Raw genomic sequence first — 144179 nt, forward strand, 5'->3', positions numbered from 1 at the left:
CAGCAGGATCAAATTGTGAATCATAACATTGTTCTTTATCTTTGGGGAGGGGAAAGGGTTCTTCTCCGATTTTGTTCAGGTTTGCACTAGAGGCAATAGCGTTACAAATGCTTGTGCCCACACGGCTTGCATATCTTCTACATATATTCCGTATCCGTTTCTCTTTTAATTCATTCTTCTGTATTGCAATAATATCTAGCATGCATTACAAAAAAAATGCTAATGAGATGGCGGTGCAAGTAAGCAAAAAAATACTTTTCGAAATCACATGCATAACGAATGCGGCCATATCAACCTTCTTGGAAGTGGGCGCGTGTACGCTTTGGTTTCCTGCCGTGGACCATGGAGGCGCCCATCTCTCCAGTCCGGTGGATGGAAGGAGTAGGGGATTAAGATACGAGAACCCGGCGATGGTGCCTGGCGGTTACACGGCGGCGGTGGAAGTCGGCTACGGAGGAGCTCGTTTGGTACAGTGGTCGTCGGTGGGGGTGGGGGAGGTGGAAGCTACTCCGGCTTGCTAAAAAGCAAGGGAGACGGCGGAACGTCGTCGGTCACTACGGTGGCCGATGAGAAGGCAGTAGTGCTGGTGTGGGAGTGGGACAGTGGGCCGGCGCCGGCGTGTGAGATGATCCGGTGGGTCATGCAGGGTGGAAGCGTGAGAGAGAGATGCGGGGTTCGGCGCCGCCGGTGATAGGTCTGAATTGAGCGGTCCGGGGGGATAAGATCGACACTGTACTTATTTCACATCGCTTTGAATTTTGGAAGCGGGAGGGGGGGATTTCGGCGGGAATTTTGGGGCAGAGTTGAAATTATTACTGGTTGGTGGAAAACTGTGGAACCCTAGCCTACGAAATCCCAGGTCTGAAGCTGAGGGTCCTTTTGGTGTGGCTTTTTTGGCTTTTGGATTTTGGAAGCCAAAATAATATAATATTTTCTTTTTGGCTTCCAAAATCCAAAAGCCAAAAAGGCAAAAAAAAAAGCCACAACAAAAGGGCCCTGAGTATGTTCGGGGTCAAGGGGATATGCTTGTTGGTTCTTGGGTGCATATGATCTCTTTATTTCGAAATTCATCTTCTATACATTTTGAAAAATGTCAAAAAAGAATAAAACGAAAAATGCATGTGTACTTCTTCGCTTGCTTTATACACATAAAATATTTCAATGGAAAATCGAATAGTAATTTGGGCTATGTAAAAAAGAGTTACTCCGTAAAAAAAAATGTGCTAACCATAAGGCTTTTTATGAGACATGTTTTCTCTCTTTTTTTACATCGACCATGAAAAAAACTTGTTTTTTTACATCAACCATGAAAAATACTTTTTTTATATCGACCATGAAAAATACTAGGAATTTGCTAAGAGCATTCACAACGTGTAGCCAAAAGTGGTTCCATATTTGATTTTTGGCTTTTGGAACTAGTTCCATACATTGTAGAGGTAGTTCCAAAACCAGAAAAACAAGGAACCGGAGCAAGTAGGTGCTCCGATGCCAAATTTCACTTTTGGCATTTGGAACTAGTTCCCTACATTGTGAGAGTAGTTCCATATTGGCTTTATGTGTTGTTTTAGCTTGATGGTGGGTCCCACGTTATAAATATTTGGAACCACTACATTGTGGAGCTATTGCTATATTTCACACCAAAGCCAAATTCACCATCGTATCAGATTTGGCAATAGCAACATTGTGGATGCCCTAAAGTTATATTTTCCATCTTGTACACAATTAAAAATATCTTTAAAACAAACAAATCTCTAATGTCTAGGTGTACCATCTCTACTAGTACTAGTATATACTAGTAAATTACACGTGCCTTGCACGTGAGAGCTCTTTTTTTTAGTGAAACAACTTCGACGCAGGATTTTGTGAAGCTTTTTAACTTAATTGGTCAAACATGCGAAGCATGTGCCATTTACTTGTACAACTTTATCGGAAAAAAATTACTTGTACAAGCTAGTTCCCCTAAGTACTACCAGCACATAAGTAAACAAAAGAACCAGGGACATCATCAACTGAAAACAACAATCTATTCATATAGCGGCTCTTGCATCACCCTTTGAAAATCATCTACCTGCAAAGATGAGTGTAGAGTTTCTGCTCGTGCTTTCACCTGTTCCAAGATCGTCCAGTTGATCTCATGGACATCTGCATCAGCCAAAGCGGTAACCAAGTTGCCAGCCACTAGCTTCTGCAGATCAGCAACAGCATGTAGGCCATCTTGAATTGTAGAATTCCATCCTCGGTTCATTTCTTTGTTCCGCCAAGTGGCCACATCCAAGTCCTTTTGAAGACGCCTAATCTTAGCTTCCCCATTGCCACATCCTTCTGTTTTGTTCCTACAAACGTTTGCATCACTGGAACTCTGGACATCTGTGCTACAATGCTGCTTGGCGGGGACATGAGCTTGATCACTTGCTTCTGCGATTTGCCATGCATAAAATCAATCAGCAGATTAAAAGGAAATATGTTGGTTGATTCATGTCACCACTTTGAGCAACCCATGAGTTTCTAAACCTTAAATGGAGTCTAAAACATTGCAATAAAAGGGTGGGTGCATCATTTGGATGCAGAGGCCGGGGCGACCCTATTTTCAAGAAAAAATTAGGAAATCTGAAATCTATATCTATATCTCTACCATCTATACCACTCCACTCCAGTTTACAGTTTGATTTCTTTCAGTACATTAGATTATGTCATGTTTAAAACACTATTATAAAATTACCTCCTTAATGTTGAGCTCAGGAGGATCCAGATGTGCTGATCCTAGGCGGCCCCTCAAATGATTGCTTGCTAGAACAATAGGACCAAATCCCGCCTCCTTTCTACCAATGTCTGCATCACTGGCACGCTCACTGTCTTTGTTAGGAACATGAGCAGTGGCTAGCTGCTGCAAATCAAAGTTCATCAAATCAATCAGCAAACAACACATATGAAATTTGAGCAGTGCGGCTAAATACCTTCTTCAGCAGCTGCCCCACGGAATCGTCCTTTTGGCGGCACATCACACGGGTGAAAAATCTCGGCAACGACTTGGGGTGCGGTGATTTTGTCCCATTCCACAGTATGCCGAGCTTGGCTGCAATTATCTTATTCTGCAAGATATTTTGCCTCCGAGATTCTTCGTAGGCATTCTCGAGGGGAATATCTAGCAGGCATTACAAAAAAACAGATGCTAATAACAAGCAGTGGAAGCAAGCAATAAACTAGTCTCGGAAATCAAATACATAACAAAAGCTGCCGGACAAAGTGTTCAACCTTGGTCGACTGGGGAGGTGGCGCGTTGGCCGTTCGTTTTGGTTCGGTGGATCATGGTGGCGCTTTGTGTACCGATCTCGCCAGCCGGTAAGATGAACCAGTGAGTCGGGGAAGCAGATCCGACGAAGCGGACGGAGTGTGGTTGACGGCGTCGCTGAGCTGGCTCCGGCGCGGTGGATGTCGGCTACGGATGGAGGACTGAGAGGGAGCGAGACGGACTAGGTGCGAGGTAGGGAGAGAGGCCCTTGCTTGTCCGTGGGTGGGGCTGGATATAGGGGAAATGAAAGCCCTAGAAGATAGCATCCTGCTAATATCCTAGTACAAAACAATTGAACTAGAAAATCCCGCCAATATATGGTGCTGAATTGCGGGCGGCTCATAGCTTGTGCACAAATAAAATGGGAAAATCCAAAAAATGTACTAGTTCAACAAAAAAAAAACTCTAGTGGCAAAGTCGCTAGCTCGCCATGAGAAGATGCACTCCGCCAAAAAAATGTCATGAGAAGCTAGTTTGCTATGGATCTTGCATTAACCCTGCTCGGTAAAATGGTGGCACAAAAGACAAGCTAAATCAAAAATAATGGTGGTAGAAAGATGTAACTCTCAAATGTAAACTCTACTAAACAGGGCCAGCTCAAAAAGATGCCTCATATTATTAGTACTTCCTCCGGTCCATATTAACTGCCACTAAAATGGATGTATCTACAAATACATCCATTTGAGTGGCATGTATATGGATAGGAGTAGTAGATCAAGGAGTTGCGAGACAGTGGAGGAAATGAGGTGGGGAGGAGGAGGGTGACGACCAGACCCCCACCTCCACGGCACCGCATAAATAGAAGCTAAAATATGTGAAACAGTGGAGGAAATGAGGTGGAAAGGTCTTCTTTTTAGCCCCAGCGTCACCGCAGATCAGGTGACATGCACCTATTGCATGTCACCGTGTGACATGCGGTTTAAATTCAAATTTGAACACTGCGAGCAAATCTGAAAAAAATCATGCATGTTCATAGATATTAAGATAACCCCTAAAAAATTCAAGTCAAAATTCGAAACATACATCGAGAAACAAAAAAGAGAAATCTGTCATGAATAGTTCCCGAATTCAAATCTGAGTTTCTCTGTAGACTATTCACATCTGAGTTTCTCTTTTTTGTTTCTCGATGTATGTTTCGAATTTTGATCTGAAATTTTTAGGGGTTATCTTAATATGAGCTGTGAACGTGCATGATTTTTTTCAGATTTTTTCGCAATGTTGAAATTTGGATTTAGGCCGCATGTCACACGGTGACATGGTGCATGTCACCATGTCACCTAGCTACCGCTCGAGAAATGGAGCCCCTCTCCGCTGGGCTCCATAAGGCTAGTCATAGTGCTAGTATCATAGCTAGTATCATGCACATTGGACCCACAAAAATGCTGATGTGGCAGCTAATTAAGGAGGAGAGAGGAGATTAGAGTAACATAGGTAGATAATGTAACATAGCGCATGTCACGAGAAAAGTTAATGCCAAACAAATCTTGTGCACAAATTTGCATCGAGATTCTAAAAAATAATAAATATAGCATGGCTATGATACTGCTTCATGTTACTAACCACTATAGAGATAGTATCATATACAAGTATTATATGCATGATACTACTACATGATACTTACCACTATGACCAGCCTAAAAGCTTCCTTTGCTCGTGTCGATCGTTGAAGACAACGGCAAGTGCATGTCGAGAGGACAGAGAATAAATTTCGTCCCCGCGTCAGCGCGTGCTATCTACCCCAAACCCTAAACTCTGTCTTATGAAGTCAAAGCATGCATGAAGAGAAGTGGTTTTTGGTTTCAAACATGGAAATTTCAAAAACCCTCTCAAGAGCTACATTTTGGAGTGACTAATTTTTCATATTCATGATTTAAACTTGTTTAAATGGGCATAAAAATGGGCATAAAATTCAAAATAAATCAAAATAAATGAAACACCAAGGCACATAGTCTTCTTATGTCATATAGTAAGCATTCAATTAAGTTGATAAACAAGGTCTAGACATACTCAAACCAGAAAAATCATGTATCTACCCCCTAACCCTAAACTCTGTCTTATGAAGTCAAGCATGAAGAGATGTGGTTTTTGGTTTCAAACATGGAAATTTTCAAAACCCTCCCAAGAGCTTCATTTTGGGGTGACTAAGAAGGATACATGATTACTTTGTCATATTCATGTCTTAAACTTGGTTAAGTCATGGTCAAACCTAGGATTTGACGAAGATTCAAATGGGCATAAGAATTCAAAAAAAATCAAAAACCAAAGCACATAGTCTGTGTATGTCATATAGTAAGCATTCAAGTTGATAAACAAGGTCTAGACATATTCAAACCAGAAAAATCATGGAAATTTCAAAAACCTCCCACGAGCTTCATTTTGGAGTGGCTAAGAAGGATCGATGCAGGTTACTTTTCATATTATTCATGTTTTAAACTTGTTTAAATCTTGGTCAAACCTAGGATTTGACCAAGATTCAACAAATGGGGATAAAAAAATGAAAACCCAATGCACATAGTCTTCTTATGTCATATAATAAGCATACAATTAAGTTGATAAACAAGGTCTAGGCATATTCAAACCAGAAAAATCATGTATGTGGCTACCCCTAACCCTAAACTCTGTCTTATGAAGTCAAGCATGCAGAGATGTGGTAGAAAATTATTCATGTTTTAAACTTGTTTAAATCTTGTTCAAACCTAGGATTTGACCAAGATTCAAATGGGTAGAAAATTAAAAAATTGAAAAAAAATAAAAAACCAAAGTACATAGTCTTCTTATGTCATATAGTAAGCATTCAAGTTGTTAAACAAGGTCGATCTAGACATATTCAAACCAGACAAATCATGTATCTATACCCCTAACCCCTAATTAAACTCTGTCTTATGAAGTCAAGCATGAAGAGAAGTTGTTTCGGGTTTCAAACATGGACTAAGAAGGATCATTTTTAAAAACCCCAAAAGCTTCACATTTTAGAGTGCATAAGAAGGATCCAGGCTTACCCTTTCATTTTGATGTTTTAATCTTGTTTAAATCTTGGTCAAACCTAGGATTTGACCAATATTCAAATGAGCATAAAATAAGAAATAAAAAAACAAAAAAACGAAAGCACATAATTTTCTTATGTCATATAGTAAGCACTCAAAAGTTCATGAAGAAGGTCTAGATACATTCAAATCAAACAAGTCATCTACCCCTAACCCTACACTGTGTCTTATAAATGAAGTCAAGCATGAAAAGAAGTGTGGTTTTGGGTTTCAAACATGGAAATTTGAAAAACCTCCCAAAAGCTTCATTTTAATTAGACGGACTGATTAATTAAGAAGGATCCATGATTAATTACCTTTTCATTGTCATGTTTTAAACTTGTTTAAATCTTGGTCAAACCTAGGATATATTTGACCAAGATTCAAATGGGCATAAAAATTCAGAAAAAAATCAAAATAATGAAAAACCAAAGCATGAAAAGAAGTGTCGTTTTGGGTTTCAAACATGGAAATTTCAAGAACACATCCCAAAAGCTTCATTTTAGAGTGACTAAGAAGGATCCATGCTTACCTTTTCATTTCATGTTATAGACTTGTTTAAATCATGGTCAACCCTAGGATTAATTTGACCAAGATTCAAGTGGGCAGAAAATTTAAAAAATAGAAAACTGAAAAACCAAAGTACATAGTCTTCTTATGTACGTCATATAGTAAGCATATTCAAGTTGATAAACAAGGTTTGGGCATATTCAAACCATACAAATCATGTATCTACCCCCTAACCCTAAACTCTTTCTTATGAAGTCAAGCATGAAGAGAAGTGGTTTTGGGTTTCAAACATGGAAATTTCAAAAACCTCCCAAAAACTTCATATTAGAGTGACTAATTAAGAAGGATAGAGGCTTCCCTTTTCATTTTCATGTTTTAAACTTGTTTAAATCTTTGTCAAACCTAGGATTTGGCCAAGATTCAAATATATGGGCATAAAATTAAAAAAAATAGAAAAATGAAAAACCCAAGCACATAGTCTTCTTGTGTCATATAGTTAGCATTAAAGTTGATAAACAAGGTTTAGACATGCATATTCAAACCAGACAGATCATGTATCTACCCCCTAACCCTAAACTCGGTCTTATGAAGTCTAGCATGAAGAGAAGTCGTTTTGGGTTTCAAACGTTTAAGCCAAAAGCCCCTTTTCAAATATTTCAAACTTATTCAAGTTTGGTTCAAATTTGAAAGACATACAAGTTATAGCACACATAGTGCATACATTTTCACACATACTGCACTAGATAGATGCTAACCCTATAGTTTGAGGCCATTTGGATGAGGTAGAAAAAATTCTTGGATTAGAATCGTGTTGTTCGAACCCCGTAGTTGGATTTTTTTGAACCTTGATCTGTAGTACTGGGCAAAACCCTAGTTTAACCTATTTAATTATAGATTCGTATATCGATTTTTCTACCTTTTTATTATTACTATGCAGCACATGTGTGTTTGCCCGTCTAGCTAGTGAAACTCGGAGGAAGAGGGATCACTCATTCACTCGGAAGGTCAGAAGAAGGGAGAGGATTATGGTGTCTCCCCTTTTTCGGGTGACGATGTTGACTATTGTGCAGGGTTTGTCAGTGAGCAGGGAGGTGCGAGCGAGCGAGTCGAGCGAGGCCGAGAATGAGAGAGATTTGTTTTTTTTTGTGTGAGAGAGGGACAACCGAAGGATCCTGAAGGACCCAGAGACTTCCAATACGCATCCTGATGCGTCTTCTCTTGACAAAGAAGATGGCTGGGAGTTTGCGTACCTATTGCACGTGACTTGTGCTCACTGAAGTGTGGGACCTCACGCGTGGGCACCACACGTAAGTGACAGTCCTGTTGGTGTAAAAACTCGGTTGATTATTATAGTGCATTAGAACAAAGTTTCCTATAGATTCAAGCGTAGGAAATCCAAGTTAACTCATTTAATTACATGACATTATTTTTTCCATGAAGCAAAGTTAACACATCTATCAATTGGTACATTTTGGAGTGACTAAGAATTTGGCATCCATATATGCTCACCGGATATATAGATAAGGCCAAGCAAACACATCGAATATTTGTGAAGAAATGTTTTTGCTATAACCTTCAAATTGTTAGATTTACATCACATACAAAGAACACACCTTTAATTTCGCCAGGTTTGTGCACTAATAAAGTACTCCTACAGTACTAGAAATTGAATTGTTCTACTCCGGAGTGATATGCTCACCGGAGTATTTTTGGATCTTAGCTGGAGCGGCGTTTGGCGGTTGCACGAAGCCGTGCTGGATGTTAAGCCTGTCGAGGCACGCCTGGTGGAAAGCGTGCGCCTCCTTAGCCTCATCGGCGCGCCGCTGCAATGCTGCGTCCCTGGGATTTGCAGCCGCCGCATTCTTAGCCTGCACGAAAGCTTGTAGAGCATCCCGGCATCTATAGAGTGCCGGGAACATCACGTTATATACGAGCTCCTTGGCGGTGTTGCTCCTGCAAAGGGCGTCGCCGTGATGCGCTTCGAAAGAACGGCCTGGCTCCACGGCCGGCACTGCCTGAAGTGCGGTCGGATTAGGCGGCTGGCCACGGGAGCTCCCTGCCTCCGCATCGTTATCGCCGGCCGGGAAGGGGATCTCACCTGCTGGCAAAGAAAACCATGCGGCATGCACGGGCGGAAAAGCCGGCCAGGGCCGAGCGGGCGTCGCATGCGGGGTTGCGTGGGAGATCCCTGCCTCTGCATCCATCGGCCCGCACGGGAAGCAACTGGCGAGGGGCTCCACGGCCAGCGCCGCCGCCGCGGGCTTAACAACCGGCCAGTGCAGAGCGGGCGGGTTATGCCTTGGTGCGCGATGGACGAAGCGAAGGCGGCGCTGATTCTCCGCTTCCTCGTCGGTGGTAGGACTACACGCGCGGCGACCAGAGCCAAGTCGGAAGTCCATAGCTATGTCGATTGGTCACTTAAGCTGGAGAGGTTCTCTTACCATTTCGGAGAAGCGGAGTAAGAGGAAGTTGTTGCTTATACGGGTTCACTGCCACGTTGGGTTAAGAGGGGCAAAGTTGGTCAATGCCTAGGAAGTTGGAATCGTTTTGGCCCCAATTTTTTAATTACCTTGCGGTTCATCTCTCGGTCTCTCCCACCTCTTCACTATCCCTCCCCTTGCCTCCTTTCATTCTTCATCGTAGTGCATCTTCTTTTTCTAGCACCTTCACAAAAATCATACACATTTGGCCGATTCTGTCATTGTGTGCACTAATAAAGTAAAAAAAAATCCATTATATGTGAATAAACGTTTAATACACTAGCTCGCAAAGATGTTTCTCAAGGCGATATGCACAATGCCTGCCAAAAATGGGTCATGATAACTAAATTTCGTGTTAATTTTTGCATGACATGTACTCACTTGTGTATGAAGCCAAGCAAACTCATAATCTATACCAAAAAAATGTGAAAGAGTTCTTTTTAGTATCCTTCATACATGGGGTTCCTATTTTTACTTTCTATTTTTACTAGTTACAAGTACTCATGCATGAAAACTTTTGAAAATATGTGCATTTTGGGCTGTGTGGAGACATGGTACAATAATATATTCAAGTTGATATACAAAGTCTAGACATATTCAAACTAGACAAATAATGTATCTAACCCCCTAACCCTAAACTCTGTCTTATGAAGTCAAGCATGCATGAAGAGAATTGGTTTTGGGTTTCAAACATGGAAATTTCAAAATCATCCCAAAAGCTTCATTTTAGAGCGACTAAGAAGGATCCAGGCTTACCTTTCCATTTTCATGTTTTAAACTTGTTTAAATCTTGGTCAAATCTAGGATTTGACCACGATTCAAATGGGCATAAAATAAAAAAATGAAAAAATGAAAAACCAAAGCGCACATAGTCTTCTTATATGTCATATAGTAAGCATTAAAGTTGGTAAACAAGGTCTAGACATATTCAAACTAGACAAATCATGTATCTACCCCCTAACCCCTAAACTCTGTCTTATGACGAAGTCAAGCATGAAGATTAAGTGGTTTTGGGTTTCAAACATGGAAATTTCAAAAACCTCCCAAAAACTTTATTTTAGGGTGACTAAGAAGGATACAGGCTTCCCTTTTCATTTTCATGTTCTATACTTGTTTAAATCTTGGTCAAACCTAGGATTTGACCAAGATTCAAATGTGCATCAAAATTCCAAAAAAATCAGAAAAATGGAAAACCAAAGCACATAGTTTTCTTATGTCATATAGTAAGCATTAAAGTTGATAAACAAGGGTCTAGACATATTCAAACAAGAAAAATCATGTATCTACCCCCTAACCCTAAACTTTGTCTTATGTAGTCAAGCATGAAGAGAAGTGGTTTTGGGTTTCAAATATGGAAATTTCAAAAACCTATCAAAAGCTTCATTTTAGAGTGACTAAGAAGGATCCATGCTTACCTTTTCATTTTCATATTTGAAACTTGTTTAAATCATTGTCAAACCTAGGATTTGACCAAGATTTAAATGGGCATAAAATTAAAAAAATCGGAAAAATGAAAAACAAAAGCACATAGTCTTCTTATGTCACATATATATATAGTAAGCATTCAAAAGTTGATAAACAAGGTCTAGCTAGACATATTCAAATAAGACAAATCATGTATCTACCCCTCTAAAACCATAAACTCTGTCTTATGAAGTCAAGCATGAAGAGAAGTGGTTTTTGGTTTCAAACATGGAAATTTCAAAAACCTCCCAAAATTAAAGCTTCATTTTAGAGTGACTAGTTAAGAAGGATCCAGGCTTACCTTTTCATTTTCATGTTTTAAACTTGTTTAAATCTTGGTCAAACCTAGGATTTGACCAATATTCAAATCGGCATAAAATAAAAAATAAATAAAATAAAAAACCAAAGCACGTAGTCTTCTTATGTCATATAGTAAGCATTCAAGTTCATAAACAAGGTCTAGACATATTCAAACCACACAAATCATGTACCCCCTAACCCTAAACTTTGTCTTAATTATATATGAAGTCAAGCATGAAGCAGAGAAGTGTGGTTTTGGGTTTCAAACATGGAAATTTCAAAAACCTCCCAAAAAGCTTCATTTTAATTAGACTGGCTGGTTAATTAAGAAGGATCCATGATTAATTACCTTTTCATTGTCATGTTTTAAACTTGTTTAAATCTTGGTCGAACCTAGGATTTGACCAAGATTCAAATGGGCATAAAATTTCAGAAAAAAATCGAAAGAATGAAAAACCAAAGCACATAGCCTTCTTATGTCATATATATAGTAAGCATTCAAATTGATAAACATGGTCTAGAAATGGGGTTGTTCGAACCCCGTAGTTGGATTTTTTGAACCTTGATCTGTAGTACTGGGCAAAACCCTAGTTTAACCTATTGAATTATAGATTAGTAGGTCGATTTTCTACTATGCAGCACATGTGTGTTTGCCCGTCGAGTGAAACTCGGAGGAAGAGGGATCACTCGGAAGGAGAGAAGAAGGGAGAGAATTATGGTGTCTCCCCTTTTTCGGGTGATGATGTTGACTTTTGTGCAGGGTTTGTCAGTGAGCAGGAGGTGCGAGCGAGCGAGCGAGCGAGTCCAGCGAGGCCGAGAATGAGAGAGATTTGTTTTTTTTGTGAGAGGGACAACCGAAGGATCCAGAAGGACCCACAGACTTCCAATACGCATCCTGATGCGTCTTCTCTTGACAAAGAAATAGCTGGGAGTTTGCGTACCTATTGCACGTGACTTGTGCTCACTGAAGTGTGGGACCTCACGCATGGGCACCACACGTAAGTGACAGACCTGCTGGTGTAAAAGCTCGGTTGATTATTATAGTGCATTAGAACAAAGTTTCCTATGGTTTCAAGGGTAGGAAATCCAAGTTAACTCATTTACATGACATTATTTTTTCCATGAAGCAAAGTTAACGCACCTATCAATTGGTACATTTTGGAGTGACTAAGAAGGATCCAGGCTTACTTATTCGTTTTCACGTGTAAAACTTGTCTAAATCTTGGTCAAACAAAATTGGCAGGGAAGCATTAAAGTTGATAAACAAGGTCTAGACATATTCAAACCATACAAATCATGTATCTACCCGCTAACCCCTAAACTATGTCTTAAGAAGTCAAGCATGAAGAGAAGTGGTTTTGGGTTTCAAACATGGAAATTTCAAAAACCTCCCAAAACTTCATTTTAGGGTGACTAAGAAGGATACAGGCTTCCCTTTTCATTTTCATGTTCTATACTTGTTTAAATCTTGGTCAAACCTAGGATTTGACCAAGATTCAAATGGGCACAAAAAAACAAAAAAATAAAAGCACATAGTGTTCTTATGTCATATCGTAAGCATTCAAGTTGATAAACAAGGTCTAGATATATCCAAACCAGACAAATCATGTATCTACCCCCCCTATCGACCCTAAACTTTGTCTTATGAAGTCAAGCATGAAGAGAAGTGGTTTTGGGTTTCAAACATGGAAATTTCAAAAACCTCCCAAAATTCAGCTTCATTTTAGAGCGACTAAGAAGGATCGATGCTTACCTTTTCATTTCCATGTTTTAAACTTATTTAAATCTTGGTCAAACCTAGGATTTGATCAAGATTCAAATGGGCATAAAAATTCAGACAAAAAATCTAAAGAATGAAAAACCAAAGCACATAGCCCTCTTAATTATGTCATATAGTAAACACTCAAGTTGATAAACAAGGTCTAGACATATTCAAACCAGAAAAATCATGTGTATATCTACCCCTAACCCTAAACTCTGTCTTATGAAGTCAATCTAGGATTTAACCAAGATTCAAATGGGCATAAAATAAAAAAACAGAAAAATGAAAAACCAAAGCGCACATAGTCTTCTTATATGTCATATAGTAAGCATTAAAGTTGATAAACAAGGTCTGGACATATTCAAACTAGCTAGACAAATCATGTATCTACCCCCTAACCCCTAAACTCTGTCTTATGACGAAGTCAAGCATGAAGATAAGTGGTTTTGGGTTTCAAACATGGAAATTTCAAAAACCTCCCAAAAACTTCATTTTAGGGTGACTAATTAAGAAGGATACAGGCTTCCCTTTTCATTTTCATGTTCTATACTTGTTTAAATCTTGGTCAAACCTAGGATTTGACCAAGATTCAAATGTGCATCAAAATTCCAAAAAAAAAAACAGAAAAATGAAAAACCAAAGCACATAGTTTTCTTATGTCACATACATATATATAGTAAGCATTCAAAAGTTGATAAACAAGGTCTAGCTAGACATATTCAAATAAGACAAATCATGTATCTACCCCTCTAAAACCATAAACTCTGTCTTATGAAGTCAAGCATGAAGAGAAGTGGTTTTTGGTTTCAAACATGGAAATTTCAAAAACCTCCCAAAATTAAAGCTTCATTTTAGAGTGACTAGTTAAGAAGGATCCAGGCTTACCTTTTCATTTTCATGTTTTAAACTTGTTTAAATCTTGGTCAAACCTAGGATTTGACCAATATTCAAATGGGCATAAAATAAAAAATAAATAAAATAAATAACCAAAGCACATAGTCTTCTTATGTCATATAGTAAGCATTCAAGTTCATAAACAAGGTCTAGACATATTCAAACCAGACAAATCATGTACCCCCTAACCCTAAACTTTGTCTTAATTATATATGAAGTCAAGCATGAAGAAGAGAAGTGTGGTTTTGGGTTTCAAACATGGAAATTTCAAAAACCTCCCAAAAAGCTTCATTTTAATTAGACTGGCTGGTTAATTAAGAAGGATCCATGATTAATTACCTTTTCATTGTCATGTTTTAAACTTGTTTAAATCTTGGTCGAACCTAGGATTTGACCAAGATTCAAATGGCCATAAAATTTCAGGAAAAAATCGAAAGAATGAAAAACCAAAGCACATAGCCTTCTTATGTCATATAGTAAACATTCAAATTGATAAACATGGTCTAGACATATTCAAACCAGAAAAATCATGTATCTACCCCTAACCCTAAACTCTGTCCTATGAAGTCAAGCATGAACAGAAGTACGGTGGTTTTGGGTTTCAAACATGGTAAATTCAAGAACCTCCCAAAAGCTTCATTTTAGAGTTACTAAGAGAAAGATCTAGACTTAATTACCTTATCATTTTCACATGTTAAACTTGTTTAAATCTTGCTCAACAAACCTAGGATTTTACCAAGATTCTCAAATGGGCATAAAAATCAAAAAATGAAATACCAATGCACATAGTCCTCTTATGTCATATAGTAAGCATTCAAGTTGATAAACAAGGTCTAGACATATTCAAACAAGACAAATCATGTATCGACCCCCTATCGACCCTAAACTTCGTCTTATGAAGTCAAGCATGAAGAGAAGTGGTTTTGGGTTTCAAACATGGAAATTTCAAAAACCTCCCAAAATTCAGCTTCATTTTAGAGCGACTAAGAAGGATCGATGCTTACCTTTTCATTTCCATGTTTTAAACTTATTTAAATCTTGGTCAAACCTAGGATTTGACCAAGATTCAAATGGGCATAAAAATTCAGACAAAAAATCTAAAGAATGAAAAACCAAAGCACATAGCCTTCTTAATTATGTCATATAGTAAACACTCAAGTTGATAAACAAGGTCTAGACATATTCAAACCAGAAAAATCATGTGTATATCTACCCCTAACCCTAAACTCTGTCTTATGAAGTCAATCATGAAGAGAATTGGTTTTGGGTTTCAAACATGGAAATTTCAAGTACGTCCCAAAAGCTTCATATATTTTAGAGTGACTAATTAAGAAGGATCTTGGCTTACGTTTTCATTTTCATGCTTGAAACTTGTTTAAATCTTGGTTGAACCTAGGATTTGACCAGAATCAAATGTGCATAAAATTCTTAAAAAAAATAGAAAAATGAAAAACAAAAGCACATGGTCTTCTTATGTCATATAGTAAGCATTCAAGTTGATAAACAAGGTTTAGATATATTCAAACCAGACAAATCATGTATCTACCCCCTAACCCTAAACTCGGTCTTATGAAGTCTAGCATGAGGAGAAGTCGTTTTGGGTTTCAAACGTTTAAGCCAAAAGCCCCATTTCAAATATTTCAAACTTATTCAAATTTGGTTCAAATTTGAAAGACACACAAGTTATAGCACACATAGTGCATACATTCTCACACATACTGCACTAGATGCTAACCCGGCCTATAGTTTGAGGCCATTGGATGAGGTCGAAAAAAATCTTGGATTAGAAATGGGGTTGTTCGAACCCCGTAGTTGGATTTTTTGAACCTTGATCTGTAGTACTGGGCAAAACCCTAGTTTAACCTATTTAATTATAGATTCGTAGGTCGATTTTTCTACTATGCAGCACATGTGTGTTTGCCCATCGAGTGAAACTCGGAGGAAGAGGGATCACTCGGAAGGAGAGAAGAAGGGAGAGAATTATGGTGTCTCCCCTTTTTCGGGTGATGATGTTGACTTTTGTGCAGGGTTTGTCAGTGAGCAGGAGGTGCGAGCGAGCGAGCGAGCGAGTCGAGCGAGGCCGAGAATGAGAGAGATTTGTTTTTTTTTGTGAGAGGGACAACCGAAGGATCCAGAAGGACCCACAGACTTCCAATACGCATCCTGATGCGTCTTCTCTTGACAAAGAAAATGGCTGGGAGTTTGCGTACCTATTGCACGTGACTTGTGCTCACTGAAGTGTGGGACCTCACGCATGGGCACCACACATAAGTGACAGACCTGCTGGTGTAAAAGCTCGGTTGATTATTATAGTGCATTAGAACAAAGTTTCCTATGGATTCAAGGGTAGGAAATCCAAGTTAACTCATTTACATGATATTATTTTTTCCATGAAGCAAAGTTAACGCACCTATCAATTGGTACATTTTGGAGTGACTAAGAAGGATCCAGGCTTACTTATTCGTTTTGACGTGTAAAACTTGTCTAAATCTTGGTCAAACAAAATTGGCAGAAAATTCAAAAAAAAAAAAAAACAGAAAAATGACAAACCAAAGCACATAGTCTTCTTATGTCATATAGTAAGCATTAAAGTTGATAAACAAGGTCTAGACATATTCAAACCATACAAATCATGTATCTACCCGCTAACCCCTAAACTATGTCTTAAGAAGTCAAGCATGAAGAGAAGTGGTTTTGGGTTTCAAACATGGAAATTTCAAAAACCTCCCAAAACTTCATTTTAGGGTGACTAAGAAGGATACAGGCTTCCCTTTTCATTTTCATGTTCTATACTTGTTTAAATCTTGGTCAAACCTAGCTAGGATTTGACCAAGATTCAAATGGGCACAAAAAAATAAAAAAATAAAAGCACATAGTGTTCTTATGTCATATCGTAAGCATTCAAGTTGATAAACAAGGTCTAGATATATCCAAACCAGACAAATCATGTATCTACCCCCTATCGACCCTAAACTTCGTCTTATGAAGTCAAGCATGAAGAGAAGTGGTTTTGGGTTTCAAACATGGAAATTTCAAAAACCTCCCAAAATTCAGCTTCATTTTAGAGCGACTAAGAAGGATCGATGCTTACCTTTTCATTTCCATGTTTTAAACTTATTTAAATCTTGGTCAAACCTAGGATTTGACCAAGATTCAAATGGGCATAAAAATTCAGACAAAAAATCTAAAGAATGAAAAACCAAAGCACATAGCCCTCTTAATTATGTCATATAGTAAACACTCAAGTTGATAAACAAGGTCTAGACATATTCAAACCAGAAAAATCATGTGTATATCTACCCCTAACCCTAAACTCTGTCTTATGAAGTCAATCTAGGATTTAACCAAGATTCAAATGGGCATAAAATAAAAAAACAGAAAAATGAAAAACCAAAGCGCACATAGTCTTCTTATATGTCATATAGTAAGCATTAAAGTTGATAAACAAGGTCTGGACATATTCAAACTAGCTAGACAAATCATGTATCTACCCCCTAACCCCTAAACTCTGTCTTATGACGAAGTCAAGCATGAAGATAAGTGGTTTTGGGTTTCAAACATGGAAATTTCAAAAACCTCCCAAAAACTTCATTTTAGGGTGACTAATTAAGAAGGATACAGGCTTCCCTTTTAATTTTCATGTTCTATACTTGTTTAAATCTTGGTCAAACCTAGGATTTGACCAAGATTCAAATGTGCATCAAAATTCCAAAAAAAACAGAAAAATGAAAAACCAAAGCACATAGTTTTCTTATGTCACATACATATATATAGTAAGCATTCAAAAGTTGATAAACAAGGTCTAGCTAGACATATTCAAATAAGACAAATCATGTATCTACCCCTCTAAAACCATAAACTCTGTCTTATGAAGTCAAGCATGAAGAGAAGTGGTTTTTGGTTTCAAACATGGAAATTTCAAAAACCTCCCAAAATTAAAGCTTCATTTTAGAGTGACTAGTTAAGAAGGATCCAGGCTTACCTTTTCATTTTCATGTTTTAAACTTGTTTAAATCTTGGTCAAACCTAGGATTTGACCAATATTCAAATGGGCATAAAATAAAAAATAAATAAAATAAAAAACCAAAGCACATAGTCTTCTTATGTCATATAGTAAGCATTCAAGTTCATAAACAAGGTCTAGACATATTCAAACCAGACAAATCATGTACCCCCTAACCCTAAACTTTGTCTTAATTATATATGAAGTCAAGCATGAAGCAGAGAAGTGTGGTTTTGGGTTTCAAACATGGAAATTTCAAAAACCTCCCAAAAAGCTTCATTTTAATTAGACTGGCTGGTTAATTAAGAAGGATCCATGATTAATTACCTTTTCATTGTCATGTTTTAAACTTGTTTAAATCTTGGTCGAACCTAGGATTTGACCAAGATTCAAATGGCCATAAAATTTCAGGAAAAAATCGAAAGAATGAAAAACCAAAGCACATAGCCTTCTTATGTCATATAGTAAGCATTCAAATTGATAAACATGGTCTAGACATATTCAAACCAGAAAAATCATGTATCTACCCCTAACCCTAAACTCTGTCCTATGAAGTCAAGCATGAACAGAAGTACGGTGGTTTTTGGTTTCAAACATGGTAAATTCAAGAACCTCCCAAAAGCTTCATTTTAGAGTTACTAAGAGAAAGATCTAGACTTAATTACCTTATCATTTTCACATGTTAAACTTGTTTAAATCTTGCTCAACAAACCTAGGATTTTACCAAGATTCTCAAATGGGCATAAAAATCAAAAAATGAAATACCAATGCACATAGTCCTCTTATGTCATATAGTAAGCATTCAAGTTGATAAACAAGGTCTAGACATATTCAAACAAGACAAATCATGTATCTACCCCCTATCGACCCTAAACTTCGTCTTATGAAGTCAAGCATGAAGAGAAGTGGTTTTGGGTTTCAAACATGGAAATTTCAAAAACCTCCCAAAATTCAGCTTCATTTTAGAGCGACTAAGAAGGATCGATGCTTACCTTTTCATTTCCATGTTTTAAACTTATTTAAATCTTGGTCAAACCTAGGATTTGACCAAGATTCAAATGGGCATAAAAATTCAGACAAAAAATCTAAAGAATGAAAAACCAAAGCACATAGCCTTCTTAATTATGTCATATAGTAAACACTCAAGTTGATAAACAAGGTCTAGACATATTCAAACCAGAAAATCATGTGTATATCTACCCCTAACCCTAAACTCTGTCTTATGAAGTCAATCATGAAGAGAATTGGTTTTGGGTTTCAAACATGGAAATTTCAAGTACGTCCCAAAAGCTTCATATATTTTAGAGTGACTAATTAAGAAGGATCTTGGCTTACGTTTTCATTTTCATGCTTGAAACTTGTTTAAATCTTGGTTGAACCTAGGATTTGACCAGAATCAAATGTGCATAAAATTCTTAAAAAAATAGAAAAATGAAAAACAAAAGCACATGGTCTTCTTATGTCATATAGTAAGCATTCAAGTTGATAAACAAGGTTTAGACATATTCAAACTAGACAAATCATGTATCTACCTGTTATCACCAGAATTTGACCGAGTCGGAGGTGGGCCACGATTGAGAAAGACTTGAAGATATACATGGAAGGAAAAACAAGAATTGGCCTTATGCACGAAGTTGGGCTGAATTGCCCATTGTATCTGTAATTTAGTGGATCGTATCTTTAGATTAAAAGTTAGAGTTTTACTCGTGCACGGTTAGGTGCACGTCCGAATTAGAAAGTCCGCTGGACTATAAATATGTATCTAGGGTTTGTGGAATAAACAACAACACAACGTTCACCCCAAAAACAAACCAATCTCGGCGCATCGCCAACTCCTTCGTCTCGAGGGTTTCAATCAGGTAAGCGACATGCTGCCTAGATCGCATCTTGCGATCTAGGCAAAGACAAGCCCCACGTTGTTCATGCGTTGCCACGTCTTGAAGCGTCTTTGATGGCGGGCAACGTAGTTATCATAGATGTGTTAGGGTTAGCATAGCTCTTCGTATAAACATGCTTACGTAGTGCAACCCTCGCATGTCTAGCCGCCCTCACGCCTATCTCAGGCGTGGGGGCGGCACCCTGCTTGTTCATCATCTAGTAGATCTGATCCGTTACGATTGCTCCTTGCTCCGCAAGGATTAGTTTAATATCTGCAATAGTTAGGCCTTACGAAGGGGGGGAGGATCCAGCGGCACGTAGGGTGGCGTTCGCAAGTCCTAAACAGGATGTTCCGATGATCAACGTCATGTTGGTTGTGTGGCCTTGTTTAGGATCGGCTTACGAGCACCGTGCGTGGCCGCGAGGCCCAACCTGGAGTAGGATGATCCGATTATGCGGTGAAAACCCTAAATCGTCGTAGATCTCATTAGCTTTATCTTGATCAAGCAGGATCACCAAGTATTCGTGCACCCCGTACGGATCATGGGTGGATCGGCTCTTTGAGCCGATTCACAGGATAGCCTGAGAGCCGATCGAGGCTCTGATTTAATGTTTACGTGTATGCCATGCAGGAACTAAGCGAGGCATCCCCATCACCTTCCTGACCAGGTATAGGTCAGGTGGCACGCCCTTGCACTTCGCATCGCCGCGTGTGACCAGAAGAGCATTGCGGGCCGTCGCTCGGAGGGGTCTCAGCCAGCCGCAGCTCTAGGCTCTTCCCGGCTCTACCGTGTTGACAGGCCGCTGCCCGCCGGTGGGTTTTGGCGATCAACACATTCTGGCACGCCCGGTGGGACAATCATCTACATCAACCACATCGCCATCTACATCTGAGATGGCGGCGGACGGCACGCCAGTCACCTACGAGGAGCTGCCTGCTGAGCTCAAGAAGAAACATGACGAGATCAAGGCCACCCTCGAAGCCGACCTCATCGGCTCTTTTCAGAGAACCCGTACCCATGGCATCAGATGGAAGGGGTTCTCACCACAAGGTGCACTCGATGGGATAGATCTCTCTGCCCCGTCGGAGGAACGCACCAGGGCCCTTCGGCAGGAGATCAACTACTTGGTGGCTCACTCGCTACACCGCCACTCTGAAAACTTGGTCAACGTGTTGGAGCGTCTCGCTCTGCGCGTGATCCAGGAGATCATGAGCCACCAGTACTCGCCGTCAGGACCAGCTCTCGGGACGCACCAAGGAGAGTTGCCACTCCAGTCCCGTCCACCGCTGCCATACGCGTTGGCAGCACCAGCTGAAGTGCCGGCTACACCGGCATTCGTCGTTTACAAGATCGGTGGTGACCCTAGTGACTACCAGTTCTTGGCTGAGGCGCCCAAGGAGATCCCTCAAGGATACGCATGCACGTATGTGCCAGATTGTGGCAACTGGCCACTCTCAAACCAGGCCACAACGTCAGGGACTCCGGCGCAAACAGGAGGAACGTCAGCGACAGAGCTTGAGAAGCAGACGTGGCTAACTAAGTACGCCACCCCGACGAAACTCCCGAGCCCAGCTCCTGCAGTTGGCTCAGAGCTGGAAAAGCAAACATGGCTGGCTAAGTACGCCACCCCGGCGAATCTTCAGAATACATCTCCTGCAGCCAGTACGGTGGATCAGATCAGTACCATACTGAGAGACCAGTTCGGCATTATGCCGAAAAGGAGGGCAATCGGCTATTCCAAGCCGTACCCCGACGAGTACGAGATGATCCCGCTGCCACCTAAATATCGGCTCCCTGACTTCTCCAAATTCAGTGGATCGGATGGCTCCAGCTCCATCGAGCACATCGGCCGATATTTGGCGCAACTAGGACCGGCTTCAGTGTCGGATCAGCTACGCGTGAGGCTCTTTTCACAGTCCCTCACAGGATCGGCTTTTGGATGGTATACCTCTTTGCCAGCAAACTCCATCCAGTCTTGGAAGCAATTGGAAGAACAGTTCCATACGCAATACCATTCAGAAGCTTCCGAGTCTAGCATTGCCGATCTAGCACAACTACGTCAGAAGCGCGGAGAAACGGTGACAGAGTACATCCAGCGCTTCAGGAATCTTAGGAACCGATGTTATTCGGTTCGTATAACCGAAAAGGAAGCAACGATCGGCAGTAGCTGGCCTTGCAACACAGCTCAAGGACATGGCCTCCCAAGCAGATTATCCCTCGCTGGCGCACATGGTTCAGAAACTATCAGCATATGAACAGCGCCACCCAGACCTGTACCAAGACAAGTTCAAGCGTGCAGTAGTCATGGTCGATACAGAGGAAGGTGAAGTGCCTGCGGGAGACCAAGAAATAGCAGTGGCTGAGTGGACTCGGGGAGGAACCCCCGTATCCTGCAAATGGGTAAAGCCACCAGGGCCGCCCAGGGGATTTGATTTTGACGTGACCAAGACTGAACAAATCTTCGACCTCCTGCTTAAGGAGAAACAGTTGACGATTCCTGAAGGTCTCAAGTTCCCTACGGCGCAAGAGCTAAACGGAAAGCCGTACTGCAAATTCCACAACTCGCTTTCCCATGCCACCAACGACTGCAGGGTGTGGCGTCAGCACATCCAAGCGGCGATAGAGAAGGGGCGTTTAATTTTCAACCAGTACGCCATGAAGGTAGACACCCAGCCCTTCCCCGCCGTTAACATGGTAGAAGTCATCTACCCCGAGGGCTGCCAGCCAGGTCCCACGTTCAGCATCAACATGGTAGGGCCTGGGAACCACTCTGGCAAAGATGGAGATGAGGGCAGCTGCTCTCATAGCAAGGACACAGAAGAGGCCGCTCCACGCGATCGGCTCCATCATGATGGCAAGCGCTACGTCACAGAGGGAGAAGTGAAGAACATAAGATATCAGCGACCTCTCTCTGATCACCTCCTCAACAAATATGTGAGTCAGTATGACCAACGCCGACGGTCCAACTATGATGATGAAGGAGATCGTCTGGCTAGAGAAGCCAGAAGACATCGTCGGCAGGATCGCGATGAGGAGGAGCACGAGCGCCGTGCCACGGACAGGCCAAGGGAGCAAGAAGACAACGCCAGACACTGGGATTGCCCTTTCTTCGTACAACTGCTGGGATTCAGGAATGAGCCGATTGCCCACAATCGGCAATTGCCCAGAATGCAACAAGAAGAAGAAGGAGGCAGCCAACGTGTCTGTGTTTGAGCGCTTAGGGCCTCTCCCACCACCAAGCAAACGCGCTGAGTCACCTCGTTGGGCAGATCTTGAGGATTCAGAAGACGAGGGACTAGAAGAAGAAGAAGACAGGTACCACCGTCCAAGGTGGTGCCCTGACGGACTCAGCCGTTCACAGAAACGCAGGGTTCAGCGGTTGCGCGGCCTGGAGGAAGCCGAAAGGTTATACTTGCATACGCTAAGGAAGGCACGGCCTGATCTGGCTGCAAAGGTTCAGCGAGCCCTGAATGAAGAGGGTCGTCCACGGAGAATGGAGTGGCGCCCCAAACAAAGGAGAGCCGATGATGAAACATCGGCTGGCACGAACATGGTGTTCATCCTCCCTTCAGAGTTCAGTGCTCCAGGGTTAGATGAGACATCCGTGGCACAACTTGATTGCGGCCCACGGCCGGTTATCTTTGAGAAGCCACAAGATAAGAGCTACAGGCATCTGAAGGCCCTTGTATTTGCGAGGATATATCGATGGGAGGCCTGTGAACAAGATGCTGGTAGACACCGGAGCGGCAGTTAACATCATGCCGTATTCTATGTTACGTCGGCTGGGACGCTCTAGCTCGGATTTAATCAAGACCAATGTAACATTGAGCGATTTCAACGGCCAAGCGTCTGAGGCACAGGGAGTTCTGAACGTGGATCTGACCGTAGGAAGGAAAACTATCCCTACAACGTTCTTCATCGTCGATAGCACGAGCAGTTATGCTGTGCTGTTGGGAAGAGATTGGATCCACGCCAACTGCTGTATTCCCTCCACGATGCACCAATGCATAATACAGTGGGATGGAGATGAGGTAGAAGTCGTCCAGGCCGATGATTCAGTTGAAGTTTCAACGGCTGGCATGAACGCATGGGAAGCAGCGGGCCAAGAACCCCTCTCAGGCATCAACTTAGACGACTGCGAACGCATCGATGTGACAAAAGGAAGGGTTAAGCTGGTTTTATCCACCGGCCTGACCATGTAGTCAAAGCAAAGCGACGTGTAACTTGGCGAGGCTGATCCTTGTGATCGGCCCCAAAGGTCTATGAAGGGACATTACAGAACCTTCAGTCAGCGCTCTAATCATTATGGAGGCCGATCCCAGCAATCGGCCAAAATTATCCTCACCACATGTTCTGCTTGTGTTCACCTTTGACCCTATCAGGAGCCGACGTGCGAGTTACAGAGCCGATATCCGCCATTCTTTAACAGATTCGGCTCGGGGGGCACCTGAATACTGGAACAGATGCAGGGGTACATGTGTGCAATGAATACTGGGGGCTGATGGGAGAAAATCGGCCAGTAAAAAAAAAACAAAAAAATTTACAGCCGATGCAAGGGCATCGACGTTAGAATTGAAAGACAGCCGATGCACAACCATCGACTTTAGCAGAAATTATGCAATGTCTATCGAGTCTCCACCAGATCCAGGCCAACGGTGGTACCTTCTGTTGCCTCGAGTGAGTAAAACAATGGAAACTTCTTCAGCCACTTCGAGCCGATCCGGGTTCCTGAACCCCGTTGTCAAGGATTTCCAATCTTTGGGACGAAAGATTATCGGCTAACGGAGGAAGAAAAGGGATCGGCTTTGGCGCATTCTCTCTGACATTCTCGCCTCGAGTAAGGCTCGGGGGGCAGCAGGCCTGGTGGATGCTCTCTTTTGCTCTGTTTAAAGAGCCGATTGGGGATACTATCGGCTGATCCTTCATTGCAACCTTCTTCACGATGATGAGTACTGAAGAGGATTATTGGGTTTGGTTAGAAAGTTCAAAGGCTTTCCTGAAAGATCCTGCATCAGTTGAGGAAGGGAAGGGTGAAATTCAAAGAACCGGTGTGGTACTATCGGCTCATTACGCATTGGCAAAGGGGGCGAATCGGCAAGGTCAGTAGAAGGAGGAATCGGCTAAATTAAACTCAAAGGAAATCGGCAAGATCAAATTGGGGAAAGTTCTTCATTGATTAGATTTCTTACATAAAAGAGCTGATTGCTCTCAAAAGGAAGTACTAGGGGATACATTGCCCCATCTACTACTACTGGCCCTATTCTAGAGGTCCTATCTACGGGCCATCACTGCCCTCGTCGTCGCCGTCGTCGCCGCTGTCGGCGCTGCTCCCGGCGGGCTCGTCGTCGCTCCAATGGCCGCCGACCGGGTCCTCGTTGTCTTCATCCTCTTCGTCAGCGGCGTCCTCGTCGCTGTCGAAGTCGCTAAGATTGCCCGGCCAAGGGCAGAACCGCTTGGCCGGCGGCTCGTCGGAGGAGCTCTCGTCGTCGTCCTCCTCCTCCTCTTCCTGCTCCTCCTCCTCCCCGGAAGAGGTGAAGTCGCAGGAGAAGCTGTCGTCGTCGCTCTCCTCCTCCGTTGCCCCAACGGCGAGGAAGCGGAGGTCGCTCTCCCCGTCCGTCGAGGATTGGTCGTCCTCGGACCAGATGGAGAAGTCGTGGTCTGACTCCTCCCCGGCCGCAATGGCGCGGCGGATGTTCGCTGCATGGACCTCTGCCGGATTGTACTCCGGCGTCGGCTCACGGGATGCGGAGGACTGGCTGGAAGGACCCGATGGAGCAGAGGAGGAAGAAGACATGGTGGCAGGAGGGCTTTTGGAGTGCTAGTGCGATGGAGATACGGAGGAGAACTGTGCGTAGCGGTTAAATAAAAGGAGATATAGTGGAAATTCAATGCCACAGCAGTTTCCGAGGAAGTGGTGCCTAAGAAGAAAAAAAAACTGCCAGATCACGCGGAGAAGTTGAGGAGGCAGGGCATCATGATGAAGGATACTGCGACGGTTCTGCCACGACATGACCCGACGAAGGAAAACAGAGTGATTTTGGAATTACCGATTCCAAAACCAGGGGGGCATGTGTTATCACCAGAATTTGACCGAGTCGGAGGTGGGCCACGATTGAGAAAGACTTGAAGATATACATGGAAGGAAAAACAAGAATTGGCCTTATGCACGAAGTTGGGCTGAATTGCCCATTGTATCTGTAATTTAGTGGATCGTATCTTTAGATTAAAAGTTAGAGTTTTACTCGTGCACGGTTAGGTGCACGTCCGAATTAGAAAGTCCGCTGGACTATAAATATGTATCTAGGGTTTGTGGAATAAACAACAACACAACGTTCACCCCAAAAACAAACCAATCTCGGCGCATCGCCAACTCCTTCGTCTCGAGGGTTTCAATCAGGTAAGCGACATGCTGCCTAGATCGCATCTTGCGATCTAGGCAGCACAAGCCCCACGTTGTTCATGCGTTGCCCGTACTGAAGCGTCTTTGATGGCGGGCAACGTAGTTATCATAGATGTGTTAGGGTTAGCATAGCTCTTCGTATAAACATGCTTACGTAGTGCAACCCTCGCATGTCTAGCCGCCCTCACGCCTATCTCAGGCGTGGGGCGGCACCGCTTGTTCATCATCTAGTAGATCTGATCCGTTACGATTGCTCCTTGCTCCGCAAGGATTAGTTTAATATCTGCAATAGTTAGGCCTTACGAAGGGGGGGAGGATCCAGCGGCACGTAGGGTGGCGTTCGCAAGTCCTAAACAGGATGTTCCGATGATCAACGTCACGTTGGTTGTGTGGCCTTGTTTAGGATCGGCTTACGAGCACCGTGCGTGGCCGCGAGGCCCAACCTGGAGTAGGATGATCCGATTATGCGGTGAAAACCCTAAATCGTCGTAGATCTCATTAGCTTTATCTTGATCAAGCAGGATCACCAAGTATTCGTGCACCCCGTACGGATCATGGGTGGATCGGCTCTTTGAGCCGATTCACAGGATAGCCTGAGAGCCGATCGAGGCTCTGATTTAATGTTTACGTGTATGCCATGCAGGAACTAAGCGAGGCATCCCCATCACCTTCCTGACCAGGTATAGGTCAGGTGGCACGCCCTTGCACTTCGCATCGCCGCGTGTGACCAGAAGAGCATTGCGGGCCGTCGCTCGGAGGGGTCTCAGCCAGCCGCAGCTCTAGGCTCTTCCCGGCTCTACCGTGTTGACAGGCCGCTGCCCGCCGGTGGGTTTTGGCGATCAACACTACCCCCTAACCCTAAACTCGGTCTTATGAAGTCTAGCATGAGGAGAAGTCGTTTTGGGTTTCAAACGTTTAAGCCAAAAGCCCCATTTCAAATATTTCAAACTTATTCAAATTTGGTTCAAATTTGAAAGACACACAAGTTATAGCACACATAGTGCATACATTCTCACACATACTGCACTAGATGCTAACCCGGCCTATAGTTTGAGGCCATTGGATGAGGTCGAAAAAAATCTTGGATTAGAAATGGGGTTGTTCGAACCCCGTAGTTGGATTTTTTGAACCTTGATCTGTAGTACTGGGCAAAACCCTAGTTTAACCTATTTAATTATAGATTCGTAGGTCGATTTTTCTACTATGCAGCACATGTGTGTTTGCCCGTCGAGTGAAACACGGAGGAAGAGGGATCACTCAGAAGGAGAGAAGAAGGGAGAGAATTATGGTGTCTCCCCTTTTTCGGGTGATGATGTTGACTTTTGTGCAGGGTTTGTCAGTGAGCAGGAGGTGCGAGCGAGTCGAGCGAGGCCGAGAATGAGAGAGATTTGTTTTTTTTTGTGAGAGGGACAACCGAAGGATCCAGAAGGACCCACAGACTTCCAATACGCATCCTGATGCGTCTTCTCTTGACAAAGAAAATGGCTGGGAGTTTGCGTACCTATTGCACGTGACTTGTGCTCACTGAAGTGTGGGACCTCACGCATGGGCACCACACGTAAGTGACAGACCTGCTGGTGTAAAAGCTCGGTTGATTATTATAGTGCATTAGAACAAAGTTTCCTATGGATTCAAGGGTAGGAAATCCAAGTTAACTCATTTACATGACTTTATTTTTTCCATGAAGCAAAGTTAACGCACCTATCAATTGGTACATTTTGGAGTGACTAAGAAGGATCCAGGCTTACTTATTCGTTTTGACGTGTAAAACTTGTCTAAATCTTGGTCAAACAAAATTGGCAGAAAATTCAAAAAAAAAATAGAAAAATGAAAAACCAAAGCACATAGTCTTCTTATGTCATATAGTAAGCATTAAAGTTGATAAACAAGGTCTAGACATATTCAAACCATACAAATCATGTATCTACCCGCTAACCCCTAAACTATGTCTTAAGAAGTCAAGCATGAAGAGAAGTGGTTTTGGGTTTCAAACATGGAAATTTCAAAAACCTCCCAAAACTTCATTTTAGGGTGACTAAGAAGGATACAGGCTTCCCTTTTCATTTTCATGTTCTATACTTGTTTAAATCTTGGTCAAACCTAGCTAGGATTTGACCAAGATTCAAATGGGCACAAAAAAATAAAAAAATAAAAGCACATAGTGTTCTTATGTCATATCGTAAGCATTCAAGTTGATAAACAAGGTCTAGATATATCCAAACCAGACAAATCATGTATCTACCCCCTATCGACCCTAAACTTCGTCTTATGAAGTCAAGCATGAAGAGAAGTGGTTTTGGGTTTCAAACATGGAAATTTCAAAAACCTCCCAAAATTCAGCTTCATTTTAGAGCGACTAAGAAGGATCGATGCTTACCTTTTCATTTCCGTGTTTTAAACTTATTTAAATCTTGGTCAAACCTAGGATTTGACCAAGATTCAAATGGGCATAAATTTTCAGACAAAAAAATCTAAAGAATGAAAAACCAAAGCACATAGCCCTCTTAATTATGTCATATAGTAAACACTCAAGTTGATAAACAAGGTCTAGACATATTCAAACCAGAAAAATCATGTGTATATCTACCCCTAACCCTAAACTCTGTCTTATGAAGTCAATCTAGGATTTAACCAAGATTCAAATAGGCATAAAATAAAAAAACAGAAAAATGAAAAACCAAAGCGCACATAGTCTTCTTATATGTCATATAGTAAGCATTAAAGTTGATAAACAAGGTCTGGACATATTCAAACTAGCTAGACAAATCATGTATCTACCCCCTAACCCCTAAACTCTGTCTTATGACGAAGTCAAGCATGAAGATAAGTGGTTTTGGGTTTCAAACATGGAAATTTCAAAAACCTCCCAAAAACTTCATTTTAGGGTGACTAATTAAGAAGGATACAGGCTTCCCTTTTCATTTTCATGTTCTATACTTGTTTAAATCTTGGTCAAACCTAGGATTTGACCAAGATTCAAATGTGCATCAAAATTCCAAAAAAAAACAGAAAAATGAAAAACCAAAGCACATAGTTTTCTTATGTCACATACATATATATAGTAAGCATTCAAAAGTTGATAAACAAGGTCTAGCTAGACATATTCAAATAAGACAAATCATGTATCTACCCCTCTAAAACCATAAACTCTGTCTTATGAAGTCAAGCATGAAGAGAAGTGGTTTTTGGTTTCAAACATGGAAATTTCAAAAACCTCCCAAAATTAAAGCTTCATTTTAGAGTGACTAGTTAAGAAGGATCCAGGCTTACCTTTTCATTTTCATGTTTTAAACTTGTTTAAATCTTGGTCAAACCTAGGATTTGACCAATATTCAAATGGGCATAAAATAAAAAAGCAATAAAATAAAAAACCAAAGCACATAGTCTTCTTATGTCATATAGTAAGCATTCAAGTTCATAAACAAGGTCTAGACATATTCAAACCAGACAAATCATGTACCCCCTAACCCTAAACTTTGTCTTAATTATATATGAAGTCAAGCATGAAGCAGAGAAGTGTGGTTTTGGGTTTCAAACATGGAAATTTCAAAAACCTCCCAAAAAGCTTCATTTTAATTAGACTGGCTGGTTAATTAAGAAGGATCCATGATTAATTACCTTTTCATTGTCATGTTTTAAACTTGTTTAAATCTTGGTCGAACCTAGGATTTGACCAAGATTCAAATGGCCATAAAATTTCAGGAAAAAATCGAAAGAATGAAAAACCAAAGCACATAGCCTTCTTATGTCATATAGTAAGCATTCAAATTGATAAACATGGTCTAGAAATATTCAAACCAGAAAAATCATGTATCTACCCCTAACCCTAAACTCTGTCTTATGAAGTCAAGCATGAACAGAAGTACGGTGGTTTTGGGTTTCAAACATGGTAAATTCAAGAACCTCCCAAAAGCTTCATTTTAGAGTTACTAAGAGAAAGATCTAGACTTAATTACCTTATCATTTTCACATGTTAAACTTGTTTAAATCTTGCTCAACAAACCTAGGATTTTACCAAGATTCTCAAATGGGCATAAAAATCAAAAAATGAAATACCAATGCACATAGTCCTCTTATGTCATATAGTAAGCATTCAAGTTGATAAACAAGGTCTAGACATATTCAAACAAGACAAATCATGTATCGACCCCCTATCGACCCTAAACTTCGTCTTATGAAGTCAAGCATGAAGAGAAGTGGTTTTGGGTTTCAAACATGGAAATTTCAAAAACCTCCCAAAATTCAGCTTCATTTTAGAGCGACTAAGAAGGATCGATGCTTACCTTTTCATTTCCATGTTTTAAACTTATTTAAATCTTGGTCAAACCTAGGATTTGACCAAGATTCAAATGGGCATAAAAATTCAGACAAAAAATCTAAAGAATGAAAAACCAAAGCACATAGCCTTCTTAATTATGTCATATAGTAAACACTCAAGTTGATAAACAAGGTCTAGACATATTCAAACCAGAAAAATCATGTGTATATCTACCCCTAACCCTAAACTCTGTCTTATGAAGTCAATCATGAAGAGAATTGGTTTTGGGTTTCAAACATGGAAATTTCAAGTACGTCCCAAAAGCTTCATATATTTTAGAGTGACTAATTAAGAAGGATCTTGGCTTACGTTTTCATTTTCATGCTTGAAACTTGTTTAAATCTTGGTTGAACCTAGGATTTGACCAGAATCAAATGTGCATAAAATTCTTAAAAAAAATAGAAAAATGAAAAACAAAAGCACATGGTCTTCTTATGTCATATAGTAAGCATTCAAGTTGATAAACAAGGTTTATACATATTCAAACCAGACAAATCATGTATCTACCCCCTAACCCTAAACTCGGTCTTATGAAGTCTAGCATGAGGAGAAGTCATTTTGGGTTTCAAACGTTTAAGCCAAAAGCCCCATTTCAAATATTTCAAACTTATTCAAATTTGGTTCAAATTTAAAAGACACACAAGTTATAGCACACATAGTGCATACATTCTCACACATACTGCACTAGATGCTAACCCGGCCTATAGTTTGAGGCCATTGGATGAGGTCGAAAAAAATCTTGGATTAGAAATGGGGTTGTTTGACATAGGCATCCCAAATGGGCCTGCTGAAGATGGTACCCGGGGTTTACTGGAGGCCCAATACCCGAAGAATAAGAAGATTCGGGAGCCCAAGATTTACTAAGGAAAGATAGAGTTGTAATAGGAAGTGTTGTTTGTAATCTGGCGGGATGAGTTAGAAACCGTCCCGGACTCTGTAAACTTGTATAGCACGAATCCCTCGGCTCCACCTCCTATATAAAGGGGGAGTCGAGGGACGAAGAATCAATTGAATCATTGTCTGCGAACCCTAGTTTTCATATTCGTTGAGTACTTTTCGGCTGAAACCTTCGAGATCTACTTACCCTCTACTTCCAACTAAACCCTAGCCTACAATCCATAGGCATTGACAAGTTGATACCTTGTCAATTGGCGCCGTCTGTGGGAACTAGAGGCGTAAGGAGCTGATCTCGATGGCACGCTCAAGATCTTCGACATCGTCAACCGCAAGCAACACAATGGATCGAGGTAAACAGATCGCTGCTGGTCTTGTCGATTTTGTTCCTCACCCACCCTCCCGTTTGGATGCATATGCGTATCTGGCGGAGCCCATGGAGATGACGTTCGGAAGGTTTCACTTTCGCGTCGAGAAGGAAGGATCGTATCGTGTCGAGATTCCGATTTCGTCGGGATCGTCGGTGGTCGATTCAGATTTTTCAAGCTATGCATCGTCAACCGAGTCAGGAGAAGAAGAAACCTCGGCGACACGTTACGTCAGCACCAGAACAAGAGAGAAACTCGCCAAGATCTTCAACGACATGTCGTTTGAGTCATCTGCGGACTCATATATAAGCGACGGCTCAAGCGATGTCGACAGTTACGACTTCATCGACAAATCTCTCACAGTGGGCAAGGTCTTCATCAATCTCAACGATGATGTCACCAAACCCAACGTAGATCTGAGTACAAAGTATCATCAGATTTACGCCATTGAAGATCAAGAGGAGACATCTGAGGCTTTCGACAGTCTGGGAAATCCATACGTCGATCCCTCCAATCTGCGTCAAGGCCTGGGCAACAAATACGTCGGGCCAGAGCCGCGAGATAGAGTTCAACTTTCACAAGCAGCGTGGGACAGAGCCGCGAGAGCTATGAACGGCACAGAACCAATGGCTACTACAGCCACACCAGAAGAATTGCAAGCATATCAATATAGGCTCGCACGAGCTGCCAGGGAATTGGAAAAGCAGGGCGGCTTTGAATTGAACGGGAGGAAGGAGGCAGCACGCATCCGGCGAGGAGAAGGGCAGATCTAAGTCGACAATCTAGAACTACGGGTGATAGCCACCGGGAGGCGCGGAACAGAGCAAGATCAAGGCTGCAACATATACCCGAAGCAGAAAGAGAGCACTTGGTCCAAAACCTCCACATGTCCTTTATGTCGATAGATACAAGAGGAAATATCATCCCTAAGACACCAGAGGCTGGGTATATGGCGACACATGCTTTTATCCTTGCATCTAAACCACCTCCAGGTGATCCAAGGGAAACACTATACAATATGGCGGTAGCAGGAGTTGGAGCTATGGGGACAGCGTTTGTATCAACGCCTCCCGAAGGAGCGGCAAGACAAAATAGTCCACGACCCGCAGCAGCAACAGCGGCAGCACCTGAAGGACCAAGTGGAGCAAGAGACACAGCAGCACAAGCAAGAGTCGACAGAGCGTGGCAGAGCAGAAGGGATCATCGGCAATCTCCGGAGCTGACCGACGAAGATATGTGTGGCTTGCCATGCTTCACGAGGAGAGTCCGGAAAACTCGAGTCCCCTCAGGATTCAAGTTACCCGATAATTTCAAGAAGTTCGACGGCCTTCAAGATCCAGAGGACTGGCTAGTCGACTATCTAGAGACGGTGAAGGCGACGGGAGGAACTAGGGCAACAGCCATGCAAAGCATCCAGGTGCATTTGAGTGGAGCCGCACGATCTTGGATAAAAAAACTCGCTCCAGGATCCATCGACAGCTGGGAAAGTTTCGAGGATGTGTTCGTCAAGAACTTTAGATCCACGTGCAAAAAACCCGCGTCGTTAGAGGAGTTGAGAGCGTGTCGACAAAAGCCAGATGAGCCAATGAGGAAGTACATCCAGAGGTGGAATATCATTAAAAACTCAGCAGAAAATATATCTGACGAGAGAGCAATAGATGCGTTTGTCGCAGGAGTCAGGCGTGGAGATTTCGTCGAAGACTTGGGAAGGACCAATCCAAAGACAGTATCCGCGTTAATGGAGATAGCAAATAAATGGGCAGATGGAGAAGACGCTGTCCACAACAAACGACACAGGTCGCCAGAGGAGGACCGCGGTCGAAACTATCAACCGAGGCGAAGATTTCCTCGGACGTGCAGAACTACGACGCTCCAGGACAAATTTCGGCAGGTTTTCGGACAAACACAGGAGGAAGCAACAGAGATGATTACCAGAGAAGCAGTGAACAGCGAGGTGATAACAGGGATGATTCACGCAACAGGCAAAATAGCGGGCCTAGGTTCCCAAGACCTTTCGTGTCCCCTGAAGAGATGATGAACGGACCGTGCCAGATGCATTTTTTCCTCGACAGCAACGGAAAAAGACAGTCAGGGCACTTGCAGAAGGATTGTCGAAATTTTCAAGCAATGTTGCGGTATGCAGAGAACGCTAATGCGCGGGCAGCACAGAGAAATCCTCGAGAACCCAGAAGCGAGATTCACTTGCCGCCGCCTCCCGCGATTACAGACGACAATCGGCATCAGCTCAGAATAGCGGCAGCACCTCCACCACCACCTTATGTTGATCCTAACTCCAACGGAGCAGTGTTGATGATTCAGAAAGGAAGGCCGTCTAATAGAGCTCAGAAAGTAATCTCACGACAGGTGTTTATGGCAGAGAAAATGCCTCCACCAACAGTTGAGTACCTTAATTGGTCAGGACAAGATATCGGCTTCACAATAGCAGATGATCCGCAGCAAGTTCCTCGACCAGGGCAGTCAGCACTTATTCTGCCAGCGGTTATCGCGGGATTTGATGTCTCTCGAGTGTTCATAGACGGCGGCAGCAGCTTAAACCTTATGTATGCAGATACATTGAGGAAGATGAACATATCCTTAGCAAACTTGAAACCAACAGACACAAGGTTCCACGGCATCACACCGGAGAAACCAAGTTATCCATTGGGAAAGATCAATCTCGACGTTCAGTTTGGGACCCGAGAAAATTATAGAATCGAGAGGCTCGAGTTTGAAGTCGTGGATTTTCCGTCGCAATATCACGCTCTGTTGGGACGACCAGCATATGTTAGATTTATGGCAGTGCCACACTATACATACTTGTTGTGGAGGTTGCCTGGACCAAAGGGACCAATCACAGTTAAAGGAAGCTTTGCCTTAGCCGATAAGTGCGACAAGGATTTCCACCGGTTGTCAGAAACCTTCGGGATGCAAGCTGAGTACTTGGCGTCAAAAAGCATGCCTGATTACGACGTCTTGCCCAGGACGTTGGAAGGCCAAACAAAGAATCAACTTTCAATCGAGAAAAATTCAAAAGAGGTGCGAGATTCACCCGACAGAGACCCAAAAAGACGACATCTATCGCAAACGACATGGATATCGCATAGGAAAGCGCTCGTCGAGTTCCTCCGTGAGCCTTTGGAAAATCTTCGCATGGTGTCCAGGTGACATGCCAGGAGTACCAGGGGAACTTGCCGAGCACCACCTAAACTTGGATCCACTAGCGAGACCAATCAAACAACCTTTGCGGCGTTTTTCGGAACCAAACCGCAAAGCCATGCTGTCAGAAATTAATCGACTACAAGAAGCTGGTTTTATCAAAGAGATATTCACAGAAGCCACATGGGTAGCAAATCCTGTGCTGGTGCCGAAGAAAAACACTAAGGTCCTTCGCATGTGCGTCGACTTTACGTGTGTCAATAAACATTGTCCAAAGGATCACTTTCCCCTCCCGAGGATCGATCAAATTATCGACTCCACGGCTGGATGCGAACGTCTTTCCTTCCTGGATGCATATTCTGGTTATAACCAGATCAGATTGAAAGAAGAAGATGAAGTAAAGACCGCGTTTATTACACCTTACGGCGTGTTTTGCTACAGAACAATGCCCTTTGGTCTAAAAAATGCGGGAGCAACATATCAAAGGATGATGCAGAAGTGTTTGGCGACACAGATTGGGAAGAACGTGCAAGTATACATTGATGATGTCGTCATAACATCAAAAAAGGGGCAACGCTGATCGAGGATCTCAAGGAAACCTTCGACAACCTTGATAAGTTCTGCCTCAAACTGAACCCGACGAAGTGTTCCTTTGGCGTCCCAGCAGGAGAACTTTTGGGGTTTCTAGTCTCAGCAAGAGGGATTGAAGCAAATCCCGACAAAATACAGGCTATCGTAACAATGAGGAAGCCAACAAAGTTGAAGGAGATACAACAGCTAACGGGGCGAGTCGCAGCTCTGAGCAGATTCGTCGCTAGGCTGGGAGAAAAAGCACTGCCATTCTACGCTTTGATAAAACAAGGAGATAAATTCCAGTGGAACGAAGAAGCCGACAGAGCTTTCGAGGATTTGAAGCGCACAATTTCGACACCGCCAATTCTGGTGGCACCAAAAAAAAGGGAACCCCTCCTGCTATATATCGCAGCCACACCCCAAGTGGTGAGCACGGTACTAGTTGTCGAAAGGGAAGAAGAAGGAAAACTCCACGGCGTGCAGAGGCCAGTATACTTCGTCAGCGAAGTTTTATCGCCATCAAAACAAAGGTATCCGCAGTACCAAAAGATAGCATATGGAGTATTCACGACAGCACGAAAATTGCGCCACTATTTTTCGGCACATCCGATCATAGTGGTCAATGAAGCTCCCTTGTCAAATATACTGAACAACCCAGAAGCTACGGGTCGTGTCTCCCTTTGGGGAATAGAACTTTCCCCTCGGGACATCACGTATGAAAAAAGAAAAGCAATAAAATCGCAAATACTGCCGGACTTCATCGCAGAGTGGATGGAGTTGCAAAATACAGGACCTCCAGATTTGTCGAGAACTTGGACCATGAACTTCGACGGGTCCAAAAGACTAGAAGGAGCTGGCGCAGGAGTAGTACTCATATCACCTGAAGGCGACAAGTTGAAGTACATCCTTCGGATGACGTTCCCCAACGCATCTAACAATGAAGCAGAATATGAGGCCCTCATACACGGGATGAAGATGGCGAAAGCCTGTGGTGCAACCCGACTGAAAATCTTTGGCGACTCACAGTTGGTGGCTCAACAAGTTATGAACCAATGTGACGCAGTCAATGATAGCATGATGGCATACAAGGAGGTGTACAACGAGCTCGAGAAGTTGTTTGATGGATGCGAAGTAAATCATATTAGTAGATTGAGCAACGACGAAGCCGACGTTCTTGCAAATATCGGGTCTCAATGCCTTGCAGTCCCGCCAGGGGTATTCTGGGAAGAGATAACAGAAAGATCCACTAAGTCGACAAAATCAAAAAAGAAGGAAAAGAAACCCTCGGGGGCTACCAAGGAAAAGCAAGAGGAAGAAGAAGAAGATCAGGACCTGGTCATGGTGATACAGGTACCATGGATGCAGCCGTACATATCATACATCCTCAGGAAAGAAATACCCGACGATCCAGTCGAGGCAAGGCGAGTAATTCGACGCTCCAAAGCTTTCACGGTGGTCAAGGGAGAATTGTATAAGCGAAGTATTTCAGGCGTCTTGCAAAGGTGCGTCACACCAGAAGATGGAAGAATAATTCTGAAGGATGTACACGAGGGAATATGTGGCCACCACGCAAGTAGTCGAGCTATCGCAGCCAAAGTTTTTCGGGCAGGATTCTACTGGTTGACAGCAATCGAGGACGCCAAGGACATAGTAAGAACTTGCGACGCGTGTCAAAGGTTTGCCGCAAAACCTCACTCTCCAGCAGCAGAGCTAGCACCAATACCATTGTCATGGCCCTTTGCTCAATGGGGACTTGATATGGTGGGCAAGTTGCACAAATCCTGGCCAGGAGGAAAGGAGTATATGCTGGTAGCTGTCGATAAGTTTACAAAGTGGATAGAAGCGAAGCCGATAAATTCACCAGATGGAGCATCCGCAGTAAAATTCGTAAAAGGCCTCGTCTTCAGATTTGGAGTGCCCCACAGCATCGTCACAGACAACGGCAGTAACTTCACATCCCATGAATTCAAAGATTATTGCGAAGAGGTGGGTATTAAGCTGTACTTTGCGTCAGTCGCACATCCTCAAACCAATGGGCAAGTCGAGAAAGCAAATGGCATCATCTGCAATGGCATCAAGAAACGTTTGTTAGGACCACTGGAAAAAGCTCGACATACCTGGCCCGAAGAACTACCAAGCGTGTTGTGGAGCATCCGAACAACACCAAACACAGCAACGCAGGAAACTCCGTTTTTTCTGGTTCATGGAGCAGAAGCAGTACTACCAATCGAGATAGAGCACAACTCTCCACGTGTCGCTGAATATGATGAAGAAACATCGAGAAGAGCGCTAGAGGACGACGTCGACGCACTTGATGAAGCTCGAGATGAAGTATTATCTCGGGTAACCAAATATCAACAGGACTTGAAGAATTACCACAGTCGACGTTTGCGGCCAAGATCTTTTCAGGTGGGCGACTTAGTTCTTCGGCTCACGCAAAAAAGTCATGAAAAACTCGAGTCACCGTGGCTTGGCCCTTACATCGTCACGGAAGTAATCGGAGGAGGAGCATACAGGATAAAGGACAAGAAGACAGGGGTGGAGGAGCCAAACCCCTGGAACGTGGCGCAACTTAGGCGGTTCTACGCCTAGAGTCGAAATATAGTCCTTGTAAAACTTTACTGTACTGAAACGCCCGTGAGTTTTCAGACGCACTCTTTTCCTTTTTCGGGGCACCGAGTGGGGCCGGAGAAGGTTTTTAATGAGGCGGGCTCGCGGTGCTGCAGTATAATAAAGATAGTGACAATATAACTTTTCTTCTTTATCGACATGACCAAAGTCTTTGCCCCGACGAATTTCAATATAGTTCATCGACAAAAGAAAAACCTTGCCTTGGTATTCAAATACCTCGTGAGTCAATAAAAATACAAAATAGTACTCAATAAAAAGCTCGGGGGCTCATATTCGCCTTAAATATATAAATGCCTTGGTTCAAAACCTCGCAAATATACAAATATAGTAAAGAGTCACCGAAACACTCGGGGGCTAGACAAACAGAGAAATATAATGATTGCTTTACAATATAGTCATGGATTACAAAGAAGAAATATCTACAAGAAGAAAATAACTAGTCCTGATTCAGTATGTCATCAAGAGTAACTCTGTTTTCCTCAGGAGCAGCACCAAGAAAATCGGCATAATGGCCATCGGCAAAAAAGTCGGCATCCATCCGAAGTAGGTCCTCAATCATTTCTTCGGCTATGGGCGTAACCTTCGTGTTAATCCTGTCAACACCAACTCTCCGACGTTTTACCTTTTGGTGAACCTTCTCGACAACCTGGGTAAGGTCAAGCTTCGAGTGGCAGATCTGGAGCATGATAAGAGCAAATCTGGCGCCAGCTACTAGTTGAGCTTTGACAAAATCATGGATACTGCGAGCATCCTTGAACCTTTCCATCAATTCAGGAAGAGTTTTTGGTTGGACGTTCCGAGGAAACATGGAGTTGTAAACCATGGACAAGGTCTTGGTACAGAAGTCAAGGAAATCGCGAGTTTGAGAGGTGCGATCTTGAAATCTGACAATTTGGCGGGTCCTCTCCGGGGTAGCCCAAAACAAAGAACCATGGTCCAGGGAAAGATTAACAAGGAGGTTTGTCCTAGCACTTACCCTCTCTTCCTCGGCAGCAGCATCAGTAAAGGCACCTATCAAAACAAAGAAGTGGAAACCTTTAAGAGACAATAGCATGAAGATGAAAGATATCAGAGGATGAAACAGGCATACCCGACATATCTGCACTGGCTTCATTCATTAATTCGAGCATGAAATTTTCTCGAGTAGTCGCCTTTTCAGCCTCGGAAGCAGCAATTTCCTTAGCAGCCACGGCCTCGCGAGCTTGCTGGAGAGCAACTTTTTCGGCTTCAGATGACTTGCGAGATTGTTCCATCATCACAAGTGTTTGCTTCTTCGCATCTGAAGGCTCTTTGTCGAAGTTCGTCAGTTCTTGCGACAAGGTATCGTCGACAGTGCGATATCAGCAAAAGCTCTCCTCGCGCGAGAAGAAGAAGGCGACACATTGGAAGGAGCGGAAGTTGGAGTATAGTTATCAAATATCAACTGAAATATAAACAGGATAAAATCAAACGACAAGCAAAGATAGAGTTTTTCATTAATCTCTTGGAATAATTACAAGGGCATTACAGTGGAGCTAAGGAAATACGTGTCGCCAAACGACTACTTTGGCGACAAAAGCAAAAGAAACAAAGAAAAACAGAGGCATGCAACTAGACCTCCGGCCTTGACGAGCTAGGAGTCGACGCTGGCTTAATCCCGAGATAGGCCAAGATCTTCTTCGTGTTGGGCTTGGCTGCCTTGATCAGCGACTTCCACCTTGATTGTTCTATTTGCTCGGTGTCGCCAACTTTCATCCAGTCGATAGTCTGTCGACTGTCAGCAACCAAGGCGACAGTGTTTTCAACGGCAACCTTCATATTCTCTTGGCGCATCTTCAGTCCAAGGTCTTCCGGTGTATTGAACATCTTGGCAAGATTGAGGAAAGTCGCAGGCTCCTCCTTCTTCGGGAAGAAGTAGGGGAACAATGCCGACAATACTGCGTTCGCGTTCGATACACCTTCACGAATCTCGGACCCATGAAGCTCCAGATAGGAAAGTGCGTCAAGGACCGGATCATCGGCAGGATTCGTCAGATCAAATTCCTGGTTTGTTTGGACTGTCAAGGAAACAAAGTATTAGTGAAAAGACAAGAAACAAAGATTCTCATAAAAATAGAAGGGAGCAGTAAAATTACCGAAAGTGCGGCAACTCTGAGTCTTCAGGCGCTTGAGGATTCCTTGTTCACGAGAAGCTTGCGCAGCTTTGTGCTCATCTAAAGCAGCTGTAGCATCCTTAAGCTTTTTCTGCAGTTCCTCGACACCAGCAGCTTTCGCCTTGGCTTCATCAGCTTCGGCCTTGGCTTTGCTAGCAGCGAGGTCCGCTTTCTTGCGAGCCGCCTCACTTTGCTCAAGTTTTCGAGAAAGTGCGTCGGCGCGTTCATTAGCCTCTGCAAGTTTCTCTGTCGAGATATAAAAAAAAAGAGAGAAGAAAGATCAAAAATCGCGACAAGCAACAGGAGTAAAAAATCAAGGAAAAACAGCAAGTACAAAAGTCGTTACCTTCGGCTCTATTAGCATATTCACGGTACCCAATAAATTGGGAACCAATGCGGAGAAGATCCTTGATCATAGGCTGTTCAACGTGAACACAGAAAGAAAAACATCGGCATGAAAAAGAGAAAAGGTGTGAAAAAACAAAATAAGGAAAATGTAGATGTCGACAAGCTTACATCATCTAGGAGCAGAGTCGACGAACTGCCCAACTGAGGGGCAGGTTCAACAATCTTTTCAACCCTTGCCCTTTTTGGTGAAGGAGCAAGGGGGCTTGATGGCGGAGTAGTGGTGACGACGTTTTGTTGAGGAGGCGAGGTTTCTTCTCCTTCAACTAGCGTGTCTGAGGCAAGTACAGTACGTGACGTGCTTGTCCGAGGAGCCACGTCAGTAGTTGGAACTTCTTCCTCGTCATCACTATTAATCAAAAAATCGGCAGCATAAAAAGCAAGACAAGATAAATATTTCGAGTACAAAAATAGAGAGAAATAAAGACGACTTACGAGCTGACGAGGGATTCAACATAAGGATCGTAAGCTGCCTTCGGATGAGAAGGAACAACTTCTTCAGCCTTAGAGGTGCCAGAATCTTCAACATCAGTCCTTTTCCTTTTGTTCTTTGGAGAAACAGCAGGAGGAAGGGATTGCGTCGATTCACTGGCTTCAGACTCAACTTCTTTTTCATGAGAAGCCGCAGATTTGTGAGAACCCGCGACTTCACTTTCACGAATAGAAGAACCTTGAGTATCTTCGGCAACGATGGCCTGTTCTTCGACTTCTCCACCCTCCGGAAGAGGAGGAAGGGAAGTCATAGTAGGATGGTTCTGTAAAAAATAGTGACCAGAAGGAAAATTAAAAGAGATGACAATATAATGAGATGCAGAGAAAGTGCAAAACAAGGTAAAAACTCGGCAAGACAAAATACCTCGGGGAGTGGATTGGCGGCGCTGTACGGTTCCACGCGACAAGAGGAAGGAATTGGGTCTTTACCCAGGCGAGAAAGTCTTCGAATCAACTTCTCCAAGTCCTTGGTGGAAAGATCACCAGAGATTCTGTTGGCATCATTTTTACCAGAATACGTCCAAAGGGGATTTTTGCGAGCCTGAAGAGGCTGCACTCTAATCCTAAGGAAGTAGGCAGTGATTTGAACACCAGACAGCTCTTTGCCTCGAGTGTTTTGAAGCTGGCGAATACGAGACATGAGTGCCTCTGTCGCCTTTTTCTCTTCCTCAGAAGCTTTGGCATCCCAGGAGCGGCGGCGCTGAATTCTGGCACTTCCGTCGAAAGGAACTATGTTGTGCTCAACGGAGTTGGCGCTTTCTTCGTGAATGTAGAGCCACTTTTTGCGCCATCCTTGGACAGAATCAGGAAATTTGACGTCGAAATAGTCGACATCAGTACGAACACAGATAACAACGCCACCTATGTTATAAGTGACGTTGTGGGAGCCATTGCGGCGGAGGCAGAAAATGCGTTTCCACAGAGCCCAATTGGGAGGGATTCCGAGGAAACATTCGCAAAGTGTGATGAAGATGGAAATGTGAAGGATGGAATTGGGGGTCAATTGGTGCAGTTGAATCCCATAAACAAAAAGAAGACCGCGGAGGAAATCGTGGATTGGGGTCGAGAGGCCGCGGATGAGATGATCAACAAAACTAACCCGATACTCCATTGGAGGCTTGGGGTAGCTTTCTTCGCTAGGAAAGCGGATGGCGTCCTCCTTCTTCATGAGGCCAAGCCTCTTCAGCATGTTGGTGTCTTGGTTGGAGATTTTGGATCTCTCCCACTCGAGATCCTCGGCGGCCATCTTGGATTCCGGAGTGCTGTGGCGAGTCAGACGCGCACGCGGTGGCATCAACAGCAATGGCAGAGCAATGTGTGTGAGCGCGGAAGATCAGAGAAAGATTGGGCGCAGGAGAAGTTTTGCGAAGAGGAACAGGTGAGCGGCGCAAGCGAGGGGATGAACGGAGGTTGAAGAAAGGTTTATATAAGAATCGGGTGAAGCAGTGTGCCGTTGGATGAAGAAATCGTGTGGTGAGAATAGATCTTCTAGATACAAGGGTAAAAAGGTATTTTTACTGAGATAGGCGTTACTGTACGTGCGCCAGAAAAAGCGGAGGACGTGTGTCCCCCACTTGCACGACGTGTCACCGTGGTGGAAGCAATGGACCCACAGGGCAGAAAAATCATGACTATTCGAGAAGGATGAAGTAAATTTGGTTAAGGGAAGCATGTCGACAAGAAAAGTTAAAGAAGATTGGCGACAGGAAGAATTATTCAATACTTCGGGAGCCTTTGATCAAAAACAAGTTTTTCCCCAAATGCTCGGGGGCTACTTCGACAAAAAGTAAAACTTCGACTATGGCAATATAGAAATTGCGGGAGCCTACAACCAAGCACAAGTTCTTGGCTGTAGCCTCGGGGGCTACTCCCATCGGGAGCGCTGTTCGCGCACCCGAGAGATAAAAAAGAGAGAAGAAGAAAAAATCATATTGGGAAATAATGACAATATAGCGACAAGGTGGACTAAAATGTTGAGCCTACAACCAAGCACACGTTCTTGGTTGTAGCCTCGGGGGCTACTCCCATCGGGAACGCTGTTCGCGTGCCCGATGAAATTAACAAAGGAAAAATAGAAAAGCAAGAGAGTATATTTCGAGTTATAATTAACTCTACATATACTCCCATCGGGAGAGCAATATAAGTCATATTTGACTCGATAAAATGTGCCATTCCAACAGCCGGAAAAGCACTCGACAATATATTCTCGTAACGCGAAGTTGCGATCAATTTACGAATGCCGCAAATTTGCGAAGGTAAGACCCCAGATCCGTTCTGCTGGCGTGGCATCGCCAAAGACTGCGCTCTGCTACTTTTATCCGTATCAACAGATACGAAGAAAAATCTAACGGACGCGTTAGGTACCCGATAAATTCGGCGGGACTCGACGAATGGTAAGACCTTAAGCGGCACTGTCGAAGTTTACACCGGTATCCGAGATCATGTCCAGGGACGTGATTTTGAAGTAGGTTTTTGCGGATTGCCACTAGAGCAGTTAACTAGTACCTGATCCGTCAGATGAACTAGCCCCAACTACCATTATCCCTGTACAATATAGAATTTTATGTGAAGAAGTATAAAAAAGTTAAAGCTTCCGAATAAAAATAAACAGTGGAGATTTTCCCTGATTCTACGATTCAAGCAAAATCTCGGGGGCTACTGACATAGGCATCCCAAATGGGCCTGCTGAAGATGGTACCCGGGGTTTACTGGAGGCCCAATACCCGAAGAATAAGAAGATTCGGGAGCCCAAGATTTACTAAGGAAAGATAGAGTTGTAATAGGAAGTGTTGTTTGTAATCTGGCGGGATGAGTTAGAAACCGTCCCGGACTCTGTAAACTTGTATAGCACGAATCCCTCGGCTCCACCTCCTATATAAAGGGGGAGTCGAGGGACGAAGAATCAATTGAATCATTGTCTGCGAACCCTAGTTTTCATATTCGTCGAGTACTTTTCGGCTGAAACCTTCGAGATCTACTTACCCTCTACTTCCAACTAAACCCTAGCCTACAATCCATAGGCATTGACAAGTTGATACCTTGTCATTGTTCGAACCCCGTAGTTGGATTTTTTGAACCTTGATCTGTAGTACTGGGCAAAACCCTAGTTTAACCTATTTAATTATAGATTCGTAGGTCGATTTTTCTACTATGCAGCACATGTGTGTTTGCCCGTCGAGTGAAACTCGGAGGAAGAGGGATCACTCGGAAGGAGAGAAGAAGGGAGAGAATTATGGTGTCTCCCCTTTTTCGGGTGATGATGTTGACTTTTGTGCAGGGTTTGTCAGTGAGCAGGAGGTGCGAGCGAGCGAGCGAGCGAGTCGAGCGAGGCTGAGAATGAGAGAGATTTGTTTTTTTTTGTGAGAGGGACAACCGAAGGATCCAGAAGGACCCACAGACTTCCAATACGCATCCTGATGCGTCTTCTCTTGACAAAGAAAATGGCTGGGAGTTTGCGTACCTATTGCACGTGACTTGTGCTCACTGAAGTGTGGGACCTCACGCATGGGCACCACACGTAAGTGACAGACCTGCTGGTGTAAAAGCTCGGTTGATTATTATAGTGCATTAGAACAAAGTTTCCTATGGATTCAAGGGTAGGAAATCCAAGTTAACTCATTTACATGACATTATTTTTTCCATGAAGCAAAGTTAACGCACCTATCAATTGGTACATTTTGGAGTGACTAAGAAGGATCCAGGCTTACTTATTCGTTTTGACGTGTAAAACTTGTCTAAATCTTGGTCAAACAAAATTGGCAGAAAATTCAAAAAAAAAAAGAAAAATGAAAAACCAAAGCACATAGTCTTCTTATGTCATATAGTAAGCATTAAAGTTGATAAACAAGGTCTAGACATATTCAAACCATACAAATCATGTATCTACCAGCTAACCCCTAAACTATGTCTTAAGAAGTCAAGCATGAAGAGAAGTGGTTTTGGGTTTCAAACATGGAAATTTCAAAAACCTCCCAAAACTTCATTTTAGGGTGACTAAGAAGGATACAGGCTTCCCTTTTCATTTTCATGTTCTATACTTGTTTAAATCTTGGTCAAACCTAGCTAGGATTTGACCAAGATTCAAATGGGCACAAAAAAATAAAAAAATAAAAGCACATAGTCTTCTTATGTCATATCGTAAGCATTCAAGTTGATAAACAAGGTCTAGATATATCCAAACCAGACAAATCATGTATCTACCCCCTATCGACCCTAAACTTCGTCTTATGAAGTCAAGCATGAAGAGAAGTGGTTTTGGGTTTCAAACATGGAAATTTCAAAAACCTCCCAAAATTCAGCTTCATTTTAGAGCGACTAAGAAGGATCGATGCTTACCTTTTCATTTCCATGTTTTAAACTTATTTAAATCTTGGTCAAACCTAGGATTTGACCAAGATTCAAATGGGCATAAAAATTCAGACAAAAAATCTAAAGAATGAAAAACCAAAGCACATAGCCCTCTTAATTATGTCATATAGTAAACACTCAAGTTGATAAACAAGGTCTAGACATATTCAAACCAGAAAAATCATGTGTATATCTACCCCTAACCCTAAACTCTGTCTTATGAAGTCAATCTAGGATTTAACCAAGATTCAAATGGGCATAAAATAAAAAACAGAAAAATGAAAAACCAAAGCGCACATAGTCTTCTTATATGTCATATAGTAAGCATTAAAGTTGATAAACAAGGTCTGGACATATTCAAACTAGCTAGACAAATCATGTATCTACCCCTAACCCCTAAACTCTGTCTTATGACGAAGTCAAGCATGAAGATAAGTGGTTTTGGGTTTCAAACATGGAAATTTCAAAAACCTCCCAAAAACTTCATTTTAGGGTGACTAATTAAGAAGGATACAGGCTTCCCTTTTCATTTTCATGTTCTATTCTTGTTTAAATCTTGGTCAAACCTAGGATTTGACCAAGATTCAAATGTGCATCAAAATTCCAAAAAAAAACAGAAAAATGAAAAACCAAAGCACATAGTTTTCTTATGTCACATACATATATATAGTAAGCATTCAAAAGTTGATAAACAAGGTCTAGCTAGAGATATTCAAATAAGACAAATCATGTATCTACCCCTCTAAAACCATAAACTCTGTCTTATGAAGTCAAGCATGAAGAGAAGTGGTTTTTGGTTTCAAACATGGAAATTTCAAAAACCTCCCAAAATTAAAGCTTCATTTTAGAGTGACTAGTTAAGAAGGATCCAGGCTTACCTTTTCATTTTCATGTTTTAAACTTGTTTAAATCTTGGTCAAACCTAGGATTTGACCAATATTCAAATGGGCATAAAATAAAAAATAAATAAAATAAAAAACCAAAGCACATAGTCTTCTTATGTCATATAGTAAGCATTCAAGTTCATAAACAAGGTCTAGACATATTCAAACCAGACAAATCATGTACCCCCTAACCCTAAACTTTGTCTTAATTATATATGAAGTCAAGCATGAAGAAGAGAAGTGTGGTTTTGGGTTTCAAACATGGAAATTTCAAAAACCTCCCAAAAAGCTTCATTTTAATTAGACTGGCTGGTTAATTAAGAAGGATCCATGATTAATTACCTTTTCATTGTCATGTTTTAAACTTGTTTAAATCTTGGTCGAACCTAGGATTTGACCAAGATTCAAATGGCCATAAAATTTCAGGAAAAAATCGAAAGAATGAAAAACCAAAGCACATAGCCTTCTTATGTCATATAGTAAGCATTCAAATTGATAAACATGGTCTAGACATATTCAAACCAGAAAAATCATGTATCTAACCCTAACCCTAAACTTCTGTCTTATGAAGTCAAGCATGAGCAGAAGTACGGTGGTTTTGGGTTTCAAACATGGTAAATTCAAGAACCTCCCAAAAGCTTCATTTTAGAGTTACTAAGAGAAAGATCTAGACTTAATTACCTTATCATTTTCACATGTTAAACTTGTTTAAATCTTGCTCAACAAACCTAGGATTTTACCAAGATTCTCAAATGGGCATAAAAATCAAAAAATGAAATACCAATGCACATAGTCCTCTTATGTCATATAGTAAGCATTCAAGTTGATAAACAAGGTCTAGACATATTCAAACAAGACAAATCATGTATCTACCCCTATCGACCCTAAACTTCGTCTTATGAAGTCAAGCATGAAGAGAAGTGGTTTTGGGTTTCAAACATGGAAATTTCAAAACCTCCCAAAATTCAGCTTCATTTTAGAGCGACTAAGAAGGATCGATGCTTACCTTTTCATTTCCATGTTTTAAACTTATTTAAATCTTGGTCAAACCTAGGATTTGACCAAGATTCAAATGGGCATAAAAATTCAGACAAAAAATCTAAAGAATGAAAAACCAAAGCACATAGCCTTCTTAATTATGTCATATAGTAAACACTCAAGTTGATAAACAAGGTCTAGACATATTCAAACCAGAAAAATCATGTGTATATCTACCCCTAACCCTAAACTCTGTCTTATGAAGTCAATCATGAAGAGAATTGGTTTTGGGTTTCAAACATGGAAATTTCAAGTACGTCCCAAAAGCTTCATATATTTTAGAGTGACTAATTAAGAAGGATCTTGGCTTACGTTTTCATTTTCATGCTTCAAACTTGTTTAAATCTTGGTTGAACCTAGGATTTGACCAGAATCAAATGTGCATAAAATTCTTAAAAAAATAGAAAAATGAAAAACAAAAGCACATGGTCTTCTTATGTCATATAGTAAGCATTCAAGTTGATAAACAAGGTTTAGACATATTCAAACCAGACAAATCATGTATCTACTCCCTAACCCTAAACTCGGTCTTATGAAGTCTAGCATGAGGAGAAGTCGTTTTGGGTTTCAAACGTTTAAGCCAAAAGCCCCATTTCAAATATTTCAAACTTATTCAAATTTGGTTCAAATTTGAAAGACACACAAGTTATAGCACACATAGTGCATACATTCTCACACATACTGCACTAGATGCTAACCCGGCCTATAGTTTGAGGCCATTGGATGAGGTCGAAAAAAATCTTGGATTAGAAATGGGGTTGTTTGAACCCCGTAGTTGGATTTTTTGAACCTTGATCTGTAATCTTGGGCAAAACCCTAGTTTAACCTATTTAATTATAGATTCGTAGGTCGATTTTTCTACTATGCAGCACATGTGTGTTTGCCCGTCGAGTGAAACTCGGAGGAAGAGGGATCACTCGGAAGGAGAGAAGAAGGGAGAGAATTATGGTGTCTCCCCTTTTTCGGGTGATGATGTTGACATTTGTGCAGGGTTTGTCAGTGAGCAGGAGGTGCGAGCGAGCGAGCGAGCGAGTCGAGCGAGGCCGAGAATGAGAGAGATTTGTTTTTTGTGAGAGGGACAACCGAAGGATCCAGAAGGACCCACAGACTTCCAATACGCATCTGATGCGTCTTCTCTTGACAAAGAAAATGGCTGGGAGTTTGCGTACCTATTGCACGTGACTTGTGCTCACTGAAGTGTGGGACCTCACGCATGGGCACCACACGTAAGTGACAGACCTGCTGGTGTAAAAGCTCGGTTGATTATTATAGTGCATTAGAACAAAGTTTCCTATGGATTCAAGGGTAGGAAATCCAAGTTAACTCATTTACATGACATTATTTTTTCCATGAAGCAAAGTTAACGCACCTATCAATTGGTACATTTTGGAGTGACTAAGAAGGATCCAGGCTTACTTATTCGTTTTGACGTGTAAAACTTGTCTAAATCTTGGTCAAACAAAATTGGCAGAAAATTCAAAAAAAAAAGAAAAATGAAAAACCAAAGCACATAGTCTTCTTATGTCATATAGTAAGCATTAAAGTTGATAAACAAGGTCTAGACATATTCAAACCATACAAATCATGTATCTACCCGCTAACCCCTAAACTATGTCTTAAGAAGTCAAGCATGAAGAGAAGTGGTTTTGGGTTTCAAACATGGAAATTTCAAAAACCTCCCAAAACTTCATTTTAGGGTGACTAAGAAGGATACAGGCTTCCCTTTTCATTTTCATGTTCTATACTTGTTTAAATCTTGGTCAAACCTAGGATTTGACCAAGATTCAAATGGGCCCAAACCCAAAAAAATAAAAGCACATAGTGTTCTTATGTCATATCGTAAGCATTCAAGTTGATAAACAAGGTCTAGATATATCCAAACCAGACAAATCATGTATCTACCCCCTATCGACCCTAAACTTCGTCTTATGAAGTCAAGCATGAAGAGAAGTGGTTTTGGGTTTCAAACATGGAAATTTCAAAAACCTCCCAAAATTCAGCTTCATTTTAGAGCGACTAAGAAGGATCGATGCTTACCTTTTCATTTCCATGTTTTAAACTTATTTAAATCTTGGTCAAACCTAGGATTTGACCAAGATTCAAATGGGCATAAAAATTCAGACAAAAAATCTAAAGAATGAAAAACCAAAGCACATAGCCCTCTTAATTATGTCATATAGTAAACACTCAAGTTGATAAACAAGGTCTAGACATATTCAAACCAGAAAAATCATGTGTATATCTACCCCTAACCCTAAACTCTGTCTTATGAAGTCAATCTAGGATTTAACCAAGATTCAAATGGGCATAAAATAAAAAAACAGAAAAATGAAAAACCAAAGCGCACATAGTCTTCTTATATGTCATATAGTAAGCATTAAAGTTGATAAACAAGGTCTGGACATATTCAAACTAGCTAGACAAATCATGTATCTACCCCCTAACCCCTAAACTCTGTCTTATGACGAAGTCAAGCATGAAGATAAGTGGTTTTGGGTTTCAAACATGGAAATTTCAAAAACCTCCCAAAAACTTCATTTTAGGGTGACTAATTAAGAAGGATACAGGCTTCCCTTTTCATTTTCATGTTCTATACTTGTTTAAATCTTGGTCAAACCTAGGATTTGACCAAGATTCAAATGTGCATCAAAATTCCAAAAAAAAAACAGAAAAATGAAAAACCAAAGCACATAGTTTTCTTATGTCGCATACATATATATAGTAAGCATTCAAAAGTTGATAAACAAGGTCTAGCTAGACATATTCAAATAAGACAAATCATGTATCTACCCCTCTAAAACCATAAACTCTGTCTTATGAAGTCAAGCATGAAGAGAAGTGGTTTTTGGTTTCAAACATGGAAATTTCAAAAACCTCCCAAAATTAAAGCTTCATTTTAGAGTGACTAGTTAAGAAGGATCCAGGCTTACCTTTTCATTTTCATGTTTTAAACTTGTTTAAATCTTGGTCAAACCTAGGATTTGACCAATATTCAAATGGGCATAAAATAAAAATAAAATAAAATAAAAAACTAAAGCACATAGTCTTCTTATGTCATATAGTAAGCATTCAAGTTCATAAACAAGGTCTAGACATATTCAAACCAGACAAATCATGTACCCCCTAACCCTAAACTTTGTCTTAATTATATATGAAGTCAAGCATGAAGCAGAGAAGTGTGGTTTTGGGTTTCAAACATGGAAATTTCAAAAACCTCCCAAAAAGCTTCATTTTAATTAGACTGGCTGGTTAATTAAGAAGGATCCATGATTAATTACCTTTTCATTGTCATGTTTTAAACTTGTTTAAATCTTGGTCGAACCTAGGATTTGACCAAGATTCAAATGGCCATAAAATTTCAGGAAAAAATCGAAAGAATGAAAAACCAAAGCACATAGCCTTCTTATGTCATATAGTAAGCATTCAAATTGATAAACATGGTCTAGACATATTCAAACCAGAAAAATCATGTATCTACCCCTAACCCTAAACTCTGTCTTATGAAGTCAAGCATGAGCAAGTACGGTGGTTTTGGGTTTCAAACATGGTAAATTCAAGAACCTCCCAAAAGCTTCATTTTAGAGTTACTAAGAGAAAGATCTAGACTTAATTACCTTATCATTTTCACATGTTAAACTTGTTTAAATCTTGCTCAACAAACCTAGGATTTTACCAAGATTCTCAAATGGGCATAAAAATCAAAAAATGAAATACCAATGCACATAGTCCTCTTATGTCATATAGTAAGCATTCAAGTTGATAAACAAGGTCTAGACATATTCAAACAAGAAAAATCATGTATCTACCCCCTATCGACCCTAAACTTCGTCTTATGAAGTCAAGCATGAAGAGAAGTGGTTTTGGGTTTCAAACATGGAAATTTCAAAAACCTCCCAAAATTCAGCTTCATTTTAGAGCGACTAAGAAGGATCGATGCTTACCTTTTCATTTCCATGTTTTAAACTTATTTAAATCTTGGTCAAACCTAGGATTTGACCAAGATTCAAATGGGCATAAAAATTCAGACAAAAAATCTAAAGAATGAAAAACCAAAGCACATAGCCTTCTTAATTATGTCATATAGTAAACACTCAAGTTGATAAACAAGGTCTAGACATATTCAAACCAGAAAAATCATGTGTATATCTACCCCTAACCCTAAACTCTGTCTTATGAAGTCAATCATGAAGAGAATTGGTTTTGGGTTTCAAACATGGAAATTTCAAGTACGTCCCAAAAGCTTCATATATTTTAGAGTGACTAATTAAGAAGGATCTTGGCTTACATTTTCATTTTCATGCTTGAAACTTGTTTAAATCTTGGTTGAACCTAGGATTTGACCAGAATCAAATGTGCATAAAATTCTTAAAAAAAATAGAAAAATGAAAAACAAAAGCACATGGTCTTCTTATGTCATATAGTAAGCATTCAAGTTGATAAACAAGGTTTAGACATATTCAAACCAGACAAATCATGTATCTACCCACTAACCCTAAACTCGGTCTTATGAAGTCTAGCATGAGGAGAAGTCGTTTTGGGTTTCAAACGTTTAAGCCAAAAGCCCCATTTCAAATATTTCAAACTTATTCAAATTTGGTTCAAATTTGAAAGACACACAAGTTATAGCACACATAGTGCATACATTCTCACACATACTGCACTAGATGCTAACCCGGCCTATAGTTTGAGGCCATTGGATGAGGTCGAAAAAATCTTGGATTAGAAATGGGGTTGTTCGAACCCCGTAGTTGGATTTTTGAACCTTGATCTGTAATCTTGGGCAAAACCCTAGTTTAACCTATTTAATTATAGATTCGTAGGTCGATTTTTCTACTATGCAGCACATGTGTGTTTGCCCGTCGAGTGAAACTCGGAGGAAGAGGGATCACTCGGAAGGAGAGAAGAAGGGAGAGAATTATGGTGTCTCCCCTTTTTCGGGTGATGATGTTGACTTTTGTGCAGGGTTTGTCAGTGAGCAGGAGGTGCGAGCGAGTCGAGCGAGGCCGAGAATGAGAGAGATTTGTTTTTTTTTGTGAGAGGGACAACCGAAGGATCCAGAAGGACCCACAGACTTCCAATACGCATCCCTGATGCGTCTTCTCTTGACAAAGAAAATGGCTGGGAGTTTGCGTACCTATTGCACGTGACTTGTGCTCACTGAAGTGTGGGACCTCACGCATGGGCACCACACGTAAGTGACAGACCTGCTGGTGTAAAAGCTCGGTTGATTATTATAGTGCATTAGAACAAAGTTTCCTATGGATTCAAGGGTAGGAAATCCAAGTTAACTCATTTACATGACATTATTTTTTCCATGAAGCAAAGTTAACGCACCTATCAATTGGTACATTTTGGAGTGACTAAGAAGGATCCAGGCTTACTTATTCGTTTTGACGTGTAAAACTTGTCTAAATCTTGGTCAAACAAAATTGGCAGAAAATTCAAAAAAAAAACAGAAAAATGAAAAACCAAAGCACATAGTCTTCTTATGTCATATAGTAAGCATTAAAGTTGATAAACAAGGTCTAGACATATTCAAACCATACAAATCATGTATCTACCCGCTAACCCCTAAATTATGTCTTAAGAAGTCAAGCATGAAGAGAAGTGGTTTTGGGTTTCAAACATGGAAATTTCAAAAACCTCCCAAAACTTCATTTTAGGGTGACTAAGAAGGATACAGGCTTCCCTTTTCATTTTCATGTTCTATACTTCTTTAAATCTTGGTCAAACCTAGCTAGGATTTGACCAAGATTCAAATGGGCACAAAAAAATAAAAAAATAAAAGCACATAGTGTTCTTATGTCATATCGTAAGCATTCAAGTTGATAAACAAGGTCTAGATATATCCAAACCAGACAAATCGTGTATCTACCCCCTATCGACCCTAAACTTCGTCTTATGAAGTCAAGCATGAAGAGAAGTGGTTTTGGGTTTCAAACATGGAAATTTCAAAAACATCCCAAATTTTAGAGCGACTAAGAAGGATCGATGCTTACCTTTTCATTTCCATGTTTTAAACTTATTTAAATCTTGGTCAAACCTAGGATTTGACCAAGATTCAAATGGGCATAAAAATTCAGACAAAAAATCTAAAGAATGAAAAACCAAAGCACATAGCCCTCTTAATTATGTCATATAGTAAACACTCAAGTTGATAAACAAGGTCTAGACATATTCAAACCAGAAAAATCATGTGTATATCTACCCCTAACCCTAAACTCTGTCTTATGAAGTTAATCTAGGATTTAACCAAGATTCAAATGGGCATAAAATAAAAAAACAAAAAAATGAAAAACCAAAGCGCACATAGTCTTCTTATATGTCATATAGTAAGCATTAAAGTTGATAAACAAGGTCTGGACATATTCAAACTAGCTAGACAAATCATGTATCTACCCCCTAACCCCTAAACTCTGTCTTATGACGAAGTCAAGCATGAAGATAAGTGGTTTTGGGTTTCAAACATGGAAATTTCAAAAACCTCCCAAAAACTTCATTTTAGGGTGACTAATTAAGAAGGATACAGGCTTCCCTTTTCATTTTCATGTTCTATACTTGTTTAAATCTTGGTCAAACCTAGGATTTGACCAAGATTCAAATGTGCATCAAAATTCCAAAAAAAAACAGAAAAATGAAAAACTAAAGCACATAGTTTTCTTATGTCACATACATATATATAGTAAGCATTCAAAAGTTGATAAACAAGGTCTAGCTAGACATATTCAAATAAGACAAATCATGTATCTACCCCTCTAAAACCATAAACTCTGTCTTATGAAGTCAAGCATGAAGAGAAGTGGTTTTTGGTTTCAAACATGGAAATTTCAAAAACCTCCCAAAATTAAAGCTTCATTTTAGAGTGACTAGTTAAGAAGGATCCAGGCTTACCTTTTCATTTTCATGTTTTAAACTTGTTTAAATCTTGGTCAAACCTAGGATTTGACCAATATTTAAATGGGCATAAAATAAAAAATAAATAAAATAAATAACCAAAGCACATAGTCTTCTTATGTCATATAGTAAGCATTCAAGTTCATAAACAAGGTCTAGACATATTCAAACCAGACAAATCATGTACCCCCTAACCCTAAACTTTGTCTTAATTATATATGAAGTCAAGCATGAAGCAGAGAAGTGTGGTTTTGGGTTTCAAACATGGAAATTTCAAAAACCTCCCAAAAAGTTTCATTTTAATTAGACTGGCTGGTTAATTAAGAAGGATCCATGATTAATTACCTTTTCATTGTCATGTTTTAAACTTGTTTAAATCTTGGTCGAACCTAGGATTTGACCAAGATTCAAATGGCCATAAAATTTCAGAAAAAAATCGAAAGAATGAAAAACCAAAGCACATAGCCTTCTTATGTCATATAGTAAGCATTCAAGTTGATAAACAAGGTCTAGACATATTCAAACCAGAAAAATCATGTGTATATCTACCCCTAACCCTAAACTCTGTCTTATGAAGTCAATCATGAAGAGAATTGGTTTTGGGTTTCAAACATGGAAATTTCAAGTACGTCCCAAAAGCTTCATATATTTTAGAGTGACTAATTAAGAAGGATCTTGGCTTACGTTTTCTTTTTCATGCTTGAAACTTGTTTAAATCTTGGTTGAACCTAGGATTTGACCAGAATCAAATGTGCATAAAATTCTTTAAAAAAATAGAAAAATGAAAAACAAAAGCACATGGTCTTCCTATGTCATATAGTAAGCATTCAAGTTGATAAACAAGGTCTAGACATATTCAAACAAGACAAATCATGTATCTACCCCCTATCGACCCTAAACTTCGTCTTATGAAGTCAAGCATGAAGAGAAGTGGTTTTGGGTTTCAAACATGGAAATTTCAAAAACCTCCCAAAATTCAGCTTCATTTTAGAGCGACTAAGAAGGATCGATGCTTACCTTTTCATTTCCATGTTTTAAACTTGTTTAAATCGTTCAAGATTCAAATGGGCATAAAATAAAAAAACCGAAAAATGAAAAACCAAAGCGCACATAGTCTTCTTATATGTCATATAGTAAGCATTAAAGTTGATAAACAAGGTCAGACATATTCAAACTAGCTAGACAAATCATGTATCTACCCCCTAACCCCTAAACTCTGTCTTATGACGAAGTCAAGCATGAAGATAAGTGGTTTTAGGTTTCAAACATGGAAATTTCAAAAACCTCCCAAAAACTTCATTTTTGGGTGACTAATTAAGAAGGATACATGCTTCCCTTTTCATTTTCATGTTCTATATATACTTGTTTAAATATTGGTCAAACCTAGGATTTGACCAAGATTCAAATGTGCATCAAAATTCCAAAAAATATCAGAAAAATGAAAAACCAAAGCACATAGTTTTCTTATGTCATATAGTAGCATTAAAGTTGATAAACAAGGTCTAGACATATTCAAACAAGAAAAATCATGTATCTACTCCCTAACCCTAAACTTTGTCTTATGTAGTCAAGCATGAAGAGAAGTGGTTTTGGGTTTCAAATATGGAAATTTCAAAAACCTACCAAAAGCTTCATTTTAGAGTGACTAAGAAGGATCAATGCTTACCTTTTCATTTTCATATTTTAAACTTGTTTAAATCATTGTCAAACCAGGATTTGACCAAGATTTAAATGGGCATAAAATTAAAAAATCAGAAAAATGAAAAACAAAAGCACATAGTCTTCTTATGTCACATATATATATAGTAAGCATTCAAAAGTTGACAAACAACATCTGTACATATTCAAATAAGACAAATCATGTATCTACCCCTAACCCTAAACTCTGTCTTATGAAGTCAAGCATGAAGAGAAGTGGTTTTTGGTTTCAAACATGGAAATTTCAAAAACCTCCCAAAAGCTTCATTTTAGAGTGACTAAGAAGGATCCAGGCTTACCTTTTCATTTTCATGTTTTAAACTTGTTTAAATCTTGGTCAAACCTAGGATTTGACCAATATTAAAATGGGCATAAAATAAAAAAATAAAAAAACCAAAGCACATAGTCTTCTTATGTCATATAGTAAGCATTCAAGTTCATAAACAAGGTCTAGACATATTCAAACCAGACAAATCATGTATATACCCCCTATCGACCCTAAACTTCGTCTTATGAAGTCAAGCATGAAGAGAAGTGGTTTTGGGTTTCAAACATGGAAATTTCAAAAACCTACCAAAAGTTTCATTTTAGAGCGAGTAAGAAGGATCGATGGTTATCTTTTCATTTTCATGTTTTAAACTTATTTAAATCTTGGTCAAACCTAGGATTTGACCAAGATTCAAATGGGCATAAAAATTCAGACAAAAATCTAAAGAATGAAAAACCAAAGCACGTACATAGCCTTCTTAATTATGTCATATAGTAAACATTCAAGTTGATAAACAAGGTCTAGACATATTCAAACAAGAAAAATCGTGTATCTACCCCTAACCCTAATTAAACTCTGTCTTATGAAGTCAAGCATGAAGAAAAGTGGTTTTGAGTTTCAAGCATGCATGGAAATTTCGAGAACCTCCCAAAAGCTTCATTTTAGAGTGACTACAAAGGATCCATGCTTACACCTTTTCATTTTCAAGTTTTAAACATGTTTAAAACCTGGTCAAACCTGGGATTTGACCAAGATTCAAATGGGCATAAAATTCAAAAAAATTAGATAAATGAAAAACCATAGCACATAGTCTTCTTATGTCATATAGTAAGCATTCAAGTGGATAAACAAGCTCTAGACATACGAAACCGGACAAATCATGTATCTACCCCTATCCCTAAACTATGTCTTATGAAGTCTAGCATGAAAAGAAGTGGTTTTGGGTTTCAAACATGGAAATTTCAAAAACCTCCCAAAAGCTTCATTTTGGATTGACTAAGGAGGATCCAGGCTTACTTTTTCATTTTTCATGTTTTAAACTTGTTTAAATCTAGGTGAAACCTAGGATTTGACCAAGATTGAAATGGACATAAAAAATCAACAGTTTACAACAGCACACAAAATAAACATGAAATTACATCTAAATCCCTAACTTTTACATGGAGGACCCCAGGCTGAAAGCAAGAAATGCGATCGGGTCTTGAATCTTGATGCGTCTTCTCTTGACAAAGAAGATCGCTGGGAGTTTGCGTACGTCTGACGTCACTTGTGCTCACTGAAGTGTGGGACATGACGCATGCATGGGCAACACACGTAAGTGACATGGATTCAAGGGTAGGGAAGCCAAGAGAAAAAAACGAGAATTTGGACAAAAATAACCCAATCTTGCTAGTATGTCGAAAGTTTGTTTTTCCCAATCTTTTCGACTTTGGGTTATTTCTGTCTATTTTGCCGATCGAAAAAACGAGGACAGAGACTGGAAACGGTGATGCATCTAGCTTGTAGTACGTCGATTAAGACTTCATGAGCAACACTAGTCCGACGTAAGTACGGTGTATACAGACAAGACAGGGACTAGACATTGCTACCCACGTCCCTCTGCGCCCCTTCAAAGAAATCATACTCCGTACTAGAATCTCGAAACGTAGGAATTAGTCTGACACGATTTCTGATTGTTTAATTCATAGGATTGCAATTTTCAGAATTCATTGATAATACATTTTTATACAAAAACAAAAAAATCCTTCATTGTGTAACCGTATGTTACTACTAGTATTTCTTTTGGTTTTCACACGCAATCAAATGTTATTGGATCCAAATACCGTTGTTTCTCAATCCTATATATTTGGAGATGATCATCACCCTCTAATCATACAATTTTCATATCCCCGCACTTTGAAAATCTTGCGAATAATCAAAGCAGCCAAAATGTATGGTGTGTATTGTATATGTTTATGCCATGCTTAGTTTCATCGAATATTGTTTGGTTGCATCGCGGGGAAACCGCGTGAATTTAGATTAATTGTTGCATGTTTGTTTGTGGTGTGACCAACTGCTTTTGCAACGAAACAACCCCCCCACCATGTACGCATTGTTTGGGTCGCATGCATGATGTGTACAAAATGTTAAAATAGAAATAATGTAGGAATTGAATATGATTGCATGTTGAATTAATCCTATATGAGAGAAATCACACAAATTTGAATTGCATGTTCTTTGGTTGTAGTGCTACACAAAAAACACGTGAATTAGTATGAATTATCATGTATTCAAGAATCAAAGGAGCCACTGAGATTTGAATCCCACAAAATTTCTATGAATTTTCTTCGAACCAAACAAGCCCAACAAGTTTCCAAAGGAATATAATACAACGAACAAACAACTTCCGTTGTTGGAATATTTCCTTAGGACATCAATCCAATAGAAACTATATGATCCAGTTTCAGCGACAATCTGGTCGGTGTAGGCTCGAGGAGGCCAATTGTATATATATGTTTGGACCGGTTGGTTGAGTGATCATGCTCGTGACATCCAGCTGAAAGGTAAAATTCGGGCAAGGCCAGCGTGACACCACAATACTTTTGAAATATTCAAAAGCGCGTAATATTTGTGAAATTTTAATAATAGCTACTACTTATGTGAATTTTTTTCGTTCATACGCTTATTGGGGGGTAGGCTAACCCTAATGGCCTCCTCAAGATCCCTACCTCTACCAAGGTTTCCCGAGTTCATCCACCTCGACGGGTTCCTTGCCACTTTCGACCATGTTGTGGGCATCATTTCGGGTTCCCGTACCACGGCAGTCCTTTCGGGAGTCCCGAACCCGATGCCATAATATTTGTTTGAAACAAATTCAAGACCGCACAATATTTGTTGAAATAAATGAATAAGCATTTTTAAATAGCTAAATAAAAGAAGTATGAATTTTGAAAAATTTATTTTTTCTAAAACATTAATTGGAGCATTGACATGTTGAACCCACTTGTCGATTTTGCTATCAACATGACTAACTAGCTGATTAGATAACCAAGTGGTAAAATTTGCAACATATTAGACCACCACATGGTGGAAACTGCAAAAAAAAATGTCCAAGTGGTGGTTTGTGCAACATATAGAGCAGTACAGTATATGGTAGTACAAGATGAATGTGTGCCTTGCCGTGGGCCCGTGGTAATATATGATGATGATGGCAAAGGATCTTTTCTCTGCTGAAACTGTCCAGAGCTGATTTGATGAGACAAAATACAGCTCCACGGCGTGCAAGGACAGTATACAGTACATTAGCTTCTTCTCGGGTTACACGCCTTCACGACAGGTGCAGTAGTGCAGCAGAGACCAGAGAGAGAAGGCACGCCCGTAGTACTCGTATTATTGATTTCAATTCAAATTGTTTTTGCACCTTCTCCGTCTTCTTCATCTCCATCTTCTCTGGCGACCCCGCCTACACCAGCAGCCCTGCACCACCGCCGCCATGCCTTTTTCGGATCATCTCGAGCCACCTGTTTGATGGTACTAGTAGGAGTTGTGGACTTTTATCCATATCGCTCTACCAGCTGCCGCTCGCACCGTCCTCCAATACCTCATACCCAAACGCCGGCGTCCCACTCCCACACCCCACACCCACTTGACCGCATCCTTCCAATGGCGAGATCGATCAATGAGAGTGGCAGTTCTTGGGTGTTTCCTGATGGCCCCCTTGAAGAAATCGCATCCCGATGCGATGTCATCACCGCCGCGAGCCTCGTCGGTTCATGCAAGTTTTATCATGATTCAGCAACACAAAGTGTAGCTCTGCCTGCATCTCAGCCGTTTGGCATGCCCTGTGTTCTTCATACTCACCAAATCGAGGTACCGCCCGCGCACAATCCCTTCTCCCGCGTCCACAATTTCAAGCGGCGGGGTGCGCGAGAAGGACAAGCAGCATGATGCAAAAGATCGCAAGGGTACCTTGTGCCAACCGACGCCATGGACAGGGGATCTCTTCCGATGCCGTGATTCCAGATGGCGGTACGAGCATGTGGGCAGGCGCGAATGGAGATTGGATCGCCGTTCTTGGCTTCCCCTGGAATTGGGAGCTTGTCAATGTGTACACTGGTCGCCGGATTCCTCTACCACCAATAAGTGAGTTTAAATCCACCCCGGATAAACTTGTGTTCGAGTCTAATGATCAACATCTTCAATCTGCTGAAGATAGCTATTTGCCGAGTTCCAACATTTGCTTCAAATTATACTAGTTTCTCTGTTCTTGCCATCTTCAACGCGGCAATTGCAGGTCCTTCACCGTGCTTCTAGCGAGATGGACAGTTCTTGACAACCAGTTCTTAGCGTACGGCTACTCCGATGCAATCATCCACAAGGGTATTGTATTTGTAACTTTCAGACAGTGCGAAGTTTATGCATGGAATCAACTTTCTTGGGGTAATTTTTCTCATCTCATATGATGTGTTTTCGCTATTACCTGCTAGTTTCAGATTTAGCTTTAGCCTTTTTCTTTTTGTTGTGCAGTTTTCGTGTCATGCCTGTACCTTTCCCCCTCTATATTCAATCAAAATCAGCAGCGATATGCCTTTGAGTCAAAATAAAGTACTCCCTCCGATCCAAATCAAATTGACTCAGCTTTGTCTAGCCAGTGCATCTAGCTAGACAAACTTGAGTCAATTAATTTGTGCATATCTAGCTAGACATATCCAGTTGAGTCAATTAATTTGGATCGGAGGCAGTATTTTAGCTACATCATTATTCATGTATGTAATGAACTAATCAAGTTTTGCTGAACTGACTTCAAGCTGTGCTTTTCTTTGCAAGGTCCTTTGTTGATCAGCACGGCACCTATTCCGCCAGAACTTGATGAACAAGGTCGGTACAATCTTGGCTCCTGGTGGTTAGCATGATCTCCTGATGGTTCTAGACTTTTTCTGGTCCATACCTGGGGCGTTACTGACGGGCGGGATTATACTGGACTGGTTCGGATTTTACCTGCTGCTGCTACCTCTGAGGGTCGTCATGGTCGCACTATTCGTGGGTATGGTAAGGGTTTACTTGGCTGCGAGGTGTACAGCATGGACACCAGTCAGTTGATGTCACCGAGGCCATGGAGGAGGATTATTTCCCTTGGATCATATTCTCTCTTCCTTGGAGTGAACTATCCGATTATCATTCCAGTAGAAGACGGGGCAGAACATGACCGTCCAAATATGGCGAGAAGCAACTCTATTTACACATCGCACCATGCAGTAGGCCTTGCATATCCTCCTTCTCCAGAAATTTGCCGCTTCAGTTTGAATTACGAAGGCATCTTGTTGGTTTCCAAACCAACATTAGATGGACATGGCGACAGGTTCCGTTGTGGCTCATCCCAAGCTTCGCCAACGCCCGGCAATGGAACCTGCCTTCGCGTCATAGGTCCAGAAAGAAGGGCTGATGTACTTTATGTAATACTCGTGTTGTAATGCAAGATTTGTATCTGTTGAACTATTTCATTTGCATGTTTATCTCTACCTAGGCTACTCCCTTTCCGTAGTTGTGTTGTACTATCTGTTGAACTATTTCCTTTGCCTGTTATCTCTGCCTAGGCTACTCCTCCATAGTTGTTAAATTGATGTAATGCTCCTACAATGCAGGCTACACTGGGCGTGTGGCCTGTAATGTTATCAAACACCTTTTGTACTCGTTCTAGTAAGCATTTCACACTATAGCTCACATAATTAAAGTACTCCTGCAACGTATTAGTTGAAAGATATCTCTCATAAGTAAGTACCCCTCTTTGAGCTTATGCGAAACATAAATGACTATTTTAGAAATATATACTCTCGACACAAGATTATATTAAAAACAATGGTACATAGTTCTATTAGAAAAAGAAAGTGTGAATAGTAGAATGATGGAGAAGTGTTTTTTGAGGTCTGTGCATAGCTAGTGTTCATGGTGCAAAAGCATTTAGACTAGTCACAATGGGAAGTATCGTAGACTGATACTAGTCTATGATACAACACCTTCAATGCATAGTAACATGAATTAGTATCATGCAATGTTGCGAAAAACCAATTATTCATTTCTTTCCAAATAGACTAGCTTTGCGAGGATGACAAAACATTTCTTTATTGCCCTCTCGTATGAATCACCTCCATACATCACCTCTCATACCAATTGAAAGCCATGCCAAATCGTTGGTTCAAGACCATGAATACCAAGCCAATTTTGTTAGCTAGTTGGACCACCCTCGGATTGAGAACCAACGGTTAAAAGAAAGGTGGGCGCCAACTCATATTTTTTTCTCGAGAGTCCGACACTTGATGTTGATTGCAAAGTTCACAAAGGCCAAAATTTTGACATCCTCTTTGTGCAAGTCTTGCCACCATCCAAACTCGGTTTTGAAGTACCAACCAAGAAAAAAAAAAGCTTGCACCTTGGAGGACCCCATGGACCATGAAAATTTTGAAAAACTTCCAGTAAATCATGCATATTTCGATTTATATTTTGGTGAAGTTTCATTCGATTTGAATCATAGGTTTGTGAGCAAATATATATTTAGTTTAAACTAGTGCTCGAGTACGTAAGAATCTATTTAATCACAAGCTAGTCATCCGAATGGGATGAAATATTCATAGATTTTAAAACAAGGAATCTACATATTACTTTGGATTTTTTCAAAATTTTCTGAATAGTTTTTCTTTTTTAGCTTCGAAATAAGAGATAGTTTGGAACGTTGGATCTCAAATGGATGGTAGATGGTGGGACACAGTCACAATGTATCTTGGAAGCATCAAGTCACTGAAGCTCTGTCCGGTTTCCAAACCAAGCTAGGAAAGGCATTGAAAATGAAGTTCTGCTCTAAAACATTTCTCATTCCATTTTGGTGCTCGCGCGGTTGCATGCTGCCCACGTGTTAAGGTACGTGTCTCTGGCATGTAGAGAACTACGATTATTGGCGAAAAATATATCGAAATGGAAAGCGTAAAAAAAGCCCTCTCTGGTCAACCTGATGTGACGAGACATCACTGCACCAAACGTCGTCGCAAATTTATAGATGGGTGGTGTGCTAGTCTACCAACAGTCAAATCGGCGCCCAGTCGCAGCAGCAGCCTAGAGTACTACCTAGTTTTTGCCCCTTGCATGTCTATCATCTTCTTCTTCACCCCGTTACAAAAAAAATATAAAAAATCTTCTTCTTCACCCTCCCAGAATCACGCGCACGCGCAGGATCTCGATCCCCACCACGCCGCATCACTAGTACTACTCCGTATACCTTTCTCTCCTTACCCCGGCCGGCCGTGCGCCGCATCGTTCCTTCCATAGCGCTCGCCCTCTCCTCCGAAAACCCCAAGCGCAGTTGCATCCGCCATCCACCTAAATCCATCTTCACGTGATGGATTATTCTAGGCTTTGCCGGGGCAGCGGGGACAGCCACTTGGAGGCTCTCACCGGCGACAACATCGACCTCATCGCTGCGCATCTGGACGTTACCTACACCGTCCGACTTGCTGCATGTTCCAGGGAGCTCTACGACATGATCAGCAAGGATGAAGGTAAGATGCACCATTGGGATGAACCCTGCACTGCGATGCCTCCGCTCGCTTATTGGTTCGGTGAACAGGACTGGCGACAAAGCATCTCGTCTGCATGATACCGTGTACGACCTGGTGCCCCTCGACCATCCTCGCCGTTCTGTCGCCCTGCCGTTCATGCACGACAGAAAATGGCTTGGCGCGAACGGCGACTGGATCGCCGCTGCCGATCATCATGAGTGGTGCCTCGTGAACGTCTACACCGAGCGACATATCCCCCTTCCATCCCTACCTGATTCGAAGATTCATCATAGTATTGTTTCATATCGACCTGCATACTCTTTTAACTAGGGTCCAGCAATTAATTTGTTGAAGATTGTAATCTGCCAAGTGCCCACAAAAGGTGGGAGGTACGCAGATTACAAGCTCATCGCCTTGTTCGACAAAACGATTTTCTACCTTGAAGGGGGTGGTGACTGGAGAATGCTGGAGGCCCTTACACCTGCACCTGATTATCCAAATTACTGTGATGCCATTGAACTCCGTGGCCACGTTTTTGCGGTGGACCAAAGCGACGGCTCCACGTATACGGGACACCGCAAATGGTATTTTTTCAGTCCTTATGTTGCATTGCATGATACACTGCCTTAACCAATGAAGTTATTCATGAACTACCTTGTTTATATTTTACCTTTCTTATATGACTTAATGATCACACCCCCTTTTGCTGAATATGAATGAACCGTTGCTTGCAATGAATTAGTAGTACTAATTAGTCACCAACAAACATAGTATGCTCAGTATGTGATTGCATTCCTGAATTAGTAACTCTACGCCATGCAGAATATGGGTGTAATTAACCGATATCTCAAAAGATAACGTGGCACTATGAAGGCACCCTTTTTGATAACCTTTTACACCCATTGTTTCATATATAACTAATTGATTTTGCCTCCAAAAGGAGGACGAGAGACCTCGCCATACGCATCGAGAGAGATGCATAAGGACTTTCATAAGTATATGACTTAACGATCACATCCTTTATCTGAATATGAATGAACCGTTGCTTGCAATGAATTAGTACTAGTCAGTCATCAGCAAACATAGTATACTCCGTATGTGAATGCATTCTGAATTAGTAACTCTATGCAAGCGCAGAATATGGATGTAGTTAACAAGTATCTCAAATGTTAACGTAGAAACAGAAAAATAGAAGAAAATCGTTTGTAATTACATGCGTAGCTTATATTTTCTAGAGATCGGGAAAAAGCCTTGATTGGATGTACCTACATGCAGATCAAACAGTTCTTTGTTTATATCGGTGAACAATCTGCAGAATGGTATAATTAATTTTGTTTTTGATACATTTTTTCTCCCATTTTCTTGAATAGATTTCAGTTTCCCACAATTATCTTTCATTAGTGATTGTGACGTCCCCTCATTCAAAATAACTCAGGTTATCTTTTTCCTAATTCAATGATATTTAAGTTTGAGTAAGTTTACGATTAATATCTACAACCTCATATATATATAAGATTTAGCACCTGCAGGCCTAACAAAGTTAGCTGCCTCTAGTCCCCTGTATAGTTCTTTCTTTTTGCTTTCTCAGTTTTTCGTAGCCTTGCTACAACCCTGTATGCTCTAATATATAATGATGCACGACTAGGCATGTGTTCGAGAAAAGAAAATCTAAATATCTTTTGTAATATATGAACCTATATTGATGTTTTAGATGTTGGTAGTATAATTTTCGATAAACTTGAACAGACTTAAATCAGTTTAACTTAGCACAACCATATAGCGTACCTTTTTTAGAACGCGAAAATGAGGTAAACAAATACCATGTGTACCCTTTACTATCAATAGTAGAGAAGATATTATGAACCTTCAACTCTAAAATGCAAATTCTTCTACTGAATGGATAGCTGCATCTGATACCTATTTTGCAAATGTTACCAGACTTGGGGTTAGCTACAAAGAGCATTTCTTTCTTGTCAAGCTTCATGCACTACCAACACAACCAAAAGTCCGAACTGATCGCAAGGGCGGCAATCCACTTATACAATTCAACACCCCCCCTCACGTGTGATGGGAGACAATGTGGAAAGACTCAGAGGTATAGCTCAAGAGGCATATACGTGGACTCCGAGGGGGCAACAACAATTTTAGGATAAATTGCGAAAGCCAGGACTCGAACTCGAGACCCTGGCTCTGACACCATGTCAAGCTTCATGGACTAGCCAACGCAACCAAAAGTCCGAACTGATGGAAAGGTCTAGGCAATCCACTTATACAGTTAAACATTTCTTACCCTTCGGGTGGTCACAGGGAAGCTCTCTAATAGATCACTTAAGATAAAGGGAATTAACTACAGCACAGGACTTAAACTTAAGATGATATATATTTGTCAAAATTTGAACGTATCTATATGCTTTCACTGTCTAGATACATCTGAATTTGGACAAATCTCAGACACTTTCGGTGGGACAGAGGTAGTATATAACTGTGTATACACTAACTAGTGTCTAGTTTTGGCGAAGTTTAGACTAGTTTCGTGGGATGGATGCAGTATAACTGATATATTGGACACTCGATTTGAACACATGAATGACCAATGTCCTTAGCTTACATAGTCGTATTTATACTGTGAGCATGAACGATGAACAATGCTGCTGTTTGAATATGGTTGCCAGTAACACCCTATTCGTCTCCATTTCTAATATTGCAGAAAACCTGATGCTCCCGTTTGTAATCCCGCCACCGGTGGTGGATGATCAGCAGTACGCGTGGTTCCTCGCTCCATCTGCTGATGGCAAGCGATTGATGATCATCCTTACAGTAAACAAGATTGGGATTGCCAATGCTGAAGTACCTCCTGACATTCCCTATGCTGCTAATGGGCTTCAGCTACGGCAGTATCCTCCTGTTGCCACCTACGTCTTTGAGCTGGATCCCTTATCTTTGCACGTGCGAGGGACTTTCTTTGGAGGCGGGTTAACAGCCTCAGCGACCACTCTGTTCCTCGGACTCAATTACCCAATCATTGCCAACCTGAAGAAGCGTGAATCCAAAGCTCCTGATGGCACATTGGTTCCATTCATGAGGAAAAACTGCGTCTACACAGCATACCGGAATATTTGTTATAATCAATACCCTAAAATTTTGCGCTGCAACCTCCAGCCAGATGAAGGTGAGACTGTGGGAGTTATCAGCCTTCCCAAGGATGGTTGGGATAGTGTCCGACAAGCGGCTATGTGGTTTAAGCCTGCTTTAAACATTGCCCGTTCGGTGTTACCTTTAAAAAACAGTGACACTTTTTTATTATGCTTGAAGTGTTGAGAAGTAGTACTTGTTTTTAGTATGTACTAGTTTGAATCAGTTTATTTGAACAACGCCTGCTTTTGTATTTCGTGTTGCCTTCATATTATAACCCATGCATGGCTGTTTTAGGATTGACTTTATTTCAGCACTATAATTACAATGTGTGTACGTCCTTTATAATATAGCCACCTCTTGTTGATCATACTCATGAGAGGACCATTCCTATTTTTTCGCCGCTAAAGGGTAAAGTACATCCACTGGCACGGGGGTGTGTTCGGTTCCACCCCATCCCCAAACCGAACATGCATCAACTACGAGCAAGGAAGTAGATGTGCGACCTAGGTGACTGTGCGGACCCCACATGTGAACCAAAGAAAAAAACATGTCAATACGGAACTGATGTACATACGACAACTCCTATATGATATGCGTATGTACGATTGAGCATCTGGAGGTGTGCTGCCACCTGCTTCCTCACACGAAGGGTTGGATCTTGTGATCAGACTGAAATTGTCGTGTGCATAGCAAGGTTCATGTCAATAAGGCTGAGTTTGGCATCTAATTCTAGGCAATAAATACTTTTGGGTTCCAACGGCCATCTACAAGGTATTTGCTATAGGCCTACTTGCTCCGGCTGTCGAAGCCCAATAACTACAAATGGGCCTTTCTGCTCATGCAATGTTGGCCCTTTTCTAAAGAACCACAGATCCTATGATTGGCAAAAAACAAAAACACGGAGATTCTACATAAAAGTTGTTTGTATTTATTTTGAATTATTGGGTTGCAATTTTTGAAACTGCTCATGGCCAATATGAAAATCCTTGATCGCTCCATACCCACAAAGATCACGGTATTTTCAAAAATTCATAAAGTGGATTTGAAATTTAAAACATATCCTAATAATTCCATGATTTATTCTATTAACTTGCAAGATCTTGGAGTGAAAGAGCTTGTATTAGTCTGCGAAAATAATACTGATAAACCTGTCGTTAACAAGAAATGAAGGTTTATCGTTCAGAGAGGATGCCATGTGGGACCCATGAGACAGTAGCGTCCTCAACGTTTCAAAGAAAAAGGCAAGTAGCCCGAAAATAGGGGTAAAAAATAAATCCTACAAAGGAAACATTTATAGTTCATAGAGGCTGACATGTGGGACCGATCTGCCAGCTGCATCCTCATCATTTCGAAGTCGGCATGGATCAGAAGAAAAAGGCAAATAGCCAGAAATTAGGGGTCAAAAATAAATCCAAAAAGGAAACTTTTATTCTTCATAGAGGATGACATGTGGGACCGACCTGCCAGCAGCGTCCTCATCGTTTCAAAGGCCGCGAGGATCAAAAGAAAAAAAGGCAAATAGCCAGAAATTAGGGGTAAAAAATAAATCCAACAAAGGAAAGGTTTGTTGTTCATAGAGGCTGACATGTGGGACCCATGAGCCAGCGGCGACCTCAATTTCAAAGGCGGCATATGATCGAAAAGAAAAAGGCAAGTTAGCAAAAATCACGGGGTAAAAAATCTAAGAAAAGAAACTTTATTGTACATAGAGGATGACATGCGGGTCCCATGAGCCAGCACCTTACTCAACGTTTCAGAGGCGGCATGAGATCCAAAGAAAAAGGAAACTGACCAAATATCAGGAGCAAAAAATAATCCAAGAAAAGAAACTTTTATTGTACATAGAGGATGACATATGGGTCCCACTTATACAAGCTCTTTCGCTCCAAGATCTTGCAAGTTGATTGTACATAGAGGATGACATGCGGGGCCCTTGTGTCACAGCCTTAATCAACGTTTCCAAGGCGGCAGGGGATCAAAAGAAAAAGGAAATAGCCAAAAATAAGAGGGTGAAAAAAATCCAAGAAAAGAAACTTTTATAGTATAGAGGATGACATGTGGGTCCCATGAGCCATCAGCTTCCTCAACGTTTCAGAGGCTGCATGAGATCGAAAGAAAAAGGCAAGTGACCAAAAATAAGAGGGTAAAAAAAATCCAAGAAAAGAGACTTGATTGTACATAGAGGATGAGATGCGGGTCCCATCGATCAAGTGACTTACTCAACGTTTCCAAGGCGGCGGGGGATCAAAAGAAAATGGAAATAGCCAAAGATCGAGGGTGAAAAAAATCCAAGAAAAGAAACTTTTGTAGTACATAGAGGATGACATGCGGGTCCCATGGGCCAGCAGGTTCCTCAACGTTTTCAAGGGCGGCATGAGATCGAAAGAAAAAGGCAAGTGACCAAAAATCAGAGGCTGAAAAAAAAACCAATAAAATAAAGTTTTATTGTACATAGAGGATGACATGCTGTCCCAACGTTTCAAATGCGGCTTGAGATCAAAAGAAAAAGAAAGTAGCCAGAAATTAGGGGGTAAAAAAAACTCGAAGAAAAGAAAATTGATTATACATAGAGGATGACATGCGGGTCCCACGAGTTAGCAGCTTACTCAACGTTTCCAAGGCGGCAGGGGATCAAAAGAAAAAGGAAATAGCCAAAAATCAGAGAGTGAAAAAAAAACCCCTAGAAAATAAACTTTTGTAGTACATAGAGGGATGACATGCGGGTCCCATGAGCCAGCAGGTTCCTCAACGTTTCAAACGTGGCATGAGATCGAAAGAAAAAGGCAAGTGACCAAATATCAGGAGCCAAAAATAATCCAAGAAAAGAAACTTGATTGTACATAGAGGATGACATGCGGGTCCCATTGTGCGGCAGTGGTCCCAACGTTTCAAATGCGGCTTGAGATCAAAAGAAAATGAAAGTAGCCAGAAATTAGGGGGTCAAAAAAAAAACTCCAAGAAAGGAAAGCTTTATCGTTCATACAGGCTGACACGTGGGACCTATGAGCCAGCAGCTTACTAAACGTTTCAAAGGCGGCAGGGGATCAAAAGAAAAAGGAAATAGCCAAAAATCAGAGGGTGAAAAAAATCCAAGAAATCAAACTTTTATTGTATATAGAGGATGACATGCGGGTCCCATTTTGCAGCAGCGGTCTCAATGTTTCCGAGGCGGCACAGGACCAAAAGAAAAATGAAGTAGCCAGAAATCAGGGGGTGAAAAAAATCCAAGAAAAGAAAGATTTCAATTGGGCTGCATCTGGACATCTGGGCCTTCGAACTATCCTTCTGGGCCTTTTGACTCGTACAATTTCAGCCCACTCCAGAACATGAAAGTTCGGATTTTTCTCAAAAAAAAACAGGAAAGTCCTATGCTTCGCCAAAACAAAAAACAAGGAGATTCAAGATATAAGTTGTAAAAATAAAGATTTAATTTATCCGTTTGCAATAGCTCAGAGCGAAATACACTGTTTATTGTCTGCAAAATAATCAAGATATCACATGTTTCTTGTACGGGGAGGCTGACATCAGGGACCCATGAGCCAGCAGCGTCGTCAATGTTTCAAAGGCGGCAGGGGATCGAAAATAAAAATAAACCAAATATCAGTTGGTAAAAAAATCCAAGAAAATAAAACATTTATCGTTCTGAGAGGATGACATGCGGGACCGATGAGGCAGCAGCATCCTCAACGTTTCCAAGGCGGCAGGGGATCAAAGAAAAAAAAGGAAATAGCCAGAAATTAATTAGGGGTTCAAAATAAATCCATCAAAGGAAAGTTTTATTGTTCATAGAGGATGATATGTGGGACCGACCTGCCAACGGCGTCCTCATCGTTTCAAAGGGGGCAGGAGATCAAAAGAAAAAGGGCAAATAGCCAGAAATTAGGGGTAAAAAATAACTCCAAGAAAGGAAACTTTTATTGTTCGTAGAGGATGACATGCGGGACCCATGAGCCAGCAGCTTACTTAACGTTTCAAAGGCGGCATGAGATCGAAAGAAAAAGGCAAGTGACAAAATATCAGGAGCCCAAGATAATCCAAGAAAATAAACTTTATTTACATAGAGGATGACATGCGGGTCCCATTTTGCAGCAGCGGTCCCAACGTTTCAAATGCGGCTTGAGATCAAAAAAAAAGAAAGTAGCCAGAAATTAGGGGGCCAAAAAAAATCCAAGAAAATAAAGTTGATGGACATAGAGGATGACATGCGGGTCCCATGAGCTAGCAGCTTACTCAACGTTTCCAAGGCGGCAGGGGATCAAAAGAAAAAGGAAATAGCCAAAAATCAGAGGGTGAAAAAAAACAAAGAAAATGAACTTTTATAGTACATAGAGGATGACATGCGGGTCCCATGAGCCAGCAGGTTCCTCAACGTTTCAAACGTGGCATGAGATCGAAAGAAAAAGGCAAGTGACCAAATATCAGGAGCCAAAAATAATTCAAGAAAAGAAACTTGATTGTACATAGAGGATGACATGCGGGTCCCAATTAGCAGCAGCGGTATCACCGTTTGAGAGGCTGCACGGGATCGAAAGAAAAAGGCAAGTGACCAAATATCAGGAGCCAAAAATAATCCAAGAAAAGAAATTTTATTGTACGTAGAGGATGACATGCGGGTCCCATTTTGCAGCAGCGGTCTCAATGTTTCCAAGGCGGCACAGAACCAAAAGAAAAATGAAGTAGCCAGAAATCAGGGGGTGAAAAAAATCCAAGAAAAAAGATTTCAATTGGGCTGCATCTGGACATCTGGGCCTTCGAACTATCCTGCTTGGCCTTTTGACTCGTACAATTTCAACCCACTCCAAAACAGGAAAGTTCCGAATTTTCTAAAAAAACAGGAAAGTCCTATGCTTCGCAAAGACAAAAAAACAAGGAGATTCAACATATAAGTTTGTTTATGTAAAAATAAAGATTTAATTATCCTTTTGAAATAGCTCAGAGCGCAATACATTGTTTATTGTCTGTAAAATAATCAAGATATCATATGTTTCTTGTACGGGGAGGCTGACATCGGGGACCCATGAGCCAACAGCGTCGTCAACGTTTTAAAGACGGCAGGGGATGGAAAGAAAAAATAAACCATAAATCTGTTGGTAAAAAATCCAAGAAAAGAAACATTTTCGTTCTGAGAGGATGACATGCGGGACCCATGAGGCAGCAGCATCCTCAGCGTTTATTGTTCATAGAGGTTGACATGTGGGACCCGTGAGCCAGCAGCATCCTCAACGTTTTAAAGGCTGCACGTGATCGAAAGAAAAAATAAGCCACAAATCGTTTGGTCAACAAAATCCAAGAAAATAAACATTTACCGTTCTGAGAGGATGACATGCGGGACCCATGAGGCAGCAGCATCCTCAACGATTCCAAGGCGGCAGGGGAAATCCAGAAATTAATTAGGGGTTCAAAATAAATCCATCAAAGGAAACTTTTATTGTTCATAGAGGATGACATGTGGGACCGACCTGCCAACAGCGTCCTCATCGTTTCAGAGGGGGCAGGAGATCAAAAGAAAAAGGCAAATAGCCAGAAATTAGGGGTAAAAAATAACTCCAAGAAAGGAAACTTTTATTGTTCGTAGAGGATGACATGCGGGACCCATGAGCCAGCAGCTTACTCAACGTTTCAAAGGCGGCATGAGATCGAAAGAAAAAGGCAAGTGACAAAATATCAGGAGCCAAAGATAATCCAAGAAAAGAAACTTTATTCTACGTAGAGGATGACATGCGGGTCCCATGAGTCAGTAGCTTACCCAATGTTTCCAAGGCGGCAGGGGATCAAAAGAAAAAGGAAATAGCCAAAAATCAGAGGGTGAAAAAAAATAAAGAAAATAAACTTTTATAGCACATAGAGGATGACATGCGGGTCCCATGAGCCAGCAGGTTCCTCAACGTTTCAAACGTGGCATGAGATCGAAAGAAAAAGGCAAGTGACCAAATATGAGGAGCCAAAAATAATTCAAGAAAATAAAGTTTTATAGTACATAAAGGATGACATGCGGGTCCCATTTAGCAGCAGCGGTATCACCGTTTGAGAGGCGGCAGGGGTTCAAAAGAAAAAAGAAATTGCCAAAAATCAGAGGGTGAAAAAAACCAAGAAAATGAATTTTTATAGTACATAGAGGATGACATGCGGGTCCCATGAGCCTGCAGGTTCCTCAACGTTTCAAACGTGGCATGAGATCGAAAGAAAAAGGCAAGTGCCCAAATATGAGGTGCCAAAAAAAACTCCAAGAAAAGAAAGTTGATTGCTCATAGAGGATGACATGCGGGTCCCATGAGCCAGCAGGTTCCTCAACGTTTCAAACGTGGCATGAGATCGAAAGAAAAAGGCAAGTGACCAAATATGAGGAGCCAAAAATAATTCAAGAAAAGAAAGTTTTATAGTACATAGAGGATGACATGCGGGTCCCATTTAGCTGCAGCGGTCTCACTGTTTGAGAGGCGGCAGGGGATCGAAAGAAAAAGGCAAGTGACCAAATATCAGGAGCCAAAAATAATTCAAGAAAAGAAAGTTTTATAGTCCATAGAGGATGACATGCGGGTCCCATTTAGCAGCAGCGGTATCACCGTTTGAGAGGCGGCAGGGGATCGAAAGAAAAAGGCAAGTGACCAAATATGAGGTGCCAAAAAAAATCCAAGAAAAGAAAGTTGTATAGTACATAGAGGATGACATGCGGGTCCCATTTAGCAGCAGCGGTATCACCGTTTGAGAGGCGGCAGGGGATCGAAAAAAAAGGCAAGTGACCAAATATGAGGTGCCAAAAAAAACTCCAAGAAAAGAAAGTTGATTGCACATAGAGGATCACATGCGGGTCCCATTTAGCAGCAGCGGTCTCAACGTTTCCAAGGCGGCAAGGGATCAAAAGAAAAAGGAAGTAGCCAGAAATCAGGGGGTCAAAAAAAATCCAAGAATAGAAAGAATTTTGGTTCATAGAGGATGACATGCGGGACCCATGATCCTGCATCGTAAACGGCTCGATCGGAGAACGTTGAACGAGATGGCGCGATCGAGAAAAAAAACAATGCCAGAGAGGCTGCCATCTGGGCCCTACATCCCTCGGCGGTGCGGATTTGCGTTGACTCGGCCGGCGAACCCGAGATTTCGAGATGCACCACGTCCCGGGCCACCATACGCGACGTTTTGGCCGCTTTCGTCGGGCTAGGTGGCCTCAAAAACGAGAAAAAAAAAGTTTTGACATGCACCACGGAGGGACCCAAAATCGTCGGCCATGGTACACCAGCAACCACGGCGCGACTTCAACTTCGTCGGCCATGGCAACTTTTCTTGTAGTGTTTCTTGATGCTGTTGGCCGTATTGGGAGCAAATATTCTTGGGTCCGTCATAGTAGCATAGTAGAGAATGTCCGTGTTTGCATTTGTGCGCTTCCAATTGGTAGGAACCTTTAGAGCATCTTCGGTCCCGTTTCTCAAATCGTCCCCCAAACAGTGCCGGATCGAGCGATTGGAGGACGAGTTTTGTTCGTGCCGCGTTTAGGAGACGTCGCTCCCTAGTCGCGTCCCCCAAAGGCCTTCCAATTCAAATAGTTTGCATTCAAAAGAGATCATACCCGCCGAAGTTGTCGCGATCAGAGTAGCAGCGATTAAAGTACTGGGCGCGAGATCATATTACAGGCCGACGGATGAATTAAAACAAGGGGTTGGGGTAGGGCGATGCCGACGCCGAGGACGCATCCTGAGTCGACGTAGGCCCGTCGATCACGATGAACTCATCGTGATCTACCCGGTGTGCATGCTCCGTTGCCGATGTCGAGGCAGAGGCCGACACAGGTGTAGTAGCAGATGCGTCTGCCACCTCTTGCTTCGGGGTTGGGGCCGTTGCTGCTGCCGCTACAGCTGCCTGGACTGCCGCCTCGAACTCCGCCTCGGCCGCCGCCATTTTGGCTTCGATGTCGTCGAGGATCTGGCCTTTGAAGAAGTTGCGTGCCGCCCGCGTCCAGGGAGACATTCCTTCTGTCGACGCTCTCAGCAGGGACATGTCGTCCCTGCGTTTCTTCAGCTCCATCTTCTCCTCTTGCCTCTTGAGCAGCGCCGCCCACCTTTCCTCGGCCTTTTTTATCGCGGGAGAGCAATGTCGAGGAGACCTCAACAAGGCACTGCGTGAGCAACGCCTGCGTATTCTCGGCCGATGCAGCATCGGCCAAGGCGGCCTTGGTAGCCTTGTTGCCAATAGGGCGCCCTGCCGATGTTACCAGCAGCGCATCCAGATCAATGACGTCTTTCCCCTTCGATAACGAAATGCGCGTCAACCTTCATTTGTGGTTCTTCTTGAGCTTGGTATAGCAATGCATCAGCGCGAATGACTTATGCCCATCCGAGTTCTTCCGGTACAAATCCATGGCCTTGTCAAACTAACCAAAGAAAGCGCAATCATTACATCGAACACATTGTAGGCTACAGATTATGTAAGAAAGAGTCGTACCAGTTGGGCGACGTCGGCGCCGCTGTCGCCTCTGGTCTCTAAGTCATGATGATACCCATGGAACATGTTCACCGACGCCTGGATGATGGCCCATCGCGTCGACATTGGCTTTTGGCTCCTCTTCATTGTCACTTTGTTGTATTCGCTTTTGATGAGCTCGCGCTCATCGAACTCGGCCTTGATCCTCGCCCAATACTTCTCGTATTTTTGGTTGACGTTGATGATAGAGTCATGGCTCACCGTCACCCACGACTCGCATAGACATTGATCCTCCAGAACCGTCCACTTGGGGCCTCGTGTGCCCGACGCCTTTTTCTTCTTATTCTTCACGCCGTCCGCGTCAACCTCCACGAGATCATCGGCATCCTCGCCGGCACACTCGTCCTCCTCTTCGTCGCCGCCCTCTTCGTCCTCGTCGTCCAACACCCCCTCCTCCACCCCGTCCCCCTCCCCTCCCCCTCCTCCTCCTCCACCACCTCCTCCTCCTCAGCACCGGCACCGTCGAATTCGAGCGGACCCCTACGGCCATTGAACGGGGCGCCCTCCGGACCGGGTCCTGGCTCGTACGTCGGGGAGTAGAACATAGCGTTGGGGTTGAAGCCGTCACGAGGAAGCGCATCCTCGTACCGCGGCGACAAGTTTGGCGTCACGCACCCGGGAGTGGCGGAGGTGCCGTCGTTGTAGAACCCGGATGTCGACGGGGACAGCACTCCTGGAATGTACGGCGACATCGTCGTACTCCATGGGCATGCGTTGGTGGCAACGATACACCCGACCAGCGCTTGCTGGTGCGCGCGCGCCGCCAACGCCTTCTTCTCCAGCTGCGCCGCCCTCCGTCCTTTCTGCTCCGCCGTCGACAACTTCCGGCGCAGACAGTCTTGATGCCACTGATCATCGGTCCAGCCTTCCGGCTTCTTCTTCGGAGCCGGCGCCTTCCGCGGCTTCGCGAAGGGCGCCTTCGCCCCTTTCGTCTCATTGCCCCGCGGCTTCTTGGTCCCTTTCTTGGCCATTTTATTTGGGGCAGTCGGTGGCGCCATGGATGGGGAGAGGGTGACGGCGGGAGGAATAGCGTAGCGACAGCGGGAGGGAGAAATGAATCGGCGGACAGGATAGGTGATGTCTACGTTCCCCCTCCTTTCCTGTAGACAGTGTTGGGCCTCCAAGAGCAGAGGTTTGTAGAACAGCAGCAAGTTTTCCCTTAAGTGGATCACCCAAGGTTTATCGAACTCAGGGAGGAAGAGGTCAAAGATATCCCTCTCATGCAACCCTGCAACCACAAAGCAAGAAGTCTCTTGTGTCCCCAACACACCTAGTAGGTGCACTAGTTCGGCGAAGAGATAGTGAAATACAGGTGGTATAAATAAGTATGAGCAGTAGCAACGGTGCCAGAAAATAGCTTGCTGGCGTGTAGTTGATGGTGGTAGTATTGCAGCAGTAGTAACGCAGTAAAACAGTAAACAAGCAGCGATAGCAGTATTTAGGAACAAGGCCTAGGGATTACACTTTCACTAGTGGACACTCTCAACATTGATCACATAACAGAATAGATAAATGCATACTCTACACTTTTGTTGGATGATGAACACATTGCGTAGGATTACACGAACCCTCAATGCCGGAGTTAACAAGCTCCACAATAATGCTCATATTTTAGTAACCTTTAGTGTAAGATAGATCAAAAGACTAAACCAAGTACTAACATAGCATGCACACTGTCACCTTCATGCATATGTAGGAGGAATAGATCACATCAATATTATCATAGCAATAGTTAACTTCGCAATCTACAAGAGATCATGATCATAGCATAAACCAAGTACTAACACGGTGCACACACTGTCACCTTTACACACGTGCAGGAGGAATAGAACTACTTTAATAACTTTGCTAGAGTAGCACATAGATAGTAGTGATACAAAACTCATATGAATCTCAATCATGTAAAGCAGCTCATGAGATCATTGTATTGAGGTACATAGGAGAGAGATTAACCACATAGCTACAGCGGAGCCCTCAGCCTCGGGGGTGGATTACTCCCTCCTCATCATGGAGGCAGCGATGGCGGTGAAGATGGCGGTGAAGACGGCGGTGGAGATGGCTCCGGGGGCAATTCCCCGTCCCGGCAGGGTGCCGAAACAGAGTTCTGTCCCCCGAATTGGAGTTTCGCGATGGCAGCGGCGCCCCTGGAGTCTTTCTGGAGTTTCGTCAATTGGTGTCGAGGTTTTAGGTCACGACGGCTTAAATAGGCGAAGAGTCGGAGTCGGAGGGGCCACGGGCTGCCCAAACCATAGGGGGGCGCGCCCCCCCCCTGGCCGCTCCGGGGTGTGTTTTGGTGGCCCTGTCCCCCTTCTCTGGCGGTTCTCGTGTGTTCTGGATGCTTCCGGGTAAAATAGGAACTTGGGCGTTGATTTCGTCTGATTCCGAGAATATTTCGTTACTAGGATTTTTGAAACCAAAAACAGCAGAAAACAGGAACTGGCACTTCGGCATCTTGTTAATAGGTTAGTTCCAGAAAATGCACGAATATGACATAAAGTGTGCATAAAACATGTAGGTAACATCAATAATGTGGCATGGAACATAAGAAATTATCGATACGTCGGAGACGTATCAGCATCCCCAAGCTTAGTTCTGCTCGTCCCGAGCAGGTAAAACGATAACAAAGATAATTTCTGGAGTGACATGCCATCATAACCTTGATCATACTATTTGTAAAGCATATGTAGTGAATGCAGCGATCAAAACAATGTATATGACATGAGTAAACAAGTGAATCATAAAGCAAAGACTTTTCATGAATAGCACTTCAAGACAAGCATCAATAAGTCTTGCATAAGAGTTAACTCATAAAGCAATAATTCATAGTAAAGACATTGAAGCAACACAAAAGAAGATTAAGTTTCAGCGGTTGCTTTCAACTTGTAACATGTATATCTCATGGATATTGTCAACATAGAGTAATATAACAAGTGCAATAAGCAAATATGTAGGAATCAATGCACAGTTCACACAAGTGTTTGCTTCTTGAGATGGAGAGAAATAGGTGAACTGACTCAATATTGAAAGTAAAAGAATGGTCCTCCATAGAGGAAAAGCATCGATTGCTATATTTGTGCTAGAGCTTTGATTTTGAAAACATGAAACAATTTTGTCAACGGTAGTAATAAAGCATATGCATCATGTAAATTATATCTTATAAGTTGCAAGCCTCATGCATAGTGTACTAATAGTGCCCGCACCTTGTCCTAATTAGCTTGGACTACCGGATCATCACAATGCACATGTTTTTACCAAGTGTCACAAAGGGGTACCTCTATGCCGCCTGTACAAAGGTCTAAGGAGAAAGCTCGCATTGGATTTCTCGCTATTGATTATTCTTCAACTTAGACATCCATACCGGGACAACATAGACAACAGATAATGGACTCCTCTTTTATGCATAAGCATGTAACAACAATTAATAATTTTCTCATTTGAGATTGAGGATATATGTCCAAAACTGAAACTTCCACCATGGATCATGGCTTTAGTTAGCGGCCCAATGTTCTTCTCTAATAATATGCATGCTTAACCATAGGGTGGTAGATCGCTCTTACTTCAGACAAGACGAACATGCATAGCAACTCACATGAACTTCAACAAAGAGTAGTCGATGGCGTCCCCAGTGAACATGGTTATCGCACAACAAGCAACTTAATAAGAGATAAAGTGCATAAGTACATATTCAATACCACAATAGTTTTTAAGCTATTTGTCCCATGAGCTATATATTGCAAAGGTGAATGATGGAATTTTAAAGGTAGCACTCAAGCAATTTACTTTGGAATGGCAGGAAATACCATGTAGTAGGTAGGTATGGTGGACACAAATGGCATAGTGTTGTTTGGCTCAAGGATTTGGATGCATGAGAAGTATTCCCTCTCGATACAAGGTTTAGGCTAGCAAGGTTGTTTGAAGCAAACACAAGCACGAACTAGTACAGCAAAACTCACATAAAAGACATATTACAAGCATTATAAGACTATACATCGTCTTCCTTGTTGTTCAAACACCTCACTGGAAAATATCTAGACTCTAGAGAAACCACTCATGCAAACCAAATTTTAACAAGCTCTATGTATTTCTTCACTAATAGGTGCAAAGTATATGATGCAAGAGCTTAAACAAGAGCACAACAATTGCCAAGTATCAAGTTATCCAAGACATTTATAGCAATTACTACATGTATCATTTTCCAATTCCAACCATATAACAATTTAACGAAGAGGAAACTTCGCCATGAATACTAAAAGCTAAGAACACATGTGTTCATATGCAACAGCGGAGCGTGTCTCTCTCCCACACAAGCATGATGTAATCCAATTTATTCAAACACAAACAAAAACAAAAACATACAGATGCTCCAAGTAAAGCACATAAGATGTGACCGAATAAAATATAGTTTCAAGAGAAGGAACCTGATAATTTGTCGATGAAGAAGGGGATGCCTTGGGCATCCCCAAGCTTAGACGCTTGAGTCTTCTTGAAATATGCAGGGATGAACCACCGGGGCATCCCCAAGCTTAGAGCTTTCACTCTTCTTGATCATAGTATATCATCCTCCTCTCTTGACCCTTGAAAACTTCCTTCACACCAAACTTCTCATAATCTTCATTAGAGGGGTTAGTACATAATCAAAAACTCACATGTTCAGAGGTGACACAATCGTTCTTAACACTTCTGGACATTGCTCAAAGCTACTGGAGTTTAATGGAACAAAGAAATCCATCCCACATAGCGAAAGAAGCAATGCGAAATAAAAGGCAGAATCTGTCAAAACAGAACAGTCCGTAAAGACGAATTTATAATAAATACTTCCGTTGCTCAGATCAGAAAACTCAAAACTAATGAAAGTTGCTTACATATCTGAGGAACACGCACGTAAATTTGCATATTTTTATGATTTTTCTACGGAGAGAAAATCCCAGATTCGTGACAGATAGAAATCTGTTTCTGCGCAGAAATCCAAATCTAGTATCAACCTTCGATTAGAGGCTTCACTTGGCACAACAAAACACAAAACTAAGATAAGGAGAGGTTGCTACAGTAGTAAACAACTTCCAAGACACAAATATAAAACAAAGTACTGTAGCAAAATAACACATGGGTTATCTCCCAAGAAGTTGCTTTCTTTATAGCCATTAAGATGGGCTCAGCAGTTTTAATGATGCACTCGCAAGAAATTGTATTTGGAGCAAAAGAGAGCATCAAGAGGCAAATTCAAAACACATTTAAGCCTAACATGCTTCCTATGAAAAGGAATCTTGTAAATAAACAAGTTCAAGAAGCATAATGCAACAAGCATAGAAAGATAAAACAAGTATAGCTTCAAAAATTTCAGCACATACAGAGGTGTTTTAGTAACATGAAAATTTCTACAACCATATTTTCCTCTCTCATAATAACTTTCAGTAGCAACATGAGCAAACTCAACAATATAACTATCACATAAAGCATTCTTATCATGAGTCTCATGCATAAAATTATTACTCTCCACATAAGCATAATCAATTTTATTAGTTGTAGTGGGAGCAAATTCGACAAAGTAGCTATCATTATTATTCTCATCAAGTGTAGGAGGCATAGTATTATCATCATAAAAATTACTCTCCATAGTAGGCGGCACTAAAAGACCAGTATCATTATAATCATCATATATGGGAGGCAAAGTATCATCAAAGAAAATTTTCTCCTCAATGCTTGGGGGACTAAAAAGATCATGAAAACCAGCTTCCCCAAGCTTAGAACTTTCTATATTATTATCAACAATGGTGTTTAAAGCGTTCATACTAATATTACGACCAGCATGCAAATAAGATTCCATAGGTTTTTTAATTTTCGCATCAAACAATCCATGTTTTAAATCAGGAAATAGAATAAGAAGATCATTCTTGTCCATTATGCCAAACTAGTGTAAACAAGAAACAAAAAGATGCAATTGCAGGATCTAAAGGAAATAGCTTTGAGTACTTACAATGCGGAAAATAGCTTGGTAGCCGAGATCCGGAGTGTGAGTACCTTTTACCTTTCCTCCCCGGCAATGGCGCCAGAAAAATAGCTTGATGTCTACGTTCCCCCTCCTTTCCTGTAGACAGTGTTGGGCCTCCAAGAGCAGAGGTTTGTAGAACAGCAGCAAGTTTTCCCTTAAGTGGATCACCCAAGGTTTATCGAACTCAGGGAGGAAGAGGTCAAAGATATCCCTCTCATGCAACCCTGCAACCACAAAGCAAGAAGTCTCTTGTGTCCCCAACACACCTAGTAGGTGCACTAGTTCGGCGAAGAGATAGTGAAATACAGGTGGTATAAATAAGTATGAGCAGTAGCAACGGTGCCAGAAAATAGCTTGCTGGCATGTAGTTGATGGTGGTAGTATTGCAGCAGTAGTAACGCAGTAAAACAGTAAACAAGCAGCGATAGCAGTATTTAGGAACAAGGCCTAGGGATTACACTTTCACTAGTGGACACTCTCAACATTGATCACATAACAGAATAGATAAATGCATACTCTACACTTTTGTTGGATGATGAACACATTGCGTAGGATTACACGAACCCTCAATGCCGGAGTTAACAAGCTCCACAATAATGCTCATATTTTAGTAACCTTTAGTGTAAGATAGATCAAAAGACTAAACCAAGTACTAACATAGCATGCACACTGTCACCTTCATGCATATGTAGGAGGAATAGATCACATCAATATTATCATAGCAATAGTTAACTTCGCAATCTACAAGAGATCATGATCATAGCATAAACCAAGTACTAACACGGTGCACACACTGTCACCTTTACACACGTGCAGGAGGAATAGAACTACTTTAATAACTTTGCTAGAGTAGCACATAGATAGTAGTGATACAAAACTCATATGAATCTCAATCATGTAAAGCAGCTCATGAGATCATTGTATTGAGGTACATAGGAGAGAGATTAACCACATAGCTACAGCGGAGCCCTCAGCCTCGGGGGTGGATTACTCCCTCCTCATCATGGAGGCAGCGATGGCGGTGAAGATGGCGGTGAAGACGGCGGTGGAGATGGCTCCGGGGGCAATTCCCCGTCCCGGCAGGGTGCCGAAACAGAGTTCTGTCCCCCGAATTGGAGTTTCGCGATGGCGGCGGCGCCCCTGGAGTCTTTCTGGAGTTTCGTCAATTGGTGTCGAGGTTTTAGGTCACGACGGCTTAAATAGGTGAAGAGTCGGAGTCGGAGGGGCCACGGGCTGCCCAAACCATAGGGGGGCGCCCCCCCCCCCTGGCCGCGCCGGGGTGTGGTTTGGTGGCCCTGTCCCCCTTCTCTGGCGGTTCTCGTGTGTTCTGGATGCTTCCGGGTAAAATAGGAACTTGGGCGTTGATTTCGTCCGATTCCGAGAATATTTCGTTACTAGGATTTCTGAAACCAAAAACAGCAGAAAACAGGAACTGGCACTTCGGCATCTTGTTAATAGGTTAGTTCCAGAAAATGCACGAATATGACATAAAGTGTGCATAAAATATGTAGGTAACATCAATAATGTAGCATGGAACATAAGAAATTATCGATACGTCGGAGACGTATCAATAGGTCAAATGTGTTGGGATGGCAGAAATGTGCGGCGGGAGAGGAGCGATGTGGCGGGAGAGGCGCGATTAGGCGGGAGCGGTGGACGAATTTTTTCTGTGCCGCTGACACGTCGGGCCCGCGTCGCTTCGCTTCGCTTTTCGGTGTGTCTGGCGTCCCCGGAGCATCCCCTGTGTAGCGGGGACAGGCTCGGGGTGCCGGACACCGTATCGAACCGCACCGGACAAAAAAAAGACTTTGGGGGACGCGGCTAGGAATGTTTTTTTGTTCGGGGAGACAGTTTGGGGGACGCGACTGGAGATGCTCTTAAATAATCTTCATAGAAGGCCAGAGTCATAGCCCCCTGAAAATGGATGTCTGATAGGACCGAAGATGTGCTATAATATACATTAGGTGAATTAGTATGATTTACTGTATAATATATGCCGATGATGGAATTTTTCCCCAGAACACAACCAAGTCACTGACCTTGAATTTGCTAGGTTGACAGCCCTGGCCCAGAACATGATAGAGTCAATGAGATTCCTTTTCAGATTACGTGGATCCACAATCAGCACATCAAAATCAAGTAAGCACCCGTCCTTGTCAAAAGGTCCAGCATATACAAAACCTTTTTGAGCTGTTCTTTGAACAGCATTCAGAACATCCGTACTGATGTAATCACCAAGGCGATTGCTTTTTTTTTAGATAATGGGCGTTTTATTATTACTAAGGAAGCAATTACACCAAGGCGCTTGCTACAGTCTTCAGCAGCACCGATGGCATAACTGCCTAAATCAACGCGAACAAGATCTTCAATTCTTCCCTGATAGGCGAGTGATGTTCATGTAAGTTCATCCGAAGATACTGAGAAAATGCTTACTTCGGTAGTTAGGTATAACAAATGGTTATGCTATTATCTTCTGAATTCGATATGCATGCTCAAAAGCTTCTCATGACCTATGCCCAATTCATCAAAGAACAGTATGCAGTTCTGTATTTTTGCTTTACTGATTCAAAGCAGTGGTAAGGGGGTTGAGGTGCTCATTTTCAGTTAAACTCATGTCATGCAAAGTAAAGGCTGGTAATTCTTCAAGTATTTCTCACTATCACAGGTTAGAAAAAGGGAGAGAGCAAACAAGGTGTATGATGATAGAACTATCGTTTGGCATAAAGTCTTAATGGTATCAATGACTGCTTTTCCATAAGTTCAGTAATAGGCTCGAGTAAATAGACTAGATTTATGCATAGTACCTTTACACGGGGGCGTACGCAGAAGGGTGGTCAGGTGGGCCATGGTCCACCCTGAATTTTTAGAAAACGTTTTATATTTTGTTATTTGAGCAATTTTTTTATCACATATGAGCAGAAAAAATAGGAATTAGAGGTGTGTGCCCACCATGGGATATTTTTGTGGGTTCGCCACTGCCTTTACAATTGAGTCTGCTGAGATATAAACATATCTCTTCGCGAGAATTCAGTTGATGCGATAATGATTGGTGAGACTTCATGCGGAATGCCCAAATAAAGTTTCCTACTGGAGGGGCAACATTTAGATTATCCATGATTTGATTTTGACTGAAGAGGCAAACAAGGATGAGGAGGGACTAATTCCAATGACAATATGAGCATTTTAATTTGCGTGCTCTCACATAGTAACGGTAACATTTGAATTTACTTCTAAATAAATATGAGCCCGGGCTATTAAAAAATATCAATAACTTATTTGGAAACTGGTTAGCAGGGGTTATTAAAAAATAGAAAGCACAAATTCAAGTTGGCGTTTGTGCTTTACTTTGGCCACTCTAGAATGTGTGAAATGATTATATCTTTAACAAGGCAAAATCTACTTCTTTATGCAGGTTATTTCTTTGGTGAATCCGTATGTGGTTCTACCTATAACCAAAGGAGAAGTGAGAGGATTTGGTTACTGGGTGCAACCGGCCGGAGATGGTTGCTCAAGATATATATAGCCAGTGCAGCTGGCGTTTTGATCATAGGATAACATGTTGATGCAAGGTCATTTCATGCTTTCCTTTTTTTAGATGGTTGGTACATGTATCGACCATGTATAAACCATGATGTAATCTTTTGTAAGACTTGAATTCATTAAATAAGGAAATAAAGAGCCTTATACATCAATCGAAGCAGGGGTTGGGACGTTGTCTCCGTTTCGAAAAAAATATGAGCCTGGGTTTGCCCAAATATGAGACATGCTTATGCTTCTCAAATATACTTCTAAATAAACAAAAGTGGTTCTTTTGACTTTGCTGAAAGGAATCAGTCTATTGAGTACAACATTCTAGTGATCATTTGGTTAAAAATATACTCATTTTTCACATGTATTTTTTGAAAAAGGGCGTTTCATTACTCAAAAGGTTTGACGTAATACACCCGGCCTCTGCATAGTTAGGATGCACACAACCATTCAAGAAGGTTACAACACAATGTTCACAATAAAAAGGTAACATGAAACAAAAATCCTATCATGGTGTAGGAGCCGCTATCCTCATAATGCAGCCACCCATGTTGGATAATAAGCTTCTTGGCCGAATTCTCCAATCGTATAGACACCTCCGTAAATTGGTTGTGTTCCTCCATGCGCTGAAGCGACGGCCATGAACATAGCGTAGCCGTAGACCGGTAAATTACCTCAATAAGAGAAGAATTTTTGTCATTAAAAACCTGTCATTTCTATATAGTCACAGTGAAAAAATAACAGCGATCGCTCCCACCCTGATAAGATTCATAAACCTAACCTCTACCCATTTAGCCAATTGCCAAAAATATTTGCAATGCCTCGAGGTGGGTAAGCTAGATCCTATTTGAATGATTGACCATATAGCTTTAGCGAACCGACACTGGAAGAAGAGATATTTTATTATCTCGTCTTCGTGACAGAGAATACATTTCTTACAACCATCCTAATTATGTTTTGCAAGGTTATCTTTGGTGAGGATAACACCGCGACGTAGGTACCAAGCAAATAACTTTGTTTTCAGTGGTATCCTTAGTTTCCAAATGGTTTTATTGTTATAAACCGGTTGGATAGGTTCTATTAATAACTCGCACATGGATCTTACTGATGGCGTGTAATACACACGTTCGTTGGGAACCCCAAGAGGAAGGTATGATACGCACAGCAGCAAGTTTTCCCTCAGTAAGAAACCAAGGTTTATCGAACCAGTAGGAGCCAAGAAGCACGTTGAAGGTTGTTGGTGGCGGAGTGTAGTGCGGCGCAACACCAGGGATTCCGGCGCCAACGTGGAACCTGCACAACACAACCAAAGTACTTTGCCCCAACGAAACAGTGAGGTTGTCAATCTCACCGGCTTGCTGTAACAAAGGATTAGATGTATAGTGTGGATGATGATTGTTTGCGAAGAACAGTAAAGAACAAGTATTGCAGCTGATTGTATTCAATGTAAAAGAATAGGACCGGGGTCCACAGTTTACTAGAGGTGTCTCTCCCATAAGATAAATAGCATGTTGGGTGAACAAATTACAGTCGGGCAATTGACAAATAGAGAGGGCATGACCATGCACATACATGATATGATGAGTATAGTGAGATTTAATTGGGCATTACGACAAAGTACATAGACCGCTATCCAGCATGCATCTATGCCTAAAAAGTTCACCTTCAGGTTATCATCCGAACCCCTTCCAGTATTAAGTTGCAAACAACAGACAATTGCATTAAGTATGGTGCGTAATGTAATCAATAACTACATCCTCGGACATAGCATCAATGTTTTATCCCTAGTGGCAACAGCACATCCAGAACCTTAGAACTTTCTCATCCTTGTCCTGCATTTAATGGAGGCATGAACCCACTATCGAGCATAAATACTCCCTCTTGGAGTTAAGAGTAAAAACTTGGCCAGAGCCTCTACTAATAACGGAGAGCATGCAAGATCATAAACAACACATAGGTATAGATTGATAATCAACATAACATAATATTCTCTATCCATCGGATCCCGACAAACACAACATATAGCATTACAGATAGATGATCTTGATCATGTTAGGCAGCTCACAAGATCCGACAATGAAGCACATAAGGAGAAGACGACCATCTAGCTACTGCTATGGACCCATAGTCCAGGGGTGAACTACTCACTCATCACTCCGGAGGCGATCATGGCGGTGAAGAGTCCTCCGGGAGATGATTCCCCTCTCCGGCAGGGTGCCGGAGGCGATCTCCTGAATCCCCTGAGATGGGATTGGCGGCGGCGGCGTCTCAGTAAGGTTTTCCGTATTGTGGCTCTCGGTACGGGGGGTTTCGCGACGAAGACTATATGTAGGCGGAAGGGCAGGTCAGGGGGCCACACGAGGGCCCCACACAACAGGCCGGCGCGGCCAAGGCTTGGGCCGTGCCGCCCTAGTGTGGCGCCACCTCGTGGCCCCACTTCGTAAGTCCTCCGGTCTTCTGGAAGCTTCATGGAAAAATAGGCCCCTGGGCGTTGATTTCGTCTAATTCTGAGAATATTTCCTTACTAGGATTTCTGAAACCAAAAACAGCAGAAAATAGCAACTGGCTCTTCGGCATCTCGTTAATAGGTTAGTGCCGGAAAATGCATAAATATGACATAAAGTATGCATAAAACATGTAGATATCATCAATAATGTGGCATGGAACATAAGAAATTATCGATACGTCGAAGACGTATCAGCATCCCCAAGCTTAGTTCCTGCTCGTCCCGAGCAGGTAAACGATAACAAAGATAATTTCTGGAGTGACATGCCATCATAACCTTGATCATACTATTGTAAGCATATGTAATGAATGCAGCGATCAAAACAATGGTAATGACATGAGTAAACAAATGAATCACAAAGCAAAGACTTTTCATGAATAATACTTTCAAGACAAGCATCAATAAGTCTTGCATAAGAGTTAACTCATAAAGCAATAAATCAAAGTAAAGGTATTGAAGCGACACAAAGGAAGATTGAGTTTCAGCGGTTGCTTTCAACTTATAACATGTATATCTCATGGATATTGTCAATGTAAAGTAATATAACAAGTGCAATATGCAAGTATGTAGGAATCAATGCACAGTTCACACAAGTGTTTGCTTCTTGAGGTGGAAAGAGATAGGTGAACTGACTCAACATAAAATTAAAAGAAAGACCCTTCGCAGAGGGAAGCATTGATTGCTATATTTGTGCTAGAGCTTTGGTTTTGAAAACAAGAAACAATTTTGTCAACGGTAGTAATAAAGCATATGTGTTATGTAAATTATATCTTACAAATTGCAAGCCTCATGCATAGTGTACTAATAGTGCCCACACCTTGTCCTAATTAGCTTGGATTACCGGGATTATCATCGCAATACACATGTTTTAACCAAGTGTCACAAAGGGGTACCTCTATGCCGCCTGTACAAAGGTCTAAGGAGAAAGCTCGCATTTGGATTTCTCGCTTTTGATTATTCTCAACTTAGACATCCATACCGGGACAACATAGACAACAGATAATGGACTCCTCTTTAATGCATAAGCATGTAGCAACAATTAATGTTCTCATATGAGATTGAGGATGTATGTCCAAAACTGAAACTTCCACCATGATTCATGGCTTTAGTTAGCGGCCCAATGTTCTTCTCTAACATTATGCATGCTCTAACCATTAAATGAGTGGTAAATCTCCCTTACTTCAGACAAGACGGACATGCATAGCAACTCACATGATATTCAACAAAGAGTAGTTGATGGCGTCCCCAGGAACATGGTTATCGCACAACAAACAACTTAATAAGAGATAAAGTGCATAAGTACATATTCCATACCACAATAGTTTTTAAGCTATTTGTCCCATGAGCTATATATTGCAAAGGTAAAGAATGGAAATTTTAAAGGTAGCACTCAAGCAATTTACTTTGGAATGGCGGAGAAATACCATGTAGTAGGTAGGTATGGTGGACACAAATGACATAGTGATTGGCTCAAGGATTTTGGATGCATGAGAAGTATTCCCTCTCGATACAAGGTTTAGGCTAGCAAAGTTATTTGAAACAAACACAAGGATGAACCGGTGCAGCAAAACTTACATAAAATACATATTGTAAACATTATAAGACTCTACACCGTCTTCCTTGTTGTTCAAAACTCAATACTAGAAATTATCTAGACTTTAGAGAGACCAATTATGCAAACCAAATTTTAGCAAGCTCTATGTATTTCTTCATTAATAGGTGCAAAGTATATGATGCAAGAGCTTAAACATGAGCACAACAATTGCCAAGTATCAAATTATTCAAGACATTTTAGAATTACTACATGTAGCATTTCCCGATTCCAACCATATAACAATTTAACGAAGAAGATTCAACCTTCGCCATGAATACTATGAGTAAAGCCTAAGGACATATTGTCCATATGCAACAGCGGAGCGTGTCTCTCTCCCACACAATGAATGCTAGGATCCATTTTATTCAAACAAAAACAAAAACAAAAACAAACCGACGCTCCAAGCAAAGCACATAAGATGTGATGGAATAAAAATATAGTTTCAGGGGAGGAACCTGATAATGTTGTCGATGAAGAAGGGGATGCCTTGGCATCCCCAAGCTTAGACGCTTGAGTCTTCTTAAAATATGCAGGGGTGAACCACCGGGGCATCCCCAAGCTTAGAGCTTTCACTCTCCTTGATCATATTGTATCATCTCCCTCTCTTGATCCTTGAAAACTTCCTCCACACCAAACTCGAAACAACTCATTAGAGGGTTAGTGCACAATAAAAATTTACATGTTCAGAGGTGACATAATCATTCTTAACACTTCTGGACATTATACAAAGCTACTGGACATTAATGGAACAAAGAAATTCATCCAACATAGCAAAAGAGGCAATGCGAAATAAAAGGCAGAATCTGTCAAAACAGAACAGTTCGTAAAGACGAATTTTAAAGTGGCACCAGACTTGCTCAGATGAAAATGCCCAAATTGAATGAAAGTTGCGTACATATCTGAGGATCACTCACGTAAATTGGCATAATTTTCTGAGTTATCTACAGAGAATTAGGCCCAGATTCGTGACAGCAAAGAAATCTGTTTCTACGCAGTAATCCAAATCTAGTATGAACCTTACTATCAACGACTTTACTTGGCACAACAATGCACAAAACTAAGATAAGGAGAGGTTGCTACAGTAGTAAACAACTTCCAAGACTCAAATATAAAATAAAGTACTGTAGTAAAAACATGGGTTGTCTCCCATAAGCGCTTTTCTTTAACGCCTTTCAGCTAGACGCAGAAAGTGTATATCAAGTGTTATCAAGAGATGAAGCATCAACATCATAAGCTCCCCCATCCGTAGTGGTACTAAAGGCTTTGTCAATTTTAGACCTATAATAATAATATTTTTTGGTTTAGGCACTTTAGAGACATACATAAACTTTTGCTCCTTACCCACATAAACTTTCTCCTTGAACTTAAGAGAAGAAAAAGTTGAACCCAAGGTTCCCATAGCTTCTTCAAGTTCACTAATCCTATGGGTTCGATTATCATGAGTAGCACAAGTTTCTAAAACAGCAATTTTTTCATTAATTCCACCTAGAGATTTATCAAGTTTATCAGTGCTATTAAGTAATATTCCCAATTTAGTCTCAATACTTGGAAGATCTTTCTCTATGCCCTCCAACTTTTTCATGACATTTTCAAGAGAGATTTCAATTTTAGTTTCATTAACAGGTGGTATTCCAACTAGACTCTCAATAATGCAACTAGCTTCTACGGTCGGAGTGCCTAGAAAATTTCCTCCCGCAAGCGTATCAAGAACATACCTATTCCAGCTAGAGATTCCAACATAAAAGTTCCTAAGTAGTATAATAGTGGAGTGTTTCTTAATGCACCTATGATGAGCATCGCTAATTCTATACCAAACATCTTTAAAACTTTCTCCCCCTTGTTGCTTAAAGGAACGAACTTCAACTTCCGGATTACTCATTTTTAACAGTAGTAAATAAAGCAAACTAGATAAAATAAATGCAAGTAACTAATTTTTTTTTGTGTTTTTGATATAGAGAACAAGACAGTAAATAAAGTAAAACTAGCAACTAATTTTTTGTGTTTTGATATAATACAGCAAACAAGAAAGTAAATAAAATGAAGCAAGACAAAAACAAAGTAAAGAGATTGGATTGTGGAGACTCCCCTTGCAGCGTGTCTTGATCTCCCCGGCAACGGCGCTAGAAAAAGAGCTTGATGGCGTGTAATACACACGTTCGTTGGGAACCCCAAGAGGAAGGTATGATGCGCACAGTAGCAAGTTTTCCCTCAGTAAGAAACCAAGGTTTATCGAACCAGTAGGATCCAAGAAGCACGTTGAAGGTTGTTGGTGGCGGAGTGTAGTGCGGCGCAACACCAGGGATTCCGGCGCCAACGTGGAACCTGCACAACACAACCAAAGTACTTTGCCCCAACGAAACAGTGAGGTTGTCAATCTCACCGGCTTGCTGTAACAAAGGATTAGATGTATAGTGTGGATGATGATTATTTGCGAAGAACAGTAAAGAACAAGTATTGCAGCTGATTGTATTCAATGTAAAAGAATAGGACCGGGGTCCATAGTTCACTAGAGGTGTCTCTCCCATAAGATAAATAGCATGTTGGGTGAACAAATTACAGTCGGGCAATTGACAAATAGAGAGGGCATGACCATGCACATACATGATATGATGAGTATAGTGAGATTTAATTGGGCATTACGACAAAGTACATAGACCGCTATCCAGCATGCATCTATGCCTAAAAAGTCCACCTTCAGGTTATCATCCGAACCCCTTCCAGTATTAAGTTGCAAACAACAGACAATTGCATTAAGTATGGTGCGTAATGTAATCAATAACTACATCCTCGGACATAGCATCAATGTTTTATCCCTAGTGGCAACAACACATCCACAACCTTAGAACTTTCATCACACCGTCCCCATTTAATGGAGGCATGAACCCACTATCGAGCATAAATACTCCCTCTTGGAGTTAAGAGTAAAAACTTGGCCAGAGCCTCTACTAATAACAGAGAGCATGCAAGATCATAAACAACACATAGGTATAGATTGATAATCAACATAACATAATATTCTCTATCCATCGGATCCCGACAAACACAACATATAGCATTACAGATAGATGATCTTGATCATGTTAGGCAGCTCACAAGATCCGACAATGAAGCACATAAGGAGAAGACGACCATCTAGCTACTGCTATGGACCCATAGTCCAGGGGTGAACTACTCACTCATCACTCCGGAGGCGATCATGGCGGTGAAGAGTCCTCCGGGAGATGATTCCCCTCTCCGGCAGGGTGCCGGAGGCGATATCCTGAATTCCCGAGATGGGATTGGCGGCGGCGGCGTCTCAGTAAGGTTTTCCGTATCGTGGCTCTCGGTACTGGGGGTTTCGCGACGAAGACTATATGTAGGCGGAAGGGCAGGTCAGGGGGCCACACGAGGGCCCCACACAACAGGCCGGCGCGGCCAAGGCTTGGGCCGCGCCGCCCTAGTGTGGCGCCACCTCGTGGCCCCACTTCGTAAGTCCTCCGGTCTTCTGGAAGCTTCGTGGAAAAATAGGCCCCTGGGCGTTGATTTCGTCCAATTCCGAGAATATTTCCTTACTAGGATTTCTGAAACCAAAAACAGCAGAAAACAAAGAATCGGCTCTTCGGCATCTCGTTAATAGGTTAGTGCCGGAAAATGCATAAATATGACATAAAGTATGCATAAAACATGTAGATATCATCAATAATGTGGCATGGAACATAAGAAATTATCGATACGTCGGAGACGTATCACTTACCAAGAATATACCATTCTTGGTGAGTTCCTAGCAGAATATATATTTCCCTTGAACTAGTTGGATTGAAGCTAATTTCTGTAGCCATTCGTTCCAAGAGGTTAATCGGGGACTGGCTACATCACGTCTGAACGTCATATATGGTGGAGAAGTTTTCATCACACCCTGAAGGTTGACATCCTTATGACGTACAATCCTATACAAAGTTGGATATTGTTCCCCAAGAGTGGTTGCACCCAACCAATTATCCTCCTAGAACCGTATCTCCGACCCATCCCTAATGAAAAAAGACCCGTATGGAAAGAAATGCTTCTTAGTTGTTATGATGCCAGCCAAAAAGTGTGAATCTCTCGGTTTCCAAAAAATCCGAGAAATCTCTTTTGAGCCTACATACTTCCTCCTCAACAAGTTTTGCCACGCACCATCCTCAGTTAAAAACTTGGCCAACCATTTACCTAGTAAGGCCTTGTTCTTAATCTCCAGATCATGGATACCAAGTCCACATTGATATTTAGAACGGCATACCACATTCCATCTTTTCAACCGATATTTTTTCCTTTCACTATCTCTTTGCCAAAAGAATCTTGATCGAAGATAATCCAATCTGCGAAGAATTTCTTTGGGCAACTGGAAGAACAAGATCATATACAGTACCATGTTTGTAAGTACTGAATTTATGAGTACTAATCTTCCACCCAGAAAGAGTAATTTTCCTTTCCGACTACTAAGTCTTTTCTGCAATCTTTCCTCGACTATTTTCCATTCGGCTAGTGTGACTCTCTGATGGTGAATCAGAATACCCATGTAGCTTATCGGAAAAGATCCCAAACCACACCCGAACAACTCGGCATATTGGTTGGCTTCGTCTTGGGCGTCACCAAAACAAAACAATTCACTCTTATGGAAATTAATCTTTAGACCAGACATTAGCTCGAAAGCTGATAAAATTAATTTCAGATTTGTTGCTTTTTCCAGGTCAAGCTCCATAAGAAGAATTGTATCGTCGGAATATTGCAGAATAGACAGTCCCCCGTCAACTAGATGGGGTACCACTGCTTCAATCTAGCCATCTCCCTTAGCACGCTCAATTAAAATGTCCGGCATATACGCCACAATGTTAAATAACATTGGAGATATGGGATCGTCTTGCCTCAACCCTTTCTTTGATTGGAAGTATTTAACGATATCATCGTTGACTTTGATGGAAACACTTCCACCAAAGATAAAGTTATGAATTAATGTGCGTCATTCGTGAGAAAAGCCTTTCATCCGAAGTGACTGGTGAAGAAAAGACCATTTAACCTTATCATATGCTTTTTCAAAGCCCATCTTGAGGATAACTCCATTCAACTTTTTGCGATGCATCTCATGTAGTGTCTCATGCAAGGTCACAACACCATCAAGGATGTATCGACCTTGCATGAACACAATTTGAGTTGGTCGCACCACATGATCAGCCACCGAATTTAGGGCTCCTTTGATTCAAAGGAATATGAAAAGTGTAGGAATAGAAAAGGTGTAGGATTGGAATGTCATGCCAAGTTGAATCCTATAGGAATATGGTGTGTCTTTGATTGTTGCAAAGGAATTTTTCCATGAGGTATGAGTTAATGTTTTTTCCTATAGGATTTGCACTACAAGATTCCTATAGGAAAATTTCTAATCCTACATAATTCCTATGTCAATTCTATGAATATTCCTATGTCAATTCTATGAATCAAAGGAGCCCTTAGTCTAATAGTAGCAACTTTGCTAAATATTTTAAAACAAACATTATGAGGATAGGTTGGTCTAAATTGTTGAATAGGATCGACATCATTAACCTTTGGGAGTAAAATGATTTCCGTGAAGTTAATACGGAACAATTCTAGTTGCCCGAGGCGAAGCTCTTTAAACATCTCTAGGAGATATTTTTTAGTAGTATCCCAGAATGTTGATAGAACTCGGCCAGAAAACCATCAGGTCCCGGTGCCTTGTTATGTTCCATTTGGAAGACTGCTTTCCTTATCCCATCTTCCGTATATGGGGCGGTAAGGACAATATTCTCCTAAGAGGACACTTGTGGAATATCATCAATTCTGAATTCATCCAGGGTTATATCTGACTTCTCACTTCTCAGGTGCCCAAAATAAACCTTTATAATAAGATGTGATGTATAACTTTGACTGCTCGTGTCCCTCGATCTTAACCCCATCCTGAAGGAGGGAGTGAATGTGTTTCTTTCTGTGCCTACCATTAGCAACACTATGAAAATATCTCGTATTCGAAACTCCCTCCAACAAGAATTGAGCTTTTGATCGTTGGTACCATTTGAGTTCCTCCTCGCGTGATAAACCAGCTAACTTCGCATTATATTGATTCTTTAAATCAATTTCTAGCATCATTAGCTGTCCGATTTCCGTGATTGCCTCTAAATCGTCAATTGACGTTGATAGGCTGAGTTTCTCTTGTTTAAGCTGTCCAGCCATATGTCGCGCCCACCCTCCAAGGTATTTTCGCACAACCCGTAGCTTGTGATTCCACCTTTGGATAGGGGTGCCCGGGACAAACTGTTGTTCGCATACATTCTTAACCATATAAGAGAAACCCTCCCTTTGTAACCATCCAAGTTCGAATTTGAAAGGATGTTTACGTGGAGGAGATGGAATCCCAGTTGTTCATCCAAGTATGGGTGATAGGTTAATAGGTAACACACATCTTATATCTTGTGTTACACCTTCAGGGCCAAAATCCCTATCAAATGCTGATATTCCACTACCATGCAATGGAGCACATATGATGAAGTACGTCTTTCAGGTGCTCAACATAGCATCGGACTTCTGACTGAGGTACTGCTGCCAGGCCTTGCCGGAGCCTTTTTCTTCATGCTGACGGCCATCTTCAGAGCAAACATTCTTGGGTCCATCATAGTAGAGAATGTACGTGTTAGCATTTGCGCGCTTCCAGTTGGCAGGGAACTTTAGATAATCGTCATAGAAGGCCAGAGTCATTGCCAATCTAATGTTGTCCCTGAAAATGGATGTTGGACATGGACAGAAATTGCGTTATAATATACCCCAAGTGAATCAATATGATTATATAATATATACTAAATATGAATATGAAGGTACAATTGCATACAAGTGTAAATTCTAATAGAGTTCAGATCACAACCAAGTAGACAAATGGGATTGAAGATGTAGACGTTGATGATGATGATGATGATGATGATGATGATGGAGATCGATATGTTGCCCTTCAAGATCCTAGTCTCCTCCTCCTTTTCTGTGTTGGTGGAGATGGTGATGGAGGCGGCGGCAGGAGGGCTCTGGCCCTAGGGCGTGGATGAATTATGTGCCTCTCATTAGCTCCTCCCCTTCTCAAATAGCAATATGGAGGTTGGTTTGACCTAGGGGCCGAATATATCTATCGAGCCTTCACAAATGTTGTTCCGTTTGACAAAACGGAGCCGATGGAGCCCCGTACGGACGTACGATACGGGCGGGCTCTACCCGTACCGATGTCGCTATTCTTATTGAACTTTCGTATATTGGACGCCATTTCTTCATACGAACTCCGATTTGGGTGTTCTTTGGCTCGTTGAACTCGTATGAACGAGTTCTAAAACACATGGCCTTAGATCTTAAATATAAGATGTTGGAAAATATCACTTTTCTTACACCTCATAGGCTAAGTCTGGTGCTTGTAATTCTCTCATCTTGTACCATCTTGGTCCATTTTGCCCCCTTTCTCCATGATTACCAATAACACCTAAATACATGTCAAGACAAGGGAAACATAATAAAATCATACTAAAACTACTAAATATGCAAAACTCATATGAAAGTGAATAAGAACTCGTAATTATGTAAACTAAGCATAGGTGTATCTACCTAGAGCATGAAATGAGTGACAATATGAATAATAGTATACTTAAAAACCTCAATAAAATAGTACTAAATTTCGAGCTATCATGCCCCTCTTCCATATGATAAAGAACCGCGACAGTAATGTCACTTCCCTTCGTACACTTTATCATACTTCAAATGGTAGTTCTCTCTAGTTCCTAAAGCAAATATTATGTGGCACAGTTCACATAATATCTAGAGAGAAAACTAACACACATTCATATATTAAAACCATAGATCATCTTTGCTTCATCTCATAGTCATGCTAGGGTCTCTCCATCTCCCCAAAAACAAAGGAACTACTCACACATGAAGGCAATCAAGACCATAGCAATAATATTGATGGGATATGAGAGTACAAATGAATACAAGTTAAGATCCACACTAGAGTTTGGATTGCAACCGAGTAGACGAAGGGGATCGGTGCTGGAGACGTGGATGATAATGATGATGATGGTGATGTAGATTGGCATTGAGACCTTCAAGATCCAAGTACCTTATCCTCTTAAGTGGTGGTGATGGATGGGATCACTAGTAGAAAACGGGTCTTTCGTTCGGAGCTACAAGGAGCCTTAGTCCTGGCTGTGATTTGATTCGGGACTATCGCTAGGGACCTTTAGTCCCGGTTGGTGACACAAAACAGGATTAAAGGTTCTGCGTTGGGTGCGGCAGGCCGCTAGCACCTTTAGTCCCGGTTGTTAACCCCAACCGGGACTAAATACCTTTTATTTGCGCCAAAACTAAGTTCTTTTTTATACTGTTATAATTTTTGATATTTGAAAGTGTTTGAATATGAATTTGAATAATTGTTGCATACTTTCGAATGTGAACAAACTTTGAACATGAAAAGTATTTTACTTTGGAGAAGCAATCCAAAACATTTTCTGTTTTGTATAATAATTAATCTAACTATTCAAACCATTAACCAAGCCCACGCTCCGATTTCAAGTTGACGACTTGACGTGTGAGGTCACTGTCCATTAACTTCATCGTGGAGGCGTTCACGGGCTTGCGGGGAAATTTCCCGGGGCGGAACTTCCGAAGATGTCCTAGGGCGTGTGCACCAACGACATCTTTGAGAAGTTCCGCCACGGGAGATTTCCCAACCCTTTCCTCGAAGATGTAAGATATTAATACTGCAGATGGTTGGCTTGTTTTTTGCTAGTTATATAGAGGTTGTGACGTACCATAGGGAGATTCCCCAACACTGTTAGAGGAGATGGAGACTTTAACGGGCTTGCGAGAAAATTTTCCTGAGGCGGAACTTCCGAAGATGTCCTAGGGTGTGTGCACCAACGACATCTTCGAGGAAGTTACGCCACGGGAGATTTCCCAACCCTTTCCTCGAAGATGTAAGATATTAACACTGGAGATGGTTGGCTTGTTTTCTCTAGTTAAATAGAGGTTGTGACGTACCATAGGGAGATTCCCCAACACTGTTAGAGGAGATGGAGGCTTTCACGGGCTTGCGGGGAAATTTTCCCGAGGCTTTCAATGTCCCAGGACGTGTGCACCAACGACATTTTCGAGAAGCTCCACCACGGGAGATTTCCCAACCCTTTCTCCTGGCCATGGGGACGAAGCTCCCTACCTTTTGGTTGGCTTGTTTAGCTGCTTGCGATTAGCGACGCTCCTTTTATAGGCCGGTCGCCGCTTCCTCCTTCGTCTTGTTCCTATGACATGACGTCGTGCGCTACATGCCTTATCTCGCCGAGCAGTGCGTCCGTCCACGCGTCCTTATCCCACCGACAATTTTGTTAGATGACACTGAAAATCCACCTTTAGTCCCGGTTGCACCCACCAAACGGGACTAAAGGTTGGCCTGCTAAAAAACCCTTTAGTCTCGGTTGGTTCCTCCGACAAGATGTCATGCGCCACATGCCTTATCTCGCCGAATGGTGCGTCCACGCACGCGTCCTTATCCCAACGATAGTTTTGGCATTAAAAATCCACCTTTACTCCCAGTTACACCCACCAAACAGGACTAAAGGTTGGCTTCCTCTTCTTCTTCCTCCTCCTCATCTTCATCGACGTCATCCACGATGAAGCCATGCTTCTCGTACTCGTTTTGTCCCTCCTCTGCTCACCACCATCTCTGGCTTCCTCTTCTTCCTCCTCCTCATCTTCATCGGTGTAATCCACGATGAAGCCATCCTTCAAGTACTCGTTTTGTCCCTCCTCTACTCACCACCAGCTCTAGCTTCCTCTTCTTCCTCCTCCTCATCTTCATCGGCGTCATTCACGATGAATCCATCCTTCTCGTACTCGTTTTGTCACTCCTCTGCTCACCACCATCTCTGGCTTCCTCTTCTTCCTCATCATCTTCATCGGCATCATCCACGATGAAGTCATCCTTCTCGTACTCGTTTTGTCCCTCCTCTGCTCACCACCAGCTCTGGCTTCCTCTTCTTCCTCCTCCTCATCTTCATCGGCGTCATCCTCGATGAATCCATCCTTCTCGTACTCGTTTTGTCCCTCCTCTACTCACCACTAGCTCTGGCTTCCTCTTCTTCCTCCTCATCGACATCATCCACGATGAAGTCATCATTCTCGTACTCGTTTTGTCTCTCCTCTGCTCACCACCAGCTCTGGCTTCCTCTTCTTCCTACTCCTCATCTTCATCGGCGTCATCCACGATGAAGCCATCCTTCTCGTACTTGTTTTGTCCCTCCTCTGCTCACCACCAGCTCTGGCTTCCTCTTCTTCCTCCTTCCCATCTTCATCAGTGTCATCCACGATGAAGCCATCCTTCTTGTACTCGTTTTGCCCCTTCTTTGCTCACCATCAGCTCTGGCTTCCTCTTCTTCCTCTTCCTCTTCGTCATCTTCATCAACGTCATCCACAATGGAGCCATCCTTCTCGTACTCATTTTGTCCCTCCTCTGCTCACTACCAGCTCTGGCTTCCTCTTCTTCCTCCTCCTCATCTTCATCGGCGTCTTCCACGATGAAGCTATCCTTCTCGTACTCGTTTTGTCCCTCATTTGCTCACCATCAGCTCTGGCTTCCTCTTCTTCCTCTTCCTCATCTTCATTGGCGTCATCCACGACGAAGGCATCCTTCTCGTACTTTAGAAAACAGAAAATGATTTTCTATTATTTTTCTAAATTAAATCATTTTTCATGTTGAAAGTTTTGCTAGATTTTAAATTATGCAGAACATATGAGTTAATGCATTTTTAATTGAAAAATGGCAAAATGGTTAATAGTTGGGCTAGTTAGAACATTTATTTTAGAAATAGAAAATGATTTTGGATTATTTTTCTAAATTAAAACATTTTCATGTTGAAAGTTTTGCTATATTTTAAATTATACAGAAGTTATTTTAACTCATATTCTAACATTTTGCAAAATGTCAAAAAGGTGGAAAAATTGAAAACGCCCCAAAAAAGGACCTTTTATTTTGGTTGGTTCCTCCAACCGAGACTAAAGGTCATTTGCGCGCGCGAACAGAAGCGGCGGCTGAAAATACATTTTAGTCCCGGTTGAAGATTCCAACCGGAATATTAGACCCTTTAGTTCCGGTTGGAGATACCAACCAGGACTAAAGGTCATAGGGTATAAAATTGGCTCTTCTTCCTCCCGGTTCATCCCAGTAATATTTGAATCAGGTAGTACTGATTTTATCTTGTTGAAGGGCAACTCATCATTGCCTCCTTCATGTGTCAACAAAGTGAAGGATACATCTGGTGGATTACTGTCAAACAAACAAAAACGGAACATGATGGCTATATAAGACACTAAAAAACACGCAAAGCTGCGATTCTGTCATTAACTCTCTATATATCATTAGTGGTGCAATGAGCACATAAGTTAAACTATACAGTACCAAAGGCATTTATCACTATAGTTTCCGTGGCCACCATGGCTACACGGAAATGTGAAATAGTCATGAAGTTTATCATGCATAACAAAGAAAGTTATAGATCAGTTACAACAAATTCTTTTTTTTTTTTTGAGAGGAGTTACAACAAATTCTGGCAGCTAAAGTTCACTGCTAATCTGTTACCATGGCAAATCCTCAGAGCAAAATTACTGAAACACAAGTGAAACGCATAGAGATAACCTTGACAGGGTGGAGTTTCTCAGCAGAGAAGAGTACGAAGATCCAGACAGCTTATCCAGGAGATGATATTCACACCTGCAACCTGGTGATCCTGCAGGAAATCGTTATCAGTGCAAACGATGCCACGTCTGAAAGAAATGCTATAAAAGTGCAGTAAAATAATAGATGCAAAGTCAGTTTTGACACTACATTGCTAATGTCTATTCTCAATTTGTTGTTTCCATTCCAAATTTGTCCTTCAGATTTTTTTAAAAATGGATGAAACGGAAGCCAAATTGCATCCACCAAATTTCCCCATCCCAGAAGCGAAGTGCATTTCTCAATTGGCAGGTAGCTATGAAAATGGCATATCCCAGTATATGAATCACATATGCTAGCTATGCCATGATCTGGAGTTCTGGGCTGTGGAGGCGAAGTGTGGAGAAATTAATTAGCAGGGAATACACAGCTCTGGCAATGCAAACGACACGAGTAGAACAGACAGTCGAGACAGGCACGAGGAAACCGCGGCAGACACGAGTAGAACAGACAGTCGAGACAGGCACGAGGAAACCGCGGCAGACACGAGTAGAACAGACACGAGTAGAACAGACAGTAGTACCGCGGCGTGGAGCGAGGGGTCGATGGGGATCCAGTTGCGGCCGCGGTCTTAGTGGAGGCGGAAGTGGGTGGCCGGCAGGAACTGGAGGCCCCCGAGCACGAGGATGGCGGCGACGGCCAGCATCTGCATCCCCGGCCACGCCCGCGGCGCCGGCTCGACGTCGCAGTGGATTACGCGCTGGGGCTGCTGCGCCCCCTCGCCCCTCGCGTTCGCGGCGGCCGGCTCGGGCCGGCGCTGGAGGCCTTCCATGGCGGGGCGGAGGAGGGTCGACGGGAGGGCGGTGTTCGAACTCCAAGTCGTCGTCGCTGTGGAGTTTGTAGACGAGTCGGGGGCTCTTGGTGCGAGGCCGGCCTGGCCGTTTTCCTGTGTTCTTTTTCTGGGTTTCTGGATCTTTGTGGCGATCGGGCGGTTCGATTTATGTATTTTGGTTTTACAATTCGTCGTGTCATCCCAAGAAAAAGCCTGTACACCAGCTGAGAATGCATAGCTTATTCGAAACAAGAGATTTTTAGAGAGTTTTGTATAAGGTAGGTTTGCCACAAGAAACCTTTTGACCAAGTCTTTCCCATTGTGGTTTTGCAAGAGCAGAGTCAACATTTGCTTCTTCTTCCTCGCCTCTGGTAGCAAAGTGGAGCTAACCGGCGACGCTAATGAAAGAGATCGCAAATGGAGAGACAAGTTAGGAGTGAGGACTCACAATGCAAACAATGAAAAAGGAGGTCAGGGGTATGTGAGTTGGAAGTTGAGATTTCAAGATAGTTGGTTGAATATCTAGTGGATCGAGATAATTGAATAGAATCGGATGCTTGTACTAATACTAGAGCCAATTGAATGGTTGAAGTTAAAATATTCAAGTCTTCGACCAAACACGCCCGCACAATAAATGACATGACTGGCTGCCTACACAACCTCTTCGAGCATGGATACATTTCGACCAATTACATACATATTCCTTATTTTGTTCTCCGCCATCTCCCGGTTCTTATATATAATGTAGGTTTTTGGCGCTAACTATTTCCAAAGAACATGCGTAGTACACACAAACACTATTGCTCGAGCGTATTGATAGGAACATGTTTGAGACTCTTAGGAATGGTTGGCAGCGGGAGCACTAGTAGAAGCTTCATCGTAGAGCTATGTTTGCACAAAGTGGAATAGAGTTGATAGTTCTATGTTTATGTAATCAAGATATTAGCAACATCCATTTAGAACTACCACTGTAGTATATAGCCGGTGGTCCAATGCACTAGGTTTGAACTTAGAACACGTTTCTTGGCTTGTCAAGTTGCGTCCTGTTAATGGTGTTGAGCATGTTGTTGTAGTAGTTTAAAAACTAGGCCGAATCAATGATTAATAGGCCGATAAATCGCTACTAATAGCCTGATTGTGTCGATTACCTATAATCGCTTGTGTTAGTCCTTTAACCCAATTAATTACTTTGACAATGTGATTACTAGGAATATTCCAGATTAATTATTCCACTTTGGTCAATAAAGTTGCAGAATTTTCAAAGCAGATTGTCCGTCCATCCAGCCGCTTCCCCATACAAATCAAGTAGGTGTTTAGAAGCTTTAACTCGATTCTCGCCTTCAGGAGCTCGAATCCCGCCTTCACTGAACAATTGCTCACTGTTACCGACCAGACCTTGGATACAAGATCTCGGCCGCCTTGAGGAGCTTGTCGAAGAGCTCAGGACGCCTTGAAATAGGGTAGGTGGTTGAGGTGCAATAGTAACAGTTCCTAGGTAGGTCGCGGGAAAAGAGAAAGTTCAGAGGACAAAGTAGGAGAAGCGAAATAAAGGAACATGGTGTCGGTTTCTATCCCCTTTGTTGCTCATGACCTAGAAGATTAGGTCTAAGAGGAGAAGCGTACATGTTTTATTGTGATTTTGGGCTCTAGAAAAGTAGGGTAGGCATAAGGATACCTTTCCACCATTTGTTTCTTTCTTATATAGACATATTTTGGTGCTAATTTATGTAGGTTGCACCGATTAATAGCTGACCGATTAAATCAGTTAATTGTCCGAATTCTGATTATTCACTACTCCCAAGCCGATCAAGCAGTTAACGATTACTGATTTTCTTACCATCATCACGTGATGTTAATGGCCGTTTTTCTCTGTTCTTTTATGGGTTTCTAGATCTTGTGGCGATCGGGCAGTTCGATTTGTGTAATGGTGCCAAGATTTTGGTTTTACAATTCGTCGTGTCATCCTAAGGAAAATCATGTACACTAACGCTGAGAATGCATAGCTTATTCGGAACAAGAGATTTTTAGAGAGTTTTTTATAAGGTAGTTCTCCCACAAGAAACTTTTTAACCAAGTCCTTTCAATTGTGGTTTTGCAAGAGCAGAGTCAGCATTTTATTCTTCTTCCTCCCCTCTGGTAGCAAGGTGGAGCTAGCGGGCGACACCAATAGAAGATTCGCAAATGGAGATCAAATTAGGAGTGGGGGCTCACAATGCTGACGATGAAAGAGGAGACCGGAGGCGTGGGAGTTGGAAGTTGAGATTTCAGGATAGTTGATTGACCGTGCACAACCACTTCGAACATGGATACACTTCAATCACTTGCATACACTATTCACACACGCACTATTGCTCGAGCGCATTGATAGGAAGACGTTTAAGAGTGTTAGAAATGGTAGGCAGCAGGACGTATAGAGAGGACTATGTTCACGCAAAGTGGTATACATTTCATAGTTCTATCTTCATGTAATAAAGATATTATCAACATCAATTTAGACATATGCAGTATAGATAGGTGGTCTAATGCATTAGGTTCAAACTTAGAGCATATGTTTATTGGCTAGTCAAGTTACATCATATTACTAGTGTTGATCATGTTCTTGCACAATCATGTAGTAGGCACAATGTCATTGGACATGCACGCGGGTCATGTCTTTAGTTCCATGGTGAACTCGGTGGCAGAAAATAGCATTCGATATTTGAGGACTGGTAATGGTGGTTCGAGTCCTGGCGGTGATGAGGTATTTGCTTGGTGATTCGTGACTTGAAGCAGTGGCATCTACAAGTGGGAGCGACAACACATGAGAAATTCAAAGTCTAAACTTGCAGGGTGAAAACCTAAGATCTCGTCTTAATTGGCTGTGTCTGGCAATGGTTTGTTGAAGGTATTGTTTTGTGAGTGTGGACTTTCTCCCGAATGAAACCTATAATTTATGATCAGGGCGATAACGATGCTTGTGCACTGTTCCCTTCTTGAATGCATCACAGTTGGAGAAGAGGGATTTCTGGTGCTGTTTTGGTAGTGTTTGGTACGCTATTACAAGAAACAAATCACTGGGCTTTTCTTTCATGTAATTCTTTTTTTTTGCTGTATGCATCGGTATTGCCATTATAGCACTGCGTTATTACAGAAGATAGGTGTAATTGGTATCTTCGTGATATTAATATATTTCATTTATTGAAAATAATTATTAAAAGACTTCAAAGATAATCAAAGAAAGGAGATCTAAGAGCGAAAACTCATCGGCGCTCTTGAGCACCAGTGAGCTCGGTTTTTGAAAATTTTGAAATTTTTTCTTTTTGGTCTCAAAAAGTTCAGCAAAAATACGTAGATAGATATGTACATAGAAATTGCACGCCTGCAATTTTATTTAAAAATACATTGTATTTTGGGAAATACAAAAAAGACAAATTTCTGACAGTATATAGGCGCTATATACGTGTATTTTTCTCAGAAATTTGTTTTTTTCACAGGTCAAAACATTACGAGTTTTCTACCTAAACTTTGCATGGATATACACACCATATACCATATATATGTATTCCCAAAATAAAATTTGAATTTTTTTGAAACTCAAAAATACAAATTTTAAGTTTTTCAAAAGGAGGGCACATTGGTGCCCAGGTGCACTGAATTTGCTTCCAAGATCTAAAAGACACTTAATAAATTCTCTAAACCCTTTAGTATTTTTCCATCTCAATTTCTGCAACCACGGTTTTTGATTGACAGGTACTTGTGGTTGTGGTATTGCAATCTCAATATTTGCGTGTGTTTGGTCAATAGAATCCATCCCATCTCTCTTCAATAACATTCATCCGTAAATTTTCTGCTAGACTAAGAATACATGTCTACAACCGAGCATGCCCACAAATAATGACATAATTGTGTGCACCAACTCTCGAATGTCGGTACAGCTCAACCTCCTACGCACAGGGTCATTATTATTCTCCACCATGTCACACTTCTTATATAAGGTTTTTTTTTTTTTCCACTGCTACCTCTTTCTTATGAATGTCAATTGTATGCTGAAATGACATTGCCCAAACGTGTCGATGGAAAATGGAAAAGAGGACTAGGAATGGTAGGCAATGGGAGCACCAAAAACACTGATGTCCTACGTTTCCGTTTGCACAAAGTGATATGCATATCACTGCTATATCTCGATGTGGTCATGCTGTTAGTAACATCCAGTGTGAATCAATCGAAAAGAGAGGGTCTCCCGGAACATGTCTACCATGTCACGGATCATCTTACACAAAAACAAGAATGATGCGCTTCCTGGATTGGGACCACGGCGAAACATCTCAGATTCCTCAGGTTCGAAGAGCAAGCTCGTGCTCATAGGTCTTGTGGGTCGCCAGCTCTCGAAGTTTTTTTTTAAAGAGAAGGCCCTTGGCCCAGCTTTATAAATAAAGCGACGACATCCAACAATATCCGATACAACAAGCAAACCGATAAGACTAGAGAGCTACCCAAACACATGGGCGACACAGCGATCCCCCTGGATCCTAGGAGACTAAGCATAAGGACATATAAGAAGTCCAACAGTCATCATACATAACCCTGAAGCGGGGCGAATAGATAGTCTGATAAGAGGTAAAACCGAAGCTCAGGTCCTAGCTCTTGCATGTAGCCTCCTAACCTCGCGCAGCACCTCGTCCAGCAACGCCCTGTCCCTCGGTCTGACCAACACCCTCTAGCACTGCATGTGTCGTGACATATGAAAGATAGCATCAGCGGGGTGTCTAATCAGAGTTCCTTCAATAGTAAGCTTGTTACGTATATTCCATAAAGCCCAGCATTGGGCCGCAAACGTACGAAGGGGACCCGGTAGCCCTTGCGCGAGCGCAATGAAATCTCCAGCCCCTGCCGGGTTCCAAGAAGTACCCAGAAGCTCCCTAGCTCCTGCCCACATGAACCTTGCCAAGTAACAAGCAAAGAAGATATGGTTGCAGTCCTCTGGTTCCCCACAGAGGCTGCAAAGGCCATTGGAGGGGCCTCGCCGTCTAGCCACCTGATCGCTAGAGGGAAGTCTACTCCGGATAAGTTGCCAGAGGAATACTTTAATCCTTGGAGGTACGCGAGTCCGCCAGACCTCCTTGAAGTGGGTGACTGTTGCCCCCTGCGTCAGTCCAAGATACATGGACTTGGAGGAGAAGGTGCCCGAAGGTTCTAGGGACCATGACACCTCGTCCGGCAAGTCCGAAACCGGGAGCGCCTGAACCTCACGGCATAGGTTGTCCCATTCAACCATCTCGGCTAAGCTGAATTGCCGTCGAAAGCGCAAGCGCCATTCCCCCGGCGATCCCACCGTGGTTTTCGCCGCACGCACCGTGACAAACGGTTGATCGCAGCAGCTAAAAATCCGCGGGAAACGAGCCGACAGAGGTCCCGACCCTGTCCACCAATCTAGCCAAAAATAGGTACGCAACCCATTATTGACTTTGTGTTTGGCGCCTAATTTGAAATGACACTTGATCTTTTGTATGGCATTCCAGAATTGGGAGCCCTTGGTGGGGACGGCTCGCGAAAAAAGTCCCTACCCAACAGATACTTCGCGTTAATAAGGTCCGCCCAAAGACCCATATCGCCTTGATAGATCTTCCAGATCCACTTAAGCATAAGGGCGATGTTCATGAGCCTGGTGTTCAAGATCCCCAAGCCCCCAAAGGCCTTAGGCTTGCACACCGAGGCCCAGTCCACCATGTGGTACTTCCGCTTGTCCCCCACTCCTTCCCAAAAGAAGCGGCACCTATGTTTGTCCATGGCACTGTGAGTGGAGTCATGTAGCAGGTATATGCCCATGGCAAACAGAGGCAGGCTCGAGAGGCAGGAGTTGGTAAGCTCCAGCCTCCCAGCCGAGGACAAGAAGAGTCCTTGCCATGGGTCAACCCTATGACCCACCTTGTCAGGGAGGAAGCCCCAGTCAGCCAGCTCTCGAAGTTGCTCTTTATTAATATATATTGTGACAAACCTTTTGCCGTCTTTCATAAAGCATATAATTAGATGGTAAGATTTCATGGAGAAAACATTATCAGAGTAGAAAGACTAATCAGGCGGTGAAAATATCTGGAGCCTTCAGCAAATTGAAAACTAACTAAATTTGAGCCATCTAATAATCATCCAATGATCAGTATTGTCACCGTGTTCAGCGGTAAAATACTGTCAGCCCGCTCAGCCTCCACCGTGTTCCGCCTCACCCATGTTAACTCTGTTCGTCTCTGCCTCCAAAACATCCTCAGAAGGAAACTGCCTCTCTAGTCGCTACCTCCAAATCATCCTCAGAAGGAAACTGGTTGACAATTGGTTTCCCCACCTTGCTAACAGATCCGCTCAAAACGAAATCCCCTCAATCGAGACTCAACTCCATCTTCATCAATTGGCAAGCCGCCGCTATACATCATCTTGCACGCCGCCTCCGCATCCAATTAATCCTAGCGATCGGCACGACCTGCCGCCGCTGACATCGGGCCCCTCCTCAAAGGGCTGCATCAGCGATGGCGAGCAGACTCCCGTGAGGTTCGTGTATTTCTCCCCTATGATTTTCTTGCCAGTTCGAGAAAAGTTTTGGGGACTGGAGTTGGTGTTGTCACGTCTGTCACCGTCCACCGCCGCAGCGACGCCCTTGACCAACGCGGCCCTCGCCGTTCCGCCTCCACGTTGTCGTGTTCCAGAATGCCGCCTCCCTGCCCGTCGTGAGGACGCTTCCGCCCCGTACCCAACTCGATGGCGTTTGGCTCCCCCAAGGCGGCGGGCTCTCATCCCTATTTCCTGCACACAAAAAGGTACCTGAAATTGCATATGTCCGTATCACTTGCATGTTTAATTATTTGCCAGAAAGGTCATTAGCTATGTCTGCATAACTTGCAGATTGAAGGAAGCGAAGTCCTTTTTTGAAGCAAAAGGCAGACGTGGACAAGTTTTTTATGTTTCTCTGATTTGGATTATATATCATATACAAAGTAGTATAAGATTTTGCTGTCTTATGTATTACTTTTTTTGCAGATAGATAGGGATTAGTTTTGAGAATAACCATTGTATCCGAAGAGCTTAATGCCTACACACGTAAAATAGGGCAAGACCAATTCGGTATGTTCACAGCCTTAAACAGAAATATGTTATGATGATAGGCAATAAAATGCAAGATTATTCCTTGTGGCAAACAGAGACAACCATTTCTATATTTACTTCTATGGTTTAAAAATCAGAAATTTGTGTTTCTTTTATAGACGGAGGGGGTATACCTTAAGAGGAAGCAAAAATATGCATGTCATCCTCCAAGTGCGCTCCATTTCAGGACATAACCAACAGGCAAAACTAAGGTGATAACAACATTCGTTGCTTTGAACTTGCTGCAAATTGTGCCATATATGCATATCCTAAAGAGGTGAAAAGGCAGATGAATCGAGAATATTATGCAAAAAATAAAGATAAGATTTAATTTGATGCTATCACTATATTGAAATCTTATATATCCCGGATAAAATAAGGTAGACATATGTTTGTTCACAATCTTTGATGCTATCAATGCCCTCTAGATTCATGTGAAAATTATTGAATGGTTACTTCTGGTATGCTGAATGTGAAGATTTTGCAAGATAGTGATAATCTAATGTACGTGTATTGCCATTTCCAGGAAAGTTTAGACTTGTCATGAATTGAGGTATGCATATTTGCATCTATTTTGCAGCAGCGGTCCAAGGATGATCACTAGCAGTATTTTTAAAAACCAAAAGTATTTATACACTGGAGATTTAGCTTATTTTTCCTTTTTCAAATTGAGATTTAGCTTATTTTTTCATTGAGGCTAGACATTTTCAAAATAGAATGACGTTCTTTTATCTCATATCTCCATCGAATTATACTTGAGAAGTAGGTGTTTTATTGGCGCTACTATTGATAAATGTGTATTCCCAACTATTTTTCAGTGGGAATTTACCATGAAAGCAGAAAGTACTATTTGTTATGAGAGTGTCAAGCAAGGGTTACTTTGTATTTCTGAATATTTGTTTTCCTTCATAATTCACCAAGGGTGCTATCTCTTTATTTTCTTCTTAAATCTTATGTAGGAGAGATTGAGTGAAGGAAATGGCTTTCCAGGGACCAACAACTACACTTAAATTCTCAGGCATGGCACTCCTTATGGTGTAGAAACATACAGGTTAGACAGTTGTTTAGCTTTTAGGTGTGATTGGTAACCAATCACTCTTGGTCCCATATTACTCTTTTCGTCGACGTTTCTCATTTTAAACCTTCTCTTTTCTCTTATTTCTTTCTTGGACTTAAGTCAGCTTCAACAGTGAAATAAGACAGTATAAAGCCATTGGGATCGGTCTACTCCGTGCTTTTTTTGTTATTTGTAATATAATTTAGCAATAAATGTATTTAAGCTTGAGTGATAGACTTTCTGGATTGATTTTTACTGGAGTGAACATCAAAGATTTTGCTACAATACAAATTGTATGTGTATAAATTTGCAATGCTTGCAAGATGTGTCTGCCATGTTTGCATTACTCTTTCACACATGCCGGATTAAAAAATTCGAAAAGAACGATGCTACAAAGGATGGAAAATAAATTCATAAGCGTGGGCCAGCAAGTTTTGGCAACGGCTGTGTCTGTGGGGTGTGGGTGGGGGGGGGGGGGGGGGGTGGATACTGCTCAATTAAAAATAGGACAAGGTATTTTACCCAATATTCTAGGGCTAGTGAAAATTTCATTGTAAAAACTAAAATGCCTTTGAAGTTCTTTTTGCTGGGATAATACCTTTCAAATATACGAATAAAATTTAAAATTTGGTTGCGGAAGGAAAAAAAAATACATGACATCAGATTTAGGAGTACTCTCCACACGTGAAAAATCGTAATCTTGCCCCTTCTTCTTTCCACAACCAGACATGCAAGGAACAAACACGCAAAATACACTTGTACAGAAAATGCCATCACATGCTGCTGAAATAGCCTACCCACATGGTTTAGCAAACCATCACTCGTCTAAATAAAAGCTTTCGAGGGAATCAGTCAAGGTGCCGACAGTCATCATGTCGTTGGCACAACTAGAATTGCCGCCGGCACAACCCTCTACCGACGGCACCTCGCCGTCAGCATAATATGTTGTCGGCGTAGACCCATTTGCCGTCGACATAGGTTGGCTGTCGGCACAGCATCCTGTGTCGACGGCTCGGCATAGAACTAACGACCGTTTGGCAATTCTGACTTAAATTTCTTTTAAAAAATAATTCAAGTTTTTTAATCTCTCACAAGGATCATTTTAACTCTAACTACACTTAATAAGTGTCACATTCTACTTGTGATCAAACTTCCAGCTTCCATGAAAGAAATGACACTTTGTTGATAATACTACCGTATCAATCCTATTAATCCCTATTTCTTAACGTTGCACCTCTTTATTATTTTGAATTCCAAATAATTACTTATGTAAAATGGATAAGTACGGAAATTCAATTCGGCTCCCGGGTGCGTATGCTCCCTCTACCAACAAAACATATTTCGAAGTGTGGAAAAATTTTGACAAAAAATTCTACATGTACATCTCCATAATATATGTGTATGCGTCAAGTTTCACAAAAAAATAATATTTTTTGTGGCCTATGTAAAAAAGAGAAAACTTATCCTGTGAAAAGTATTGTTTTCAGCACTGATTTTTGTCTTTTTTACACACGTCACATGATAAGTTCATTTTTTATGAAACGACTTTGTGAGCGCGTAGCACGTGAAGATGTACGTGCGAATTTTTTGTTTCAATTTTTTTGAAATTTAAAATAGGTGTAAGATACATTTCAAAATATAGGGAGCATATGATCCCATGTTCCAAAACACCACTCCCATATTAATCTTGAATTCAAATGATAATAAAATTATTTTATTTTTTGTCCTTTTCTATTTAATATGGAATAATTAATATCTTTAAATCTGTAAATCAGAATTTGACAAATATTATGTTTAAATCGCTCGAAAAATGAGAGGAATCCAAATATGACATCTATATCATATTTTGAACCTGAAAGTGATTTTTCCGGAAAATCATGAGCATTAGATCATATACCTGCAGTTCAAATCTGATCGACTTCCTACCGATTTGGCAGGAATTTGTCTTTTTTCGCGAGGGGTGGGCGAAAATATTTAAGATAGCCCGGTTGGGAAATTGTGCATGTAAGGTGGTCTAGTATTTTTCTAAAATGGGGTGGTTCCATTGTGAAACTTTCATTTGGTGGTTGGTTCACAAAACACCTCTTTTTGGGACTCGAAAAATAGAAAATAACTTTTTGGTGCGACGAAAAAGAAATCTTCCTCCTACAACATTGTTCGCCATCCCAAGATACAGATGTGCGCAGAATATGGACACATTATCACAAACTATGCCACAAATCTAGCCATAACTTTGGTCATTCAGCCTAAAAGCCTTGAAACATCGAACATGATAGCTCATTTCTGAGAAGGTTTTTTTGAGATATTTGCAATATTGCAAGTTTGATATTTTTCCTTTCAACTATGTCACATAATATGACACCATGTGAAGGTTTTTCATTGTTTTGATCATTTTTTTGAATTGCTTATGCCCATTTCAAACTATGGTCAAAACGGTGATGATTATTAACTCAGGGATGAGCCTCGCTAAACATGCAGTGGATCACTGATGAAATAGCATATTGTGAACCAAAAAATGATATTTCCGAAAAATCATGAGCATTAGATCATGTATTTGTAGTTCAAATCTGACTGACTTCCTACTAACTAGGTAGGAATTTGTCAGAAATTGTGTATGTAAGGTGGTCTAATATTTTTGAAAAATGGTGTGGTACCATTGTGAAACTTTCATTTGGTGGTTTCTTCACAAAACACCCCATTTTTGGGACTCGGAAAATGGAAAATAGATTTTTTGTGGGACGTAAATGAAAGTTTCCTCTAGCAACATTGTTCTCCATCCTAAGATGCACATGTGTGCACAATATAGGCACAATATCACAAACTATGCGACGATTCTAGCCATAATATTGGCCATAAAAAATCGCACATGATAGCTCATTTTTTAAAAGTTTTTTTTAGATATTTTCAATATTCCAAGTTTGATATTTTTCCAAGATAGATCTTATTTTTTTTAATTTTTTGATATATTATTTGTATTTTTCTGAATTATAATGATTTAGTTATGATTTTTCTAAGATTAATGTGGTAAAATAGAAAATAGATTTGCCGACGGCTTTGCTGTCGGCACAGGGCTGAAGGCTGCCGTGGGCACAAGCCTAACGTTGTTACCTCGCCGTTACGATGGAGAGGTTGTGCCGATGGTTGCCGTCGGCACAATGCTTCCCGTGCCGGTGGTTTTCCTGTGCCGACGGCTTGCCTGCTGGCCTGGCCGGAACGGCCCCTGTGCTAACGGTCCATACATTTAGCTGTCGGTACAGAGGATGGCCGTCGGCACCTTGTGCATTTCCTATAGCGACGAATTCGGTAAAACAAATTGTAAGAGAATATTAAGGCCTTCAGAAATGAAATTTCATACTCGAGTGTCTACCTGTTCTGAAGATCCCGTATGTGTTCAGATTATATCTCCCATGTTGCTCACATGGCATGCTTCAACAACGTCGTCTTGCACAAATTGGTCAGCGTCACAGAAGTTTCCCCTGAATTTTCAGCTGCTGGATATGTTTGCAGACTTCCGATTTTAAACCCGTGAGCTACTAGCATCATTCTTACTGCTCCCTCAGTTCCAATGAATAAGACATATTCTTTTTAAAAACAAGCTAAGTAAAATTTAGCCAAATTTTTAGAAAAAACTATCAAAACCCACGATGTTATATAGATATCATATGAAAATATATTTCGTGGTGTATATTAAGGTGTTGATTTGGATTAACTTTTTAAAAACATACTTTATTCAATGGAACGGAGGTAGTACTCATTGTTAGTAGTTAGAGCATTTCTAGCAGAGCCCGTATAACGCGGAACCGAAAACTACGAGTTCGGTCTCCCAAACTGTGGGAAATTGTTGTCACGGCGCAGAACATAAATCGAACTCGTGAACCGAAAACACGCAAATCAAACGTCGCGGGAAACTGAAACTCGCGATTGAACTCGATTTGCTCCGATCAAGCTGAATTCGTTGATAATTTACAATAAGGCAGGCAAAATACATGCATCTTCGACCTACATTCGGTAGTTGGGGCCGAATTTAGACTAGATTTAAGTCCCCGGATGGACTATACTGTCACCGGGGCGCTTCATGTCGCCGGCGGAGGGTTTTTGGTCGCCGGCTATTCCTAGGCGACGATGAGCGCCGCCACCTCGAAGGCCACCGCCTCGGAGGTGCTCCCGCATGCTAGAGGCGGCCCGTCGGCGTCGTTGTCGTCGTTGCCGTGCGGGGGCAGCGCCGGCAGCGGTGGGCTACACGAGCCGGCAGCGGGGGACGCCTCCGCTTCTCCTTCCTCAGCCGCCTCCTCGCGCGCTTGACGGCGCGCCATAAGTTCCAGCCATTTCCGATCGACCCGCTTCCATGCGCCATCGGAGCGCGACCTCCTGGCGCGCTCCGCCTCCGCCCGTACACCCGACGGACGCCGAGGTGTTTTTCCGCCGCCGATTCGGCCACCTCCCCTACTCACGCGTCTTAAACGCCCCATTTCGGACGGAGGGATGGTGGCCGAAGCGGCGGAGCGGCGTCGGAGGAGGCGGAATCCCTCGCCGAAGAGGAGGCAGGCGGCGACGGCAGGAGTGAAAGCGGCGGAGGGGAGTAGGGTTTACGAACCGAACTGCCCTCCGCGGCCCCTTTTAATATGGGGCGTCCGCTCGAGCCCGAACTCGTTTTACGGGCCAGGCCGTGAGTTCGGGCTCCGTTCTGGCCCATTTCCGAACCGAACCCCTATTCTCGCCGAACTTTTTCAGTTTCAGCCGCGAATTCGGGCTCTGTTAGAGATGCTCTTAGTACTACAAATTGACATGGACCCTTGATCTTCCAAATTGACATGGATGCATATACAAATGGCGGTACCATAAAGTCACTTACAAGCACGGACGTCGGGTTTGTCCCGTCCGCACTCCCATTATTTAGCTCCCGCAGCAAGGAATTGCCACGCCACCCCAACGGTGGAGAACATAGTCTGAAGAGCCATCTTTCAGGTGCTCAGTGCCGCGTCAGACTTCTGACTAAGGTACAGTTGCCAGGCCTTGCCGGAGCCTTTTTCTTGATGCAGATGGCCGCCTTTAGAGCAAACACTCTTGGGTCCGTCGTAGTAGAGAATGTCCGAGTTATCATTTGCGCGCTTCCAGTTGGTAGGGAGGTTCAGATAATCGTTATAGAAGGCCAGAGTAATTGCCAACCTAATGCCATCCCTGAAAATGGATGTTGGAAGGGCCAGAATGGTGTTATAATATACCCTAGGTGAATCAATATGATTCTATAATATATGCTGAAGATGACTATTTTTGCCCACAACATAATCAAGTCACTGACCTATGACTAGCTAGGTTGACAGCCTTGGCCCAGAACGTGATAGAGTCAACCAGATTCCTCTTCAGATTGCGTGGCTCCACAATAAGCACATCAAAATCAAGTAAGCACGTGTCCTTGTCAAAAGGTTCAGTATAGACCAAACCTTTTGGAGCTGTTCTTTCAACAGCATGCAGAACATCCATACGGATGTAATCACCAAGGCGCTTGCTACAATCTTCAGCAGCACCGATGGCATAACTACCTAAATCAACGCGGACAAGGTCTTCAATATTTCCCTGGGTAGGAGAGTGTTCATGTAAGTTTGAAGATACGGATTTTTTTTTACTTGATTATATAGCACATGGAATGTTTTTGCCGATGCAAAATTTCAAGATGGACCGTTCCGTGAGCCGCACGTCTCGGGGGCGACACGCTGGCGACTTCTGGCGCCTCCCTGCCGCCGAGGATCCCCGCCCGCCGGAGATCGCGACGGCGAGGTGCTGGCGCTGGAAGGCGATCTACTTCGATGAAGGCCGACGGAGGTATGGCTCAGTCCTCCGAGCTGATCATGGGGTTACTTTCCTGCTGGATGATGCAGGATTGGAAATTGAGAGGATAATTGGAGATCGTCGAATCGTGAATGGATTATCAGTGGATTTTCCGAACCATCGCGCTATGATCGGTCCGCGGATCGTGATGGAACAGAGTTTGGCGCCATTGATTTCGCCGTCCTGTGTACGCGCGGGAGATTTGGTTTCTGGGCTTCAAGCCCGTTCGGAAGTCATGGCGGAAATTTGCTCGGTCAGGCCTCAGCCCAATACTGTTCCTACGAGCCCAGTCCGTGGGTTAATCAGACCAGCCACCGACCGCATCTCTCACAACTTCCCATCCACAAACCCTAGATCGAGGGCGACGTGCGGCGTCGTCTTCGTCAAACCCGTAGATCCACCGCGAAATCGAGCGCCATCGTATTCTCCTCCAAGGATCTGGCAAGAGGTGAGATCTGGTGATAGTAGATCCTTTGTGCAAGTGGTGAGCGAGATGGATCGACGCCCGCCTCGTCGTTCTCCTCCGCGCAGGGGGATGCGAGGTGGATATCAGCGTCCAGCCTACAATCCTCGGTTCAGACCGGCTGGAGAAAGGCGCGAAGATGAAAGAAGATGGGAGGAGGAGAGACGTTGGGAGGAGGACAGGAGAAGGGAGGTGGATCGCCGTTTGGAGGAAGATAGAAGGATCGAAGCTGAGCAGAGGCACAGATCTGAAGAACGCCGCCGCAGTGAGGAACGAAGGTCGGAGGAAGAACATCGTCGTGTGGAAACTATCCGCATTACAGAGAAGACAGCAAGGGAGCGGGCCCTGGCGGAGCATCAAAGGAAAGAGGAGATGGCGTCAACGAACAACCGAGATCGATGGGCTCATCGGCAGGAGATGGCTGGGGCGCGTGCAGATACTTCCGCGAACTCCTTCGCCACCGCACCTTCATCAACTCTTCCCCATCAAAATACCGTGGTGAGTTCAGTTAACCCCGCCCGACCCTCAGATCCGCTTGAGTCAAATGCAGGAAGATCTGTCAACACAGCTTCCGTTGTTCCATTGGTCAGTACGGCTCCGACGGGGTCCTGTGTACCTCCGTCGGCTGCTGCTGCTAGTAGAGAGGTTCCTTTGAGTTCTTTACCTTTCCAGAATGTTAGGAATGAAGAGTTTCTGGGTTGTCTGAATTGTGGGAAAAATCATCACATTAGTATTTGCCAGGAAAGGGATCCATGGGAATATCGTGCGCCATATTATGGGAGTCCTGATTTTGGGCAAGGTTTTTACATGATTCCTGCAGTAGAAGCTGAAGTGCAATCTCTTGAATTATTGAATTATGCTCAGATAACTGTTGTGCGAGGTGATGTTACATTCAGGGATATGGAGCATGAATTTCAGGTCTGGTCTGATACCATGGGTTACAAATGGCGGTTTTATGTCAAAGTGGCTGCTGAGAATCAGTTTGTGACTAGGTTTCCTAATGCCAAATGTATTGAAGAGCTCTCACATTTTGGGAAATTTTTCATAAAGACAGTGCCTGATGCTATCATCAAGATTGAGAAATGGGCTGGTGATGTTGAGCCCTTTGCTGTCATGGAGGAAACTTGGTTCAGGGTGAAAGGAATTCCTATGAAATATAGAAATAAATCCACAGTGTACTATGTTGCAAGCATGGCTGGGATGCCTTTGGCTTTGGATATGAATTTTCTCAGAAACTTTGCATATGTGAGAGTTAAAATTGGTTGTCAGGACCCTGCTTTGGTTCCTAGCTCAAGAATTGGCACCATCAAGAAGGGGTTTTATGAATTCCAATTCACTAGAGAGGTCATTGATCCTTCTTCCACCCTTGCTAATTACTATGCTGCAGCTGTAGATAATAATGATGGTGGTACACAGCAAAGTTCACCGAAAAGACAAAGGACTGGAAGAGAAGAAGAGAGAAGTGCTACAGATAATGTGGGGAATGAAAACAATAGTAATATTGGTGGTGGAAGCTCACAGACAAATCAACAGAGAGCTTGCAATATTGAGATTGAAAAGGGAAAGAATGTTGTAGTCAGCTCTTCAAGTATTTCTGATGAATTATCAGAATCCTTTGCTACAAAAGTGAACAGAGCAATGGGGATCACTGTCAGTACTGATGGCAATGCTACATCATCCTCTGCAAATGCTGACAGAATTCCAACTCCTTCTGATAGTGTACCACTCCAAGAGGTTCACAGAGATGTTGTAAATGCTCTTGTTCAGGAGTTACCTGTGATCAATTCTAAGATACCTGTACCAGATAACAATGAGTCCTTCAAGAAATTCTTGGATACTTTGACAAAAAATGGTAGTGACAAGGTATACATGCACCAGAAGACATATCAGAAAGCTATGGAACCAATAATTGAGGATCAAGAAATGCCTGCACCTGAACATCAAGGAGGTGATGATGATAATCTGGATATGGTGGATTATGGAAGTAGTGGAGATGAAGCTGTTGAACAGGGTGAGGAAGAGGAAGGAGAATTTGTGCAAGGTGTGATCATGGGACTAGCTGCCCCTTCTCTGGAGCATGAAAGGACAGCTGTAGTCATTCCTATGGTTGGTCCTCAACCTGAACTTGAACAGATGCAGGATGAGATGCAGGAAAGTTTGACACAGGAGGAACATATGGCTATAAACTCAAGGATGCAAGAGGAGCAGACTATCAGAGCAAGCTCAAGAATTGCAGGTATGCCAGCCACAACCAACAGGACTGAAGATGGTACAAGACTCCATAACCAAGCTGGATCTATCCCAGGTACAAATCTTAATTCAGTAAATTCTTTTGCTGTTTTAGATGATGAAGATATTTGTGCTAGAGCTCTAGAAATGGGGGTTGCTCCTGGTTCCTTTAATCTTGAAAAAATAAATCATATTAAAGCTCTTGAAGTAGCTAGACATAATTTGGCTGAGAAAATAATTAAGAAGGCAAATGGTAAGGAGGCTGAAAGTGATACTGCTGGTACACATACTTTGTTTCTGGGATTTGGTGAGGAAGATATGGATGATGAAGGATATACTCCTTTTTTGTCAAAGAAAACTAAGAAAAAAATGAAGTCTGCTTGTAAGATTCAAAGATCCCTGGAGAAGAACAGACAGAAGAGGGTGGGAGTGGGAGCACAATCAGGTTTGTGTGCTGCCCAGGAGAAAGTCACTAATGATCACCCTGTGTGTGGCATTGTGACTGGATCCAGGATCAGGAGAAAAAACCCTAAATATTTATGATAGGTGCCAGCTTAAATTGTAGAGGAGTGGGGAAGAAAGGTATGAGCATTTTCTTGTCAGATTTTGTTAGAGAACAACAACTGGACTTCATTGGGTTGCAGGAGACTATCAAGGAAAAATACAGCTCTTCCTTTTTTAGGAGAATTGATCCTGGGAATCAATTTTCCTGGAAATGGATTCCTTCTGTCGGAAGGACTGGTGGTATCTTGGGTGGGTTCAGAAACTCCAGATTTGATGTTCTTGATACAGTGCTAGGGAGATTCTACATAGGTGTGACTCTGCAAGATCTGAAGTTGCAGCACAGGTGGAAGTTGGTTCTGGTATATGGGGCAGCACAGGAAGCTGACAAGGAAGATTTTTTAAGGGAGCTTGGGGATATTTGTTGCAATCAGAATTTGCCTATGTTAATAGGGGGAGATTTTAATATTTTGAGGTTTCCTTCTGACAAAAACAAAACTATGAGAAAGAGCAAATGGACTGATTTGTTTAATGCAATCATCAATACATATGAACTCAGAGAAATTGAGATGTCTGGTGGTCAGTATACTTGGTCCAATAATCAAGCAAATCCTACTCTGGAAAAGCTGGACAGATTTTTGATGACTAATGAGTGGGAGAAAATGTTCCCTTTAGTAACTGTGCATAAGATATCCAGGGAAGTATCTGATCATAACCCCATCATCTTGGATACGTTGGAAAATAGAGAGCAGATCAGTAGAAATTTTAAGTTTGAAAAAAGTTGGCTCAAAGAGGATGGTTTTCTGGAAAAGGTAGAGGAAATTTGGAGGCAACCTGTATATGCAAAGAATTCCTTGGAGACTGTACAAATTAAACTGAAAAAAGTGAAGAATTGTTTGAAAGGTTGGGGAGCAAACATCAGAGGGAAAGACAAGAAGAAAAAACAAGATCTACACATAGAACTGGATATGTTAGAAGATCTGGAAGAAAAAGGGTATATTTCCAGTATACAAGCTTGCAGGAAATCACAGATTCAGGTAGAGTTGTTGACTTTACTGGAGAAAGAAGAAGCTTTTTGGCAGCAAAGATCCAGAGAAAAGTGGTTGTTGCAAGGTGATAATAATACTAGCTTTTTTCATAGAGTTGCCAATGGAAGAAAGAGAAAAAGAACAATGTTTTCTCTGAAGGATGGGGGTAGAACCATCCAGGGGACATCTTCCCTGATGGAACATGCTACTGAATTTTACAAACAATTGTTTGGTCCTGTGGTGGACTCTGGTGTGAGACTAGATGACAGTATCTGGGATGAAAATGAGAAATTGGATGAAAATGATAGAAATATTTTGAATGCTCCTTTCACAGAGGAAGAGATTCATCATGCAATAAGTCAGATGGAGAAGAATAAAGCTGCTGGCCCTGATGGAATACCTATTGAATTTTATCAACACTGTTGGAGTGTAGTGAAAAATGACCTGATCAAAATGTTTAATGATTTCCATAATCATCAGATCAACCTGGAGAGAATTAACTATGGGATTATCACACTTATTCCCAAAAGTGATGATGCTGAAGTGATTCAGAAGTATAGACCCATATGTCTGTTGCAAGTTTTGTTCAAGATTTTCACAAAAACTATGACTATCAGGGTGGAACCTGTCATGAATAAGTTGATACATCCTTGTCAAAATGCTTTCATCAAAGGAAGATTCATTGCTGATGGGGTGATGCTTTTGCAAGAAGTGTTGAGAGAATCTAAAGCCAGGAAAAAACAGGGTGTGGTGTTAAAAATATATTTTGAAAAAGCTTATGATAAGGTCAACTGGAATTTCTTGATTGACTGTTGCAGACAAAAAGGCTTTAGTAACAAGTGGATTGTTTGGATTAAAGAAGCAGTGACTAGAGGTACTCTTAGTGTCAAAATAAATGATAAGGTGGGTCCATATTTTGGCAGTTATAAAGGTGTTAGACAGGAGGATCCTTTTGCTCCTTTCCTGTTTAACATGGCTGCCAACAGTTTATCAAAAATGATTGTTTCTGCTCAAAAAAATGGGCTTATTAAAGGGCTGGCTGATAATTTAGTAGAGAATGGTGTAGCTATTTTACAGTATGCTGATGATACTATCTTACTTATGCAAGATGATATGGAGGGAGCAAGGAACTTAAAATTACTCTTGTACATTTTTGAGACAATGTCTGGCCTAAAAATAAACTTTGAAAAGAGTGAGACAATGTTGATATTGGAAGATGCTGGGAAACTGGATGGATATGTGGATCTGTTTAATTGCCAAAAAGGGGAGTGGCCATTCCAATACTTGGGTACTCTAGTGTGTGCCAGGAGATTATCTGTGGCAGAAATGCACTTCATGGGTGAAAAAATGAAGAAAGGTATGGGTGGATGGATGGGTGGAGCTATGTCTATTGGAGGTAGGTTAGTAAAGATTGATTCCTGCTTGTCCAATAGTGCTGTTTATCAAATGTCCATGAGATTGCTGCATAAGACTACCATTGAAGAAATCAAAAAACCTATCAGGGCCTTTTTCTGGGCTGGTGATGCAAACAAAAGAAAATACCACTTTGTTAAGTGGAGATGGATATGTAAACCCAAAAGTAAAGGAGGTTTGGGTGTGAAGGACTTATACAAGTTTAATATAAGCTTGATGTGTAAATGGTGGTGGAAACTGGAGAATGAGGATGGACCTTGGCAACATTTCATGAGGAAAAAATATCTGGGTGACACAGGGATACAGTGGGCTAAGCACAGAAAAAATGATTCTCCACTGTGGAAGGATATGATGCATGTTAGGGATATCTATCTCTGTGGTAGAAGGATGGCAGTGGGAAATGGTTGTAGAACCAGCTTTTGGAAAGATGCTTGGTGTGGTCATACTCCTTTGATGGACAAATTCCCTGATTTATACAATATTTGTAATGAGCAAACAATTTATGTAGCTGATGCTGCTCATGTGGGTTGGAGACTTTCATTCAGGAGGTGGTTATCTGAAGACTTGCAGAGACAATGGTGTGGCCTGGTGAACATTCTGAATCAGAGGGGTTTATCTGATACTGTGGATAAACCAAAGTGGAAATGGACAAAAAGTAGGCAGTTCAATGTGAAAAGTGTGTACAAGCAAATCTGCAGAAATGGAATTGACAGATCCTTCAAACATCTTTGGAAAAGCAAAATCCCATTGAAAATCAAAATTTGGCTCTGGCTGATTTGGCATAATGCCATTGCTACTAAGGACAATTTGGTGAAAAGAAACTGGAAGGGTGACCCTCTTTGTGAATTCTATTCCACACATGAATCTATTCTACACCTTTTCTTCTCTTGCCCTGCAGCTCAATACATTTGGAGTTTGGTGGGGATGACTGTGGGTGCTCCTACTCGCCCTGGATCCTTTGCACAATTCTTCTGGTGGATGCCACAGTTTTCCAATGCAAATCGCAACGTGCAAATTGCTGGCATTGCTGCTATTTGCTGGGCAATTTGGAAAACGCGTAATAGCTCCTGTTTTGAGAAGAAAACCCTGAAAAACCCTGTTGACTTAATCTTTCTTGCTACCTCTTTTATGAAATATTGGGCAGGTGCTCACTCTGACACGGAGGCGGCCCAACTTCAGCAAGGCGCTGCAGCTCTCATCAATCTGGCCCTGGGTGCTGGAGGCAGAGGGGGAGCTGGGAATACGACGGTGGTCAGTCAACAGCTGAGGCTTGAGCAAGGTGATGCTACTATGGATATTGACGCACAAGACAATGCAGATGCTGATGCTGATAATATGCAAACATGATGGAGCCCTTTCTTGATGCCCCCAGGATGAATTTCCCTATCTTGATGCCGTTTGATCATCTCCCGGAGAGCATCTACTCTCTGTGCGCTGTAACATATACTTTCTGTTGGTTAGAAGGGATAGCTTATGGCCGTTTAGATCGATGGTGCTGGAGTTGTTTTTCATAGTTTGCTGATGTTTTGCTGTATATATAACTAGACAAAAACCTGACGATGTATTTTCGTTATCCCATGATAATGAAAATTCGATCCCCAGTGGGGGATTGCTTGGAAAAAAAATAGCACATGGTTTATCTTCTGAATTCGATCTGCATGTTGAAAAGCTTCTCATGACCTATGCCCAATTCATGAAACAACTTATAACCCTGTGGCAGTATGACCCTCTTACAATATGCAGGTATGTATTGTCGATTTATTGATTCAAAGCAGTAGTAAGGGGGTGGGGGTGCTCATTTTCACTTAAATTCGTCTCATGCAAATTGCAAAGTAAAGACTGGTAATTCTTCAAGTATTTGACCATAGTAATGCAAAACAGCTGGTACAAACTTTTTGGAGGAACTTTATGATGCGCAACACTCCATGTAAATGATTAGCAACTTTATTTTTAAACTGGGAAACCCAGCCTCTGCATCAATCGATGCATACGGCTGATCAACAACGAATGGTCTATCAGAAGTCTATCACAGGTTAGGAAAATGTAGAGAGCAAACAGGGTGTATGATGATACAACTATCTTTTGGCAAAAAATCTTAATGGTATCAATGCTTGTTTTTCCTGAAGTTCAATAATAGGTTCGAGTAAATAGACTAGACGTATGCACAGTACCTTTACAATTGAGTCTGCTGAGATATAAACATGTCTCTTTCGTGAGAACTGAGTTGCGATAATGATTGGTGACAGCTCATTGCGGAATGACCATAAGAAGTTTCCCTCTGGAGTGGCAACATTTAGCTTATCCTTGATTTTCTTTTGACTGAAGAGGTAAACAAGTATGAGGACAGGCTAATTCCAACGACAATATGAGCATTTTAATTTGCGTGATCTCACCTAGTAACGGTAACGATTGAATGAGGTAGTACTGATTTTATCTTGTAGAAGGGCAATTGATCACTGTCTCCTTCTGGTATCAAGAAAGTGAAGGATACATCATGTGTATTACTGTCAAACAAACAAAAAGAAACATATTCTGTCATTGACTCTATAGAATTAGTACTGCAATCAACACATAAGTAAAAAACTCCACAATACCGAAGCGAGCTATCACTGTATATGTTCTGTGGTCACCGCTACACGGAGATGTGAAATAATCGTGAAGTTTATCATGCATAACAAAAACTCTTGTATACCAGTTACAGCAAATTCTGGTAGTTAATAGTTCCCTGGTATCGTGCCAATTTCGTGAGAGCAATATTACTGAAAGACACGTGAATCACATAAAGAGAACCTTGAGCTAGACAGTGTGGAGTTTGTCAGCACAGCAAGCGTACGAAGATCCATGCAGCTTATCCAAGAGAAGATATCCACACTTCCAACCTGATGCGGCACATCCTGCATTGGAAGGAAATAGAGCTTCGACAGACAGCGAGACAGGCACGAGGAAACGCGGCAGCAGGGAGCAGACAGTCTACCGCGGGGTGGCGCGAGGTGTTCAAGGGGATCCAGTTGCGGCCGGGGCCGGCGGGGTGGCAGAAGTGGGTGGCCGGCAGGAACTTGAGGCCCCAGAGCACGAGGATGGTGGCAAGAGCCAGCATATGCAGCCCCGAGCAGGCCCGCGGCGCCGGCTCGACGTCGCAGGGGATGACGCGCTGCCCGCCCGGAGGCTTCTGCGGTCCCTCGCCCATGACGCTGGCGGCGTTGGAGGGTACAGAGGAGGGAGGCGGGCGAGATGGTGGGAAACTGGGAATGGTTTTTGAACTCCGAAGTTGTCGTCGCCGGGCATTCTCTCGGTGCAAGGCCGGCCTGGATGTTTTTTTCCTCCAGGTTTTGGATTTTGTGGTGATCGGGCGGTTCGATTCATGTGGTGGTGCTATTTAGTACGAAGGAAAAAAAAGCCTTGGTTTTCACCCTGAGAATGCACGCCCCGTGTTGGGAACAAGGTGGATCCCCCACAAGACACTTTTGAATAAGGAAACTGCTGAGCGTCCCCGGGATCAAATCTTCCGATCCCCGGGTCCGAAGCCGTTCGATAGGACGATCACAACTTCATGATGCCATCATCCGGGTCAACGCAACCAACCGAAAAAAGGGGAAAGCACACCACGACTCCATGAGGCCATGAGGGGCAGCATCGCCCTCTCGAGAGGTGCTTCTGATGGCTCCCATCGGCTGCGCCGGCAACCACGTCGCCGGCAGCACGCTCCAGCAGCGCCCCCTCCCTCACCGGCAGCATCATCACCTCTCGTCGGCAGGACCGACGTGGCGTCGCCTCGCCGTCAGCATCAGCACCCCTCGTCGGTAGGACCGCCGCGGCGCCGCCTCGCCGCCAGCATCAGCACCCCTCATTTGCAGCACCACCACCCTCGGGCTCGCAGCATCGCCGACGATGTAGGCTCCATGGTAGCACCACCATTATTCTTTGGTAGCAAAACTGTTGTTCCTTAGTAGCACCTCCGCGCACCTATGGCAGCAACTAAGCCCGTCACGCAACATAGTAGCGCCACCGCCCGCCTAAGGTAGCAAGGGCGCCCGCCGCAAGCAACAACGACGCCCGCCGCAAGCAACAACAACGCCCGCCGCTGGCAGCAGGGTAGCGCCGCCGCCCACCAAGGCAGCAACGACGCCCACCAAAGGCAGCAACGATGCCTGCTGCTTGCAGCCACGGAGCTCCCGCACGCAGCAGGGTAGCTCCACGGCCCACCGAAGGCAGAAATAGAGCCCGCCCGCTGGCAGCAATGACGCCCACCTATGAAGCGCGGATACTTTGCTTTTCTGCCGTACCAGTATCGGATACTGCTCGGATACGGGATACTGCCCGGATACTTCCCGATACGTATCCCGTACGTATCTGCTATTTTTTGAATTAAAGAAAAATAAGAAAATTACGGACACATGAGGGATACCCAAGGGATACTTGAGCAATACTCGGGGGTACATAAGCCAGCCCACCGCCCACTCATCTTCTACCGCTGACCCTTCCACTCCACCCCATCCCCATCGAACGATTGATTTTGATCCCTGAATTCATTCCTTCTCCATTCAGATAAGCAATGACTAGTGTTAGTACATCCCATCAAACAGATCTTCAGTTGGGAGCTCGAGCTAGAGCATGTGCAACGGTAACAACTACAGGAAATGCATCCCAACTACTAGCTATTGATTCATGTGATTTCTAGAGATGAATTTTACTTCTTTAATTATTAAAATATCTATGTTGGATGTGGAGGAAAACATCCACGTCCATGTTAATCCTATGAGGAATATTTAATTTATTTATGTTTTTAAATATTTACATATATATATGAACGTATCACCGTATCTGTGTTTTTGAAAAATTGTCGTATCACGATATCCCCGTATCGCGTATCGGATACGTATCCAAGTATCCGTGCTTCATAGACGCCCACCACACACAGCAAGGTAGCGCCGCCGCCCACCTTAGCCACCTAAGGTAGCACCGAAGCCCTCCCTTGGCAGCAATCACTCATGCGGCTGGCAGTATCCGGCGAGCACACCGGCGACCGGATTTGATGTATACCATTGCCGGCTTGAAGCGCTGGCCTACAGCATGGGAGCCGCCGAACTCGAAGCTCTCCATGGCGCGCGACGAGGTGCTACACAGGAGAGAACGGATCGAGCTAGGAAGGAGAGATTTTAGGCCGACGAGGTGTGGCTGGGCAGCCCTGGGAGGGGCGATTTGCAGGTAGTATCCATGGCAGAGCCTTCACATGAAGGAAGAGATGATGGGAAGAGATAAGATGGGGAGAACGTGGTGGGGCCCTTTTCTCCTCTCATTCGGTTGTTAGGAAGGACACTACGTGGATGCGCGTCGATCCGGACGATCAAGACGTCGCGATCCCCCGGGGGAATAGAAGGGTTTTCCTTTGAATTGTGGTTTTCCTAGAGTACATTTTACCCCACCCTCACCCTCCTCGGGCTCCTCCCCACTAGTGCTCCTCCCCACTAGTGGTGTGAGGTGGAGCTCGCTAGGTTTGGATAATGTTGGGCGCGTGGGTGGAAAATGTGCAGCCACAACAAGTGAATTAAGGGAATCTCGAGCGGCCCAATTGCCATTTTGGTCCGTTTAGAGCGGGTAATGGACACGAAAATGGCTGCCCTAGTCTATTTTATCCGTTTGGGTAGGGGTAGCCTAGCCTGACAAATATTATTTCTAATAATATTTTTTATTGATAGAATATAAATTACAAAGTGTGAAGAAAGAAGAAATAGCTAAAAATCAAAAGCCTAGGCTAACTAGGGTTGCCGCCGCCATTGATCCCTACTCGTAACAAACACTGGAGGCGCCCATGGCAATGACCAGTAAAAAGGCGCCCTGTGCAGGCGAAGCCGTCGGTGCTGGTGGGGGACTTGCTGATGGCACCGACGCTGATGCAAGCACTGCTGATGTCGTGGGAAGAGAAGGTGGCGTGCGGGGGTGGTTGGGTCACCGGAGGGGTGATTGGCCTACCCTACACCCGCGTGGAATCGCGAAGCTGGACGGCGAGGCCATTCTAGTGTGCGAGCTCCTCCAGCTCTATGTGTGATGGAGATCTCCATCGCCTCCTCCTCGGTGATGTCCGGCGGCTGGATCTCCAGGATGATGAGCAGTGCATCGCCACCGCCATTGATGTCATCATCGCTTCCCTCAGCGTCGTTGTTGTCACCTCCCTCGTCATCGAAGGGGCCGCAGCCTGAACTGAAGGGTGAAGAAGCCAACATCGCCGAGGTAACCAACGCACCAGTGTGGGTTGAACTCCCAGGACCAAAGGTGTCCCAGTTCGTCTAGTTCATCGCATAGGTCGGATCATCCTTCTGATTTAGCTGTAGGATGGAACGGCGGAGGCGGATGTTGTCACACCGCGCACACCCTTTGCGTGCGACGGGAGGAACCGGCACCCTCCTGGAGTAAAGGAGCCAGCCCGATGGCAGGTTCACGTCTGGCCACGACATTGTCCATCCCATGTCGAACATCTCACATGCCTAGTCCACTGGCACGTATCGGCGGTCACACTGCTTCTTCATGTCGCTTGAAGACCCACCTCGTGGCCGTTCTTCAAGCGTCGAAAGGGTCACCCTTTTCCTAGGGTGGTGGCTGATACATCTCAAATGTATCTACTTTTCCAAGCACTTTGCTCAAAGATTTGCTCCAAAATCTCACCATACTTGGATAAAAACTGTTGAACTGGCGCTTTTTTTTTTAGCAAAGTCTTGTTTCTGTCAGTTTTCACAGGAAATAAATTGGGGAAAATACCAGGGGAGTTTTCATCAAAATAGAGGGCCTGAAGCATTGGATCACGAGAGGGGAGCCACGAGGCCCAAAAGGGACCAGGTGGCGCACCCAGTACCTTAGGGCGCGCCACCTAGGGCCTTTTGGCCCTCGGTCGTCGCCTCGCCTCCCTCCTTAGTGTGGTGCTATATATACCTGAAAAACCTACTTCTATGGGAGGACGAGATGTTTCACGAAATAGAGCGCCGCCGAGACCACCATCTTCATTTTGGGGGCCAGATTGATCCTGTTCTCCACCCCGGAGAGATAGATTTCGAGGGCTTCTTCATCATCACTGCCACCATGTGGTGTCCGCGTCTACACAATTTGGGCGTAAATTTTATCATGGAATGCGTCATTGTAGACGATCATTTTTTAATCCGTTTGGGACAAGTGGCTGAAGATACCCTAAGCCGGAGCATTAAAAAAGTTACCGAAATTTATGTGAAAGGAGGAGTCAATAGAATGGTTGGTACTAGAAATTCAAGTTTCCAACCAAACTGTAGACGATAAATGACATAACTGATTGTACCAACTTTGGGTACATGGATAAAGTTTAACCTCTTATATACATTCTTCATATTGTTCTCTACAATGTACCGGTTCTTATATGTTTGGGGTTCTTGGATGCTCCGTGTATTTTGACCGGAACCGTAGGAGCCCTATTTTTATTTATTTTTATAGGAGGGAAAAAAAACTGTACAAGCTGAAACCTTCTCAGTTTTCTTCTCAGGAACCAAAATTGAACGCGTGATCCAGTGTTGCTCTAGCGCGCATTGGGCAGAAAATGGGAGGATGTTGGGAATGGTAGGCTACGGGAGAACTAGCAACAGTATACTCTACGGGTGTGGTTTGCCGTTTGTGCAAATTGGTTTGTCTCCATGTAATCACACTCGTTGCGATATCTACACAAGTACCAGCACGATAATGATCTGAAGACATGTGAGTAGGCAGCGAAACTAACATCATGAAGTGGCCTTTCAGGCACAGTGTTACGTGTCTTCACCATTCTGGTTGGAGGCCGAGTTAGGAGTAGCTTGCGGCTTTGCGTGCTGAAGTATGGGGTGCCTCCTCACCGGGTTGCTTTTTTGTTGGGTGAGCATGGTTGTGGTGGCTGTGTTTTGTCTTTCTTTTATTTTTCAACCTCGCCATTTCGGGGTGTAGTTCTCACTGTATGTATATTTGCAAACTTCTTTCCCAATGAAAATGTAGGCTCCTTGAAGTGTTAGAGAAAAAGACTAACGGAGGACATAAAATAGGTGCAATTCATCAAGATTTGGCACCGGGGGTCGCTTGTTTCGCCGCCAGGACCTGACACATAATCAACAAGGTTAGCATTTAAATTCGTACATGCCACGAAGGAACTTCCAATCAGTTGTGATAATGATGTGTATAAATTACAACCTTGTAATTCTTTCCAAAAGCTCTAAAATGAAATGTTTATATGAGTAGTCCCACACTAAATTTATGTACTGCCATGAACTGGTTTCATAGTAATGAAATTAGGAGCGGAGAGCTCATCAATCCTAAATGGGGTCGTTTTACAAATGGTATACTTGCAGCCACGAGACTTTCTGTGCGAAAAGTAGCATGCCTTCGAAGTTAATGTCCTGTGGCTTTTCTCACTATTAGTTGTAGAAGAAAACAGAAAACATGGATTCCGAGTTAAGAGTATCTCCACTATGGAAAAATAGTATGAATGTGGCTAGACTTTTCTCTCAGCATCCCAGATGGGCCGAATAGCTAGCTGTGCTGACCTAGGTAGGAAGTTGACATGTATGCATAATATTTAATTTGTTTTCCTCCTTGATCATAGGACCGAGCTTTACGATTGTTGCAAGGCTCTTAAAACGTTGCAATATACAGAACCAAGAATAAGATAGAAATGCACGCACAAAACAGAGTATTGTTAAACACTGGAATTTAAGAACCTTGTTCGGTCATCAGAAATAGAAAAAAACATGAAACCTGATAAATATGGTCAAAGTAAATTCAAGAAACACAAAAATAAGGTATAACTGGGATACAATGAAACGAAATATCCCAGTCCTATACTTTTTGCCACATGGATCATAAAATTCTGGAGTTTTTCCTTTCTATGTGACATCAAAATAATTATTTTGTTTCGTTTGAATGGAGATATTAATATCACATTTATGTATTTTTGTCCAGTTTTCCAAAGAGGCCGTACTAGTTACAACGTTATTGAGTGCACCAACATCATTGCCTCTCTCCCAAGGTTCTACTACCCACCTTTCGGAATCTGGGATGCCAACATAAAATTTATAAAAGATAGTTAACATCAAGATTTCAACAGACTTGGTGTAAGTTCTTTGTAACGTATTACTCTTGGTATACGTTGCACATTGAATTGTGCACATGCTATCTGACCAACTATATCTTCTCACTTATTATGTTTCCTGTTTATGAGTTTCTCACAATCTTTTTTCCCAAATTCTTGTGACGCTAGTAGAAAAGTGAAGATAATGCGGAAATTCAATTGGGCACCTTGACATGATATGTCGTTGAAGAGACTACAAAGACAATCAAAAAGTAAGAGAGACTCTAGATGACTTCTCCAGAACCTTGTTAGTCCTTCTCTATTTCAATTGTGCAACTACATCACCATCTTATAGACATGGGATTGTGATAGTGAAATCTTACAGGTTGTGATGTCTTGCGGTTGGCTCAGCCGCCGTCTTTAACGAGAGCCCCGTATACCTCCGTATCTGGAACAGCCCCGTATACCTCTTTATCTAGATAAAGTTGTGAAGCTTTACCTCTTTATCTAGATAAAGTTGTGAAGCTTTCTTAGGAACGGAGAGTTGTGAAGCTTTCTTAGGAACAGAGAGAGTATGGTTTTTTTGGGTGAAGGAAGCATATGCACCCAGGGCCGAATTGAATTTTGGCTGTGTTTCACCGCTAGATAGTCAAAACTTTCTCCTTCCTGAATCCAGTTGAACCTTTCTTGGAAGCACAGCACGATTTCTTCCATTCAGACAGGGACCTCCAGTATTTCCAAGAATTCGGAATCTTCCCTCAGAAATTTCAGGAATTGTATTTGCAGAGAGATGGCTAACGTAGCGCTCCTAGTTTACATGATGAAATAATAGAGCTAGCCTCATTAATATGTACTGGAATAGGTTCAAGAAAACTAAAAATAAAATTAGTCCTAGGTTACAGTCCATAAATAGCACTTAATTGAGAAGCTACCTCTGCGTTTTTTCTTTTACAACATAATAACTTAAAAAGGTGCACCCAAAACCCAAACAAAGATAGTACCGACTACATGGTTAATACTTGGAGCTTTGAGTAGGACGCCACATAATGATAGTGCTTGTCAGACAACTTGTCGCAGCGGTGGTCTTCTGGTTGAATCTCAGTAAGTTCACCGGTGCTTATACTGTACCAACGAAGCTTGTCCGCTCGTTTGTCGAACATGACAAGACCATCTCTCTCCAGGTCAAGAGCCATGACATCATAGTCACAATTCCAGCAGTACGTGTCATACCGACGAAGGTTGTCCCTTCCGAATGCATGGCTCATATTAAGGCGGTACTTGAGGCTCCACTCATAAGGCTCATCAACATCAAGACTCCAAACAAGAATCGTACGAGCATCCTCCTCTGGCACTGCATAGTGCAAGGCCCCCGAAGATTGGCCCAAGCAACCTTTGCCAATTCTATCCATAAAACCAACATCTTCATGCGGCAGCTCAATAATCCGAAGAGTGGGCGGAATGCCATGACTAATTCCCTCCAATCTCTTCAGTACTAGAATCTCATGCAAGTCTCTGCGCACATACAATGCTCCATCAATAAATAGGTGTGGTTGAGAAACTACTCTTCTCTCATAGAGCCAGGATGTATCATCCACAAACCAAGTGGAAAGATCAGACGAGTACACCTGAAGTTTGCCAGGGCCAAATCCCAAATAGCGGGTACTCAGCCGCTGAAAGTTGAAGATGTAGAACTTTGCCGACCATGATGGGCTGAAAGCCAAAATACTCATATTGTAAAAAGGGTCATAATGGCTACGAGGAGTATCAGGGAGCACCCTCCACTCTCGTGTTGCCGGATTGCACACGATGAAGCGGCAAATACCTACAGGAGTATAGCTGCTCTTGTACTTACAAAGGACTAGGCCATTGCAAGAATCCTTCAGCTCTAATTGCTCATACTGTGGTAGGAAACTAAGAGCTTCATCAAATTCCTTATCATTGTGGGGCAGGCTAGCAAGCATGATAGCAGAGTTATCACGGCGTTGGTACAGAAGACCTGTCGGAATTTTCAGAAGCTTCTTGCTGTAGTGCGGATCAGAGGAGAAGGCAAGCCAATCTTTGGAGACACACTTGAAGCGGCAAAAAGACTTGAACGGCAGCCGGGAGAGGACCTCCACTACTAGATCATCAGGTAGCTTAGGAGCAGGAGAACCATTCTCAGGGTTCATGTCTTTATGGTAGTTTACTGAAAGGCAAAACTGATAATGTCAGGATAGACATGGAAGCAGTTTTATAATCATGGAGAGAAAAGATGTTGTAACACAATTCAATCATCTGAAACTATGTTCTATTCGGTACAAAATAGTTGCTACAAGACTTAATCATTTAAATCCATTTCAAGTTCAGATTCACTGGGATAAGGTAATCATAAAACATTAGTATACAGCAACAGAAATAACTAAATGATGGATACAGCCAATTTGTTTGAAAAGTTTGATTCAGTACTATAAGCAAAATTGAACAACAGTGTCTAGATTTGCAGGATTAAACCAATAATTTGGTCACAACAGAAAGCTCTCTGTAAAGGATCCTTGCACGTAGTAATTTATCTTCACACCTAGCAGATTTCCAGCCATTTGGTGTTATTGCAGTTTTCCATGCATTTAATAATCAATCTGTTGTGACTTATTTGTTTCGAGAGCTCTACAGCTTTGTGTAAACACGGATATAACATAGAAGCAAGGAAATCATTAACTGATTAACGATGTGTAGCTAATTAATCAGTACCTTCCACGAACCATGGGCTAATTGCACGCACTTGGGAAGTCATGGAATGATTAACAACATGTAGAGTTGGATCATCTTCGTCACCCTCACTCTGAGAAACCAACATTGCTTCGGCAGAAGCTGCATGGGTCAGCTGAACTGCATCTTCCATGAACTCAGGAGTTCAGTCTGAATGGCCGCTTCTGAAGCAGGGGGCAGTGAGCGATCCAGGTGGTCAATACATGATTTCAGGGTTGCTGCAGCTTGGCTCTCATTGCATGACGCAGATGGTGGGTCATGTTGTTGGCCTAAATGTGGTTTAGCTGTGTAAAACTTATCGTCTTCTGGAAAACCGAAAGTGCATTCTCCCCCAGCTACTTCGTTAGATGCCTGACAATTCTGATCAACAACCTCTGGAGCTGGAGCTGTCACACTATTATTGGTGACCTGTGGGGATGGAATAGGTTGGTTCTCCATGACACAGCCTCCTACAGTTGAGGTTGATTTGGCAAGTGAAGTGTTGGCAGGATTGATATCTTCTTTTTCCGACTCAGATGGCAATGAGGAGGTCTGAGAAGTAGCATGCTCCGCTAACAGGACTGACATATCAGCCATTTTCTTCTTATTGAGTTCCGCTAGCTTGGCTTTTAGACGGTTGTCGTAGTATTTGATGATCTTCTCTCGTTGAACGTTGTAGCCATTCTCTAGGGATTGCAGCTTCATTAACAGGGTCTGCGTAAAAATGGTAGAATTAATTTTCCAGGGAGAAAATTATGAATTGTGTTTATGTCGGAAATAAGAAAACATGAATTCATCATTGGTAACTTAAGAAGTTTTACCTCCTGGACTTGAAGGCTAGAGGTTTGCCCTGATGATGTTGAAGCACACTGGGTGATATCCACCTTTGTTGAATTGTCCTGTTCATGTTCCCCAGACAGGCTATAATTTGTTTCCTCGTCGGTCATGATGTCATGCTGAATACTGCCTTGTTGCTGAAAAGGTATATGATCGCTGGGTGTATTAGCCGCAGGATATAGTGCAGCTTAGGTTACGAATAATATCCGGAAACTAAAATTGAACAGTAGTACAGATGAATGAAAGAGAAAAAGTTTCATACCAGGAGCCTCGAAGTGCTAACGGTTTCTGTCCTTTTCGTTGAACCGGCATTAAACCTGGGGGGCATTCGCCGTGAGGTGTTCTGCTGTTCAACATCTTTGTCCATGCTGGGATAGGCCAGATATTGAGAAGGGAAAGCCAAAAAAAATAAAAAACCATGAATTAAGAAAAAAGTAATTAATAAGACAAAGAATTGTACAAGAAAGAAAAATCATGCGACCTAGATATAGAAGTTTCAAGTACTCCCCCAATAAGGAATGCAGAAATTAATACATAAACTAAATCCGAACAACTCGAACCTATCTGAAAGGGAGCAATCAAATTAGGTACTTCAGTACGCAGTTTGAAACAAAATTCAACTTCTGTTTGATATCCATCAATAGGTTCATGTCATCAGGCAATTGTAACGTATACATATGAGAATGGTGACCAAGAAATAGAAAATGGCTAACAATATGTTTGGCAGATAAGAGAGGGAAATGTAGAAATGTTAGGATTTCTTTGGTCCTTTGTTACTGAAAGTAGGCATTTCTGTTACTAAATTTCAGGTAGAAGATCACGAAAAAAGTTGATCTACTTACATTGGCAGTGCACCAGTGATACAGAGCTATCAATATTTGTTTCCCAACTTTTTGTCACATGAAACGGCTAACCTAGTGCGAAGAGAACAGAGATTTCACGGAAATTAATTTTTTCGCGAAAACGCAAAAGCTTTGCGTTTCGATTCATTGATAGAAAAGGAGTTTACATTACAAGCCTAAGACAAGGCCGGGACATCCACACACACCCAACACTCAAAACGAGACTACGACAAAAGGCCAAAAAATCCGTCGAGTGCTCCTCTAAGACGCTACAGTGTGAGCTCCTCCGCCAAACAGAACCCATGCCGATGAAAGTCGCAGTGCTTGTGCATCATCGAAATTACCAAGAACCTGCCAGCCGCAGCCAAGACGCGTACCACCCGGATTCCCCGAGCCCACCACGGCTCAGCTGGGAGCATTGCTGCTCCGGCCTCAGACCAAATCCAGGGATGCCGTCGGCGCAGCGGCTACCTCCCAACAACCTCAACCGACGTACAAGCGTGCAGTCTTCAGCAGCCGGCCATCAAGCACAGAGGCCAGCCCATAACTGCTCATCCAGAGGCTTGCTCACGCTGTCCGAGGAAGATCCTTGTCGCGCAAGCCACCGTGATACCCTTCAAGAGGCCAGCGCGCCACCTGCATCGCAAGACGACTCCCATGTGGCCAACACAGAATTCCCCGGGAAGAACCACTGTCTGAACTCAAGTTCCCAAGACGACGCCTCCAAGAAGGGTACGACGTCAAAGACGCCGTTGTCACCCGATTTGGCATGCCAAATCTGAGGTTTTCACACGGAACCTGAGACCCTGGGCGAGCGAGGTGCCGGAACTCCTTGGTGACACCAGAAAGGAAACGGCGCCCTCAGGCGCTGCCGTCACCGGCCCCGAAAGGCAAGGCTTTCGCCTGGAGTATGGAAACAGATTGTACCCTTTCTTTAATTTCCGTTAAATGGAAACGCGGGTGGACCCGATGGCGGCGGCGGGAGCCCCTCGGCTGTCCGGCGACGGCAACGGCGCTTGGGAAGATGGCGACGGCGCTGGAATGGCGGCGACGGTGCTAGGAGGCCGGAGTTGGCACCGTGGCGGCGCGGGTCTGCCGGCCCAGATGTGGGCCCTTTGGGCTCGATCTGGGGCAGGTGGGCCCGCCGTGCTGACCACATGCGCCTGGGTGCGGCCACCACCTCCTCCTCGCCCGTCCTCCTCGGCCCAGAGCGCAGGGGTGCTGCTGCTCTGGCCGGGTTGAGCTGAGCCAAACGCCATCTTGGCGTGGCGGCTCGGGGCGTCCGTGTGGTGCCAGCGGCGAGGTGGGCGATGCTGGGTGGCCAGCGATGCTTCTCTGAGGTGGATGCACGCAGCCCTGCCAGCGAGCCCTCCCATGGTGGCACATGTGCCGCTTGCGGCTTGGTGGTGCCCCTATCAGGCGGCATTGCCCCCCTCTGCCCCCGATCTAGCGCGCTGGACGTGCTGCCAGCGGGTTGCCCTAGCAAGACTAGTGCTTTGGAAAGGTCAGCGGGCGAGCTCTGGCCGAAGGGCGGACACTGCTTGCGGTAGTGAGGTTACGGAATATGAGTAGAGAAATCCCAACATTTCTAATCTGAGCATTAATAATCCAGGAGCGGATGAAATAAGAAAGTTTAATGTTCTCCAAACCGCCAAATCTGGCAGCTCCCAGGACGAGTATGCAGATGCTGCTACCCACGAGTTCCAGGAAAATCAACTAAACTAGATAAGCCTAACCGTAGTGCGAATCCGCCCAAATCAGAAAACCTAGAAACAGTCTTACCTTGTCCAAGCTACCGGAGAATGCGGCTCTCCGGCCAATGGTGAGGCGTCAGAGTGGCGCAGCGGCGGTCCAGCAGGGCGCAAGGAGAAAAGAGATGGCCGGTCGCCTCTCGGAGCTGAAAGAGAGAGCGGCGTCGGCGGTCGAGTGAGAGAAGAGAAAGGGAAGCCGCCGCGGGGAGAGAATGTATGCAACCGGGAGTGGCGGCCCTTCTCTACGGATTAGACATTACTGAAACTCTACGGATTAAGCTCATCATCAAGCTAGACTACTCTGAAAAATCAGTCGACCATGCCTTAAACTTAAGTACCCCAGTGAGATGATTTGTTAATAAAAAAAAACCTCAGATTAAGCCCTACATTTCAATCTAAATGTCTTGATCAATTGATCACATTAGAATTAGAAAGAAGTCCATATACCCCCCAAAGTTTCAGGACGCTAACCCCCCTAAGTTTAAACTGGGTCAAATCACCCCCTTAGACTGCTCATAGTGGGAGTAACTTAGGTAGTAACATCACATATTTCAAGGTGTTTTGGTGACATGGCATAGCAATAAATGAAGAAAGAGAGGGAGGTGGTAACTAGCTATGTTACCATAACATCACACACCCCAAGATAAAATGAGTCTACAAACTAATAAATGAGACTTTGCATGATATCATCTCTAAGTTACTTTCCACTATGAAGGTAGTAACATGAACTAGTAACTTATGCATGACACCATCTTATGTTACTCCCCACTATGAGCAGCCTAACTATACAAAACCGGACAAATTACCCCCTCAGACGAGATTGGCTGTTTTGGAGATGGTTTTGGCCACGTCAGACCCCGGTTTGGTCCAGAATAGAGCCACACCGTTTCCATCGCAGAGGAGAGACGCATGTCTCGAGCGATTCCGGCCGCCCCTCCTCCGTCTCGAGCGATTCCGGCCGCCCCTCCTCCTCCTCCCGATTCCGGCCGCCGCCTCCTCCTACTCCTCCCGATTCCAGCCGCCACCACCTCCTCCTCCTGAATCCGCCCGCCTAATCCTCCTCCCTTACCGAAATCGGCCGCCGGCGCCTCCTTCTGTACCAAATCCGTCCGGCTTCTCCACCAAATCAACCTAATCTGGCCGGCTTCTCCACCATGCTGCTTCTTCAGGTGCAAGGTAATAGAGTTCCTCCTTTCAAAAGGAGTGTTGCTCTATCTGGCTGCTACAAATGACAAGGACAACACACTGACTTTTTTCTTTTTCAGTCAAACATAACATCTATGAAAAACATGATCTTTCGTCAACCTAAACTAAACGAGAATCAGGAGAGATATCAAAGAATAAGTCATTCCCGATCATCCTACACTTTCGAAGTACACACATCATACGCCAAAATATCACAATTGTGCCGCCAGATCACTCCTAAAACAAACACCTCGTGGGACGGGTAGAAGCAGAGAAAGGGTTTGGTGCAGCCTAGCTGCTCGTGTGCGACGATCTTCCGTCGTCGCCGCCGTCAACAGGGTCACTTGTTCATGCGACGATCTTCCGCCGCCGCCGCCGTCAACAGATATCTGTCGCCCGTGGCCGAGGAGTGGAGGCGCTGTGTCTCAGAAAGAAACCAAACAGGGTCACACGCGGCAGCGGAATTGAACAGAGGAAGGTGCGATGGAGAGCTTACTTATTCGCCGGAACGGAATCGAACAGGAACGATGGCGCGGCGCGGCGCAACGCGGCCTCTCCCCTCACGAGCGGCGCGGCGCGACGTCTCTCCTCACGTGCGGCGCAGCGTGGCGTGTCTCCTCTGCTCTGATGGTAAACGGTGCGGCTCAACCTCTGTGTGACGGAAACGGTGCGGCTCGATCCTGGACCAAACCGTAGTCTGACGTGGCCAAAACCATCTCCAAAACAGCCAATCTCGTCTGAAGGGGTAATTTGTCCGGTTTTGTATAGTTAGGGGGGTGATTTGACCCAGTTTAAACTTAGGGGGTTAGCGTCCTGAACCTGAAACTTAGGGGGGGTATATGGACTTCTTTCTTAGAATTAAAGTAAAGACTATGCATCAAGTGTTACACATCCCAAATCTCAACCTTGGACAAATAAATCTTTCTTCTAACAAAGAAATATGAACAATCTATAGGTGTTCAAAGCCAAGCCTCCACACACTTCACTAATGACATTGGAATGACCCTATATAATCTTCAAGTCCATAGAAAATGGTAAACACATGGGATAATGCCCATGAGATCACATTTCCAAATAAGAAGTCAAGGACTATTCCCAACACCAGTAAATTACTTTTTAATACCAGTAATACAAAACGAAGTTCCTAAAGAACATTAAGAGGTTATTCAAACCTTAGCAAACAATTTTAAATTACAAAAGAATGAGAATTGAAAATTCCTCTATTACCCTACCTATGTGCCATATTGAATTGTGATTAAAATACAACAATAATAACAACCCTAAAATATTTCTCATATAACATAATGTCTTGGATGTCATCTTTGGTAACTTCCAATAAGAGACATACCCTCAAACTCACTTAAACCACATTTGAATTCAACTATGAATTCAGAACAGAAAAAAGAGAAAAGGAGAAGAAAGAAAGAGACGCAGCCGAAGCAGGCCAACCAACCAAACTAGTCCATTAGTGTACCCCACGAACCAGGCCACCGAGTAGCCCAGTTGAGCCAGCCCATCATACCGGTTTGCTGAAGAATCACAGTCGTCTATCTCCGTTTCTTGAAGCATCTCGGTGGCAGCACCTCCATCACTGGCCACGCCGAGATGCGTGTTGTCGCCCCGAGACACCTATAAGGATACATCACGTCCAAGATTTCGGCTCTGTTATCCCCTGCTTCATTTTCAATAAAATGGAGCTGGGGGGGGGGGGGGGGGTTCGGCTCCCCTGTTTTTCTAAAAAAAACATCACGTCCAAGAACACCTAATCCTCCATTCTCCCGTTCCTTTTCTTCCTCGCACGCGTGCTTTGGAACCCTAGTTCTCAGCTACTAGCTCGCCCTGCCGATTTCGACCACCCCGAGCACCACTGTGAACCCCTGGAGCTCTGCCTCGTCTCCATTAACCTCCTCGTCGGAGTTCCTCGAATCGAGTCGCCATTCCACCACCAGTCTCCGACTGTCGCCGTCGATTGTGACCACCCCAGACCTCGCCGCCAAGCCCTACGCGCTCCTTGTGACCCCTTGTTCTCCTAGTGTACGTGCTCGCTTTGCTCTATCGCGCCCCATAGCGGTGCCATGTCGTGTACCTCTGAGTGTTGTCGCTCTGCCTCTCCGTCGACCAAACTCCAATGAAAATTAGGAAGCGGCACCGCCCCTTTTAGGTCCACCGGGCGAGCCGGGGAACAACGACACCATTGTCCACATCCCTCCGGCCATCACATCCTTCCATGGCATCAATTTTGACTCGGTCCGCGCCCATGTGGCACCTGACGTGGCCACTGGACCCACATGTCTATGGCCAGGGTTAGGTCTAACCCAGGTGCAAATAATATTTCTATTTTAAATTCAAGTTCTAGAAAACTTTCTAAACCTTGGAAATTCATATCAAATTCAATTTAAGTCAGAAAGATACGAATGAGGTATCAAAATGTTTAGAAGAACGAGAGAAATGAGTGGGCTGACATAATAAACTGCTTCTCTTAGTAGCTACAAGGCTGGATTTAAGTAGGCGAGTCGTGCGCAGTTGATTTCATTATTACTGGCCGCTAGTTTACCCTCGCCTCGTGCTGCCGAACGAACCCACCAGCAGGCAGCAGTCCACCACGATGTCGTTCCCGACTCCACTTCCGCGCGTCCGGTCCGTCCCCACTCACTCCCACTCCCCACTCCCCACTCCCCTCTTTAACCCCCGCACCGCCGCGCTCTGCCGCCGACAGGGCGCGCTCCTCACCCAACCGCCACCTCGCCCCGCATCTCGGCCCAACCACCCACCTCCCCGCGCTGCGATGGCCGGCGGGTCCCTGTCGCCGTCGTCCTCTTCGTGGGCCCCGAGCCCCGCGGCGGTGATGGCGCTGGTGGCGCTGCTCGGCCTCGGCCTCGCCGGCTACATCGTCGGCCCGCCGCTCTACTGGCACGTCGCCGAGGCGCTCGGCCGCTCCACGGGGGCCTGCCCCGCCTGCCTCTGCGACTGCGACGCGCTGCCGCTGCTCTCGCTGCCCGAAGGTACCCTGCTGTCGGTGCCCCCCAACCTACTCAGATCTCCTTAACCCACTGTTCGACAAGGCCGTTCTTTTCTGTGCTTTCGCCGTGCAGTTTTCTCTGCACAGAGCGCAACGCGTTTGTAGCTACTGACTACTGCGTTCTGCTGTGGACGAGGCACGATAAGACTACTGTGGATAGGCTAAGAACTTGGCATGATGTGCAGAGTAGGAAATCTGTAGATTTTATCAGGCGTTCTAACCTGTGATGTGGATGTCCTAGCACGCATGCATAGATTAGCTTGCTAGATTTGTTCAACGCATATGGATCTTACTTCCTGTGACTGACTTGCCTTGACTGAATGATTATGACTGTAAGGATACCTGAAATTTGGGTCCTAACCAAGATTTTTCGGTTATTCGGACGCCGAGCATAGATAGGTTCAGGTTCTACCTTTGTGTCGGAACTATGTATGGTAACAGAACAAGATAGAGTTGAAACTTGAACGTATAGCAGACAAGATACATAAATGTGGATGCCTATCTTGCATTGGTGCTATTACATATGAGCATTGCAATTTTTATGCTGAAGTTGTACCTACGATGGCTTCCTTTTCTCCCGTGTTTGTAATTTGACGCAGTAATACAACTCTCACTCTCTCAGATTGACTATAGGCCGGAGATGAAATGTTCATGATAGATGAAAGCATCTGTTGATATTTGCATTAGTCATGACCATCACATGTCCTGAATCTACTCACAGATGTCTAGTTGCTATTCATGAAAATCATTTGTTATACTAGTAACCTCTGTTTTTTCCTCCCCATTTACAGTAAGCGTAGGCTTTGATGTCATTGTCATTTTGAAGTATCTTATACAGTTAAACATGGAAAATTATTATGTTTACCTCTCAATTACTCCTCTGTCCCATAATATACTCCTCTGTTTTATCTGCACAAATTGCATAGTACTCGTCTGCCCAATAATATGCGATGTTATTACAACCAATATGCTCATATATTGGCCTAATAACATCTTATATTATGGGGCAGAGGGAGTATCTTAGAAGCATTGTCTTGTCAATAAACGTAGGCAGTTTCCTACGTATATCCATATCATAAGCAATTGAACATGAAAAATGAAGCATCCACGGGCCTATATTCCATGCAATATTTTACAATTGTAAGGTGATTCTTTAACTGTTTACGGTTGATTCTGATGCTTTCAGACTGCGCCAAACAATTCAAAGGGGTTAGTGGCCGCGCTTCTGCTGAAGAAACAGAGAAGAGCTTCACAGAGCAACTGATAGAAGAACTGAAGCAGAGAGAGGAGGAAGCAACTGAAGCTCAGCAAGAAGCTGATGTGAAATTGCTTGAGGCCAAAAAACTAGCTTCTCAGTATCAAAAGGAGGCTGACAAATGCAGTTCAGGAATGAATACCTGTGAAGAAGCTAGGGAAAAGTCAGCAGATTCACTGCTCGGTCAAAAGAAATTGACTGCTCTGTGGGAGGAAAGGGCTCGGGAGCTAGGATGGAAACCTGGGAATGTCAAAACACACCAGAATCTGTAATGAGTACACTGGCGTATGATGATGGATACAGCATGCCAAGCAACAGAGATCTCATGAGAAAGACCCTTGTACAACACTCGGTGATAGAGGAAACAAAAGGGTTCCATTTCTGGTGACCTCTAACTGTGCGCCACCATGACATTCCTTGTCGATAGTTAAATTATATTGGGTTTGTAGTATATACATCTAGACCATTTTGTGGCCATTAATGTTAAAATGGCCATAGAAGGACATTCATCATCTGTAAATCCTAAAGGGATTGTCACTTTCTTTGTTGTTGTCTATAAAATGATGGTAATTAAGAAGGAATTTCTATTAAGTTGTACCAACTTGTTGACTGGATAGTTGTTTGCTGAGTTGTGACATTCTCTTTTCCCAGATTCTCACAATAGTATTACTTGAAAAAAGAAGGTAGTGCAGTCGAGATTTACTTGAGATGATATTTTAGTGAAGTGGTTACCGAAGACACCGTCAGAGAAGGGGGTGATACTCCCGATCGCAGACTACTCCAAACTCTGGTCATTATGTTTTGGTGACAATCAACATAGATGTGATAACAAATTCCCTTCCTCGAAGCATGATGGTGAGGAAAGAAAAGGGTTACACTTATAGTCTCTATCACACTTTACGCTGTCATGAACTTCATTGTCCATATTTATTTATTTATTTTTATCAAGTTCGTAGTATACTTCCATAGCTTGATGTAACCATTATGCTAAAATGGTCACAAATCAGTTTATGCTTTCAAAATCTCATGTTTTGCTAATCTAAATGGAATCCATACATCCAATATTTCTTCAAAAATATGCATACGTACCTGTATGAGAATTTAAAAATTATACAAATATGCCCACAATAAATGAAATAACTGCTGCCAGCTGTTGGAACATGGGAAGAATTTCAACCTTTAAATAGACTCTTTATATGCTCTCCACGATGGCACACTTCTTATATAAGCAATTGTTTTGGTGCTACCTCTTCCTCCTGAATTGTAATAGTACACTAACAATATTGCTCTAGGTTGTTGATTGGAAATTGTACGAAGTGTTAGGAATGGTAGGCAATGGGAGCACTCGCAAAAGTTTCGCCGGAAGCATTTGTTTGCACAAAGTTCTATGCATGGCATAATGATATCTCCATCTAATCTCGCTACTCGTAACATCCAGGGACAGGAAAAAACATAGGTAGAAGTCACATCTGATCCCTTAGCAAACAAAAAAACCAACTGTATGAAACATGCAAAAGAGTAGAACGGCTCCACTGTCATTCCTAGTTCGCCCCGTTAGATAGGGTTGTTCACCGATCTGCTGCATCATGACACCTGCTCAGCAACACTACTATATTAGTGTTCAAGCAAGCACGTGGTACAAGTAACGTCCAAAAAATCTTGCTCGTGATGTGTGGGTATAAAGATTACAATTCATGTTTTTTTTTTCCAAAAGCGGCCGTTAAACCCTTCTATATATGTTCAATAACTGTGAATTTGACTTCCTGATCATCTTACGGGGGAGGCGACGTTTCTGGCATGACACGAAGATCCTCAGAAAGGACAAACGTGTTGGAGGTGCTCGTGTTAGCTGGCCCATGAGCTTCGGGTTCCACCTCTCCTTGGTCAGCTCTGTCAATATAGCAGCAAGATAAATATAAGGAAACCAAAAGAAAAAAAGAGGAAGAGACAAGAAAGAACAACTTACGAGTTAACGGTGCCGGTCATGGCGGAGGGGTCGAACATTTATTGGTCTTCGGGAGAAGATTCTTCGGCGGCGGTTCCAGCGGGTTTAGATTTGCTGGAATCTTCTTCGTCGTCGTCTCTTCTCCTCTTGCGTTTTTTCGGAGAAGCAGCATGAGGAGGAGAAACGGATTGAGTGGACTCCGAGCGCTGCTCTGATTCTAAGTCTTTGTCAGAGGAACCCGCGGTTCTTTGAGATTCTGCGGGTTCACTCTCAAGAATGGAGGATTCTTGCGAGTCGTCGGTGACAACTGCTCGCTCATCCACTCCCCCACCTTCCGGCATTGGGGGAAGAGAAGAAAGAAATTGATGGTTCTACAAATAAAAAAGAATAAGAACGAGAGGGGAAATCACCAAAAAATGAAGAATAATTGCAGTAGAAAAATAGAAGTACAACTCGAAAAGATAGTACTCACTTCGGGAAGGGCGTGGTTACCACTGAAGGGTTCCACTCGACGGGAAGAAGGAACTTCGTGATTTTTGCTCAAGGAGGTGAAGCGGCG

The 144179-nt window shown here is 42.6% G+C and overlaps 3 protein-coding genes, 1 long non-coding RNA gene and 1 pseudogene across 9 annotated transcripts; 1 reads left to right on the forward strand and 4 right to left on the reverse strand.

Moving 5' to 3' along the window:
* Positions 1 to 2843: 2843 nt before the first annotated feature.
* On the reverse strand, positions 2844 to 3785 carry LOC139830846 (uncharacterized). Of its 2 annotated transcripts, none has more exons than XR_011744337.1 (3): positions 3253 to 3785; positions 2955 to 3142; positions 2844 to 2881 (listed from the first exon to the last, which is right to left on the reverse strand). It is a non-coding gene; the product is annotated as an uncharacterized lncRNA (long non-coding RNA). The 2 variants fall into 2 exon arrangements; XR_011744336.1 differs by having other exon boundaries at positions 2844 to 2884.
* Positions 3786 to 24589: 20804 nt separating this feature from the next.
* LOC127346807 (uncharacterized) lies at positions 24590 to 101528 on the reverse strand (annotated as a pseudogene).
* Positions 101529 to 114357: 12829 nt separating this feature from the next.
* Positions 114358 to 115798, reverse strand: LOC127346808 (uncharacterized). Its single transcript, XM_071828970.1, has 3 exons — positions 115769 to 115798; positions 114853 to 115127; positions 114358 to 114731 (listed from the first exon to the last, which is right to left on the reverse strand). Exons 1-3 carry the CDS (start codon positions 115796 to 115798, stop codon positions 114515 to 114517), a joined length of 522 nt encoding a protein of 173 aa, XP_071685071.1. The 3' UTR covers positions 114358 to 114514.
* A 14998-nt stretch (positions 115799 to 130796) lies between these two features.
* On the reverse strand, positions 130797 to 136424 carry LOC127292598 (putative F-box protein At1g50870). 5 transcript variants are annotated; one of them, XM_071818623.1, is made up of 6 exons: positions 133886 to 134039; positions 133608 to 133760; positions 132790 to 133500; positions 131915 to 132247; positions 131688 to 131772; positions 131442 to 131574 (listed from the first exon to the last, which is right to left on the reverse strand). In XM_071818623.1, the coding sequence occupies exons 3-5, from the start codon at positions 132938 to 132940 to the stop codon at positions 131726 to 131728; spliced, it is 531 nt and encodes a 176-aa protein (XP_071674724.1). In that variant the 5' UTR covers positions 132941 to 133500; positions 133608 to 133760; positions 133886 to 134039; the 3' UTR covers positions 131442 to 131574; positions 131688 to 131725. The 5 variants fall into 5 exon arrangements, with proteins under 5 accessions (XP_051177990.1, XP_071674721.1, XP_071674722.1 ...); XM_051322030.2 differs by adding an exon at positions 136248 to 136424 and having other exon boundaries at positions 130797 to 132247; positions 133886 to 133991; XM_071818621.1 differs by having other exon boundaries at positions 131432 to 131574; positions 131688 to 132247.
* Positions 136425 to 140063: 3639 nt separating this feature from the next.
* Positions 140064 to 142272, forward strand: LOC127292599 (uncharacterized). Its single transcript, XM_051322034.2, has 2 exons — positions 140064 to 140403; positions 141607 to 142272. The coding sequence occupies exons 1-2, from the start codon at positions 140187 to 140189 to the stop codon at positions 141945 to 141947; spliced, it is 558 nt and encodes a 185-aa protein (XP_051177994.1). The 5' UTR covers positions 140064 to 140186; the 3' UTR covers positions 141948 to 142272.
* The last annotated feature ends 1907 nt before the right edge of the window (positions 142273 to 144179 follow it).

The sequence above is a fragment of the Lolium perenne genome, chromosome 4, assembly GCF_019359855.2.
Source record: "Lolium perenne isolate Kyuss_39 chromosome 4, Kyuss_2.0, whole genome shotgun sequence".
Lineage (NCBI taxonomy): Eukaryota > Viridiplantae > Streptophyta > Magnoliopsida > Poales > Poaceae > Lolium > Lolium perenne.

What these genes read in the sequence shown, in the direction of transcription:
- LOC127346808 (XM_071828970.1), bottom strand. Translation starts at nt 115,798, where the DNA reads ATGGCGCTCGATTTCGCGGTGGATCTACGG. An exon ending in ATTTCGCGGTGGATCTACGG is followed by an intron (nt 115,128 to 115,768) that starts GTTTGACGAAGA and finishes TCTCCTACCCAG; the next exon opens with GGAAATATTGAAGACCTTGT. An exon ending in GTCAACCTAGCTAGTCATAG is followed by an intron (nt 114,732 to 114,852) that starts GTCAGTGACTTG and finishes ATCCATTTTCAG; the next exon opens with GGATGGCATTAGGTTGGCAA.
- LOC127292598 (XM_051322030.2), bottom strand. Translation starts at nt 132,940, where the DNA reads ATGGAAGATGCAGTTCAGCTGACCCATGCAGCTTCTGCCGAAGCAATG. An exon ending in TAGCCCATGGTTCGTGGAAG is followed by an intron (nt 132,248 to 132,789) that starts GTACTGATTAAT and finishes TTTGCCTTTCAG; the next exon opens with TAAACTACCATAAAGACATG.
- LOC127292599 (XM_051322034.2), top strand. Translation starts at nt 140,187, where the DNA reads ATGGCCGGCGGGTCCCTGTCGCCGTCGTCCTCTTCGTGGGCCCCGAGC. An exon ending in GCTGCTCTCGCTGCCCGAAG is followed by an intron (nt 140,404 to 141,606) that starts GTACCCTGCTGT and finishes TGATGCTTTCAG; the next exon opens with ACTGCGCCAAACAATTCAAA.